At 38.8% G+C, this 144179-nt stretch overlaps 5 protein-coding genes across 5 annotated transcripts; 2 read left to right on the forward strand and 3 right to left on the reverse strand.

The window, feature by feature from the left end:
- Window positions 1–5395: 5395 nt before the first annotated feature.
- On the forward strand, window positions 5396–26415 carry LOC127097548 (uncharacterized). The gene is made up of 22 exons (XM_051036039.1): window positions 5396–5582; window positions 5676–6227; window positions 6936–7294; window positions 7524–8175; window positions 8343–8429; window positions 8769–8815; window positions 9752–9861; window positions 9954–10054; window positions 11521–11613; window positions 12882–12965; window positions 15297–15380; window positions 16150–16218; window positions 17917–17976; window positions 19520–19591; window positions 19983–20090; window positions 20365–20441; window positions 20793–20876; window positions 23082–23193; window positions 23290–23379; window positions 24829–24894; window positions 25167–25262; window positions 25984–26415. The coding sequence occupies exons 1-22, from the start codon at window positions 5511–5513 to the stop codon at window positions 26089–26091; spliced, it is 3183 nt and encodes a 1060-aa protein (XP_050891996.1). The 5' UTR covers window positions 5396–5510; the 3' UTR covers window positions 26092–26415.
- A 28350-nt stretch (window positions 26416–54765) lies between these two features.
- On the forward strand, window positions 54766–77201 carry LOC127097549 (uncharacterized). The gene is made up of 22 exons (XM_051036041.1): window positions 54766–54952; window positions 55057–55551; window positions 56247–56587; window positions 56816–57467; window positions 57607–57693; window positions 58079–58125; window positions 58929–59038; window positions 59119–59219; window positions 60272–60364; window positions 61140–61223; window positions 61988–62071; window positions 62923–62991; window positions 65699–65758; window positions 66476–66547; window positions 67229–67336; window positions 67529–67605; window positions 68343–68426; window positions 74461–74572; window positions 74659–74748; window positions 75490–75555; window positions 75762–75857; window positions 76554–77201. The coding sequence occupies exons 1-22, from the start codon at window positions 54899–54901 to the stop codon at window positions 76680–76682; spliced, it is 3111 nt and encodes a 1036-aa protein (XP_050891998.1). The 5' UTR covers window positions 54766–54898; the 3' UTR covers window positions 76683–77201.
- An 11541-nt stretch (window positions 77202–88742) lies between these two features.
- On the reverse strand, window positions 88743–92360 carry LOC127097575 (U-box domain-containing protein 52). Its single transcript, XM_051036070.1, has 10 exons — window positions 91949–92360; window positions 91773–91873; window positions 91564–91685; window positions 91201–91403; window positions 91044–91116; window positions 90651–90963; window positions 90444–90545; window positions 89932–90360; window positions 89105–89860; window positions 88743–88814 (listed from the first exon to the last, which is right to left on the reverse strand). The coding sequence occupies exons 1-10, from the start codon at window positions 92133–92135 to the stop codon at window positions 88749–88751; spliced, it is 2352 nt and encodes a 783-aa protein (XP_050892027.1). The 5' UTR covers window positions 92136–92360; the 3' UTR covers window positions 88743–88748.
- A 36734-nt stretch (window positions 92361–129094) lies between these two features.
- Window positions 129095–134695, reverse strand: LOC127093851 (uncharacterized). Its single transcript, XM_051032752.1, has 2 exons — window positions 130236–134695; window positions 129095–129596 (listed from the first exon to the last, which is right to left on the reverse strand). Exons 1-2 carry the CDS (start codon window positions 134693–134695, stop codon window positions 129095–129097), a joined length of 4962 nt encoding a protein of 1653 aa, XP_050888709.1.
- Window positions 134696–141002: 6307 nt separating this feature from the next.
- LOC127093852 (pollen receptor-like kinase 5) lies at window positions 141003–143516 on the reverse strand. The gene is made up of 3 exons (XM_051032753.1): window positions 142871–143516; window positions 141873–142511; window positions 141003–141700 (listed from the first exon to the last, which is right to left on the reverse strand). The coding sequence occupies exons 1-3, from the start codon at window positions 143511–143513 to the stop codon at window positions 141003–141005; spliced, it is 1980 nt and encodes a 659-aa protein (XP_050888710.1). The 5' UTR covers window positions 143514–143516.
- Between the last annotated feature and the right edge of the window lie 663 nt (window positions 143517–144179).

Consider the following 144179-nt stretch of genomic DNA (forward strand, 5'->3'; position numbering starts at 1 on the left):
CGTCCAATTCCAATTCTGCACTTCAAGAGGTCACAAAATTGATTCTCTCTTTTCTCAAATTTCTTATGCTAATGTTGTAGATCTTGTTGTTGTGATCATTCTGAGCTTCGAATCATTAAAATCCATGCATTATTGACTGAGATTCGATTGTTTAAAGTTTCATGAATTAATTTGTTTTGCTCGATCCTCATTGATACACGATGATCTATGCCTAATTGATGCTTGATTCTTGATACATGATGTATGTGCAACACGATGATGTCTTTATTTTTAAGATCTGGAAAAATTGTTCTTCATGTTCATGATGCTTACTGTTCATGGCGTGCATGTTGGAGAAGAAGAAGTTCGGACTTTTGAGAACGGTTTTGGATCTTTCCTGCCACGAATTTGCGTTGCCTTAGGTGTTGTTAGGGTTAGCACGTGAGTGGTTGCATGGACCGCTCATGCATGCTTCTGATTGGCTAGCGCTGGCGTTTAATGAAACGCTACGTTTAGCAGCCTGGCGCCAATCACAATTCAAATTCGTTCCGCCTTCGAGTCCCAACGGAGACATATCCAAATGCCATGCTGATTTTCTCCTTTCCTTCCATGTGTTCATGTATATGCTTCACATATCATTTTTTATTTTTTCTTCACCTTCACAAATTCATATTAAATTGAATATTGCTCCAAAAAATATGTGGTTTTTTGCATTATGTCACATTTTCTGTCTATTATTTTTTGATCATTTTTTCATAAATTGTGCATGGCTGGAAATTTTTTTGCCCTAGGGTTTATGAACATGTATGCTACTTGTACCTTGCTTTGCTATATAATTTGTGAAATGCTGAGTTTTTATCCAATGAATCTGAAAATTTACATGTTGAAACTAGACTCTTTGCTTGACATTATGATGTTGATTTGGTATTTTTACCATTTGTAGTTTCTGTTTTATGATCATGTGAATGTTGGTGTGACAATTTGTGTCACACCTTTGTTTGTTCATCTTATGTGATGTGTTTGCCTTGCCTAATGAACTCCAATTGTCCTGATTTTTTGTGTGATGCATATTATGGATGTTGTGATTGAGCATGAATTTTCTTGGAATTATTTGCTTGATTTCTGATTTAATTGAGATTTTTCATTCTGGTTGGTCACATTTGAGCTTTAAAATAGTCTTGAACTTCAATTGATCATGAAATGGATTTGGTATATGATATGAATGTGAGACCTTTTGGATTGTTTCAAGATGTGTTTGAAGTTGATTCATGTTAATTTTCAGCTTCTGTTTTAAATTTTTTCTCCATCTTTGACCCTAGGCTTTGACCTAGTGGTTTACTTCTCATGTTTGAGCTTTGATTTCAGGTTGAACATCCAAGTTGTATGGTTCATGATGCTCCATCACTTGAGCATTTGATGTTTACTTTTGACTACTAACCTTGTGTGTTTTGTAGGGTGTTAACTCATTTGAGCTTGACTTGTGGCTTATGCCTTTGCTTATTGGGTTTGACTGTTGATATTGACTATTGTTTGATTGTCTGAGTTGTATACTGATTTGTTTGATGTTTCAACAGGTACATAAGTTGCTTAAGTTTAATTTGAACTTGCTTTTGCTTGGTTGCTTAACCACTTAGGTATAACCTCTCTTCTTCATGTAGTCTGGAAGACCTGTCCTGTTACTTGGACAAGCACCTGTCTGAAGCCCTCCTTAAGAGGCCATGTTCTTGTGTGTTTATTTTTGTGCTAAGCAGGAAAAGTCCTTTGATAAGGCAATTGGCAGATAAAAGAGATGTGTAATCCATCTCCTGCTATTCAGTGTGTCATCCCTTTACTCACATAACATGTTGATGCATTGTGGATACTAACCCAAGATCTATAGAGTCATTCATTTGTGGAGAAGAGTTCCTACTTTCTGAACTCCCACACTTTCTATTATTCAAAGCTCTCCCAGGCCAGGGATAGAAGCTATGAGGCACACCCCTCATCTCCATTTCATCTGCTTCACCTTAACTCTCAATATTAAGGTTAAGAGCTCACATACCCCATTCCAGTTGACTGTAAAGTCTAACCTTGCTTGAGCCTAATTGCTTGTATATAGTGTGTGCTAATTGACTTGTTTGTCTGATTGCTTGATTCATCTGTGCATATTTGCTTATGTGTGCCTTTGTGCATTTATCATCATTAATGGTACCTCACTTTATAGTCATTGTTCATATCTGTGTGATCATCTTGTTTTGAGGAGTCAACTGTAAGTCCATTTATTAGCAGTTGTTTCCTATGACCATTGAGGAGTCAATTGTAAGTCCAGTTATTGGCATTTGTTTCCTGTGATATGGTAGGAGATTGGTATAAGTCCAGTGATTGGCATCCGGTATCCGGTTTTCTTTCTTTTCTTTGTGAGACTAGTATAAGTCCAGTGATTGGCATCTGGTATCATTGTTTTGCTTCAGTGAGATTGGTATGAGTCCAGTAATTGGCATCCAGTATCCATTTGTTTTGCTTATTTGTTATTGCTCATTGCTTATTCCAAAGGAATCACTTGAATCATCTTCCATATGATTTCAAGAGGTGAACATCTGAGAGGTTTTACACTCCTTCACCCTCCCCCCTTTTGTTTCTTAAACCTCCATTTGCATGTTAATACCAACTTGGAAAACTATTGTGCAAACATTTTCATCTCTTTTCAAATTAGAAACCTAGGCCTTAAGCCTTTGACTTTTCAAACTTCATTTTTATAATACTTCTTTGAATTGAATTCTAATCATACTTTGACCATCTTTTGTGAATAAATCCTAATTGGTTAATTTCACTCATTCAATTGTTTTGTGGCTTTGTCCATTCTTGATATGTTTTCATACATTAGCCATAGGTTTGATTTATCCTAGTTGGTTGATGTTAATCTCACCTTTTGTCCTTAGTGATTGAATTGTAAGATTTCCTTGCTTATTATAGGGTTAACCCCTCACTAGCAAGTTGAAGCTTTTCTCACATGGTGGACTTGTTGTTTGTATAAGGTTGAGTTTTCTCCCGTGGATAACGAAAGATTTTAGGGCTTTTGTTTTAAAATGAACCCACTCATATTTTGGAAATCTTTTAGCCGAACTACGGCATTTTGATCCTTACCTTCCATGGAAAGGTACATAGGCAACGGGTTCATCCGTTCAAACACAAAAACAATAAAAATTGTATATTCTTTTCTCATCCTTTCAATCCATGTTTGCACAATAAATATTTCATAAACAAATAACATTTCGTACAACAAGTGTGAAAAGGGCTCCCTAGGAGTACCTAGGACGTTTTTGGTGCCTAACACCTTCCCATTGCGTAATTTACCCCTTACCCAGATTCTCTGATCTTTTCATTAGTTTTCTATGTGTAAAACTTCTTAGGCTTTTGTTCGCTTTTTAGCCATTTCTTCGGATAAATAAAAGTGCGGTGGCGACTCGATTCTTTGTATGCTTTGCTTTTGGTTTAATCAATAAATCATAAAGTGACGAATACACCGCTACACTCACATTCTCCAGATTCTCTGAATCCAAAATCCCAAAAGAGTTTTTTCAAATGTGCTCGAATTAGCAAACCATCTCTTCCACAACCGTTACCAAAAATCAAATTAATTAAAGAGATGATACTTTTTATGCACAAATACATCGAGCAAATTTTAAATGTTGAAAGTGACGACATCTGTGATTTTCGAACTGTTTCAGGTTTACTCAGTAAAGGAGAGAATGACCACCAATTTGTCCATCGTAATCTTATACAAGAGATGACGACACGTAAGGAATCACACACAATGCTATACGAGAACAAAGAAAATTAAGATATAATTCTCAATGCTCTTGTTTCTTGTCTTAGTGGTCCAACTCCATTTGACAAATGAATGCGCTTTCCGAAAATGAGACATCTTATAGCAAGTGCTTAAGATAAGGTGTGCGTTGATTTAACACGATATGGTTTATCAGAAATATTCTTTCCACTTCGGACTAAGCCACCTCATAATCAATAGAAACACATCATATATATTGGTCTATTATAAAAAAAACATTTTGTTCAAGTTTATTTGAAACCGGGATATCCTATACCAAAGACATCAGCAGAGTGGACGACACATTTCACACAAGATGCTGAAACATGGCCTAATCACTTTCTTGAAAAGATGAAAGAGTTCACCAAGTTGAGTGACATTAAAATGGAATAAAATAAGGAAAGATCGAAGAATGAATCACCAATAAATTTAGGTAATGACATATGTTTTGATGTGTTTTAGTTGTAATCTAACAATGTAACACATTTTTTTTGTATGCAACGCATTACATAATGTTATAAAATGGGATGATATTTTTTGGGCAACTTTTGTGTTTTGAAATTCTGCTATGCATAATCAACTGATTTTGTTCTGTATAAGTTTTTGGTGGATCCAGATATGTATTTCTGAACAAACCTTTTTATTCATTAAAAAAAATAAAATATGGGACAATCCGGAGATACATCTCTGGAGCGACCCTTATTTTTAAAAAAAGAGAGGATCCAGAGATATATCTCTGAAATATTTCACGCAGATATGGTAATGTTGGTAAGGTCGTCATTGCTCTAAAACTTCTATAAATAAGGTATCTCATTCCATTTTCTTTACACAAATCATAATGACTACATATCCTCATCTTGCATTTATGTATTTCAATGGAGCAAAATCCCACCTCAATTTCGGATTTGTGAGGACATACTTCTCGTAGATATGAAAACCAAACTGAATACTCTCCTGCGATATCTTGAAAACGGGAGAGTTGTCAAGCTCGAGTATCGTTCACCCTCGATTGACAACAAAGAGAATATACAATTCACCATGCTTGAATTGAAGACAAATGATGATTTGAAGGTGACGTGAAGTACCTTTTATCGTTACTCAACAAAAAGGTCTGATTGAAGTGGATGTGACGATTCAAAATCAATCTAAGATATTATAAGAATGTTGCAACGTCCCAAACCACCTGTTTTTAATAACATGTAAAGTTAATTTCATTTAATGTTTATCTGTGTAGTGTTTATTTTAGAGTTAATTTATGTTGGTTTTCTATTTTTCCATTGTTTTCTCCTTTGATCTAACAAAGCATGTTTCAGATATGCATCTTCGGAAAGCTCACAAATAAATGAACTAAGGAGATACTTAGATGTATCTCTGAATCAATCTTTCAAACATACAAAAATACATTTTCTGATCAAATTTTAACATAATAAGAATTTCTTACCATTTTCATCTCATTTTTGGGTGAAAAATGTGCGTCCGAAAATGGATATTTTAGTCTTTTTCACATTAGTGTGAGAGATGAAAAGAGTAACTCCGTAAGAGTAAGATAGTGATAAACACAGGTGCAAAAAGCAATGTGTTTCACAAGTAGCCCAACCCACTTCCGTTTCCCTGTTACAACCCCCTATCTTATTCAACATGATTTACCGGCGGTGCTTAAACCCTCTTTCGCACCAAAAAGCTTCAAACTGAGAATTGAAATTGAAATGAAGAATCTCTCAAGACAATGATTCAATTCCAACGAAACTTCTTCTCCACCACCACCGCCACTCCTTCTCCCTCTCTTCGTCACCTCATGGTTCACTCTAATTCTCTCTCTTTACTCAATTTTCATTTTCTCACATTTAATCGCTTCATCATTAACATAATCACGTTTTAATCTCTCTCGCAGTTTCAACTCAGGTCGTTTCACTATCCGGTAATCCCGCCGCACGTGAATGTAACCAACAATTCTGTCCAACGCCGTAACCGTTTTCCACTTCGTTCATTTGCTGTCTCTAATTTCACTACTTTGAAATCCGTTACGTCAGTTAGCGGTTTCAGTTTTCAGTTTCCGGAGAATGGCGTTGGAAGGAGTTTTCCGTTCTCGTCTGTGGCGCCGGAGAAGAGTAAACGGAAGATAATTGTAAAAGCTGTTGCGGTTCGTGGTAAGGATACGGATAAGGTGGTGAGTTCTAAGAAACCTGGTAAGGATAAGGGGGTGAGTTCTAAGAAACCTGCTGCTAAAGAAGTTAACAATGTGGATTTAGGGAAAACTGGTTTGAGTCAAGAGTCTAAGAGTGATAAACAGGATTCCAAAATTAATGCTGCTAAAACGAAGAAGAAGCCAGTGCAGAGTAAGAAGAAGGATGTTAAGACTTCTGCTGCAACGGATTCGTCGAAAGTGGTTGCTAAAGAGGTTTCTAGAAAGTCATCTTCCAAAGGGAAGAAGACTATTTCAAAGGTTAGTAATTGACCGTGGAGAATTGACACAAACACATGAGATGGAGGCACTGACACATAGATGCACGCGGTAATTAGTTAATTAGTTAGTGACTAGTAGACACTATAATAATTTAAGAAAATAAAAGTGATTGAATGCTCACGTGTCAGGGTTAGACAAGTCACTGACTTGCGTCCGACACTAGACAATGATATGTATTACTAGTACTAGGTTTTAAATGGTGGCTGCTTAGTTATTGTAGTTATTATACAATCATTGAAATTGGAAAAAACATTGTGGCTCCATTGCTGTTGCAGTGATTTACAAGTTTTGGAAAAAATTCATGGAATAAAATTGTATTTTTATTTTTCGGAAATTTTAATGATCGAATGGAGAACACTAGATGCTCAATTTTACTTTCCCCCATACTAGAGGGGTAGAAAAAACGAGGCCTTAGATGGAATGAGATGAGGTTCGTTCCATCCTATCCTATTTTAAAGAATTAAAATAAGTTATATATTTACTGATTCTATTTCATTCCATCCCATTTGTCAATCCAAACATAGCCTTGGTATTGTTGTCTTTTTGCGACCGCAGGCCTGGAAATTTTTTTGGTATTGACCCTCTGTTCCAGGGAAAAGAAGCTCTTTTAATCTGGTTCACAATTTGTAACGTTGCTTTAGTGCTTGGTGCTGTTTTAACCATTGATGCTAACACGGGTTTGTTCAGGAGAGTTCGTCCGGTAGCACTTCAAAAGAAATACAGGATGATTCTGCTTCTACAAGGTCGAAGAAGAAGGAAGTAATCTCTAGCCAGGTTGATCTGGAGAAGCCGTTAGGGAAATTTACGGAAAAACCACTGTATCCACCTGGGGGAAAGTCTGTCGTGGTTGTGGAGTCTGTCACGAAGGCAAAAGTTATTCAGAGATACCTTGGTGATATGTATGTAGTCTTGCCAAGCTATGGTCATGTAAGAGACTTGGCTTCAAGGTCTGGATCTGTGCGACCCGATGATGATTTTAGCATGGTGTGGGAAGTTCCACCATCTGCATCGGCTCACCTGACGAGCATCAATGTTGCATTGAACGGGTATATTCTTGCATCCACTTACCCTAGTTTTCCACTAGCATTGATTGGGTAGATTATGATAATTCAGTGGGTTCACTAGTAATGGTTGCTGTTCAGTATGCTGTTATGTTATTGTAGTGAAGCATATTAATTACAATTAATTGCAATGGATTGTTTCACTTCCATGCTCTTATACACAAGTGTCTGACCACGTATACATTAGCTTAAGTCATTTTATGCTGTTTCACAGAGCAGAAAATCTTATCCTTGCATCAGATCCGGATCGTGAGGGAGAGGCAATTGCTTGGCACATAATTGAGATGTTACAACAACAGGGAGCTCTGCACGATAATCTTTTTCTGGCTAGAGTTGTCTTTCATGAAATAACTGAGCAAGCTATAAAAACTGCTTTGCAAGCTCCACGAGAGATTGATGTGAATTTGGTTCATGCTTACCTTGCACGGAGGGCCCTTGATTATTTGATCGGGTTTAACATTTCACCATTACTATGGAAGAAGTTACCAGGTTGCAAATCAGCAGGAAGAGTTCAATCTGCCGCACTTTCTCTTGTATGTGATAGAGAAATGGAAATTGATCAATTTAAACCCAAGGAGTATTGGACTATGGAGGCCAAGTTTAATATGAAAGAGCGTAGATTAAACAAGGACTTAACATTTCTTGCTCACCTGACCCATTTTGATTCAAAGAAGTTGAATCAATTTTCGATTACTTCTGGTGGGGAGGCAAGGGATATCGAAAGCAAAATAAACTCTACAGAGTTTCGGGTTATTAGCATGAAAAGAGACAAATTTTCAAGAAGTCCTCCTACACCTTATAGAACATCAACACTTCAGCAAGATGCTGCAAACAAATTGAATTTCTCAGCAAGTCAAACAATGATGGTACTGATTTTAGTTTCATCCTATCATATTTCCCTACTTGACATAACCATGGCTGTGATGAACAATATCTGTTTTTCCTGTGGAATTATAATTTTTTTAATAATTATGTTTACATTTTAGATTTTCTAGAAATTTCATCATTAATTTCTATTGAATTCTGAATGCAGCTATCTCAGAAACTCTACGAGGGAGTTGAACTACCTAATGGTATATCAGTGGGTTTGATAACATACATCAGAACTGATGGGCTCCATGTAGGTATCACTTTGGTTACATGAATATGGTGAAATGTTGTGAACCAGTCTTTGTGCAGCAGACCATGTCATTTCAAAATATATCCTCCTCCTTATCTTGTATAGATATTTACCGGATTTAACATTGTTTTTCTGTCACGACTATGTCATGCATCTTGGCGTTAAATTTGTCCACTAATCTTCTGTTATTTTCCAATTGAGATTGCAGTTTTGATTTTTACTAGCGGTTTTGCGCATGTGGTTGGCATTTATATTTATTTTGAGTGTCTTTCTATCAATCCAATAATTTTGTTTGTGGTTGACCTTTCTATTTTTAACACTTGGAGTTTTTTTTCTTAGATTTCTGATGAAGCTGTTGCCAATATTCGTTCCCTGATCATTGAAAGGTAATGTGTGCATCTCCGTACTTATTTCTGCTTATGCGTGAGGTCGGAGTTTCAATACTACTGAATATATAATCAGTTTATTAGTATGCACCGTACTAGAAGCTATTTTGCTTATACAGATTTTTCATATATTTTCTGCGTAAAAATTACATTTTGCAAACCGACACGCGGGCCATATTTTGTCTAACCTTGGAAGTATGGCTTAACTGCAAAACTTGCACTCCCCTTGTTGACAATCACCAATGAACTACGACGGCAGCGGGGCTGTCGTATGCAATTGCGCATTTGCGGTCCAGTGGTGGGTTCTGTTGCGACACAACAGTCTGGTAAGCTTGAGTTTTGCAGGAGCGGACATCAGTCACAAATTGCCCTAAGATCTGTCTCAACTGCTGCAGTCAGATCTTCGGCATATTCCTGCCACAACTTGGTGTAATCTGGGCTGTAAGAAAGAAGAAGAAAGAAAACACAGGAAGAGAAAAAGAAGTTGGAGAAAGGTGAAAGGGCGCAGTAGCGCAGTGGTGGGTTTCTGAAACAAGAGAGAAGAAGACATTTCAGTTTTAGGGTTTACCTTTCACGTGATGTGGCTTTTAATATGGTCAACTTTTGCAAAGTATGATTTCCTTAGAGTCTAACTAACAACTGTGAAAATATACTTAAAATGAAACAAAAAAGAAAATACCTAAAACTTACCAACATGTCTAATAGATAAAAAAATGAAACTAAAGAATATTTATATGTAAAGTTGGGATTTAAGAAAGTGGTTCAGAGATCAAAAGTGTGGTTCTGTTATCTATGTTTCAGGAATTTATTATTTCTTTCTCCCATAACAATTTCGTCTGAAGTTGCATTGTTATTTTTATTTAATTTTGAATGTTTCTTTTGTGGTTTAAGCAAGTTTTGGTTTATCTTATGTGGGTTTAAATTTACTGGGTGCAGGTATGGACAAAATTTTGTTGCGCAAAGTCCACCAAAGTATTCTAAAAAGGTGAAAAATGCACAAGAAGCCCATGAGGCCATTAGACCAACTGACATATGCAAGTTACCATGTAATATGCGATGTGCTTCTTTCATAAATAAATTTCTTCAATTATGAACCAAGGGCCACAGCTAACAATAATACTTCTGGATGACTTGTCAGCAATGCTGGCCGGGGTGTTAGATGAAGAATCCTTGAAGCTATACACACTTATTTGGTCAAGAACAGTTTCATGTCAGATGAAACCAGCTATTTTTGAGAAGGTTAGAATACAAAATATATATTAAATAAAGTATAGAATGTTTGAAGTATGTTTAGGCCATCTCTCATCCAATGCACGATTCTTAGCTCATCTCCTCACGCTCAAGATTAAACATCTGAAATGTGACGTGAGTGACCCGACAACAAAAATCTGATAGCATGTGGCCCAACAATTCTTAGATATGCTCTGACACCATACTAGAGTTTAGGTTAAGCCTTGGACTTTGGCGCAAGGATATAAATGGTGGGTAGTGCAATCGATAGACTCTTATAATATATTAGAATTTGGGTTGGGCCTAACTCAACTTTAGAAAACCGGCTTGTAACATGAGGATTGTCTTCGCTTATATTGAGGCATCTCTCATTCAATGTGGGATTTTTAACTAATTGCATATTGATTTGTTGTTTAGCCTATATAATGAAACTTCAGTGGTGTTATTGAAACACACAGATTATGCATATTTCTCTAAGACCTTCTTATTTTCTTTTTCTCAACACAACATATGCAATGTGTTTTCATATCAGTAACACCTCAGCTTTCTTTATACTTTAGCTTTTCATGCATCTTCTTGGGTTCTTCCATTGGAGGTCTGAATTTAGTCTCTCTCTCACTCATCTTTATAGTGATCGGTTTCCTCTGTTGTATGGAACTTGGTTTATAAAAAGGAAAAATTGTTTCTCTAGAAATCCATTTTTCCTTGCCTTCTTTCCAAGTCTACTATTTTGTTAGATTGTGTCTATAGAATTCTGTAAATTGTGTCTTACTTAGATTATACTACTTGTATTTATACTAGTATTACAATAAATACATTGAAGCTTAATGAATAAGCACGCTAACCTAGGAAGTTGTTTAGTCTAAGAATACTATCAATCACCCTAGAATATCTACAATCATAACATAATTAATTCTAACACTCCTCCTTAAGCGGGAGCATAAAGGTTATATGCACTAAGCTTGTTACAAACAGATTCAACCCGAGGTCCTCTAAGGGATTTAGTAAATATGTTAGACAATTGATCTTTTGAACCAACAAAATCAGTTATGATTTCTCCTTAAAGAACCTTATCTCTTACGAAGTGGCAGTCGATCTCTGTGTGCTTCGTTCTTTCATGAAAAACCGGATTAGCTTCTTCAAGACTCGTCCTTTGTTCCCTTCTACTTATAGAATTATGTAAATTCGGTGTGTCTTATGTTAGATCACACTACTTGTATTTATACTAGTGTTACAATAAATACATTGGAGCTTAATGAATAAGCACACTAACCTAGGAAGTTGTTTAGTCTAGAAATACTATCAATCACTCTAGAATATCTACAATCATAATTAATTCTAACAATGTCCATCCTAAAAGAAGATCATTAGCATAATATATTATCTTGAAATATAATTTGTGTTCATTAAAGTTCACATGAATTGATGTTATTATTCTTGACCAAATATGTCTCCTAATATAATTGTGATTCCAGATACAACTTGATATTGGAGATGCTGATCAGTCTATTATGTTTCGGTCTTCTAGCTCAAGGGTTGAATTTCCTGGATACCGGGCAGTTTTTATGGTATGATTAGTTCTGGCAGATAAGTTAAATTGTTAGGTGATGTTATTTGCCATGTGATGGTTTGCAATAATTTATATACCAATTGATTGTATAGGTGTAAAAAAAGTCCTACATGACAAAGTCTCATTAATTAAGCCCCCCTCTCGACCCTTTATTTTTAGGCCCTGTATTGAATGATTATTTCTTGATCCCTTATTTTTAGGGGGCTTAAGGCCTTATTTTTTGAAAAATTTCCTTGTTTTTTGAAAAATTTGTTTAGAACCACTTTAGTTTTTTTTAAACATAATCTATAAATATTTATTAACAATTTTTTTTTCTTCTAAAAAAACATTTTTTTCAGAAAATAATTTTCTTTTCTTTTCTAAAAATGAAAAAAACTCTCTTGAAAAAATAATTATTTTTAAAATTAAAAAAACTTTAAAAAAAATTTGGAATAAAAAAATTTTGATTGAAAAAAGTTGGGGTTTTGGGGCCGTACTTTAATTTAGGGGGCCTTTAGTTTAGTGGGGGTCTTAAAAATTAGGCCCCAATTTAAAAAAAAAACCTTAAATTGACCGTTGATTGTGATTTACAAATAATGAGTTTTATTTGTTTACTATACTTATACTTATTATTACTAATTATAATGATAATTGTTAATTTTCATCAAATTAATTGTCGTTATTAATTTACTATTATTTTTAGTTATCCATGGACTATAGTATTATTTTCAGTTCATTTATCAGTTTGTTGCAACCGGGTAAATATCTATTACTGGTAGGTTCCAAATTTAAAACTTGTGTAGAAATAAATTTTGAAGTTCTGCTGTATGCTTCAGAGAGCATTATATCTAATATTGAAGCTTAAAATGTTTTGTAAAGATTTTCCATGTTGTTTGCTATATTTATGCTGAATTTACTCTAGAGTCTCTCCACATGAAAAAAAAATATTGAAGTGCAGAGATGCATGCGGTTCTATAGTATGTTGTGTGTATTACTTTATAAAAGAGATTTACTAGATTCCATGTAGTTTACATTGGATTCAATGTGGATTCGATCATTTATGTATACATATGCGAGGCTGTGATATTATTTTGTTTTTCGACCAATTTCTTTTTACGTCCCTGTTAAGTACTGTGCTTCAAATGTTTTAGCTCTTGGTTCATCGATGGTTATGTATCTCCATCAATTTAAGCTAAAGTAGGGAATGTCCACATGTATTAAACCTTTAAAGGAGTAAGACAGTTAAACTGGTGTTTTCGACTTACGTATGATTCTTTCCACTCCTAGGACATTGTCACTGAAGCTGGACAAGACAAAGATAGTGACGGATCCAATCGTGAGCTAGCTTTTGAGGTTCTAAATTCCTTTAAGGTAATATTTCTAGAAATTAATTGGTATTTATGTTATTGAAAATAATTTCAGGCTCTCCATTTATATCCATTTATATGTCAGTCTGTGCCTTGTCAGTTTATTTGTACAATATGCTATTCTTGGTTTTCTTATGGTTTATAATTAAGAAATGTGGTTGAGCCTAACTCAACCCTACAAAACCGACATGTAGGGTGAAGATTATCCCCACTTATAAACACGTGTTCATGCTATATATTGTCCGATGTGGGACTCTTAACACGCTCCCTCACGCCTAGGACCGGACATCTGGAGCGTGAAAATAAATGGTGGGTGACCCAATAGTGGAAGCCTAATAGCAGGTGGTCCACCGAATCTTAAACGAGACTTTTGATACCATGTTCAAAAATGTGGTTGAGCCTAACTCATCCTTACAAAACCGGTTTGTAGGGTGAGGATTGCCCCCACTTATAAGCACATGTTCAATATCTAGTAGAATCTCATCTAATATGTGAGGTGGCACGGAATATAACATGTGCAAGATGTTGTTAAGACTTCGTTCGTGCAATTACATAAGATTTCAAAATGAGTTGCATTGATTTCGTTGATTGTAGTCGTATATGCAAATTATAACTCTGTATGGTTGAACTCAAAATTAATTAAAAAGCAATTTCTAAAATTAGGAAAGCCGTTTGAAGATCCGATTGGTTGACGGGCTGGACACACACACACCACTCACACGTACGATGATGGAGTTTTCCTTGGATGAAATAACGATAAAGTGTTTTTGACAAATAACTGAGGAGAAAGTTGAATATAAACTCAAAGTTATGATAATCTGATTTTTTGTGGGCCCATAACCCACAGGTTCCTGGATCGGAACCGGGCTCTGATACCATGTTAAGAAATGTGGTTAGGCCTAACTCAACCCTACAAAACTGACTTGTAGGGTGAGGATACTTATAAGCACATATTCTGACCATATATTGTCTGATGTGAGACTCTTAACACTTATCTTGTTTTGTCAATGGCCATTGGGTTTTTGAAAGGACGATCTTGGCATATATCCGGACAAGAAAACAAGGGCCCTTAAAATGTAAATTGCAGTAGTTTCTTGTTTTCCACTTTCTATTTTTTTTTCTTTCTAGTAGGGGAAAGGAAGCTCTTCTAAAAACTTTTGTGGTTAGGTGTAGGGATGTAAATGGATATCCATGGGGAGGATAGATGATGTTCGTGTCCGCCCCGTTAGATAAATATGATATCCGTATTCGCTCCATATCCGTGTGGGTGTCCGTTAAGCGGGTAATCCGTAGGTTTTAAGGTACCTGCAAATATTTACCAATATCCATGGATAATATTTTCTTGAAATTATTTTTTGAAAAAATATATTTTCAGCTTTTAAAGAGTGGATGAAAGGTATTGGTTGGTCAGACGGTAGAATTATTGAAGTGAGGTATAGAATTCAAAAGAAGCTTAAATATGAAATGACTAAGGGCCAGGTTGTTTTAGCTTTAAAAAAATGGATTTTTTCTTTGTATTTTTGAAAATGGATTTTACAAAAATGTTTTTCAAAATATTATAAGTTTTTCTAAATTTGTTTTTTATAAATTAAAAGATTAATTTTGATATACTATAACATAAACCTACATTATTGAAGATCAAAATATAGTTAAAATCACAGTTTTTTTTAAAAGTCCTATTTCAAAAATGATTTTTATGAAAAGCTATTTGAAATAGCTTCAAAATTAAGTGATTTTTATAAATTTTGATATCCAAATTTGTTTTTGATAAAATGATGAAATATTTAAAATAACATTTTAAGAATAACTATTCAAACCAAATTTTCATTTGAAACTTTTATGGAAAGTTTCTTTGTAAAATTTTTTTACATCAAAATATGTTATATTATAAAAATCATTTTTTAAAAAAATGACAAAACAAACGGGCCCTAAATATGATTTGAATAGAATGTAAAAGGTTTTCTTCAAAGAAAACTTAAAAAGGAAAGAAAGATGAGAATACTAATTTTTAAAAAGATGAAAAGATAGAGTATAGGGTCAGGAATGTGTGTATGTCTCTGAAAATTGCCTATTGTTCTTATGTTGCCATACGCTATGTTTCTTATGTTGCCATACGCTATGTTTCTTATGTATCTCTTGTGTTTCCAATCTGTGAATTCCCATTTATGGTGCTGAAAGTTCATATCAATCAGAAATGGACTTGCACCTTGGTAGACTAAAACTAATTCTTGATTGCTTTCTTTTTGGACATAATTACCCTTCATTTATGCTTCAGTATTTAGTGGTCCCGTAAATTATGCAACACCTTGCCCTTCATTGACTTTTTATTATATAGACAGAGGATGTGTTACAACTTGTTCAAATTGAGGTGAGTCAGAACCATACGCAACCACCACGGCGTTACTCCGAAGCATCATTGGTAAGTCATTTTTTGTCATGAGTAGATATACATTGCATTTTAACATGCCTGGAAGCATGTTACATCATACATCCTTTGGGCAAAAGCTATTGCTAGGTTTCAAAATGTTGGTTTTTATGTTACCAGATATCGTAATGTCTTGAGGCAATTATGAATGATGTGCAAGTCGACGAGATTTTAATTTACTGATTTGTAGTATAATCTTAATTATCAAACAACGCCCATTTTCTTTAGTTGGGGTTCTACCTGATTCAGTTCAACAGTAGACTTTATATTACACTAATGCTTGCCTTTTGTTTATTGGATTTTATTTTCCTTCTAACATTGTACTTTTATGGTTACTCATTAAAACTTCAAAAACTTTCATTTGTTAATTCATCTGATGACAGAAACTAGTGCAGAATGAGCTACTATTTTAAACCTATTAATCTTGTGGCTGGCTGCTTACTAGTGACAGTCCCTCTCAAACTTTATAACCTATGCTATTGGCTTGTGCACAAACAAGCTACGTTTGTAGTATTGTTACAAAGAACTCTTATCTCAATTTCCCGATCATACATGTATGGCAACATATGCATATATTGAATTCTCTGTCATGTAAACTTTGAAATAAATAGATCTATTGCTGCTTATTGAGTTCAATATGAATTGGAGCTCTTTTAAATATATGTTTTGTGCTTGCAAGGAGATAGAGAGCTTTCATTTCATTTGCACCTTGTCTGTTTCATTTTCTTTTTAGGATTTCCCTAATGATATCCGCATGTCATAGGTTAAGGAGCTTGAAGAGCGTGGGATTGGACGACCTTCAACATATGCAAGCACATTAAAAGTATTACAGGTATTTGACTTGGGGACAGTCTAATGTCATAACCATACCTTGTATTTTCTATCTTATATCATGTCTTGTCAAGGCTAATAATAAGAAAAGTTAGAGCGTGGTGTGGCTCAAATGAGTTAGACGGCTAAAGAGGAAAATAGTTGGATCCTTTATTAGGGTTTATTTATTTTCATAGGTCATGGGTTATGAAAATGGGTTGGGTTCATTACCATCTCTTTATTCTTTTGGCTTCTCTGCCGTCATTATTGTCAATCTACAATAGAAGAGCGGCTGGTCCTGAAAGCCATAGTTATTGTCAAATTGTCAATCTAGAATAGCAGAGTGGCTGATCCTGAAAGCGCTATAGCGATGTAGCCCATAGCAGGATGACTATTGACGGCTATTTTGGAGTAATTTCTGTAGATTAAATAAATAATAAATTCTTAATGCTGAAAATTTAACAAGTTAGTCAATTCGTAAATTTTCTTGTACGTAGAAATAAAAATTTAACAGGTCTTGAGCAAAACATACAAGTAAAAGTCACAATTTTAAAGAAAAGATACAAGTAGCTAATTCTTAAAATTTGAGGTGGGACTAACTCAACCCATACAAAATTGGCTTTTAAGATAAGGCGAGTGACGCCCATCTATAAACTCATTTGTAAACCAAGTCTCATTTGGTGTGAGGCTCTCAACACTTACACTCACACCTAGGACTAGATATTTTGAGCGTGACCTGAGTGGTCCGATAGCAGGTAATCCAACAGATTTTAGATAGACTCTGATACCATTAGTTTCGGTTGGGTCTAACTCAATCCCAGCAAAATCGATTTCTAAGGTGAGGGATGTCTTCCATTTGTAAACTCATTTTCGAGCCATATCTCATCTGATGGAGGACTCTCACCACTAAGTATCAACAAAAGCCAAGGAAGCAGCTGAACAGTAAAAAGCAAGAAGAAATAAGGAAAATCTATTTGCTGGGTGATACAACAAGGTGAAACAAGAAGAAAATAAGTCTTCTGGTGAAAAAGAAGAACAAGGAATCAGTAATATAAGAAACGTAATAACTAGCTGACAGCTATCAGTAAGAAAATAAAGCCTATTGGAAACTGTATAATCAAAAAAACTGTTACTTATGGGCTATCCTTTTAGATAATGTAAGGAGGTTGTGGAGCGTAAGAAGCAGTTGACTAGAGCTACTAGTGTAGTTTTCTGTTAGCCAGAAGTTAGTAATTTGCTTAACAAAACACATTGGTTTGGTTGTCTAACAAGGTTGAAGTTCCAGGGAAAACCAATCACCTGAACATAAAAGAAACCTTCAGGATATATTATCAGATACAACCCAAACCTATGCCCACTAGCTGAGGTTGGCTATATGAATCTTGACATTATGGTTTCCTGTCACGGATCCTCTCATACATGTCATAATTTGTGACTTCCAACTTGGTCTTTATTGTGACAGTAGTAGTTATCCATTCGAACAATCATTTTCAAGAAGAATTGAGAAACTGACTCTATATATCCGAGATTTTACCTGTTTATGTTCTCCCTTCCTAAAACTAAATGCAAGTCTCCTTGTGGAATTTGCTTGTCGATGCTGTCTCTCACTCTTTATTTCTGTATGTTTACTCCATCTCATGGAAATTTTATGGCATTGCATGTGTTAACTTTTAAATATCATTTTAAAGAATTATGAGCCCTCATTTGTTTGTTGCTTCAGGATAGGAAGTACGTGACAGTAAAAAACCGTGTTCTCTCTCCAGAATTTCGTGGTCGTATGGTAAGCCTTGGGCTTGAAGTTCTGAATTTGTTGTTCTTTAGGATGAAAATAACAGTTCTATTGTTGTACTATGTTATTAATATTCTGCAAAAGAAGACTTTAAATGATGCCGGTCTTTCTCTTAGTAGCTTGAGCTTTTGGAATAAAATGATTTATATCTTCGCTCTATATTTTCTCCCATGCTATGCATGTAGTACCTCTAATTTAAAGCTACAACACTTAACATATTCACAAATATATTCCTTTGAATTATGATATCAATAATAAATGCAATTTATCTAACATATGACTTGTTCTGTGTTCTTTTTACTATTGTCTTCAGTATTTCCCCTTTTGTCTATACAACAAAAACAACTAAGCCTTATTTAACTAAGTGGGGTCAACTACATCAATCAAATTGCGCTATAATGTTCTATCCAAAACCATACTTCTATCCAACTCATTAATCTTGAGATTTTTCTTAATAGTTTCTCTTATAACTTTTCTAGGTCTTCCTCTACCTCTAGCGGTTTGACTACCCTTTATATAATCTACTCTTCTTACTACAGATTCTCCACGTCTTCTCTTAACATGCCCAAACACCTAAACCTAGTTTCCACCGTCTTTTCTAGTATAGATGCTAACCCAACTCTCTAATATTGTCATTTATAGTCTTATCTCGTCTAGTATTACCGCACATCTAACACAACATCTTAATCTCTATTACACTTAATTTATTTTCATGTTGATTCTTTACACTCCAACATTTTGTCTCATACAACATTACCTTACCGGTCTCAAAACTATCCGATAAAAATTTCTCTTCAGTTTGATTTCGTACCACATAAAACACTTGAGACCCTCTTCCATTTCAACCACTCAGCTTGAATTCAATGGTTTACATCTCCTTCTATTTCTCCGTCGTTTTGTACTATGGACCCAAGATATTTAAACCGCGTAATTTGTAGTATGATATGTTCTTCAACTTTCACTTCTTAGACAGAATCGCTCTGCCTTTTACAAAACTTACATTTCATATATTTTGTCTTACTTTTCTCAACCAGAAGCTATACGCCTCTAAGGCTCGTCTCCAACCTCCCATTTAATTCTTCACTCGACTCTTTAAGTAAGACTATATCATCGGTAAAAAAGCACACATCTCAAGACTAGCTCTTGGATGTGTTCCTTAAGTATATCCAAAAGTAAAATAAAAATAAACACTTCAATATTCATTTGATTGATCATTGCTGCAGGAACATTTCTCATGTTACCTTATTGTATCATGCGGCAATATTATATATCTTGTCTTTTATTGGGCCCATAAAAGGAATCTGAATCGAGCCAGTTTGAATCCTTGTCATTACTTATGCATTCCTCAGTGTTCTTATTGCCCAACAGTCCCTCTCCCTCATCAATGAGCCTTATAATTATTGTTTATGTTATTAATTAAATAGATGACTTCTTTTGGTTTCATATTGTACATGACTTAACTCATTATAAGCTTGTCTATTTTCAGTTATCTTTTACTATGTTGTGATTTAAGCTGTTTTTGGGTGATATTTAGGTTTCAGCTTTTCTGTCACATCATTTTTCAGAGGTCACAGACTACCATTTCACGGCTGGTATGGAAACTGAGGTATCTACTATGATTGTGTCCTCTCCCCACTTGATCTCTGCGATGTATTTTAGAACATATTTCTTGAGTTATGCAAAAACATTCCTAGGAAAGCAGATTTAGGAATATTATTTATATTCTTTACATGTTTTGGAAAAATATTCCCATGGATTCTCAGGAATCTATTTTGCTCATACTTCCCCTCTTTATTCATTCCCGTGAAGGGTGGGAATTTTGCATTCTCATGGCAAAAAAGATTATTTTAAAATTCAACCAAATTTAACTTTCTAGATTCATTTCTTTTTGTAACTAAGATAAATTTAAATAATATTCCTAGGATTATTATATAATTACCAAACATATATAAATTGTGATTTCATGGAATATTGTTTTTGGGAAAATTATTTTACAGCTTGATAATGTTTCTGCTGGAACAACCAAATGGAAAGGCCTCCTTGGAGATTATTGGACACGGTTTAAATCATATTGTGAACAAACTTCTAATGTTCATATTCACCAGGTGTGTATTCTTTCTTCTTGCTCAATGCTTGCCGTTTTGGGGTCTCAAATTATGTTTTTATTGATATGCTCTCTTGGCAATGTTCTCAATGCACTTTGTATGTTTGTGCAGAAAAGTGATTGTTTACTCACTTGATTATAAAACTGATTGCATAAGGATAAGGAGTATAAATAGGAGGGAATTTAATTCTGTAAAATCAAATAATGCTGGAAATAAGAAAATGTGCATCGTATTTTTTTATCTTATGCCCATATGAATGATTTTATACTCGCAGGTTGAGAAGATGCTAGAAAAAGAATTTGAGGATTATTTATTTGGTTCTCTCCTAAATAAGAGTCGATCGTGTCCAAGGTAATTATGCCATATTATGGGTGGAACTGGAAATAGTTAAATATTAATCTCTCCCACACCCTCATGATGCTATGTTTAGGCTGCGTTTGTGGTAAAAGAGATGATAACAAGATAAGCGTGCGTACCCTACTTTCAAACTATTAAAGTTTACCTTTCCTAGTAAATGGTATTCGTTGACCTTGTGGAATACTAGTATAAGTTATATGAACTCACATTGTAATGTTCTAGTTATAATAGGATAAATTTTCTGTTGTGAATGTGATTATGCTGATTTTATCTGTAGAAAAATGGTCTGTTGATTGCGTTCATGATATACTGCCCAATTTGTTTGACAACTTATTTTGATGTCAGTTGCACGGAAGGCACGCTGATATTTAAAGTAAGTAGATTTGGTGCCGGCTACTTTATAGGCTGTGATCAACATCCGAGCTGCAAGTGAGTATTATATACTACATATTTGGTTTGTAGGTTCTATGTTATAGCCTAACTGTTGTGCGATTTTCACACAATAGTGAACTCATATGCTACTTTAGACACAGTTGGAAGAATGGTGATTAGCAATGTTTCCTCAATGCTAAAAAACCATAGTTACTTATGGTGTTGTTAAATATCCGGCATAGCGCTGGTATACCGGTATTGCGTATCGGAATTTTGGCTATCTGATACGAAAGCTGGTATAGCATTTCAATTTCGCAATGCTCAGGATATCGGCGCTTTTCCGCTATACCGGTTATGAATTGAATATCGAAACCAATATTGTTATTATTATTTTTTATAATAAATCATATTAAGAAACATTAAAGAGGAGAATATGAAGAGGTGGAACAAGTAGAATGTGAAGAGGTGGAAAAAAGAACATTAAAAAATTAAAATGCTAAGAGGCGGAACATTGAAAAAGTAGGTGGAAAAAAGAACATTAAAAAATTAAAATGTTAAAGAGGTGGAACATTGAAAAAGTAAAATGCGTGTGCTACTGAGTCGGTACCTGGGTATTATATATACTTGTTCATTCTTTCTGTTTGTTCATTCTTCGGCTTTCTGTTTTATCATTAGTTAGACTTAGAAGAACTACTAGTTATTAGTTTGAACTAGTTAGACTTCGAAGAACTACTAGTTATTATTTTGTACTACTTAACTTTTTGAGTTTTAATTCATTTTTAATTTATGTTATAGCTTTCTGTTTTAGTTGTTGGAACTTGAAGTTTTCAGTTTAATGTCCGTTTTTTTTAATATATGTTGATGTAGCTTTTATTTGTGTGTGGCATGTTTTATTTTCTATATAAATATTTATTTTAACCGCTTTGCGGCTTCCGCTATTTCCCCGCTATGCGATCCGATATTTCTCATATCGTTTTTTGGTGATCCGCTATTGATATTTAGCAACACTGGTTACTGTGCAGTTTGATTCCTATGATACAAATAAATAATGAGGTCCGAAGTGAAAACAACCCATTGGACCTATAATTGTTAAAGGGGACACTAGGACAAGCTTTTCATTTAAGTAGAAGTAAGAATGTAAGATCATCAAGAACATTAGTTATAGCTTTTATTGGTGTGAAAATTTGAAGCCAAACCAAACCACAAGTCATATGATTCAAACTATATTGGGTTTATCATACAAAATGACATGCAATATTTTTAAACTCTAGATCCTTTGTAGCATCAAAAGGGGTTGAAGTGTCGTACCTTAGAGTATTGTGAGGTTTATTGTAAAATCCTACCTAAAATCCACTGAAAACAGAGTTTCTTTCTGCTTGAGCTACTTTTGCCCATCAAATGATTCGTTAAATTCCATGATGCAGATTTTTGTATAAAACAAACCGAAACAAATTAACAAACTGCAAACAAAAAAACAAACCAAACAGAAATTCAAACCGATCAATACTCTAATAGGGTAATACCTTTTATGAAAAAAATAATAGAGTCTCGTCCATGGTTTGGGTTTATGTTAGAGAAGGGTAAAGACCTCTAGAGTCCCTGTTAAGGAGTGTAGAGAGTGTAGATTAGATGGAGAACTGTCCCACAGAAGTAGAGGCCAATGAAACTACAGGCCAGACCAAGCAATTTAAAAGGCAGATGGAGAATTGTGCAACTGAAGTAGAAAAAAATAAAACTACAGCACAAACCAAGCAATTTTAAAGGCAGATGGAGAATTGTGCAACTGAAGTAGAGGCGAATAAAACTACAGCCCAAGCCAAGCTATTAAAAAGGGTTTAGTTTTAAACGGTTTTCCATTAGCCATGATTCACAAAAGGACATTAGAGTATCACTTGATTTGATTCATGTAGAGCGACTCTTGGGAAATGCTTTTGCTGTTACTGCTATGATTTTCTTATGAGCAACCACGGATTCTACATGGTGCTTTTGTTAGGTGAAACATCTGTTTTAAACCAATTGCTTTTTATGCCAATGCGTTAATTTCTGTTTTTTGTTGAATCAAATTATGCGTTTAGTATATTCCACTACTAAAACTATATAGCTATTAGATATGCTATGTGTGCAATATATGGTCTCTTGAAATTGTGGATATGCATAACTCATGGGGTCTTATGTAAGTTTCAAGACTGCTGTTTTTTTTTGTCCTCATTACATTTGGAAATTACATATTTATGTGTTTAGTATATTCCACTACTAAAACAGATACATTGCTAACACATTAAATGGTGACGAAGAGGGGGGAGATACACCTCAGCCGAACACTTCGATAGAGGAGCCTAAACTCCTAGGCTTTAATAGCAGTTCAAATGAAAAGGTTTGCTTAACCTTGGCTTTGTTGTATGTTTTACTGGACAAGTGTAATTTGACTTGTTTGAAATATTGTGTATAATTGGCATTTATTTTCCCTCAGGTTCTTTTGAAAAGTGGTCCTTATGGAATCTATGTTCAGCTTGGAGAAAACAAGAAGGGATACACACCTAAAAGAACCTCTGTTCCTTATGTACGTCATACTAGCATTTTCAGCATTTTTGACTCTTGGTAGTTTAGTTGCTTTTATGCCATTAATGTGAGGTATTATAATAGTTTGTATCTATTAAAATTTGGGTTGGACTTAACTCACTCTTACAAAACTGAATAGTAAGGTGAGGAATATCAGTACTTATAAACATGTTCAAGTCATCTCTCATCCAACATGAGACTCTAAACACACATTCAATGCCCAACCCGAGTGGCCTAATAGCGGAAGCCTAATAGCAGGCGGTCTAACAAATTTTGGGTAGGCTCTGATACTATGTTAGAACTTGGATTGAACTTAACTCATTCTTACAAAACCGGTGTGTAAGATGGGAATTACCCCCACTTATAAACATATGTTTAGACCATCTATCATGCAATGTGAGAATATCAATGACATGAAGAAGTTTGTCTCTCCCATTTTTCTTGAATGCCCACATATTGTGAAGTGTTCTAGTAGTATTACAAAAAATTTACATTTTCTTGAACGAAGGATTTTTGTAAGAATTGTGGAAATTAGAAAGGTGATCTAGGTACAATTTTCTTGTGGTCTTATTTGATAAAAGGGGAAATATGAATATTAAGACTTTAAAAAATGGTAATGCAGTCGGCAGAATAATACTTGAAAGTAAACTTGAAATTGATTCAATTTACAAACCAAGGTTGACTATTATTTTATTGTGTTAAGAAATGTGGTTGGACCTAACTCAACCCTACAAAACCGGTTGGTAGAGTGAGGACTGCCCCCACTTATAAAACATGTTCAGGCCATATATTGTCCGATGTGGGACTCTTAACACACACCCTCACGCCCAGGACTGGACATCTGGAGCGTGGAAATAAATGGTGGGTGGCCCGATAGCGGAAACCATAGTAGGTGATTCACCGGATCTTAAACCAGACTCTAATACCATGTTAAGAAATGTGGTTAGGCCTAACTCAACCCTACAAAACCGATTGGTAGAATGAGGACTGCCCCCACTTATAAACACATGTTCAGGCCATATATTGTCCGATGTGGGACTCTTAACATATTGCATATATTGTTACTTAACCATATTCTATTTTCTTAGCCGTTTTGTAACTGTATTTATGATGATGTCATATAGTAAGGGGTGTAGTTTTTTTTCTCAAGGGGTCAGGACCATCATTTTTGTCTAAAAATCTCTTTTCTTGATCTTGATGGTTCAAATCAAATTGGTAGAATTATATTCAATGATTATGTTGAATAGTGTGGCAATTTTTTCTTCTTTCACCCTTTGTTGAATGTGACTTCTGTGTTTGTTTGTTGTGCATGCATTTGTACATCTGCCGGTCTAGTTGATGGGTTTCTTTGTTTTCCAAGGATCATGGGTTAAAGAGCTAATTGTGCAAGTCTGACCAATTATTATATATTCCAAAAATAGAAAAGAACTCATAATTTGGGTTGTTTCAGGTAAAGGATTTGAGTTCTACCACCCTTGAAGATGCACTTGCGTTGCTACAATATCCATTGACATTGGTATGTTTCAGAGTTGTAATTGAACTGCTTGTCAGATTGATTTTGCATGTTCATTTTTGACAACTGAGTTTATGATGAAATAGTTGAGTTGGTGTGGTAAACTGGTAATAATATCTTATGAACAAATACTGTATTTTTTTATATAAAATATTCAGCTGGTAAGATGTTAATATGATCAGTTTAACTATTACACACCGAAGTTAATGAATCCTCTCTCATGTGTTCTGTTCATTAGTTATTGCTAACTTCCTAAACGTACTCTTCTTGATTAGGGTAAGCATCCTAAGGATGGACAACCTGTCATATTAAAGGTTACAAAGGCTGGCTATTATGTAAAACATCGACGCACAACTACTTCTATTCCTAAGGTATTATTGTAGTTTTTATCATCTTTAGCAAGATTTTTTTCCCTATATGTCTTTGCCACTGCAAGAAACTTTGTTAGCCAACTTAGAGTGCAACTAAAAGCATTCATGATAAGAAAATAAAATATATATAATATTTTTTTAAACATGTCTTTGGTTTTGGAGATTATTCTCGGAGGAAAATTGACATGGAAAAATGCCAGTCCAGTCCAAATCCTAGAGTCAAATGAAATCAGACCTCTATATCCTATACTAATACTATATTAGTACTAATTTGTATTGGAATAATAAAACCTGCATACAAATTTTACACATTAATTATGCATACAGAGTAATTTAATAATAGTCACATGAATTATACACATTAAGTATAATGACTAATTTGTTGGCAGGTTATAAGTTTATATTTTAGATCATTAAATATCTAACAAAAAGAATAAATTTAGATTATTGGGACTGAGGACTGGTCAATAAAAAAACTAATTTATCGTCTCGTTGTGTTTGTTGTGATGTTTAATACATTTATTTATCTGTTATTATTGAAGTGTCTCTATTTTCACTTCAACACCTTCAATGCAAGTTATAATGATATGATTATTATGGACAATTTTATTATACGTAGTTGATACAGGGAAAGAAAAACTTCACCCTGGTCACAAATTTAATTGCCCATCAATTTTAATTGGGTATAATTCTTGACGTTCCCCTTTAAATTGGTATGCAGAATATGAAGGCAAGTGAAGTGACATTGGAAAAGGCAGTTGAACTTTTATCAGGTAATGATGTGCGACAATTTGGACACAAAGACAAACCTAAAGTTGAAGTTGTTTAAGCTATTAAAGCTTTCTAAGATTTTGATCTCAATAATCATCATGAGTGCATAGTTTTCCTGCAAATAACTTGTACAATAAGCAATCAGTTTTGTTCCATGTCTTATGTTTGGTCTCTATATATAGGCAGGCCAATTCAATTTATTTATTTATTTGAAGTATAATGGTCCTTTTGTTGTAAAATTGTTCTTTTGTTGTAAAATGCCGATTCAGTTTGTTAAATCCTAAACTTTTGTACTCTCCTTTGAGAAATGGTTGATACATTGTAAGGATGATCAAGTGATTCAATTTACTCAATTCAAATTAATAAAAACAAAATTGTGCCATGTGTTCCTTCTATATCGTGATTTTATCCATTCAATATTTAATTTATTTTTTAATTAAATTCTATTTCTAATTTAAAAATGATAATTTTTATTGTTTATGTACATGTCTAACTCACACATAACCACTTTTTTTCTTTATGGAATTTATGTTTATATCTAGCATAAATATTTCAGTAAGTTACACTTGAATTTTTTCATTTTATCTATAAAATACTCTATTTTGAATTATTTTTTTAAATAACCAACTTTTTCAAATTATATGTCGAAATAATCATGTTTTCAATTTATTTATAAAACTAACCCTTGTTTTAAGAGGTGTCAATCCTTATATCATATGCATTAGATTTTTATACATAGACATCACTGCAATCGACGAATACATACAAATGTAGGAGCATGCGTCAGTGCAATTGGTGCATGCATGTAAAAAAAATAAATGAGTAACCATATACATGTAAAAAAAATAAAGGAGTAGCCATATGCAGTGACGCATGCTTCTACATTTACATGCACGCGCGCGTGATGAATGACGCATATGTGTAAATAATCAAAGCATATGCCATAAGGGTTGATTGTCGTCCAAGTGAAACATGGTTAGTTTGGTAAATAAATTGAAAACGTAGTTATTTTAGTATATTGTTTGAAAACTATGATTATTTTAAAAATTAAAAAAATCATTTATTTTAAAATAATTAAAATTTTAATTTAAAAATAGTTTAATTTTTATAACCTATAATTTTAGTAATTTTGCTTTATTAAATAATCAAACTCATGAGAATAAATTATATTAATATAAAATTATAAAGTAATAAAAATGAAAGAGTATTTAGTATATAAAATGAAAGAAGATGTGACTAACTTGTTGAAATATTTTTAAATATTTAAATTTATAAAAATAAATAATGTTAAAATAAAATTATAAACTGACTTACATATAGTTTAGAAATTTATGAAAATAAAACAATCTTAATTTAAATTTTTATTGGATGATGACTCTTTTAAATGATTGTTTATTAGAAGAAAGTTGTTTAGGGTGATTTTATTATTTTAAATGATTCTCTTGACGAAGAAGAGGAAGAAAAGGATATTTCTTCTTGATAATCTCTTCTTGATGAAACTCAACAAATATACTATTATTTTTGAATTGAGAATTCGATGAGATTTCAGATTTCATCTTTTAATTCTTAGATAGTCGATAAAATTCAATTTCTAATATAACCTCTATAGATTCCAATGATTGAGTTTTATCCATGAGAATGACTCTCATACTCATTTGATATTTTAACTTCTTAGATTTGTGTGTGTTTATTCTTTCTTGCTAAATTTATTATGTTTTCAGAAATTTCATAAATCATCTCAAAAGTGTCTCACACTTTCTTGACGGAATCATAATTAAAAATATAAAGAACTTAAAGCATTTATCAAAAGATATTTGACTTTAAAGTTGAGTTGAACTTTTTCCATTTCATCTTCAGTCCAATGAAAAACGGGTATATTTAGTACTCCATCATTATTAAATGAGAAAGGGGAAATAAATGGACCATTAATTAAAAAATTCCACATTTCAAAATCAATTGCTTTTATAGAACTTTCAAATCTAGATATTTGACTTACTCCCATCCTTAAGAATTTCTTCTTGAGTTTCTACTATGATGTGAACTTTTGACATGATTTTTCCACGGACCTCCTTACAATAGAACTAAAGTTTTACAATGACTTTCCTCCCAACCAAACACGAGAGTTTTAACTACGGAGACCTTCCAACCAAGATATTTAACATCAAAATAATCTCGAATCAACTAAGAGCTTTTAACACTGGCTAAACTCACGAATAAAACACAAATTTTAATCACGGTGACCTTCCAACAAGCAAAGGTTTTACCAAATTCACCTCAACAACCAAACGATTTTTTTTCAATTGATTTATCAAACAACCAAAACAAACTTCTCACTATGAGATATATTATAATAAAGCCCCACACTAGAACCAAACACCTCACATATAAAAGATTTAGTCTCAAAAGCACTAAGGTAAAAATGGAGAGAGAGAGAGAGAGATGGTATTTAAAATATATTTTCTGATGTGATTGAAATGAGAACAAAGTCATCTATTTATAGGACAAGTTGTGACTATAATATGGAAGAATCCATGGGCCTTTTAAATCTCATGATCAATCATGTCACATGGATAATCGATTATGTAGTATAAAAAATGAAGATTTTTAAAGACTTTGTCGCTAGTCGATTAAGAGACCTAATAGTCGATTATTAGGGTTGTAAAGGTGATAATTGAATAGCCCTAATGGGCTAACAATTATGACATGTAAAAAAACCCTTTTAATTTATTAGAATGAGTCTCTAATCTATTTTCTATGCACAAAACATTTTCAGGTTGTTTAAATAAAATTATAGAGACTTTCTGATCATTCGAAAACGTGTGTGATTTTCCTTGGTAAATTTATGAGTTAATCTTATACCTTTACACACACATATCATTCGACACAAACTAGGCAAGCTCTCACACTTCCTCTTTTCACAACTTTGGAGATTCAGGATCCCTTGCTTGATTCAACATTGATTTAATACTTCATTTATGATTTGACTTATTTTATCTGATGATGCTTAAGATAACTTTAGAATGAGCATCAACATCAAAGATGTTGTTTAATTAGATATCCTCATTGAATCCACCAAACTTCACTTGACATTAGGTGTTTTCCTCCAAAGGTAAGTTTTTATACATTCATCCCCAAGGACTATAACTTGATCACCACATTGATCTTCAAGTACCACAACCTGATCACTGCATTAGATGACATCTTCACCTCATAGTGTTGTCATCGTTAAAACAAAATGGACTTGATCAACACCTTTGATGAAGACTTTACTTTAGAGTGTTGTCATCATCAAAACCAAATAGGTTGTTGCAGACATCATACTTGCAAGCACATTGATACACAAAAGGTTGCAACTATGACGATCTAACCTTATTCTTACAGTTTGGCACTCTGAAATATCAAAAGTTAAAGTTCCCTTGAAGAAACTTGTTAGGCCAATGATGTGGTCTAACCTCCTATTAGAAATTAAATTGAAAAATATAATGGATTTGATTGTGCTGAAAACCTGACATGATACTTCAGAGTAATAAGTGAACAAATTGGTTAGGGCATGGATGTTTGACAGTTTTATTATGCAAAAAAGTAGGATGTCATCAGCATAGAACACATGTGAAGAGACATAGGTGTCTCTAGTTCCATTTATCAGTTCAATGGCTTCATCCTTGGCAAGCTTATATATACTCATGCTTAGAGCATCCTCAACTAAGAAAAAAAAGGAGATAATGGGTCACATGTTCTAACTCGCCTTGTATAATTGAAATAACCATATTCTGCTCCATTAATAAAAACTAATAAGGAAGTTGGTGAGAGAATTATTTTGATCCAATGACAAAAGGTTTGGAAAAAATCAAATTTCTTGAGAATTTTGAGAAGGAAAGTCCAACTAAGGGTGTTAAAGCCCTTGGAAATATCGACCTTGATTGTAAGATTACCATCATAAGTTTTCTTGTCAAAGATATTAATGGTTTAGAAGCCAAATAGATGCAATCTTTGATGTTCCTTCCATGAATGAGTCATCTTTTCTCCTTGGGAACCAGATTATGTATTATTTGTAATAGTCTATATGCTAATATGTTTGAAATAATTTTGAATTTGAAGTTGGGCAATGTTATAGGTCTAAAATTCTCCATTGAATATGTTGGTGCACAAGGTTAAAGATGAAGATGATGAAGATGGAGAGAGAAAAAAAGAGAAAAAATAAATCTAACTAACTTTGAGAAACTCTATTGGTTTCATTCATTGCACTATAAAATTTTGTTACACGTTTGGTTTATATACATAAACAATAATGTCACGTGGGCGAGAATGCTAACTTACACTAGCTAGGTTAAGTTTAACTAAAATAATACTACAAACTAGAAGCTAAAACACACTTCTGGAACAACAACCTCAAAAGCTTATACTTCTGAGTCAGAATACTGCTTCTGAATATGAATTACTTCTAACACCATCACTTAGTTCATATTCAGCTAATTAAATTCTACAACACCAATTCCATCCCTCAGATGGATAAAGTGTTCAGTCTTGACAACTTTAATCAGCACATCTGCAAGTTGCTTCTGAGTACTACAGTGTACAACTTTTAGCATTCCATTCTGAACCTAATCCTCATAAAATGAAGCTTCATGTCAATATGTCTGCTTCTTCCATGCAACGCTGGATTCTTGGAAAGACTTATGGTTGATTTTTTGTCAATCATCAGCTTTATAGGCTTGTTCACTTTGATCTTTAGATCCTGCAACAAATTCATGAGCCAAATAGCTTGACAGTACAATTTACTCAGCTTCATAGGTTAACAATGCAACCACCGTTTGCTTCTTGGAGCACAAAGAGATTAGACCTCCCAGATACTTGAAAAAATATCCAGGAGTACTTCTGTCAACTCTGTCTACACATCAATCATAATCTGAATAACACATCAGTTATGATTCAGACTTAACACCAGAAGGGAATAACACTTCATACTTCAGAGTTCCCTTAATATACCTTATAATCCTGACAGCAACTTGGTAATGTGATCACTTTGATTTGTTCATAAAACTACTTACCATTTCAACTGCGTAATAGATGTCATGTCTAGTGTTACAAAGATACATTAATGAGCCAACCAACTATTTAAGAATTATAGCTTTTGCATTATCACCATCGACATCAAAATCCAACTCGTGATTTATTTCAGCAGATGTGATTACAGTCTTGCAGTTTGTCAGCATGAATCTCTTCAGAAGTTCAATTTCATAGTTCAGTTGATGCAAAATGATACCCTTCTCAAAGTAGAAAATCTCCATCCCTACAAAATATACCATATTTCCCATATTAGTCATCTCAAACTCATTCATCAGCACCTTCTTGGACTTCATTATCTCATCTGAACAACTTCCTGTCAGCAATATGTCATCAACATAAAGACACACCAGAATCATATTATCTTCGAAAGTATGTTGAACATATACGCCATACTCCATCTCACACTTTCTGAATCCTTGGAGCTTGAAAGTGGAATCAATTTTAAGATTCCAAGCTCTAGGATCTTGATACAATGCTGTGTATAACTTGTACACCATCCCTTCCTGATTCTTTTTCCTAAATCCAAGAGGTTGTGACATGTATACCTTTTCTTGCAATAATCCGTTCAAAAATGCAGATTTCACATCCAAATGCATTAGAGGCCAATTTCCTTTAGCAGCTATATGTAACACCTCAAAATTTGCCCTCCTCTCTTGGGACTAGCTTAACATATTGCATTTCATCTTTTAGGACATTAGGCATTACATCTTTGCATATCATGTGGAAACAATGAGCAAGTCATCCTCCTAGGTCTTTATCAGAAGATGGAAAGGTTAAGAGATGCAAGCTTAAGGGTCTCATTGATCACTAGCCATCTGAGGGTTTGTGTTTCAATTAGGGTTTCTTGGTTCCTCAAGGAGATTGATCATTATCTTGGATTGGAATGGTACATCACCATCATCATGGTCTTATCATCCTCAAGGTTCATTATGCTTGATCATGTTCCTTGGGATTAGGGTTTTGACCTCTGGTCAACCCTAATCAATTGAATTATACCAATCAGGGTTTGTCAAGGAGATGAGGTCTTCATTGAGATGGGGATCATCATATGGTTTTAATGAGCTTGTATAAGCTAGGGTTTCATCTGGGAGCCATTTCATCAGAAGGTTGAGGCTCAAATTCATCTGTGCATAGCCAAGTCATCTATCAACTGAAAAAAGTCAACCAAAAGTCAACTGTTGGATTTGGAGGTGGGAAGTGGTTAGAAATACTTCATTCATGTTCAAACAAGTCTCATTTGACATTTCAAACATCAACATTGAAAAAAATAAAGTCAGGACAAAACTTTCCAAAAATAGAAAGTGACTTGTAATTCAAAATTGCCAAAAATGGAAAGGTTTTCTCCTCAAGATTACATCATCAAGAAAGATTCAAATGAAATTTTGTTGAACATGAAATTTGTAGATCTTGTTCTCACATTTCCAAAAAGTCCAAGGTCATGAATTTCTCATGTATGGTTGAAGAGATATGGATCAATCTTGGTCAAATGAACATGGAACTTCAAAGGAGCATAACTTTCAAACCATAAGTCCAAATGAAGTGTCTCTTTTTGCAACATCCTTGTTTTAACTTCTACTATCCAAAACATACATTACATGACATGCATTCCATTCATATAAATATTTGAAAATTTAATTCATTTTGGAGGGAAAAATTCAAGTTTAAAATTGGTGAGTTATTTGCACATGCTACTATCACCATTGGCCTTAAAACATTATTTTGAGTGAATTTGATCCAAAAAACGTGCACTATTCACATGCCATGTCCATGCATAAGGTGAAAACTCAATTTTGCAAAACACCTCCAAATTAACCATTTTTCATTAGCATTTGATTAGAGGTTAATTAATCATGATTAGTGAAGCATATATAACACAAATCATAACAGAATTTTCACAATTCCCAAGTTTAGATCTAGATTCACAAAAAAATCTCAAAATTCTCTCTCATTTTTTTTTCAAAATTTCTTCAAACACTTTGCATTTTTCTTGATTAATTCATCATTATTAAGCATTGTGGAGCAAGATTGGACCAAGAACCAAGCCAATTCGTGCAGTTTGGAAGCATACATGAAGCTTGTTCATCAATGGTGAATTTCAAATTCTGTTGAATCAAGGCCAATTGAACATCAAGACCTCTTCCAATCAACTCCACAAGCTTGCTAGAGGAAGATCTAAGCACTGCAAGGCCTGGAACACTCAAATTCAAGAATTGCTCTTCAAGAGGTCATAATTTCGAGTCTCTCTTTTCTTGAAATTGTTGTGCTAGACTTGTAGATCTTGTTTGTGTGAGCATGTTGAGCTTTGAACCACTGAAAACCATGCATTATTGAGTGAGTTTCGAAGATTTAAAGTTTGGATGATAAACTTTGATTTGCTCGATCCATGTGATTTGTGATGTTACATGCTTGATTAATGCTTGATTCTTGCTCTAGTATGTTCATTCTACATGTTGATATAGTTAGTTTTAAGATCTGGAAAAAAAATGTTCATGATGATCTTGAGTTCTTGCTGTTCATGGCGCGGGATTTTTGGAGAAGAAGGTACAGGGTTTTAGGCCACGGTTTCAAAACCGTTGCCATAGGCATGCGCTAGGGCTGCAACCTGATTGGTTGCATGCCGTCCCCATGCAGCGTGCCAAAATCTCATTTGAAAAGGCAGGCGGTTCGATCCCAGGCTGTGGTTATTTTCATTGCTTCATTTCTTTATTCCTTCCATATGTTCATACATGTTCCTTCATGATTTTTAATTTTTTCTTCAACTTTAAAAAATCAAAGCAAATGGAAAATTGATCCAAAAAATATGGTTGTTTTTTTTATTGTGTCACATTTTTTGTCTAGAATTTTATGAATATTATTTTGCAAATTGTGCATGGCTGTATAATTTTTGTGCTAGGGTTTGTGTATACATGTCCTTTCTTGACCTTGCCTTGGTTCTTCATTTGTGAAATGCTCAATTCTTATCCAATGCTCATGAAATTTTACATGTAGAAACTAGACATCTTGCTGGATATTTTGCTGTTGAGTTTGCATTTTTATCAATTGCCATTGCTGAGTTATGATTTTTCTAAGTTAGGTGTGACAATTTGTGTCACACCTTGTGATGTTCATCTTGTGCTATATGTTTACCCTATCAAATGAATTCCAATTGCCATGATTTTTTGTATGATGCTTGATATGAATGTTGTGAATGCTCATGAATATTTGTGGAATTTTTGGAATCATTTCTGATTTGATTGAGAATTTTCTTTCTGGATGATCATTTGTGAACTTTTGAAGTGTCTTGAACTTCAATATTTTGTGAAATGCTTGTGCTTTATCCTATGAATGTGAAATTTTGCAAACTAATTCTAGACATGTTGAATGGTGTTTTGGCTTTGGTTTGAGGTTTTTATCAATTACCAATTCTGTTTTAGGCTTGTGCTAAGTTGATGTAGCATTTGGTGTCCTATTTGAGCTTGTTTGTGCAATTTGATTACCATGCCTAATCAAGTCCAATTGCCCTAATTTTTTCTGTGATGATCATGTTGCATGTTCTGTTTACCCATGAGTTTTGCCAAAATTAATTGAAGCATTTTTGAATTATTGTGCATTTGTTCATTCTGTTGTCACAATGTGGTTGCAATGTGCATACCTTGCCATATTTGGTTCATGAATTGAAATTGGTGATTGATATTGATGTGGTACCTTTTGGATGATGTTCTTAATTGATTGAAGTTGATTCATGTCAATTTTCATGTTCTGTTTCGAATTTTTTCTCCATCTTTGACCCTAGGCCTTGGCCTAGTGGTTTGTCTCATCTTTGAGCTTTGATTTCAGGTTGAGCATCCAGGTTATATGGTTCATAATGCAACCTCACTTGAGCATTTGATGCTTGATTTTGACTACTAACATTGTGTGTTTTGTAGGGTTGTTAACTCATTTGAGTTTGACTTGTTGGCTTTTGCCTTTCCCCATTGGGTTTGACTGTTGATATTCATGATTGTCTGTTTGTCTGTACAGTTTAACTGACTTGTGTGATGTTTCAACAGGTACATAAGTTGCTTAAGTTTAATTTGAACTTGCTTTTGCTTGGTTGCTTAACCACATAGGTATAACTCTCTGACTTTATGTAGTCTGGAAGACCTGTCCTGTTACTTGGGCAGGCACCTGTCTGAAGCCCTCCTTAAGAGGCAATGCTTGTGTGTGTTTATTTTTGTGCCAAGCAGGAAAAGTCCTTTGATAAGGCAATTGGCAGATAAAAGAGATGTGCAATCCATCTCCTGCTATTCAGTGTGTCATCCACTTTGCTCACACCTTGTGTTGATGCATTGTGGATATTAACCCAAGATCCTTGTTGAGTCAGTCATATGTGGAGAAGAGTTCCAACTTTCTGAACTCCCACTTTCATTTGTCTGAAGCTCTCCCAGGCCAGGGATAAGAGCTGTGAGGTCTTACCCTCACTTCCCATTTCATCTGCTTCACCCTAACTCTCAATGTTAGGGTTAAGAGCTAACTACACCCGATTCCAGTTGGCTTGTGTTTCACAGCCTAACCTTGTGTGAGTCCACTTTGTTTGTATATAGTGTGTGCTAATTGTGTGTATGTTTGCTTTGCCTGTGCTGTTTAGGATAGCTTGCTGCCTGTGCAAGTTAGATAGAAATCTCAACCTAGGACCATTGTGGATTGCATGATAACTATTAGGCTCGAGTCAGTCTCCCTTCTAGTTTGTCATTTCCCAGTCTTTGGTTAGGAGAAGTTTCTCCCCTGTTAAGGGGAACTACGTTGCCCTGATCCTCATACCAGATGAGGTACGTAGGCAGGAGATCGTACGAGATCTCTCTGGGCACCCTTTTTCTTTTTGTGTGTGTTTGCTTGACAGTTATTAGGCTCGAGTTTCAGACTCCCTATTAACTTGTTTGTGTGTTATCCTTCTTGTGTGTGTTAGGAGATGGATGTAAGGCCAGCGATTGGCATTCCATATCCTATTGGCGTTTGTTTATGTGGAGTCTGACGTAAGTCCAGCGATTGGCAGTCGGTTTCCTTTGTGTGTTTGTTGGTTCGGAGTCTGATGTAAGTCCAGCGATTGGCATTCGGTTTCCATGTTTTCCTGTTTGTGTGTGTTTTGTTTCGGCGTGCGTGAGCCGAACTACGGTAGCTCTGATTTTCATTCCAGATGAGATACGTAGGCATAGGATGCGATATCCTAGCGAGCCCGTTCCTCTCTTCCCCCACCTGTGTTGTGTGTGTGTGCATTCTTTTGAGCAGTGTTTAGCAACCTTTCTTCTATTCTTTTGAGCGTGGATCCCGTCGAGTACGACGGATGCGTAGGGGTGCTAATACCTTCCCTTCGCATAACCGACTCCCGTACCCTGTAATCTCTTTGGTCGCGAGACCATGTCTTTTCCAGGTTTACTTCGAGCGTTTCCTTTCCCTCTTTTGGGATAAATAACGCACGGTGGCGGCTCTGTTTGTTTTGTTTTAGCCCGCCGGTTGTTTTTCGCGGATGCGACAGCTGGCGACTCTGCTGGGGACTTAAAAGTTGACCTCTTGCTGGTCCATCTTCCCTAAGCGAGTCTCTTCTAGCGTTCTCTAGGATGGTTTAGGTTGCTTGCGTTGCTCTATTTATTGCATTTATTATTATTTTGCTGTGTATATATTTGCATAAATATTTGCATGCATCATACTATCATGTTGTTGTCCTCTGTACAGGTGGTTCCTCTAATTTGGGGTGGGTGTTCTGAGTGGGGCTAAAACCCAGGCCCGAGTATACACCTAGGATTAGTGTGGTCTCATGTTGCCTCTCATGTTAGGTCAACATGTTTTGGGCGACGTGACATACCACAAGCCGGACGAGGTTCTTTGAGGGAGCTCTTTTTTTGTGGAGTATCCACTTTGGTCGAGTAACTTCATCTGAACTATTGACTTCGGTGACCGTTCAGTCCCGGATCTTTGGTTTAGACGATCTTAAGAGAGCTGCAACGGCACACCCGAAAGGGCAAACCCGTTGAGTATCTTTGCCCGATTGTCGAGACCATTATCCGCCTTAGGGTGACCTGATTAGAATTCACCTGTGAGGGGAGGGTTGATTCTTACAGATGCATGTTCTGATGGTGACTTTGATGGTGACTAATGGTTCAGTTGTTGATCAGAGTCCTATTTATAAGTCGGATTTATGGATTTATTTCCGAGATGCCGGAGTTCTGTCCGCGGTATTTATCAGTGGGGATCCGTTTATTTTAGGATTCCCTGGGCTGGTTCAGAGGGTCTTATGGTTATCTATTCAGAGAATCTCTGGTGATGATGGTGATGTATCATTCCGTTCCGTTTATTTCGGAACTCTAAGCCGGATTTGTGGTTACATATTCCTTCAGATGGTTGTGATCATTTCAGAGGCCGTAACTCAGTGCAGTGGATGTTCAGATGACTTGGAGGATGGCTCAGTGCATTGCATTCACGCATCAGCATCATCCACATTTTGCATTCATCAGCATCTAACTCATGTCTATCCATACTCAGGGTACATTCTCGATTGAGATTCTGGCTGAGAGACATCCTGATGTCAGAATGCTATTGTCAAATTTTTTATCCGTCTCGATGAAGCCAGAATCGAAAGAAAGAGTGTTCCTCATATGGATAAACATTGCATTCATGCGTGAGTCATAATAACCTGTCTTTTGTTTTGCAGGTGTCAGTTTCTAACATGTTTGGGTTTACTCAGGAATCATTGCTCGCGCACGCCGAATCATTCTCTTGCACACAACTCGTCCGCACAGATACTTTACCAGGCGCAACACACCCAAATTGATGGATACTTCCAACACAGACATTCTCGAGCTGAAAGAGAAAATGGGAGAGTTGATCAATATTATGCAAGGGTTCGCCTTGGGGCAGAAGGCGTTGGTTGAGAAAGTAGAAAAGCTCGAGCGGGCTTCGGCTACCAACAGTGGTAACAACCTTGAGGGGGTCTCCAACGGTGGTCTTGGTGGTTTTAGGGATGGTGGTGATCCCAGGAGGAAGGATGCCGATGATGTGGTAATCAATAATGCTGGAGGCTTTGGTTTCGCTACAGGTGGTGGACCCGATAATATGGGAAATAATGTGAAGGTTAATCAGTTCCCTCCTTTCCTAGAAGCCCTGGAAGATAAAGAAGCGGATCAATTCTCCATGCTTAATGAACCATTCGGCAAGTACGGTGCCCAACCGCCAAACAAGGAAATTCAGGTGCTGGCAGAAAAGATCAGGGCTCTGCAAAGCCATGCTACTCCGGGGGTTGTCAATATGTCGAACATGGGGCTGGTATAGGGGATTGTGATCCCATAAAAGTTCAAAGCGCCTGTGTTTGATAAATATAATGGGAGTTCTTGCCCGGAAACTCATCTCTAGGGCTTTGTCCGGAAAATTTCTGCCTATACAACAGATCAGAAGCTCTGGATGTACTTCTTCCAAGATAGTCTGTCTGGTGGATCTCTTGAATGGTATACCAAGTTGAAGTCTTCGGATATCAAGAGCTGGCAGGATCTCGGAGATGCATTCTTTAAACAGTACCAGTTCAATGCTGACATGGCTCCTAGCCGTACCCAGCTGCAGGGTATGTCTCAGAAGCCGAGTGAAGGGTTTAAAGAATACGCACAGAGATGGAGGGAGTTGGTTGCCAGAGTTTAACCTCCGCTGGTGGATCGGGAGATGTCTGATTTGTTCATGGGTACCCTGCAGGGGGTTTTTGCTGAAAGGATGGTGGGTTGTCCCGTCACTGGTTTTGCAGACATTGTGGTGGCAGAGGAGAGAATTGAAAGTTGGCTGAGAATGGGGAAAATACAGGGAAATGCTCCGTCATCTGGAGTAAAGAAGCCATTTGGGAACGGTCAGCGCAAAAATGAGGGTGAATCAAGTGTTGTGTATGCCCAGAGAGGACACGGTAGGGATCGTTACTACCAGCACACTGTTGCGGTAACCACCCCTGCTGGTAATCAGTCAGTACGACAGCCACATCAGCCACCTCAACAGAGAGCACAGAGAGCCGGGTACCAAGTGAGGGGAAAAGGGATTGATCGTCAGTTCGATAAGCCGCCCGTGACATATGTTGTTCTGTTTAAGAAGTTGATGGATCTTGGGTTGGTGCAGCCAAGGACGATGGTTCCGTTAAGATCAGATTAGAGGCCTCCTAACTATGATGAGAACACCGAGTGTGAATTCCATTCTGGAACATCAGGGCATAACATTGAGGGTTGTAGAGCTTTTAAGCATGTTGTCCAGGATCTGGTAGACTCCAAGGCCATCAATTTTGCACAATCATCGAATGTTAATGCTAATCCCATGTCGGCGCATGGTCAGGCGATGGTGGGTGCAATTGCTGAAGATTCGGATCACGCTTGTGCGGTAGGTGAAGAGACTGACAGTGACTGCGAGTTTGATGGTTGGATAAAACCGTGCGTACCAGGGATGGAAGTCCAGAACTGGAAGGCTTGAAAAGATCATCACTGTCACTCATCCTGAAGAGTAATATTTCTGTTTTTTAATTTTGTTTGCATGATAGCCATGCGTTTTGCCCGAAACGTAATGGTCCATTGTAAGGGTCATCTCATATGTTTCATTTTGCAACATTTTGCATCACTAATAAATGGATGTTTTTCACATTAAAAGCGGTGTTCCCTGTTTTTCATTTATTTTTGCAGTTTTAAAAATAAATAAAAATGGCAATGTTTGTTTTCATTTTTCCCTTTTTTGATTTGACTTGTTCCAACTTCGAAAAATAATTCTCCTGATCTCGTTGATAACAATTCGGTTACACCTCTGTATGACTTCGACAATCCGATCTATCGTGCCGAAGAATAAGGCGAAGAAGATTGTGATCTGCTGGAATTAGCCAGGTTGTTGAAACAAGAGGAGAAGGTGATTCAGCCGCATGAAGAGCGAGTTGAGATCGTTAATCTGGGTACCGACGAGGTCGGAAAGGAAGTGAAAGTTGGTTCCACCTTTGAGGCGAGTGTCACGAGCGAAGGTGATGCCATTCGGTCTCAAGAACGCCGGTGCTACTTATCAGAGAGCTATGGTGACTTTGTTTCATGATATGATTCATCATGAAATTGAATGCTATGTTGATGACATGATAGCAAAGTCCCAAACAGAAGAGGGGCATTTGGTAGATCTGGCCAAGTTGGTCGACCGGTTGAGACAATTCAAACTGAGGTTGAATTCAAATAAGTGCACTTTTAGAGTGCGGTCCGGTAAGCTGTTGGGGTTCATTGTAAGAGAGGAATCGAGGTTGATCCTGCTAAAAAAAAAAGAAGAAAGAAAAGTACAAGAAAATGCCTGAACCGAAAACAGAAAAAGAGGTTCGTGGTCTCTTAGGTAGATCAAAATACATTTCATGGTTCACATCTCACCTAACAGCCACGTGTGAACCCATTCAAGCCGTGAAAAAAAATCAAACGGTCAGGTGAAATAATGGTTGCCAAGGGGCACTGAAAGATAAAAGAATAAGTTGCAGGAACCTCTGATTCAAGGAGCAATTGTTACTCTGGTACTTGACAGCCCTCGAGGAGTCTATGAGGTGCGTATTGTGTCAGCATGACGAGTCTTGTCGAAAAGAGCATGCAATTTACCTTAGCAAAAAGTTTACCGACTGTGAAACAATACATTCACTACTCGAGAAAACTTGTTGTACTTTGGCATAGGCTGCTCGCCGATTGAGACAGTGTATGTTGGTTCATACCACTTTGTGGATTTCAAGATGGATCTGATCAAGTACATATCTGAGAAGACAACATTGACCGGACGGGTTGCGAGAGGGCAAATGATTTTGATTGAATACGATATTCAGTATACCTCTTAGAAAGCAATCGAGGGGAGTGTATTGTCTGATTACCTCGCCCAGCAACCCGTAGAGGATTATTAACCAAGGAAGTTTGAGTTCCCTGATGAGGACATCTCAAGGTGCTCAAATCGAAAGATTGTGAGGAACCGATCCCGGAGGAAGGGCCTGACCCTAAATCCGAATGGATTCTGATGTCTGATGGGGGGAGGTTAATGTGGATGAGTTAGTGCCGTTCTGGTTGCGCCGAAGAGATCCCACATTCCTTTTGTTGCCCGGATAACATTTGAATGCACCAGCAAGGGTGGCTGAATACGAAGCTTGTATCTTGGGTATCGAACCTCGGTGCGCCTACTGGGGCAACACCTTTCTCACTCATGTATGGGATAGAAGTGGTATTACCGGTGGAGGTTCAGATTCCCTCTTTGAGAGTCCTGACAGATGTGAAGTTGCAAGAGGCTGAATGGGTAAGAACCCGATATGAAGAGTTAAGCCTGATTGAGGAAAAGAGGCTGGTGGCCATCTGTCATGGGCAGTTGTACCAGCAGCGGATGAAGCGTGCTTTTGATCGAAAGGTGCGACCTCGGGTATATCACGTAGGAGATATGGTGCTGAAAAGGATCCTTCCTCCTCAAAACGATCAAAGGGGCAAATGGACACCCAATTATGAAGGTCCATTCGTGGTCAAGAAGGTTTTCTCGGACAGAGCCTTGTTGTTGACGACCATGGATGGCGAAGATTTTCCATCCCCTGTGAATGCGGACGCAGTTAAAAAATACTTCGTATAAGAGACCCGCTGGACGAAAAGAATAGAATAGTCCAGGCAAAAATGGGCATCCTGGCGAACCAAAGAAAAATGAAGAAAGGTTCGGGCAAAAATTAGGGATAAAAAGAAAAACTGTACACCCGGCAAGTCGAAAACCTGAAAAGGCGACTTGGGCAAAAAAGGGTATCCCGGTGGACTGAAAACCCGAAAGGGCGGTCCAGGCAAAAGAGGGATTGAAACGAACAACTGCGTTTGGCATGATCGTTTTGCTTTGGATGACATATGGATAATCCCTAGTAGGGATCAGTCGGAATTGTCTTGTTTAGAAGGCAGAAAGCAAGGAGAGTCTGAGGACATATGGGGTGTAACCGAGTTGAAACTCGATGATATCATGGTTTCACGTTGCCATTAGGATAGATTTTTCCTTTTATGCGCAATTACCTCTTTTCAGGAATTGCTTCATTTGTATTGCTCAGTTTGAGCCACACTTTCTCAATCAATAAAATGCATATTCAGTCAAATAATTTTGTTTTTGTTTTTGTTTTCATTACCGCTTTGATTGCGAAAAGATCCGTTTATTTTGATAAAGAATCTTTGCATTTTAAGACATACAGGTCCCTTCCAATGCATGTTTATAAGATTGAAAACTTGAAATCTTATTCGGAAGGTTGAGTGACTCAAGTGTTGAAATCCTGATACGCCTGAGGCACGGTTTTATCTAATGATCTCTTTTGCAGGTGCTGTTAGATATTTTCACTCACTTGCAGGTTGTGATGTGGAAGTTTTTGACAAAAGATCCCCGTGGAGTCCGATCAGGGACGAATGAATGGAGGAATGGTGAAAAAACGACGAGAGACGTACGACGATCCTGGATATTAATCAAGAAGACTCTTCAAAGTCTGAAGACTGGAAAGTTTGTATGAATCTAAGGAGCTCGTTCTCCGTCGAGTACGGAGGAGCGGGAATACAAGGTGATGAATCAGAAAAGTCCAGACGAGTCTGGGAGTTCTCAAAATTGGAAAGCTGACAGTGGATTTGGATGGTGAATGCCATGGTTCGACGAGTCGACGGGTGTTCGGTACCAGATTTTCCTGGTTTCCCCAAGCAGAGTTGGGATTGTTACCTCCTCAGCAGATTCGAGGTCTGTGTTTCCCTAGCAAGGTCGGGATGATTATCTCCCCCAGCGGGTTTGAGATCGGTGTTTCCTCAGCAGCCAGGCCTGAAGGTTGCTATTTCCCAGTGGAGGTATCTATTGGTAGGGGTTTCTCCAAGAAGAGTCGGAATTGTTATATACCCCAGCAGGTTTTAGATCGGTGTTTCCTCAGCAGCCAGGCCCGAAGGTTACTATTTCCCCAGCGGAGGTATCTATTGGTGTTGGTTTCTCCAAGCAGGGTCGGAATCGTTGTATCCCCAGCAAGTCGGAGATTGTTGGTTTCCCCACAGAGTGCGTTGGTGGTTCTTTCCCCAACGAAGTCCCCAAGCGGGTTGGGTGCAGAGGAGGTTATTCCTGGTAAGGGTGGCCTATTTCCCAGCAGCGGCGCTATTCCCTCAGCAGGGTGGAGATTGGAGTGTTGTCGAGTTCTTCAGCAGAGTGCCTCGAGCTCCCCAAGAGAGTCCCTCGAGGGGGATACTTTTTATGCATGCATCATTTAAGAGATCATAGCATATTGCATAATAAATTGCGTAGCATTTCCATGATTATGGAGCATTGCGCTAAAAATCATCATGCATCATCATTGCAAGCATCAACTAGTCTCAAGCCGAGGTTACCGTTTGAGATTTGGTTTCGCCAGTGGGTGAAGGTGCTACTCAAGCCGTGGTTACCGTTTGAGAGGTGGTTTCGGTGGTTGGAAGATCAACATCAGCATTGCAAGCATAAGTTAACCCCAAGTCGTGGTTACCACCCAAGAATGGGTTTTGTCGGTCAGTGAAGATGATACTCTGAGGAGTTTGGCATTGTGACGTTGGGTCAACGGTATTCCCCAGTAGCACGATACTGGAGGAAGATTTCTGTCGTGCGAGACGGAAGTTTGAAGATGTTACTCTGAGGAGTTTAGCATTGTGATTTTGGAGCAACAGTATTTCCCAGTTAGTCCCCGGCAAGCGTCTGCCTGGTTTTGACATATGTGGATGTCATCCTTGCGATACCAGTAAGTGTCGTGTCGATCCCCGTAATGTCTGTTTTCTTTGGTGCCAAGTAAACATCATTGTTCGATGTCAAGTAAACGTCGAGTTCCCTCCCAGTCATTGGTCAATGTCTGGTCGAGTTTTCTTTGGTGTCAAGTAAACATCATTGTTCGATGTCAAGTAAACGTCGAGTTCCCTCCCAGTCATTGGTCAATGTCTGGTCGAGTTTTCTTTGGTGTCAGTAAACATCATTGTTCGATGTCAGTAAACGTCGAGTTCCCTCCCAGTCATTGGTCAATGTCTGGTCGAGTTTTCTTTGGTGTCAGTAAACATCCTTGTTCGATGTCAGTAGACGTCGAGTTCCTTCCCAATCATCAGTCAATGTCTGGTCGAGTGTCCTCTGATATGTCGCCATCGGAGTGGTGTTTTGGTGTTATTTCCGGCGTTGCCAACGGGATTATCACAAGAAAATGGAGAACGGGGTTCAAATGGAGAGAAGGAGATGCTGGGCATTTTTTGGAAAACGGGGTCCAAATGGGGAAAGGAAGACACGAGGTGTTTTCTGGAGAACGGGGTTCACAATGGCGATCGCAAGTTATCGTCAGGCGACTGGGGTTCAACTGGAGAGTGGGGTTCATTGTTTGGCAAACAAGACTACTATGAAGATGTCGGGGTTCAACTGCGGTGATCCGGGATCATTCGCGCAAAAGAAAATATTTGTTCGGGGTTCAAGAAAACGAAAAAGAGGAAATCGTCAAAAAGTTTCGGGGTTCAAGAAAAGTAAAAAAATAAAAAATAATCCCCAGCGGATAGGTGGTGTTCAGGCCATGGTTATCCCTGTGTTACCATTTATTTCGGTATACAGGTCAGTATTCCTGTTTCGGTATTCAGGCCGACTTTCTCCGTACTAGATGGATGTTTCTTTTGAGATTGCTTCTTTGCCGATTCTGACAGGCATTGTTAATTATTTCCCATCAGAGTGCAAATTGTTCGTCTGTTCTTGGTATTCAATCACTCTTCACCCTGATCATCTGAAAGCCGAGGCTATTCATATCGACAGGTTTACAGTGGATTGAATAGGGGCAGCTGTAACACCTCAAAATTTGCCCTCCTCTCTTGGGACTAGCTTAACATATTGCATTTCATCTTTTAGGACATTAGGCATTACATCTTTGCATATCATGTGGAAACAATGAGCAAGTCATCCTCCTAGGTCTTTATCAGAAGATGGAAAGGTTAAGAGATGCAAGCTTAAGGGTCTCATTGATCACTAGCCATCTGAGGGTTTGTGTTTCAATTAGGGTTTCTTGGTTCCTCAAGGAGATTGATCATTATCTTGGATTGGAATGTTACATCACCATCATCATGGTCTTATCATCCTCAAGGTTCATTATGCCTGATCATGTTCCTTGGGATTAGGGTTTTGACCTCTGGTCAACCCTAATCAGTTGAATTATGCCAATCAGGGTTTGTCAAGGAGATGAGATCTTCATTGAGATGGGGATCATCATATGGTTTTAATGAGCTTATATAAGCTAGGGTTTCATCTGGGAGCCATTTCATCAGAAGGTTGAGGCTCAAATTCATCTGTGCATAGCCAAGTCATCTATCAACTAAAAAAAAGTCAACCAAAAGTCAATTGTTGGATTTGGAGGTGGGAAGTGGTTAGAAATACTTCATTCATGTTCAAACAAGTCTCATTTGACATTTCAAACATCAACATTGAAAAAAATAAAGTCAGGACAAAACTTTCCAAAAATAGAAAGTGACTTGTAATTCAAAATTGCCAAAAATGGAAAGGTTTTCTCCTCAAGATTACATCATTAAGAAAGCTTCAAATGAAATTTTGTTGAACATGAAAGTTGTAGATCTTGTTCTCCCATTTCCAAAAAGTCCAAGATCATGAATTTCTCATGTATGGTTGAAGAGATATGGATCAATCTTGGTCAAATGAACATGGAACTTCAAAGGAGCATAACTTTCAAACCATAAGTCCAAATGAAGTGGCTCTTTTTGCAACATCCTTGTTTTAACTTCTACTATCCAAAACATACATTATATGACATGCATTCCATTCATATAAATATTTGAAAATTCAATTCATTTTGGAGGGAAAAATTCAAGTTTAAAATTGGTGAGTTATTTGCACATGCTACTATCACCATTGGCCTTAAAACATTATTTTGAGTGAATTTGATCCAAAAAACGTGCACTATTCACATGCCATGTCCATGCATAAGGTGAAAACTCAATTTTGCAAAACACCTCCAAATTAACCATTTTTCATTAGCATTTGATTAGAGGTTAATTAATCATGATTAGTGAAGCATATATAACACAAATCATAACAGAATTTTCACAATTCCCAAGTTTAGATCTAGATTCACAAAAAAATCTCAAAATTCTCTCTCATTTTTTTTCTTCAAAATTTCTTCAAACACTTTGCATTTTTCTTGATTAATTCATCATTATTAAGCATTGTGGAGCAAGATTGGACCAAGAACCAAGCCAATTCGTGCAGTTTGGAAGCATACATGAAGCTTGTTCATCAATGGTGAATTTCAAATTCTGTTGAATCAAGGCCAATTGAACATCAAGACCTCTTCCAATCAACTCCACAAGCTTGCTAGAGGAAGATCTAAGCACTACAAGGCCTGGAACACTCGAATTCAAGAACTGCTCTTCAAGAGGTCATAATTTCGAGTCTCTCTTTTCTTGAAATTGTTGTGCTAGACTTGTAGATCTTGTTTGTGTGAGCATGCTGAGCTTTGAACCACTGAAAACCGTGCATTATTGAGTGAGTTTCGAAGATTTAAAGTTTGGATGATAAACTTTGATTTGCTCGATCCATGTGATTTGTGATGTTAGATGCTTGATTAATGCTTGATTCTTGCTCTAGTACGTTCATTCTACATGTTGATATGGTTAGTTTTAAGATCTGGAAAAAAATGTTCATGATGATCTTGAGTTCTTGTTGTTCATGGCGCGGGATTTTTGGAGAAGAAGGTACAGGGTTTTAGGCAACGGTTTCAAAACCGTTGCCATAGGCATGCGCTAGGGCTGCAACCTTATTGGTTGCATGCCGTCCCCATGCAGCGCGCCAAAATCTCATTTGAAAAGGCAGGCGGTTCGATCCCAGGCTGTGGTTATTTTCATTGCTTCATTTCTTTATTCCTTCCATATGTTCATACATGTTCCTTCATGATTTTTAATTTTTTCTTCAACTTTAAAAAATCAAAGCAAATGGAAAATTGATCCAAAAAATATGGTTGTTTTTTTTATTGTGTCACATTTTTTGTCTAGAATTTTATGAATATTATTTTGCAAATTATTCATGGCTGTATAATTTTTGTGCTAGGGTTTGTGTATACATGTCCTTTCTTGACCTTGCCTTGGTTCTTCATTTGTGAAATGCTCAATTCTTATCCAATGCTCATGAAATTTTACATGTAGAAACTAGACATCTTGCTGGACATTTTGGTATTGAGTTTGCATTTTTATCAATTGCCATTGCTGAGTTATGATTTTTCTAAGTTAGGTGTGACAATTTGTGTCACACCTTGTGATGTTCATCTCGTGCTATGTGTTTACCCTATCAAATGAATTCCAATTGCCATGATTTTTTGTATGATGCTTGATATGAATGTTGTGAATGCTCATGAATATTTGTGGAAATTTTGGAATCATTTATGATTTGATTGAGAATTTTCTTTCTGGATGATCATTTGTGAACTTTTGAAGTGTCTTGAACTTCAATCTTTTGTGAAATGCTTGTGCTTTATCCTATGAATGTGAAATTTTGTACACTAATTCTAGACATGTTTAATGGTGTTTTGGCTTTGGTTTGAGGTTTTTATCAATTACCAATTCTGTTTTAGGCTTGTGCTAAGTTGATGTAGCATTTGGTGTCCTATTTGAGCTTGTTTGTGCTTGCCTTGCCTTATGCAATTTGATTACCATGCCTAATCATGTCCAATTGCCCTAATTATTTGTGTGATGATCATGTTGCATGTTATGTTTACCCATGATTTTTGCCAAAATTAATTGAAGCATTTTTGAATTATTGTGAATTTGTTTATTCTGTTGTCACAATGTGGTTGCAATGTGCATACCTTGCCATATTTGGTTCATGAATTAAAATTGGTGATTGATATTGATGTGGGACCTTTTGGATGATGTTCTTAATTGATTGAAGTTGATTCATGTCAATTTTCATGTTCTGTTTCAAATTTTTTCTCCATCTTTGACCCTAGGCCTTGGCCTAGTGGTTTGTCTCATCTTTGAGCTTTGATTTCAGGTTGAGCATCCAGGTTATATGGTTCATAATGCAACCTCACTTGAGCATTTGATGCTTGATTTTGACTACTAACATTGTGTGTTTTGTAGGGTTGTTAACTCATTTGAGTTTGACTTGTTGGCTTTTGCCTTTGCCCATTGGGTTTGACTGTTGATATTCATGATTGTCTGTTTGTCTGTACAGTTTAACTGACTTGTGTGATGTTTCAACAGGTACATAAGTTGCTTAAGTTCAATTTGAACTTGCTTTTGCTTGGTTGCTTAACCACATAGGTATAACTCTCTGACTTCATGTAGTCTGGAAGACCTGTCCTGTTACTTGGGCAGGCACCTGTCTGAAGCCCTCCTTAAGAGGCAATGCTTGTGTGTGTTTATTTTTGTGCCAAGCAGGAAAAGTCCTTTGATAAGGCAATTGGCAAATAAAAGAGATGTGCAATCCATCTCCTCCTATTCAGTGTGTCATCCACTTTGCTCACACCTTGTGTTGATGCATTGTGGATATTAACCCAAGATCCTTGTTGAGTCAGTCATATGTGGAGAAGAGTTCCAACTTTCTGAACTCCCACTTTCATTTGTCTGAAGCTCTCCCAGGCCAGGGATAAGAGCTGTGAGGTTTTACCCTCACTTCCCATTTCATCTGCTTCACCCTAACTCTCAATGTTAGGGTTAAGAGCTAACTACACCCGATTCCAGTTGGCTTGTGTTTCACAGCCTAATCTTGTGTGAGCCCACTTTGTTTGTATATAGTGTGTGCTAATTGTGTGTATGTTTGCTTTGCCTGTGCTGTTTAGGATAACTTGTTGCCTGTGCAAGTTAGATAGAAACCTTAACCTAGGACCATTGTGGATTGCATGATAACTATTAGGCTCGAGTCAGTCTCCCTTCTAGTTTGTCATTTCCCAGTCTCTGGTTAGGAGAAGTTTCTCCCCTGTTAAGGGGAACTACGTTGCCCTGATCCTCATACCAGATGAGGTACGTAGGCAGGAGATCGTACAAGATCTCTCCGGGCAACCTTTTTCTTTTTGTGTGTGTTTGCTTGACAGTTATTAGGCTCGAGTTCCAGACTCCCTATTAACTTGTTTGTGTGTTATCCTTCTTGTGTGTGTTAGGAGATGGATGTAAGGCCAGCGATTGGCATTCCATATCCTATTGGCGTTTGTTTGTGTGGAGTCTGACGTAAGTCCAGTGATTGGCAATCGGTTTCCTTTGTGTGTTTGTTGGTTCGGAGTCTGATGTAAGTCCAGCGATTGGCATTCGGTTTCCATGTTTGCCTGTTTGTGTGTGTTTTGTTTCGGCGTGCGTGAGCCGAACTACGGTAGCTCTGATTCTCATTCCATATGAGATACGTAGGCATATGATGCGATATCCTAGCGAGCCCGTTCCTCTCTTCCCCCACCTGTGTTGTGTGTGTGTGCATTCTTTTGAGCAGTGTTTAGCAACCTTTCTTCTATTCTTTTTAGCGTGGATCCCGTCGAGTACGACGGATGCGTAGGGGTGCTAATACCTTCCCTTCGCATAACCGACTCCCGTACCCTGTAATCTCTTTGGTCGCGAGACCATGTCTTTTCCAGGTTTACTTCGAGCGTTTCCTTTCCCTCTTTTGGGATAAATAACGCACGGTGGCGGCTCTGTTTGTTTTGTTTTAGCCCGCCGGTTGTTTTTCGCGGATGCGACACTATAGAAATCACTAATCTGGTTGTTTCATGTCTAATTACAGGTGCAAACACTTCAACATAGTCTAACCCAGGTTTATGTAGAAATCCTCTTGCCACTACCCTTGCTTTGTGTTTTTCAATTGATCCATTTGGCTTTAACTTCACCTTGGAATCCCATCTGACGCTGATGGCTTTCTTCTCTTTTGGAAACTCAGTCAACTCCAAAATCTTGTTTCTTTCTATAGCCTAGAGTTATTCTTCCATGACCTGTAGACACACTTTCTTCTTGAGAGATTCTTCAATACTAACTGACTCAAAGTCTACTAACATGGCACACTAAATGACTTCTTATAAAAATATGCTTTTCTATTTTGTATATTATGTAACACAGTACATATGAGGTATTTATAGAATATGAATTACACTAGGAAATAGAGGTAATTATTCTCCATATAAATGTTAATCCTAAATAAGGCAAGAATAGAATAATACAGTTAATTACTATTTAATTACAATTTAAATCCAACCATAGTGAGTTGTACGACATAATCTATTTTGGTTTTGTGCTAATATTCAACACTCCCCATCAAGTTGGCATGAATATATCATTCATAGCAAGCTTGCACACCATGTTATCAAACAGTCTCTTTGGAAGACTCTTTGTGAGAACATCTACTACTTGACTTTTGGTGGGTATGTATGACGTACAAATCCCACTGTTGTCAATTTTTTCTTTGATGAAATGCTTGTCCACTTCAACATGCTTCGTCCTGTCATGTAGGACAGGATTATGGGCAATAAAAATAGCATCCTTATTATCGCAGTAAACTTTAATTGGAGTTGGGCCAAAAAACTTCAATTCTTCCATGAATTTTTTGATCCATAATACTTCACAAAAACCATGGGCCATAGATCGGAATTCAGCTTCTGCACTGCTCCTGGCTACAACATTTTTTTTGCTCCTCCATGTAACTAGATTTCCACCTAAAAAGTACAGTATCCTGAGGTAGACCTTCTATCATTTATATTACCTGCCCAATCAACATTTGTATAGGCTTCAACCTGTATATGTCCTCTATTTCTGAATATCAACCCCTTTCCTGGAGTACCTTTCAAATATGTTAATATTTTGAAAATAGCTTCAAAGTGGGTTGCCCCTGGTGCATGCATAATTGGCTTATTACACTCACTGCAAAGGCTATATATGGACCTGTATGTGACAAATAAATTAGTCTTCAAGCCAATCGTTGATAACATTCTCTATCTACTATTTCATCTTCAGCAATTGACTTTAGTTTCACATTGGGATCTGTTGGTGTTTATAAGGCTTTACACCCTGTCATCTTTGTTTCTGCGAGTAAATTGAGTATATACTTGTGTTGGTTGAGAAAAATTCCTTCTTTAGATCTTGCGAACTCCATCCCAAGAAAGTATTTTAACTTTCCAAGATCCTTGATATCGAACTCAGCCTCAAGTCTTCTCTTCAGATCACTAATTGCTTTGACATCATCTCCTGTAATAATAATATCATCAACATACACTATTAAGATAGCAATCTTACCTTCACATGAGTGTTTAAATAACATAGTGTGATCTGCTTGACTTTGGGTGAAGTTGTGTCTCTTAACAACACTTCCTAATCTCTCAAACTAGGCCCTTGGCGATTGTTTCAATCCATATAAGGATTTTCTCAATCTGCATACTTTGTTTCTTCCAAGATTTTTTTCAAATCCAGGAGGTAAACTCATATATACTTCTTCATGTAATTCACCATTTAAGAAGGCATTTTGTGACTACTGTGGGCACAATCGCCACACCCGAGGAACTGGCTATAAACTACATGGAGGACCAAACCATGGCAAGGATGACATGTTTAGTGACCGTCCTATGCCTATGGCCAATGAGGCTGATTCGCCTCCATGTACGAAGGAGCAAATGGATAGCCTTCTTAAGTTTCTAAAGTTCAATTCATCTCTTAGTATTCCTACTGGAACTGTGGCACAAACATGTAAGAATTCTTGGGCACTATCTGCCCACGACCACTCTAACCCTTGGATAATAGATTTAGGGGCATCTGAACACATGACTAATTGCTCTCATCTATTCAATTCCTATTTTCCTAGTTCAGATTTTGAAAAAGTTAGGATAACTAATGGTAGTTATTCAAGTATTGCAGGCAAAGGCATCCTAAAAATTTCAGAGCAAATCACTTTGCAATCTGTTTTACATATTCCTAAATTCGCTTGTAATATTCTATATATTCATAAATTGTCTAAGGACACTAATTGTTCTGTTCTTTTTCGTCACTTTACTTGTGTTTTTCAGGACCAGAACTCGGGGAAGACGATTGGAACTGCTAGGGAGATGAATGGACTATACTACCTTGATGGAATTCAGTTTGGCAATACAACATTTTTCGGTTCAAACAATACAAACTCATCTCATGTTTCAGATCAAGTTATGTTATAGCATAAAAGATTATGCCACCCTAGTTTTTCATATCTTAAGCATTTATTTTCTATTTTTTCCAAAGAAATAAATTTCTCACAATTTCATTATGAAATTATGAAGCTTGCCACTTAGCTATAGATCATCGTGTGTCTTTTAAATCAAAAGCCTATTCTGCTTCTAAACCTTTTTATTTAATTCACAATGATGTTTGGGGTCCTTCAAAAATTAAAACTATGTCTGGAAAAAAATGGGTTGTGACATTTATTGATGATCATACACAACTATGTTGGGTTTATCTCATGGAAAAGAAATCAGAAGTTGAACAAAGATTTCAAGATTTTTTTAACATTATTAACAATCAATTTCAAACCAAGATTGAAATTCTAAGGTCCGACAATGGCATTGAATATTTCAACAAATATTTAAGTACATTCCTTGTAACTAAGGGGATAATTCATAAATCCACTTGTTGCAATACTCCGCAACAAAACGGTATTGTTGAAAGTAAAAATAAACATCTCCTCGAAGTTACTAGAGCTATTATGTTTTCTATGAATGTACCTAAGTATCTTTGGGGAAATGCCTTATTAACTGCTTGTCACCTCATCAATCAAATGCCATCTCGGGTGTTAAAATATGAAAGTCCTGTACAAGTGTTACAAAATAATTTTCCTACATCCCGTAATATTACAGATCTCCCCCTTAAAGTTTTTGGTTGTCTCTGTTATGTTTACATCCCCAATGTTTTTCGTTCTAAGTTGGATCCTAAAGCCGAAAAATGTGTTTTTCTTGGCTACGCATCCAATAAAAATGGATACAAATGTTTTAATCTAGTTACAAAGAAATTATTTGAAAGCATGGATGTTCACTTTGTTAAAAATCAACCTTTTTTAAAAAAAATCTTCAGGGGGAGAGTCAATGTAATAATAAAGAAGATAATTTTTGGGAAACTTTTCCTGCTCTGAATGATATTGTGACTACAAATCACCCAAGTGCTAAGATAATAGAATTTGAAACAGGGGGAGATCCAATCTGATTTACCAAGTGAAAGTCCTACCGATAATCTGTCTTCTAATTCTTCATTTGGTAATCCTTTTTAATCCAGATAATCTGTCTTCTTATTCCCTATCTAATTTGTCTTTTCCTGATATTAATCTCCCAATTTCTGTGAGAAAAAACATTCCTGACCTCGATGTCCCAATTGCTGAGAGGAAAGGTTCTCGTATGTGCACTAAACATCCTATGTCTAATTACTTGTCATATGACAAACTATCACACACCCACAAGGCATATGTGTCTAGGATTTCTAATTTGTTTGTGCCTATAACTATTCAGGAAACATTAAGTGATCTGAATTGGAAATTAACGGGAAAGAAGAGATGGATGCTCTAAACAAAAATAACACTTGGAGTATCACTGATCTACCACAAGATAAAAAGACAATAGGGTGTAAGTGGGTCTTTACAGTGAAATGCAAGGCTGATGGAAGTGTGGAAAGATACAAAGCGAGATTAGTAGCAAAAGGATTTACTCAAACTCATGATATTAATTACCAAGAGACTTTTGCCCCGGTTGCTAAGACCAATTCTATTAGAATTCTTCTTTCTCTTGCAGTAAATTTCAACTGGACACTATATCAATATGATGTTAAAAATGCCTTCTTAAATGGTGAATTACATGAAGAAGTATATATGAGTTTACCTTCTGGATTTGAAAAAAGTATTGGAAGAAACAAAATATATGGTTTGAACATGTGTTTATAAGTGGGGGTAATCCTCACTCTACCGACCAATTTTGTAGGGTTGAGTTAGGTCAAACCACATTTCTTAAAATGGTATCAGAGTCTTGTTTAAGATCCGATGGGTCACCTACTATAGTTTCCGCTATCCGGTCACCCACCATTTATTTTCACGCTTCAGTTGTCTAGTCCTGAGCGCGATGAGGGGTGTTAAGAGTCCCACATCGGATAATATATGATTTGAACATGTGTTTATAAGCGGGGGCAGTCCTCACTCTACCAACTGATTTTGTAGGATTGAGTTAGGCCAAACCATATTTCTTAACACTTCTTCCTCAGAGACAACTTCAATATATTGTAACATGTCAAACTCTGCAAAACTTGCTCAAAATCTTCTTTAGATGTTGTAACAATATCAGATGCTTGACCACGTCTAGAAGTTGGACCATGTTCAGAAGCTCTACCTTCAGAAGTAGTCTTGACCACTAATATTTGGATCATCATCAGGATCAAACTCACGTTCACATTCAGAGTCAGACTCTCTGTCTTGACCACTAATATTTGGATCATCATCAGGATCAAACTCACGTTCACATTCAGAGTCAGACTCTCTGAAGTATCTTCATAAGTCTCAGAAGTTTATACGCACCTATACAATGATACCCAATCATCAAGATTACTTTGCTTCTATCGTCCAACTTCTCTTTAGTAGGACATGGAACGTTTCTGTAACAAACACAACCAAATAGCTGAAATGATTTTTTTTTTAAAACCAATTAAATGAAAAAGAAAATATAAATCATACACATGAGATACACCAATATAGGGTATGCTAAATTTAAATTCTCCTTAAAATATTTTATATGTCAAAATTATACAATCCTGCTATCCCTTTGCTGTTTGCAGTTAATAGCTTAAACCCTCTTCCTCGCCAAAACCCCTCATACAATGAAATTAAAATAATCTCTCAACACGATGATTTACCTTCGCCGGAAATTCTTCTCCGCCACCACTCTCCGCCACTTCATGGTCACTCTAATTCTCCGTAACTTGTTCTTTATTTTTTGTTTTAAAATTTAAATTAATTGCTTCATCGTTAACATAATTGCACGTCATGTTAAACTCTCTTGCAGTTTCAACTCAGATCGTTTCACAATCAGTTAATCTCGCCGCCAAATGTTAACTTATCCAACTCCGCCGCCGCCGCAAGCCGTAACTGTTTTCCCATTCGTTATTTAGGTGTTTTCGACAATGCCACTAAATTGAAGTCCGTCACGTCCGTTCATGGTGTCAGTATTCCGTTTCCGGCTAATGGCGTTGGAAGGAGCTCGTCGTTCTCGTCCGCCGCTGCACCGGAGAAGAATAAACGGAAGAAAACTGTAAAATCTGTTGCTGTTCGTGAAAAACCAGCTGCTAGTTCCAGTGAACCAGCTCCCGAAGAAATTGAAAATGTGGATTTAGGGAAAACTGGTTTGAGTGAAGAGTCCAATTCCAAAATTACCGCTGCTAAAAAGAAGAAGAAGAAGCCGGTGCAGAGTAAGAAGAAAGACGCCACCGATTTGTCGCAAGTGGTTGCTGAAGAAGTTTCTAGAAAATCATCTTCCAAAGGGAAGAAGACTAATTTAAAGGTTAGTAATTGGCTATGAAGTATTAGCACAAACTAATTAGTTACTGACACAAGACAGGATAGTAATTTAAAAAATTAGAAGCAATTGAATGGACGTGCCAGTGTTGTATGGAACACTGACTTGCGTCGGACTCTAAAAATGATGGATATTATTAGTACAAGGTTTTAAATTGTGGTTGCTTAAATATTATAGTTATTATACAATCACTGAAACTGGGACAAAATTGTAGCTTCAATGCTGTTGTAGTGCTTACGAGTTTTGTAAAAAGGTTTTATGTTGGGATATATTTAATAAAGAGTGGAGTAGAGTTCATGGAATAAACCTGTTTATTTATTGTTTGGAAATTTTAATGATTAAATGGAGAACAACGAATGCCCCCAATTTTTATTATTCCCCATATTAGAGGGGGAGAAAGAACGAGGTGTTGGATGGAATGGGACAGAGTTCGTTCCATCATATTCCATTATATCCCTTTTAAAAAAAATTCAAATAAGGTATCTTGTTTATGATTTCATTCCATCAAACATAGCCTTAGTATTGTGGCCAAAGGTGCCATCACAGGCTCACAATTTGTTTTTGGATTTAACCCTATGTTCCTAGAGGAAAGGAGATATTGTAATCTACTTAGCAATTTGAAACATTGCTATAGTGCTTGGTTTTGTTTTATGCATTAATGCTAACATGAGTTTGTTCAGGAGAGTTTGTCCGTTAGCACTTCAAAAGAAGTACACGATGATTCTACTTCTACAAGGTCAAAGAAGAAGGATGTACCGGAGAAGCCGCTATGGAAATTTACGGGAAAACCACTGTATCCACCCGTGGGAAAGTCTGTGGTTGTTGTGGAGTCTGTAACGAAGGCAAATGTTATTCAGAGATACCTTGGCGATATGTATAAGGTCTTGCCAAGCTATGGTCATGTAAGAGACTTGGCTGCAAGGTCTGGATCTGTGCGGCCCGACAATGATTTTAGTATGGTTTGGGAAGTTCCATCATCTGCCTGGACTCACCTAAAGAGCATCAATGTTGCATTGAACGGGTACGTTCTCACATCCGCTCTAGTTTTCCAGCAGCATTGGTTTGCTACATTAGTATAATTCTTTGTGGGTGCGCACTATTCATGGTTGCTGTTCATTATGATGTTATGTTATTACAGTGAAGCAAATTAATCATGATTAATTGCAATGTATTGCTTCATTTCTACGCTTTTATGGACAAGTGTCGACAACCTGTCTCTTGCTTATTTCATTTTTATTTTGTTTCACAGAGCAGAAACTCTTATTCTGGCATCTGATCCTGATCGCGAGGGAGAGACTATTGCCTGGCACATTATTGAGATGTTACAACAACAGGGAGCTCTGCACGATAATATCTTTCTGGCTAGAGTTGTCTTTCATGAAATAACTGAGAAAGCTATAAAAACTGCTTTGCAAGCACCACGAGAGATTGATGTGAATTTGGTTCATGCGTACCTTGCACGGAGAGCCCTTGATTATTTGATTGGGTTTAACATTTCACCATTACTATGGAGGAAGTTACCGGGTTGCCAATCAGCAGGAAGAGTTCAATCTGCTGCACTTTCTCTTATATGTGATAGGGAAATGGAAATTGATCAATTTAAACCCAAGGAGTATTGGACTATGGAGGCCAAGTTTAACATTAAAGAGCGGAGATTAAACAAGGACTTAACATTTCTTGCTCACCTGACTAGTTTTGATTCAAACAAGTTGAATCAATTTTCGATTACTTCTGGTGGGGAGGCAAGTGACGTTAAAGGCAAAATAAACTCTGCAGAGTTTCGGGTTATTAGCCTAAAAAGACACAAAGTTAGAAGAAATCCTCCAACACCTTATATATCATCAACACTTCAGCAAGATGCTGCAAACAAATTGAATTTCTCAGCTAGTCACACAATGAAGGTACTAATTTTAATTTGTTCCTATTCTATTTTCCTACTTGACGTGGACATAACCATGGCTATAATGAACAATATCTGGTTTTCCTCTGAAATTATGTTTACATTTTTTATCATTAATTTCTATTGAATTATTAATGCAGCTCGCACAGAAACTCTACGAGGGAGTTGAACTGCCTAATGGTGTAGCAGTGGGTTTGATAACATTCGTCAGAACTGATGGACTCCATGTAGGTATCACTCGGGTTGCATAAATATGGTGAAATGTTATTAACTACTCTCTCTGGGCATTGTGTTATACATTATATTTTTAATTGTCCATGGAAGCCAGCCAACCATGTCTTCTCGAAATATATCCTTCTTCTTGTGCTGTATAACTATTTACCGTATTTAACATTGCTTTTCTATAACAATTATGTCACAAATCTTGGCTAATTAAATGTCACCACTAATCTCCTGCTATCTTCTACATGAGACTGCAATTTTGTTTTTTACTAGGGGATTCACTCATGTGGATGTCATTTATGTTTATTTAGAGTATCTTTCTGTCACTCCAATAATTTTGTTTGTGGATGATCGTTTCTATTTTTAATACTTGGAGTTTTTTTTTCTTAGATTTCTGATGAAGCTGTTGCCAGTATTCGCTCCCTTATCATTGAAAGGTGATGTGTGCATCTCCATACTCATTTCTCTTTATGCTTGCGACCAGAGCTTCAATACTACTGAATATAAAATCAGTTTATTCGTATGCACCGACCAGAGCTATTTTGCTTATACAGGGTTTCTTACATTTTTGCATAGACATGCAAGCCATATTTTGTCAAATGCAGCACTACTGCGTGTGATTGTGGATTTGCAGTGCGGTAGTGAGCTCTGCTGTGACACAATAGTCTGGTGAGTTGCATTTTGTATGAGCGGCCATCAGTCACAAATTGAACTCAAATCTGCCCATCGCAACTGCTACACAGGCTTCAATACAACAAACCCCTTTTACGGTTCCGGCCATGATTTGGTGTTTTCTGGAGAAAGATGAAGTGGTACAGCAGTGTGGTGGTTGGTTGCAGAAATAAGAGAGAAGAAGACATATCAGTTTTAGGGTTTAGTTTTAATATGCCCAACTATTTGCAAAGTATTATTTCCCTAAAGTCTAACTAACAACCGTGAAACTATAATACTTAAATTGAAACAGAAAAGAAAATACCTAAATATTACTCAACAGGTCTAATAAATAAATAAATGAAACTCAAGAAAATTATTTACATGTATAGTTGGGAATTAAAAAAAGTGGTTTGGAGATCAAAAGAGTAGTTCTGTTCTAATTACATTTCAGGCATTTATTGTTACTTTTCACTCTAGCAATTTTGTCTGGAGTTGCATGGTTATTTTTTATTTAAATTTGAATGCTTATTTTGTGGTTTAAGCAAGTTTTTGATTTTTGCCATGTGTTTAAATTTTCTGGGTGCAGGTATGGACAAAATTTTGTTGCACAAAGTCCACCAAAGTATTTTAAAAAGGTGAAAAATGCACAAGAAGCCCATGAAGTCATTAGACCGACTGACATATGCAAGTTACCATGTAATACTAGCTTCTTTCATAATATTTTTACTTCAATCATGAACCACAACTAACAATATTACTTCTTGAGGACTTGTCAGCAACGCTGGTTGGGGTACTCGATGATGAATCCTTGAAGCTATACACACTTATTTGGTCAAGAACAGTTACAAGTCAGATGGAACCGGCTATTCTTGAGAAGGTTAGATTATAAAATATCCATAGAGAGATAAAGTATAAAATGTTCAAAGTTGAGTTTTTCAATCATCTGTTTTGAAAAAAAAACTAGTTGTTTTTCGTTGCTTGGAGATGGCTGTAGGAGAGTTCAAACTTTTTGAAGTGATAGCAACTTTTTTCTACTTTTTTAGACGGTAATGTGGTAACAGATTTTTATGAAGGAACCACAAGAATTTTTTTTTAGTAAGGAAAAGAAAAGTATAGAGAAAGAGGATAAGACATCCTCCTACGAAAAGAAAGCAAAATTGGAACATGTAACAAAGCATGCTAATCTTTTCTATTGATGTCTGAAATTACCACTTGTGCTAAATACACCATGAGTAGAACACTTAAGGGTGGCTATAAAGAATTTCTGTCTCAAATTAAGTCTAGAATTGAGCAAGTGCCTTTCAAATTTCTAGGATTCCTTTCCAGCTATAAACACTAATGAAATGCAACGACATAACATGCCTCAAAATTTGGTCTCTTTGTGCAAGCCCAAATCTCTGAAATCGGTGAAGAGAACCTGATCCACAAAACCAAACAGTTTATTCTAAAAGGAAGTAGCTGCAGAATAAAGCAAAAATAGATCTAATTTTGTGAGAGACAGACTCTAAAGAGTCATAAATTTATATACATAAGCTTATATAATCACTTCCTTGATTAAAGGGATTACAAGAAAAACAAATAATTTACATAAAGAAAGTATGTTCAGGAAACTAATGATGCTCAATAATATCCAACATATGCCTTGTGTTTTCATATCAGTAGCACCTTAGTTTTCCTTATCTTTTAGTTTTTCTTGTATCTTATTCGCGTGTTCTTCAATTTGAGGTCTGATTTTTATCTTTCTCTCACTCATCTTAAAAGTGATCAATTTCCTCTATTGTTAGATTTTATCTGTCCTAAAAGATCATTAACAAAATATATGAGCTCAAAATATAGTTTGTTTTCATTTAAAGTTTACGTGCTTCAATCTGATATTATATTATTATTATTCTTGACCAGATATGTTTCCTAATGTCTTTCTGATTACAGATACAACTTGATATTGGAAATGCTGATCAATCTATTATGTTACGGTCTCCTAGCTCAAGGGTTGAGTTTCCTGGACACCGGGCAGTTCTTACGGTACGGTTAATTCTTGCAGATAAGTTATGTTGTGAGGTGATGTTATTTAGCCTTGTGGTGATTTGTAATGATTCATATACCAGTTGATTGTGCTCTACAAATAATCAGTTTATTTGTTTATTATACTTATTATGATAATCATGATCAAGTTAATTGTTGTTAATTTGTTATTATTTTTATTGTTATTGATGGACTATAGTATTATTTTCAGTTCATGTGCCATTATTTTCAGTTCATGTGCCATTATTTTCAGTTCATTGGCAGTTAGCTACAACCAGGAAAATATCTATTGCCGGTAGATTTCCAATTTTAAGCTTATGAAGGAATATATTTTGAAGTCCTGCTATATGCTTCAGAGTATACATTAGCTCCAAGATCATGTTATGACCTGAGCATTATATTTAATATTGAAGCTTGAAATGTTGCAAAGATTTTCCATGTTGTTTGCTATATTTATGTTGAAGTTACTCTATAGTCAACCACATCCAAACAAAAATTATATTGATGTGTAGAAATACATGTAATTTACATTGGATTCAATATGAATTTGATCCTTTATGTTGTGAGTTTGTGACATAATTTTGTTTTCAACCAATTTCTTTTTTACATTCCTGTTAAGTACTAGTGCTTCAAAATGTTTAAGCTCTAGGTCCACAAATGGTTTTGTATCTCCATCAATTGAAGCTAAAGTAGAGAATGCCCACATGTACCTTTAAGAAAGTAGGACAGTGAAACCGATGTTCCCGACTTACGTATGGTTCTTTTTCACTCCTAGGACATTGTAACTGAAGCTGGACAAGATAGAGAAAGTGACGGATCCAATCATGATGTAGCTTTTGAGGTTTTAAATTCTTTAAAGGTAATATTTATGGAAGTTTATTTTTGTTTATGCTATTGAAGATAGTTTCACGCCTTTCTCCATTTATTTGTATACACTGCTTTTCTTGGCTTCTTATGTTGCTTTGCCAATGGCCATTGGGTTTTTAAAAAGACGGTCTTAGCATACATACCAACAAGACGGCATGGGCTATTGTAAAATGTAAATTTTACTAGTTTCTTGCCTTTCAAATTCCATTTTATTATATTTCTAATCTAAGAAAGCCAACTCTTAAAGCTTTTGTTGTTAGGTAGATATTAGATAAATTTTTTTTTGCCTCTACCCTTCCTTCCTCATGCAACAACCCTTTAGATATAAAGTTTGTCTATGTTGAAGTCCATTTTACCTTTTGCAGAAATTAACCTTTATTTGACAGAATGGGGCAGCAATTATTGAACTTTGATCACTTAGTCAATAGGTTATAGGGGGACTTAATTGTATATCAAGGATCAACTTTAATGGAGGCTCGGGAATGTGTTTTCCTGTCTAAATTTCCCTGATCATTTTGCTAATTGTTCTTGCGTTGCCTTATGCTAGGTTTGTTATGTATCTTTTTTGTATTTCCAGTCTGTGAGTTCCCATTTATTGTGCAGAAAGTTGTACATATCAATTCGGAAATGGGGTAGATTAAAATTAATTCCTGATTGCTTTCATTTTAGGCATAACTAATATTCATTTATGCTTCAGTATTTATTGATGCCATAAGTTATGCAACACCTTTCCCTTCATTGACTTTTATTATATAGACAGATGATCTGTTACATCTTGTTCAAACTGAGGCGTGTCAGCACCATACACAACCGCCACCACGTTACTCCGAAGCATCATTGGTAAGTCATTGTGTCTTTTGGCTATGCTTAAGGGAGTATTAATATTATATACCATGACTACACTGATTTCAGCTGGTACTGATCTTTCACTGTACGTAGAATTTATGCTTGATATTATTAGAATCCTAACAGGAGTTGTATATTATGAATAGATAGGTATTGCATTTTAACATAACTGATAGTTTGTTACATACATCTTTTGAGCAATGCTATTGTTAGGTTTCAAAATTGTTGGTTTTTATGTTAAATGTCTTGAGGCAATTCTGATCGATGTGTAAGTCAACGAGGTTTCATTTTATTGGTTTGTAAATATTTTGGTCTTAATGAATGAACAACTCCCATTTCCTTTAGTTGGAGTAATACCTGATTCAGTTCAACTGTAAACTTTATATACTACTAATGCTTGCCTTTTGTTTACTGGATTTTATTTTACTTTATATACTACTAATGCTTGCCTTTTGTTTTTTGGATTTTATTTTCCTTCTAACAGTGTACTTTTATGGAAAATTGCGCAAAATAAACTTATTAATCTTGTGGTTGGCTGTTTACTAGTGACAGGCTACATTTGGAGTTTTGTTACAAAGAATTCATATCTTGATTCCTCGTTGAACTATATGTATGGCAACATATGCATATATTGAATTCTTTGTCATGTAAATACTTGTGATTTTTAATTTTAAATTAACTTCTATGTTATCTGAATAAATAGGTCTATTGCTACATATTGAATTCAATTCTTAAAATGTAGTCTTTATGCTGGCTAGGAGGAGATAGAGAGCTTTTATTTCTCTTGCACCTTGTCTGTTTTATTCTCTTTTTAGAACTTCCCTTATGATATTTGCATGTCATAGATTAAGAGGCTTGAAGAGCTTGGGATTGGAAGACCTTCAACATATGCAAGCACAGTAAAAGTATTACAGGTATTTGATTGGGGATAGTCTAATGTCGTAATCATACCGTATCATTTCTATCTTATATCAAGTCAAGGCTAACAATTAAGTTACAAGTCATATAGGCTTTTCTTGATTACAAGTTACACCGTATCACATTCTTGATTTCTCCGAGGAGTTTTCAAGAACTCAATCACATAGGCTTTTCTTTTCTATGCTGTTCCATTTTCACACTGCACTGACTCAGAAACCTGTAGGGGCTCAATTAATTGAAAAGTCTATCTCATCCCATTGCAGTTCCTATGTATTGAATGTAAGCTAGGTTAGTCATAGTGTATTCCTCAAAACTGACAAGTGTCAGTTTTGCAAAAGCTTTACCTGCTATTGCAGGTCACTAAGTTTGATCTATAAAAGACAAACTGTAACAGCTTTTGTAACTAACTTTGTGAAATGAAAAAATCAGTTATGATGCAACTGAACACTCTCCACATTACTTTCTGATACTATGTAACAACATAGTTAGCTGTAAATCTGCTTGTCCATTTGATTCACAATCATTGTTGACTTCTCATGCCATGGCCATTTCAAACTGTCACAGTTATTAATAGTTGGTAGCGTTTCTTTGTGGCTAGTGGAAAACCCACCATATTAATATGGCGTGGTCTATGACAGAGGCATGACAACTATAATAATAAAAATAGGCTTTAATAAACTGCAGAGTGAAATAGAAGAGAATTGGAAAACAGAAAAACAGAATGCTTCTATGTTGTCAATAGCATGGTATAGCACTGCTATAGCGGAATAATATAGCGGTGGTAGGGTTCGGCACGTCAACTATTTCTCCTCTCTTTATTCTGATCTTCTTTCTTCTTTTTAGCAGTTTCCTGACATCTTTCAGCACCCTAATTTGCATGTAGGTCTTCAAGAAGTTTGAGTTATTTCTCTTGTTACCCTAATTTGCATGTAGGTCTTCAAGAAGTTTGAGTTATTTCTCTCTTTGTAGTCTATAAGTTCGGCAATGGAATTTCCCAGTTGTTTCCCTATCTACAGACATAAGCCCCACAGGGATTTGGTGGATTTGTATCCAGAAAGGGACATCGAATAACAGACACTTGCTTGGAATACCTTCATCTGGGAGCACTTCTAGGATGAGTACATGGCCATCAAAGCAGTGATTCCATTATCCACCGGTTTAATTGTGACACCCATTACAGGTTGCCACAGACCGGGCATTCTTTTCTTCATGACATGCATTCAAATAGGTATATTTGTTAAGAATCGGCCTTCGAAACATAAATAAGATCTTCTCATTTGATTGATCATATTGGGATTGGATTTCTAGTTCGATATATTCTTCAAATGTCAAGCGATCCATGATGGGAGTGTTCTTTTCTTGGAGGGATTTTTGTGAAAGCACTAGGCAAGAATTCTTCTGAGGCGGAGAGAGCACTAGACAAGCAAAGCTCGAAGTATTGCAATCATTATGGATATAAAATTCTGGTAGCTCAAATGATGTCAATTCATATAATTCTCATAAGTAGAAATAAAAAGTCTTCCCATAAAGACAACTCACAAAGGGTGCAGGTTTGAACCTGCGGCACTCCACTTATTCACTTTTAAGGTGACCATTTGGCTACCAGACCAAAACAAAATAAAGAGAAATAAAAAATTGTCTTACAGGGGACTCATTTATAAACTCATTTTCTGGCCATTTCTCATTCGATTGACGTGGAACTCTCAACACCCTCCTCACACCTAGGACTAGACATTTGGAATGTGACCTCAATCATTGGTCCGATAGCGGATAGTTCAACAAATCTTGGAAAGGCTCAGATAGTATCTTAGAGTTTTGGTTGGGCTAACTCAACCACTACAAAGCCGACTTGTAGGTGAGGGACGCCTTTTAATTATAAATTCATTTTCAGACCACATGATCTGATGTGGGATTCTCAACACTACCAACAAAAGCCAATTAAGCAGAGGCAGCTGGACAGTAAAAAACAAGAAGAAATAAGAAAAATCTATCTGCTGGGTGAAAGAACAAGATAAAAGTAAGTCTGCTGGTGAAAAAGAAAAATAAGGAATCAGAACAAAAAACGTAATAACTGACTGACATCTGTCAGTAATCTGAAGAAAATAAAGTCTTTCGATAATTTATATTCTCTCACGCACTGGAAAAAACTGTTTAACAAAACACATTGGTTCCACTGCTTCACCAGGTTGAAGTTCCAGGCAAAACCAAAGCCTGCACATAAGAGAAACCTTCAGGATATATGACCTGATACGACCAAAGCCTATTCCCACTAGCTGAGATTGGCTATATGAATCCTATGACATTATAATGTCCTGTCATGGGTCATAATAAAGTAACACACAACAACTTATCTATCAACTCATACATGTCATAGTTTGTGACTTCCAATTTGGTCTTTATTGAGTTGTTGTGACACAATGATAGTTATCCATTGGAACAATAATTTCCAAAATGAATTGAGAAATGGATTTTGTTTATCCAAGATTTACCTTTTTATATTCTCCCCTTCTAAAACTAAATTTAAGTCTTGTGGAATTTGCTTGTGGCTGCTATCACTGGAATTTCCTCGTGGCTACTATCTCTCACTCTCTTTATTTCAACATATTTACTGCATCTTGCATTGAAATTTTATGGCATTGCCTTCCTTAATTTTTAAATATATGTTTGAAAGAATTATTAGCCCTCTCTTGTTTGTTGCTTCAGGATAGAAACTACGTGACAGTGAAAAATCGTGTTCTCTTTCCAGAATTTCGTGGTCGCATGGTAAGCTTTGAGCTTCAAGCTCTAAATTTATTGTTTGTTGGGATGAAAATACCACTCCTATTGTTGTACTATGTTGTTAATATACGGTAAAAGAAGACTCCAAGTGATGTTGGTCTTGCTTTTAGTAGCTTGAATTTTTGGAATCAATTGATTTATATCTTCTCTCTGAAGCTTTTTCCTTGCTATGCATAGATTATAGTCCCTCTAATTTCAAGCTACAACGCTTACACATATTCCCACATATTGAATTCTCATAATTAGTAATAAATGCAATTTATCTGATATATGATTGGTTCTGTGCTCTTTTTATCATCATCTCCGGGCTTTTTTTTCCTTTTGTCTACACATTTTAAAATTAAATAAATACTGCTATATTCCTCAGTATTCTTATCATTAGAAAGCATGGCTGAATTTGCATATTATGCAGATTTGTACAACTTCGAATTATGTATGCTTTCCTCAGTATTCTTATTGAGCGAGAATCCCTCTACCTCATCAATGAGCCTTTTGTATTTAATTCCCCACAAATATCTTCTGCTCATGAGATGCATTAGGAATGTGATCATTATTATTTATTATAAATTAAATAGACTAGTCCTTTTGGTTTCATATTGTACTCGACTTAACTAATGATAATCTTGTCCGTTTTCAGTTATCTTTTTCTCTGTAGAAGTGAAATATGTGATGGGGTTTATGATGTTTTTGGGTGATATTTAGGTTTCAGCTTTTCTGTCGCATCATTTTTCAGAGGTCACAGACTACAGTTTCACTGCTGATATGGAAACTGAGGTATCTACTTTGATTGTGTCCCCTCCCCACTTGATCTCTGTATATGTATTTTAGATCATATTCCTTTCAAGTTATGCAAAAACACTATAGGAAAGTAGGCTTGGATATTATTTATATTTACATGTTTTGAAATTTTTTTCCCAGCTATCATCGATTCCCAGTTATCTACTTTACTCATGGATTCTCAGGAATTCATTTTGCTCATGCTTTCCCTCTTTTTCATTCCCGTGAAGGGTGTGAATTTTGTATTTTCACAATAAAAAATTATTTTAGAACTCAACCAACTCTAACTTCCAGTTCCACCTCATTTTTTTTAAAGCTAAGATAAATTTTAAAAATATTCCTAGGAATATATATATATATATATATATATATATATATATATATATATATATATATATATATATATATATATATATATATATATATATATATATATCATTCATGGGAATAGGATTTTATACCCCTAATGGCTAAAGCTGTATATTTCTACTACTATTGCAATCTTTATCTGATACCCAAGTTTGTTTACTTTTATTTTGTATTTTTAAAATATTTGTTGACTCCTTCCATGCCCCCATTGTTTTTATTTGAATTTTTTGTTTAGTGTTGGAGCTAGTTGGTCATTGTTATCTGATACCCAAGTTTCTTTAATAGAAATGTGCCTAATTTTTAATTCAGCTTGATAATGTTTCTGCTGGAATAACCAAATGGAAAGGCCTCCTAGGAGATTATTGGACTCGGTTTATATCATATTGTGAGCGTACTTCTAATGTTCATACTCATCAGGTGTGTATTTTCTCTTTGCGCAATGCTCATTTGGGGTTCTCAAATTATGTTTTTCTTGATATGCTCACCTGGCAATGTTTTAAATGCACTTTCTATGTTTGCATAGCTGTTAGTGACTATGATAGCCTGGAAACAAAATGTGCAGCATATGTTTTTCATCTTATCTATTCATGAATGATTTTATACTTGCAGGTTGAGAAGATGTTAGAAAAAAAATTTGTGGATTATTTATTTGGTTCTCTCCCAGATAAGAGTCGGTCGTGTCCAAGGTAAGCCACAGTATGGGCGGAAGTAGTAAAAATATTAGAGTCCATTTGTTACAGCTTGTTTAGTGCAAAAATCAATTTTTAAAAATAAAGTAATTACTTTTAGAAGTTTTCATCCATTTGTTAAGATTTTAAAAAAATAAGAATACGCAAAAAAAAAAAAAAAAAACTGCTTCAAATGAGAAGTTGTATGGAGTAGTTTCTCCATAAAATAATTTTTTATAACATTTTAAAAGAAAATGTGATTTTATTATGGTAATCAAACACCAGTTTCTTCATTTTTAAAAAATCTCAAAATTGATTTCTAAATAATTGTATATTAAAATCACTTTTTTTATAATCTGTAACGAATTGCCCCCCTTAATCTCACCATGTGTATCACATCCTCACGATGCTATGTTTATGCTGTGGTAAAAGATGATAACAAGATAAGTGTGCGTACCCTACTGTCCAACTGTTAAAGTAAGAATATCAATACATATTTGTTATGAAATTTATTTGACATTCCATCATCCACTGATACATCTTTTCCAAGTAAATGGTATTTGTTGACCCAGAAGAATATAAATCATACGAACTCTTCTTGTAATGTTCTAGTTATACTGGGGTGGATTTTTTGTTGTGAATGTTATTATGCTGATTTTATTTGTAGAAAATGATTTATTGACTACATTCATTATATGCTGCTAGATTTGTTTGTCAGATATTCTCTTGATAACTTATGATTTGGCTTGTTTCAGTTGTATGGAAGGCACGCTGATATTTAGAGTAAGTAGATTTGGTAGCGGCTACTTTATAGGTTGCGATCAGCATCCGAGGTGCAAGTGAGTATTATACTACATATTTGGTTTGTAGGTTCTGCAATGAGTATTATACTACATATCTGGTTTGTAGGTTCTGAGTTATCAACTTCACATTTACTGTTGTGTGATTTTGACACAACGGTGAACTTATATTCCACTTTACACAATTGAAAGAATGGTGGTTAATTATGTTTCCTTGATGCAAAGAAATCATAGTTCCTGTATAGTTTGATTCTTATGATACAAGAAAATAGTGTGGTCTAACGTGCAACTATTTTGGGTTTATTATAAAATGACATGCAAAGTTCTCAAACTCCACCTATCCTTTATATCCTTTTCCTGAACCAAGACTTTGCCTTCTTTATCTTTAACACACTTCACTCAATCCAAATCTCTTGTCTTTCTTTCTCTTCCCTTACCAAACCTATATATAGATTTTTATCCCTCCTTGGTTCCTAAAGATTGGTATAATCCCGTCAAAAATTTAGGTTCTCACTTTATTCACCGCCTTCTTGGTCTCTTTCTTAGCTTTCTTATACTTTTTCCAAGTTTCGGCATTTTTACACCTAGACCATTCTTTAAAACATTCCTTTTTTAGTCTAACTTTACCCCGAGCACCTTCATCCCACCACTACGATTCTTATCCCTAGGTCCAAAACCTCTTGGTTCTACCAATGTCTTTTAGCTACTTTTCTAATCCCTAGTGCCATCTTGTTCCACATATCATTCGCACTTCATTGTGGCTGTCCAAACCCTCCCTCCAAGATCTTGTGTTGGAATCTCCCTTGTTTTTCACCCTTCAAATTGTACCACTTGATCCATGGGGCTCCCTAGTATACTCTGTTACTCCTAAAATTGCATAGACATTAGATATGCAATACATGTATTACTTTATGGTCTCTTGAAATCGTGGAAGTGCACAACTCTTGGGGTCTTGTGATATTAGAGTGAGAAAAGGGAAGAGAGAAAAGAGAGAGAAGAGAGAGAAAGTAGATTTGAGAAAACAGAATTCAGTTATTGTATTTTTAATAAATGAACTGTTACAATGGATAGGATATATATATTTATCTTATCCTGTGCCACTAGCTTAACCTACACCCCACATTAATATACTGCAAGATAGTTGTGCTGATGTGGCACTATAGAGTGTACACTAATACACTATAGAGTGTACACTAATACTCCCCCACAAGCTCAAGGTGGCTGCAAAGTTGGACTTGAGGCAAACAGGTTGAGCTTGCTCCTGAGCTCCAAGAATCTTGAACTTGAGAGAGGTTTAGTGAGGACGTCAGCTTTCTGATCAGCACCATGAATATGACAAACAGTGAGAGTTTTGTTGAGGACCTTTTCTCTCACAAAGAAGAGGTCAATCTCCATGTGTTTGGTTCTTGCATGAAGAACAGGATTATGTGCCATAGCAACAGTACTTTGATTGTCACAGAAAATAGATGGAGTGGTAAATGGGACCTTAATTTCTGTTAGTAGTGTCTGAACCCACAAGACCTCAGCTGTGGTGTTGGCTAAACTACGATATTCTTCCTCTGCACTAGAACGAGCAACTACAGTTTGCTTTTTGGACCACCAAGATATCAAGTTGGGACCTAAGTAGACTGCTGATCCTGAAGTGGATCGTCTATCATCTGGGTCAGTAGCCCAGTCTGCATCACAGTAGGCTTGGAGACAGAAAGGTTGAGCAGGAGAGGCAGGGGTGAATAACAACCCAGAGGAAATAGTGCCTTTGAGATAGCGCAGAATGCGTTTAACAGCAAGCCAATGAGTGTCTAAGGGGTGTGCCATAAATTGACACACTTTATTAACTGCATAACAAATCTCAGGACGGGTAATAGTAGCATACTACAAGGCCCCTACAATGGACCTGTAGTGGGAGGGATCAGAGAAAGCAACGGAACCAGTTTTGGTGAGTTTAGTAGTGGAAGCCATAGGTGTTGCAACAGAGTTAGAATCAGACATGTCAGTCTTGACAAGCAAATCTCTGAGATATTTGGATTGAGTGAGAAGCATGTTGCCATTGGGCAGCTTCTTTACCTCAAGACCAAGAAAGTAATCTAAGTCCCCAAGTTGCTTAAGAGCAAATACCTGATGAAGTTTGTGAGTGACTTGCTGAATGAGAGTAGAAGAGTTTTCTGTGATGATTATATCATCCACATAGACCAACATATAGATAACAGCACTTAGATGTTTGTAGATGAACAGAGAGGTGTCACACTTGCTGTTCTGAAAGCCAAAAGACAGGAGGGTGGTTTTCAATCTCTCAAACCACTGTCTTGGGGCCTGCTTGAGGCCATACAAGGCCTTGTGCAAGCGACAAACTAAGGAGGAGTTGCTGGACGAAAAACAAGGGGGCTGCATCATATAGACTTCTTCTTCCAGAATACCATTTAGAAACGCATTATTAATGTCCAGCTGCTGGATTGGCCATCTGTGAGAATAATGCGAATGGTAACCGGTTTAATAACAGGGGAAAAGGTTTCATTAAAGTCAAACCCAAGGACTTGATGAAAACCCTTAGCAACGAGCCTGGCTTTGTATTTGTTGACTGAACCATCAACATTTTCTTTGACACGAAAAACCCACTTGCACCCTATAGTTTTTCTGTTAGGAGGCAGTGATACCAATGACCAGGTTTTGTTTCTTTCCAAGGCACTATACTCCTCTTGCGTGGCAGCAAACCACTTAGGATCTTGGAGTGCAACTTTAACACTCTTAGGCTCAGAATGAAGAAGAAAGACAGAGGGATTAAGGCGAGGTAAAGGGACACCAGACTTGGTTCTGGTTGTCATGGGATGAGAATTGGCAGGTAAAGGTTGAAGTGCAGGATCTCTTGGTGTAGAAACTGCAGAAGATGATGAAGAAGGGGCAGTGGCTGAAGAATTAATTAGGGAAGGAGGAGTTGCAGTAGAAACTGGACTAGTAGGTGCAGAGGGAGATGACATAGGGGCAGCAGAGTGATTAATAGGGCTGGAATGGGAAGAAAGTGAGCTGGAGTTCACTGGAACTTCAGTAGGAGGAAGAGCATTGGGTAGAATAGGATTAGTGAGAGTGACTATGGGTGAGGAATAAGATGGAGTAGAGGTGGAGGAGGAAGATTGAGCAGATGGAAATAGTTCATGATATGGAAATCTTGATTCATTAAAAAGTACATCCTTAGAAATGAAAAGATGGAAATAATTCATGATATGGAAATCTTGATTCATTAAAAAGTACATCCTTAGAAATGAAAATTCTGCCACTTGGTGATAGGCATTTATAACCTTTGTGAGATGTGGAGTACCCTAAAAAGAGGCACTCATGAGATCTAAAATCAAATTTATGAGGATTATAGGGGCGAAGTAAGGGAAAACAGGCACAACCGAACACCCTAAGAAACTTATAATCTAGGTTTTGATTAAACAGGGTAGTATAGGGTATATTGTGATTGAGAGACATGGTGGGTAGGCGATTTATGAGGTAGACAACAGTTAGGAAAGCATGGTCCCAAAATTTGAGTGGGAGAGATGCATGACTGAGAAGGGTGAGGCCAAGGTCAACAATGTGCCTATGTTTTCTCTCAACAACACCATTTTGGTGATGAGTATGTGGACAAATTAAACGATGTATGATACCAAGATCAGAAAGAAACTTGGTGAATGGGCGAAATTCACCACCCCAATCGATTTGGACAGATTTAATGGGGAAACCAAATTGTAATTCAGCCATGGTTTTAAATTGTTTGAAAATGGTTAGTGCCTCAGATTTGGTTTTAAGCATATAGATCCAAGTGAATCTTGTATATGCATCAACAAAGGTGATATAATAGGTGAAGTTTTGTGAGGATTTGACTGGAGCTGGGCCCCACAGGTCACTAAAGATTAATTCAAGAGGTGTGTGATATTGTGTTTGAGATTGAGGGGAATGCAATCTGTGAGCTTTCCCCATACAGCATGCTGAACAGAACATTGAATCAACTTTATTAGAGAGAGGGATATTACATTGAGATAACACAAGTTTCATAGTGTTTTTATTAGGGTGACCAAGGCGTAAATGCCAAGTAAATTGGGAGTTACATGAATTATTTCCTGATACATTTTGACTAGAATGAGAAACCCTATCACTAGTGCTGGAAACAGGAACACTTGAGCCTAGGATGAGACAAGAGACTTGGTTTGTTTTAGGAGACTTAAGGAGCTGAAGGTGAGGAAATTGGTAGAGACCATCTTTTCCTACACGACCTTGGAGCAGAATGTCATTGGAAGCCTGAGATTTGACATAGCACATGTCAGAATGAAAATCAAAAAACACATTATTATCAAGGCAGAACTTACTGACACTGATGAGATTCTTAGTGATGGAGGGGACATGCAATAAATTATGGAGAGCTAATGAGGTATAAGGTTGAGATTGAGAGGGAAAAAATGAAGAGCCTGAAGAGTGAATTTGCAAACCTTGACCATTACCAATGAAGATCTGATCTGGACCTTCAAAAGGTGTGGACTGCTGTATGTTTTGAGAAGCATTGGTGACATGAAAAGAAGCACCTGAGTTTGGAAACCAAGAGCTGCTTGGCGCTGAACCAGTGTTGGCAATCATAGCATTGGGAGTGAATTGAGTTTGAGGAGTAGGTATAGGGGCAAGTCTTGGTTGATAACTTGGACGAGACCAAGTGTTAGGCATAGTCTGAGCAAATTGAGGTCCACCAATAGGCACAAACGGATTGTAGAAATTTTGCAGATTCACATATTGAAAATCAGCAGGTATATTAGGTTGAAATTGCTGATTAAACCTGTGGTAGCAGTTGACAGCAAGGTGACCATACTTGAAGCAGACCTGACACTGTATGTTGCTGAACCTGCCTCTTCCACAGCCACGTCCTCCATTGCGACCACCTCCACGACTTCCTCTTGAGAAAAGTGTTGAATTAGCAGCTTGTTCAGTATTCTTGGCATCAGAAACCTCTGTTTCAGTTTGAGTATTAGCTTGAGTGAGATTCACTGAAGCAGCTACCTCCATTTGTAAACTCTTCTTGTATTTGTTGGATCTCATTTCGTGTGCTAGAAGAAGGGCTTCCACTTCTTCAAGTTCCACAAAGTCAAATTTGCTCTCAATAACCGAGATAACAGGGGTAAAATCTTGAGGAAGACCTTCAAGAATCACATCAATGTGTTGTTGATCTGGAACCGGATCTCCCACCGAGGCAAGCGAATCTACTAGTGCCTTGATTCGAACCAGATAATCACTAACAGATTTATCGTCAAGCGTTGTTGATCTAAGTTCCGCACGCAGTTGTCTTGTTTTCGCACGTGTGAGTTTTTGAAAGTGAGCAAGAATTCGCTCCCAGAGTTCGTACGAGTGCACGCAACCAAGAACTCGTGAAAGAATCGACGGCGATAGTGTGGACTGTAGCCACGTCATGAGCCATTGATCTTGCGTAATCCATGTGCAATACACAGGGTTTTCCGTGTTTGAAGCACGATCGTCATCGTTAAGAAAACAATTCGGTATATCGCGTAAGTAGAGATAATCCTGGAGATTGTTCGCTTTTACGAACGGATCTACTTGCTGACGCCATAGCAAGAAGTTCTTTTCATCAAGTTTCTCAGAAATTTTGAGTTGGAATTTTGACATCGACGCCGCCGTTGTGGCGGTCGCCGGAGCTGGAGCGGCCATGGATGAAACCGTAGCTCTATGATACCATATTAGAGTGAGAAAAGGGAAGAGAGAAAAGAGAGAGAAGAGAGAGAAAGTAGATATGAGAAAACAGAATTCAGTTATTGTATTTTTAATAAATGAACTGTTACAATGGATAGGATATATATATATATTTATCTTATCATGTGCCACTAGCTTAACCTACACCCCACACTAACATACTGCAAGATAGTTGTGCTGATGTGGCACTATAGAGTGTACACTAATACACTATAGAGTGAACACTAATATGTGATAATAACGAAACTACTATTTTTCTTCTCCTCATTACCCGCACTTTTTCCTTGTGAAACACTTCATTGTTGGAAATTACAAATTCATGCGAGGCACTTGTTCTTGTTGAAAACAGGTACATTGCTAAAACATTATATGCCGATGAGGAGGAGGAAGATACACCGGAGCCAAACACTATGATAGAGGAACCAAAACTCCTAGGTTTTAATAGTGGTTCAAATGAAAAGGTTTGCTTAACCTTGGCTCTGCTGTATGTTTTAATGGACTGGTGTGATTTGACTTGTTCGAACTGCTAACTGTTGTATGTTTTCAGATTCTTTTGAAAAGTGGTCCTTATGGAATCTATGTTCAGCTCGGAGAAGACAGGAAGGGATACATACCTAAAAGAGCCTCTGTTCCTCATGTATGTCACACTGTCATTTTCAACTTTTTGAGGCAGTTTAGCTTATTTTTTAGGCCATCAATATGAGGTATTATAATAGTTTGTATCAATGGCATGAAGAAGTATGTCTATCTCATTTTTCTTGTACGCCCCCATATTGTGCAGTGTTCTAATAGTATTATACGTTTACATTTCCTTTAATGAAGGAATTGGTAGGACTTATGGAAATTAGAAAGGTCATCTAGGTACAGCTTACTTGTATTGAGTCTTGATAAAAAAGACAATATGAATGTTAGGATTTTAAAAAACGCTAATGTAGTTTTCTGAACAATACTTGAAGGTAATTGATTCAATTTACAAAACCAAGTTTGGTTATTATTTTACTGCATACTGTTACTTAACCATATTCTATCTTTTCAGCCATCTACTATATGAATTGTGATGATGTCATTTTGTAAGGGCAGGGACCATCACTTTTGTCTAAAATTATCTTTTCTTGGTCTTGATTGTTGAAATCAAATTGGTAGAATTATATTCAAAGTATATGTTGAATATTGTGACAATTTTTTTTTCAATTTTGCAAAAAGTTCTCTCTTCCCTTTATGAGTTTGTGTGATCGGATTGCATTTGTGCAATTGCTGGTATGGTTAATACGTTCTCTGTTTTATAAGGATCATGGGTTAAATAGCTAATTGTGCAAGCTGACCAATTATTATATCTTCCAACAAAAGGAAAGGAGTCATAGAGTTTGGGATGTTTCAGGTAAAGGATTTGGACTCTGTCACACTTGAAGATGCACTTGCGTTGCTACAATATCCATTGACATTGGTATGTTTCTCAGTTTGTGTTAAGCTATTTGTCATGTTGATTTTGCATGTCAATTTTTGACAAATGATTTTATTATGATTATATAGTTGGGATGTAAGACAATCTTGATGTCGCAATAATATCTTGTCATAATATCTTGTGAATATGATAAATGCAAGGCAACTTTTTGGCGTTGCTAATTTTGTAAATATTTTGTTCTTGATTAGGGTAAGCATCCTAAGGATGAACATCCTATCATATTAAAGGTTGCAAAGGCTGGTTATTCTATTAGACATCGACACAAAATTGCTCCCGTTCCTAAGGTATTCTTGTAGTTTCATTATTTTTATCAAGATTTTATTTCCTTCATGTCTTTGCCACCCTGGAAGAGACTTTAGCAGCAAAATTATATTGTAAGTAAAAGCATTAGTGTAAGAAAAGAAAATATTTTCATGAAGTTAAAATCTGGGGAAAATATAATTTTTGAAAATAATATGATTTGAGACGGGGATAACATGCACGACCAAAGTCTTCAGAAATTTATAGAAAAAACATAACTTTTTTTTTGAGGTAGGTTGCTTCAATAAGTTAAATTTGTGATTCAGAAAAGGAAATGAGATGTTAGCATGAGCAAGTAAGGTCAGACATGCTTGCTAGGCGTGCCTGTGTTTTTCTTGCAACCAATATATTTTTATAAAGAGCACGAGGACACTTCTATAAATAATTTTCCATTTTGACAAAATTTAGACAATGAAGGAAATTGTTCTTCCAAATCAATTTGACCAACTGCAATGTCAAAACTAAACTGGAATCAAATTGAGCAACTCAATAGATAAAAATTAATTAGATCTTTCCGTCTGATAATATATATTATTTAACTTATTTTAAAATAGCTTAGCGCTCCTGTTATGACTACCAATGTTTGTTTTGCAAAGTTGCATGTGCACTAATTTAATGACACATCAGTAAATTTAGCTGAGTATGATCCTTGATTTTTTCCCCTTTAAATTTATATGCAGAATATGAAGCCAAGTGAAATCACCTTGGAAAAGGCCCTGGAACTTTTATCAGGCAGTGATGTGAGACAAGTTGGTCGGCCTAAAGGCAAACCTAAAACTGAAGAAGTTGAAGCTATTGAAGTTTTCTAAAATTTTGACCTTGATCACTAGAATGAGTTCAGAGTTTTCACGCGATTATCAATATCAACTTATACAATAAGCAATTATTTATGTTCATCGATTAGCAACAAAGAGCTGCAATTCTCAGTCCAGACAAGTCATGGAAGATTCTTTATGGAGCCAAATGATGATTCATATATGGAGCCGAATGTATACTATTACTAGTAGTTTGAGCTGTAATTCTCGGTCTAGACAAGTCATGGAAGATTCTTTTATGGAGCCAAATGAAGATTCATCTATGGAGCCAAATGTATACTATTAATAGTAGTTTAGTGGTTGTTCATCATTTTTTTTCTTCCATGTATTCTTTTGGCTGTGTATATATATAGGCTGATCAATTCATTTATTTGATAGAAGTTGTTGAAATAAGTGAAACTAAGAGACATTTAGATTAAACCGTGTGGTGAATAACACAGGGAAGATGAATTATATAAAAAAAATACATATCATGATATTAATTACATAAATATCCCACTCTATTCTAGAATATATTAGGGAATATTCTCTTTAGTGCATTTGACTTATATGCTCAAGCTTGACTCGGTCTTCTCTCTGACAAAGTGATAGACTATCTTAATATGTTTGATCCTTTTATAAAAGATTGAATTTGAAGTAATGTGTAATGCAATTTGTTTATCACAAATAAGTGTCATTGGTCTTATTTCTTCAATTTGAAATTCATTGAACAACTGTTTTAATAAAATTAGTTCACATGTTGCCATTGTCATGGTCATATACTCTGCTTCGACGCTTGATTTTGCAATTACATTTCGTTTCGTACTTTTTTAGGATATAAAGTTTCCTCCAACAAGTACACAATATTCCTAGGTAGATTGTCTGTCAATGGGTGATCCAGCCCAATCGGCATTAGAGTATTCAACTATCTCAGTATGTCTTTTATCTTCATACACAAGACCTTTTTTTGGAGCACATTTGATGTATCTAAGAATCTGGATTATAACTTTCATGTGTTCTTGATAAGAGGAATTTAAGAATTGGCTTATCACATTAATTACAAAAGAAATGTTCGGACGAGTGACTGTGAGATAATTCAACTTTCCAATTAATCTCCTATATCTTCCTAGGTTAGATAGAGACTCCCATTGATTGGATAGTAGTTTGACACTTGGATCCATATGAGTATCACCTGGTTTAACATTCAACAACCTTTCTTTTTTCAAAAATATCCATAGCATATTTCCGTTAGGAAATCACTAAACCATCTTTAGATTGGGTCACCTCAATTCTCAAGAAGTAGCAAAATTTACCAAGATCTTTTGTTTGGAATTGACTTGAGAGATGTTGTTTCATTTGAAATATTCCATGTTGATCACTATCAGTTATGACAATATCATATACATACACAATAAGATAGATACACCATTAAGCTGAGTGACGATAAAAAACAGAATGATCAGCTTCACTACGGACCATACCAAACTATTGCACTACAATGCCGAATCTGCCAAACCAAGCTCTCAGAGATTGCTTAAGACCATAAAGAAATTTGTGTAGCCTACAAACCATATTCAATGACCCCCCCCCTAAGCAACAAACCCATGTGATTTTTCCATATATACTTCCTTTTCAAGATCACCATGTAAAAATGTATTTTTGATGAAAAATTGATGAAGAGGCCAATGTCGAATGACTAGAAGAAGTCTGGCAGATGCCATATTGACTATAATCGAGAAGATATCACTATAATCCTGAAGGTTACGAGAAACACAAGAAAAGAGGTTTAAATTGAGTTTCTAAAAATGAAATCTTTTTCTACCCAACAAAATAAACAGAATCAAAGAACAAAAATAATGAAACAATTATTTTTATCTTGATTCACTGTTAACTAAGCCACCTATAGTCCATCCTCCAAGGTGATTTTGCGTTATCAACCAAGGACTTAATCCACTATAATCAAACTTGATTACAACACAAAGACCAACTGTTAATGTCTTCTTAAGTAATACTGACTAAACTCTAGTCACTCAAGGAAATACAATCAAACAGATTGAGATACAAAGTGTGTTTACAAAATACTTCTAAGAAAGTAGATTAGACAAATGATTACAAGTTTATCACACAAAATATATTCTATGAAGAATATGAACAAAATTTTTTGTGTGTGTTTCTTTCCTTTTAAATGGTTCACAAAGTGCATTATTCACGTATATGGTAATTTCTTAGAATGTGTATCCCTTTTTCCATTCTTCCAAGACTTATTTATATAGACAATGAAGAGATCCGTTGAATGGTGGAATTGGAATACTAAATGCAACTGTATCCTTGCATAACAACTTTGTGAAAATGAGAGACACAATGGTACAATAGTACAATCTTTAGCCCACAAAATCAGTATGATGGATGAATATTTGATCTTGTACTGTGTACTATTTTTCTCACGTAAAGCCTTTTGATTTTATCTTCAATATTCAGAGCTTTTAATTGATAGATGATGACCCATGCATAAGAGAAGAGTAAAAGTCTGGTTGGTTGAGAGAATCTTCAGAAACATGGTCTTCAAAGTCTTGATTCAGTTCATCAGAACCTGGTCTTCAGAGTCTGGTGACACAGTTCAGAGTTGTTTGATCACATGGCTTCAGAAGCTTTAGAGTAGCAAAGCTTTGGATGAGAAGAAATCAGAAGCGTTGAGTATATAATTAAGAGCTTGATTAACTTATAAACTACATATCTCAGAGTCAAAGAGCACTATGTTCAGAATCTGATTACATCACATATCATTTACTTAGAGTCAAAATTGATATCTAATATATGCGCACTGAACAAAATGATTAGGGTACACAATTATTCTCTAAGAGTCTATGAATTGTTATCATAAAAACATAAGACTAGATGCATAATCAAATCTTGTTCTTATAATCTTCCCCTTTTTGATGACGACAAAACCATAAATTTTTATGAACAATTTTTACTTGGTTTAATCACATAAAAATACCAGAGTGAAGTTTGAAAGATCCCCCCCTAAATTTTATACTATTAAAATTATTTTTCAACTTAAAACTCCATAGTAAGGTTTGCAAGCCCCCCAGTTTAAGACTTAAAATAATTCTAACACATAAAATATTTCAATAAACATGAATGAAATAACTTCCCTGAATAAATAAGCCTGGTTGAAAAGTCTTTAGAACTGACTTTGACTTCATGAATCAGAAAGTCTGGTTATCAACAATGTGTCTTACTTTAGAATCTTGATTAGAAATTCTCAATTTCTCTTGTCAAGGTCTGGTTGGAAACTATCTTGAGTCATATCTTGATTTAAAAACCATATAGGTCTGGTTAACCCATATAAGCCTATTTAACACCTTCAAACTAAGAAGTTCTAGAACTTCTGAAAGATTTTAACTTCTGACTAACTTGGTTAGCTTGATTGAAAAAGTTAACAATAATGGTGAACTTATTTAAAGCTCCCAGATTAGTGATCAAAGTCAGAAAATCAAATGTTTGAGATTCAGAAGGGAAATAAATATATCAAAATCGTATCTACTCTTCTCCCCCATTGTCATCAATAAAAAAGATAAAGACAAAGTATAAACACAAAAGAAACCTAATTTCGTTCAAAATGAAAAATAAATACATAAGAAAACGATAAAGACTTGAACATAAAAATAAGAAAGCAACAAGTTTTTAAAAGTAGGCCTATAAGAAAGGGGTGGAAATATGGACATAATGGCTTGAGCATCCCTTCAATCTTGGTGTTAGTATGAGTATGTTCTTTGAACATGTCATCTTTCTTATCCAACTGAAACCTAACAACTTCATTCTCTTGTTTAAGCTCTTTCAGAGTCTTTAACACCAAAGGAATTGGTTCAACTTCCACTATTGGCTTCGTCCTAGATACAATTGCGATCTCAGTTATAGGAGGAGAAGTGATTACATCATCAACTTCTAGCTCAGAAGATAGAATTTTTGGGACAACAGTTTCTAGAGGAGGAAGAGTTTTTGGAGGATATCTTGGAGTAAATATTTACAAAAGAGGCTTTATAACCTTAGAAAGCTTGTCATGAAATCTTCTCTGAGCAGTTGTATAGCAGAGTTCTTTCAACTCCCAGAAACATGAGTTCATCCATCTTCTGAAATCAACCTAGACAACATCACTCTGAGAAAGATTGGCATAATATGCGCAATCTTGTATCACAGAGTGTATACACTCATTTGCATCTGATTCGAACTGGCGAACTAAATCATCAATCTCCTCAAGGTTAGTGATGGATTAAGGTTCAGGTTCAGATTCTATCTCAGTATCAGATGATATATCTATGGTTTGTTTAGATGAATCAGGGGTTGAAGGTTCATTGTTTTTGATATTTTTCATAAAAATATCAATAACTGGTTCATCTATTTAGTTAGGTTGAGGGGGTGGGGTTGGAGGTGTTGGTGTGTCTTCAGGAAAGGCACGAGCTTCAGGGATAGTGAGTGTGAATGAAAACGGGCTGGAATGGATTAAATTAGAAGAGGAGTCTTCTGGTTGATTTTATTGAGGGTCAATTGGGACTGTTTCAACAGGTGATGGTTGTGTTAGTTCAAATGGTGGTTCAATGGTTATAGTGGAATGTTGTTCATATGTAGTGTTTTCAGATGGTGATATTTATGGTGGTTCAGTTGTTGTAGTTCCAGATGTTAATGGTCCATAAGTAGTGATTATTGAAAGTATGGTAGGTATAGGAATGCTGATTATTACATATATAATTGGTTGGTTTTGGATGAGAGTTGAAATTGTGTCAAAAGAAATTAAAATATATGAAGTTGAATTTGGAGTGGGTTGGAGAGGAGTAGATGAAGTAGAGAATGCAGAACGAGCATAATTAAAAGGAGTCCAAGCTAAGGGAGACTTACCATAAGGTCTATCAGCAGACACTTCAGTTGACTTAGGACTTCCAGAACCAACAACTTCTGCTTCTGGTCCCATTGAGTTCCTGAAGATCTCAAAAGTTTTGGAAATCTTGGTCAAGGGCCTAACTGTTCCAGAAGGTCCATCACCAGTTGACTTGGACTTGATCTCTCTCTCTCTCTCTCTCTCTCTCTTGTGAGAGTCAACATCATGAGCATTAACCAGGAGTTTATCAAACGACTATGCTACTAGAGTAACACCTGTTGCCAGACAATTAACAATGTAGGACTTCAGAACCTCTTGAGGATCTTCCTTGGTGAAGAGAGGATAATCAGAAATTAGAATTCTTTTGGAAGTAACAATCTTCCTATCCAGAGTTTCTGAAGGGCTAATGATAGACGTGATCAATGACATATTCTTCAGATTCCTTCCATTGAAGGTATTCCTAATGTCGAATTCATATTCATTTGTTAAACCCACCTCTATCAGGATTTGAACCAGATTGCTCTCAAATAGGATGTCAAAAATGAGTCTTTCAAGAGGTATCCACTTTCTGGATTTTGGAGATAAAACCTTTTGATCTTATCTTCAATTTTTAGAGGCTTCTTATTGATAGATTATGAAGCATGCATAAGAGAAGAGTAAGAGTCTGGTTAAGAGAATCTACAGAAACATGGTCTTTAGAGTCCTGATTCAGTTCATCAGAAACTTGTCTTCAGAGTCTAGTGACACAATTCAGAGTTCTTTAAGTGTATGGCTTTATAACATATCAGCATCGGAAGCTTCAGAGTAGAAAAGCTTTGGATGAGCAGAAATCAGAAGCGTTGAGTACATAATACAAAGATTGATTAACTTGTAAACCACATATCTTAGAGTCACATTGCATTAGGTTTAGAATCTGATGGCATCATATGTCATTCATCAGAGTCAGAACTTATATCTAGTATCTGCACACTAAACAAAATGATTAGGGTACAAAATTGTTTAGTAAGAGTCTATGAATTGTTATCATCAAAACATAAGGCTAGATGCAGAACCAAATCTTGTTCTTACAAATCCAACCCAAAAATATGAGTGCATCCTTTGGCTACCAAGCGAACTTTAAAACGATCGATCTTACTATCTGGTTCAATCTTCAATGTATAAAGCCAACAACAACCTACTAAATATTTCCCAGGGGGTAGAGGAACCAACTCCCAGGTACCACTGCTTTAAATAATACACATTTCATCAAACATTGCTTACCTCCACTTAGGATGAGATAATGCTTCACTTGGGGTTTTAAGAATAGAAACATAAGACAAAGAAGGAAAACAAGTATACTGCAAAGGGGAAAGACGATGATAACATAAATCAATATAATGTGAAGAAGGATTTTGTGTTTGACGTATACCTTTTCGAAGGGAAATCGGAAGATCAAATCCAGGTTGCGGGATAGGATCTGGTGAGGGAAAAGGCATTGGAGGAGAGTCTGCATTGACTTTAAGGGCATGTATGACCTCATGGATATGTACGCCAGACGTTGGTTGGCGGCGCTGATATGTTGGAAGTGGACAAGAAATGGTGTGTGCGTGTGTGTGTGTGTGTGTGTGGGGGGGGGGTTAACTATAAATGTATTTAGTGGGCCAGGTTCCCTTGAATGATGAGGAATATTGGCAGATGGAACTTTAAGAAGATGTGTGAGAGTACTTTCCTGAAGGGGTTTCGGGGTTACTTGGTTGGACTTGAAATATGGAACAGACTCAAGGAAGGTAATATCGACTGATACGAGGTATCGTTGTAGAGTATGTGAATAGAAACGATAATCCTTCTAGGATTAGTGATAACCAAGAAAAACACACTTTAGTGATCGAGCTGATATTTTATCAAGTCCATGGGATAGATTGTGTACAAAACATGTTAACCCAAAGACTTGAGGAGGAATTGGGTGAATGGGAGAGTTTGGAAACATGATTGAATGATGTATTTTATTATTAAGGACAAATGAGGGCATTCAATTTATAAGGTAACATGCCGTGAGCATAACATCTCCCAAAAATCAAAGAGGAACATTACCATGGAGAAGTAAGGTATAATTGGTTTGTACGAGATGTCGGTTTTGCGTTCGCTATCCTGTTTTGTTGAGGTGTATGAGGGTAATATGTTTGGTGCAGAATACCATTGGATGACATAAAAGTTTGAAATTGTTGGGATAAATATTCGCGTACATTTTCACTTCTTAGGGTACGAATAAACAAACCAAATTGGGTTCTTATTTCCCGATAAAATTCTTCAAAAATAGAAAACAATTCAAACATGTTCTTTATTAAAAATAGCCACGTGCAACGTGAAAAATCATCAATAAAAGTTACAAAATACCTAGACTCAAAAGTAGACACAATATGCGAGGGACCCCAAACATCAGAGTGAACTAAAGCAATATGGGACGCAACCCGTTTATTGACTTGATCGGGAAAATGACTACGAGTATGTTTCCCCAATTAACAAGACTCATAATGTAAAGTGGATAATTTAGATGAACTGGGTACCAACCTTTGTACCTTGAGAAGATCTGGATGACCTAACTGCACATGTATAATGAGTGGAGAATCTGTGATGGAGCATGTGGTAGATGACATAGAGAAGTAGTAGAGGCCCTGAGACTCACATCCGATGCCAATCGTCTGTCCTGAAGTCCGATCCTGCAAGGTAACATTACTATTAGTAAAGGTAATAAAACAATTAAGGGACTAAGTTAAACGACCGAATGACAATAAATTAAACGAGCAATTAGGTACATATAAGAAATAAGTAACAAATAGAGATGGTAGAATTTAAACAGCGCAAATCCCTTGAGATCGGGTTTGAGAACCATTTGCGTCAGTTATACTAGGTAAGAAACCAAAGGTAGAGAGGGAAGAGAAAAAACCTTTATTACCGGTAATGATCAGACGCACTAGAATTGAGGACCCAAAGACCAAGAGGAGATTATTGAGAGAAGCAAACATATGAATTACCAGTGTGTGTGCAATCGAAGCCGTAGAACCAGAGTTCTGATTAGTTTGGCACCACTTGAGAAAATCCTTATAGCTTGGCGTAGAGTTCTGAAGAGAAGGTGAATTATGCATAATGTCTGGGTGATCGATTTGAGTTGCATTTACCTGGCGTGGAGGTCTACCATGCAACTTCCAGTAATGATCAATAATATGCCCAAGCCGGTTACAATGGTCAGATTTGGGACGTGGTTTGGAGTTGGATGACTCTCCTCGAAAGCAATTCTGATTATTGACAAGAGATGCAAGGGCAATAATGTCACCTGGTGCTGGAGGGGAAACTAGGCCAAAATCATGAGGTGTAGCCAAGAGACACAATTGTTCACTAACTGCATCATAGTTAAGAACAATAGTACCTGATAAAATTTGGTTACGAACGGACTGAAGTTCTGTTGGTAGTTCGATAAGTGCCATGATCATGAAAAATTTACTCAGTTGTTCGACATAAGTTATTGTATCTTTTGCGTAAGGCATAAGGGTGGCGTAATTCATTTTCAAGGCATCATGCTTACTAAGATAGGCTTGCATATCCATATTCTCAAACTTCAAAGTGTTCATTTTGCTGATGATAATGTATAGACAATGAACATCCTTGGAGAAGACTTTCTTGGCCTTTTCCTAAACCTCATAGTAAGTGGAGTATGTTTGGTACTACACTTGGAGATTAGGTGCTATGGAAAACCATAGCACAATGCAAAAAGATGCATCAGTTTTCTTCCATTTAGCAAGTTTGGAGACGAGAACAACATCCACTTTTGTGGTTAGGTGATCTTCATCCACTTTTCTAAAACAATGCATGTCATGCGTTTGCAAATATGGCTTGGCCATATGAAGAGTGCCTTCCTCAAACTTGTACATAGCTACAACCTTTCTTCTAATAGCCACAATACGGTGACATATGAGTAACACATCCACAACATGGTCCGCCCTTGTCTGCTCATCCTCAATGACCTTCTAATAGACTAGTATAAGAGGATCTCCTTCTGCATTTTGTGTCATGTATGAATGTGAAACTAAAAAAATTGGATGTAATTATATAGAATACTCCATGGACGAGGAACTGGAAAACGACATACAATTTCTAAACCAAATGATCATAGTACGCTGCATAATCTAAGGTGCAAAGAGGCTAACAATATGAAGATTAGTTGAGTAGGACACAACCTTACATCAACTACGAAGAAAAACTTCTATGTGACAGAGATAGTTGGGTCTTGGGTAACACATGGTCTAGTTGGCCATCAGAGAAAGACGCCTAGTGGTATAAAGGGGAAAGTGAACATAAACCCTGCTCAAGGTTTGTCGCTTATACTCATTTGAACTCTTCACGAGAGAGAATAACAGGAGTTAAGGAGGTCGTGATAAAGAACCTGTATCCGGTCAGGAAGTTTGCACGGACCGATAAGTCCAAATACAGTTGTTTCCATAAGTGACAAGCACAACATCAACTATTGCATCTAATTGTCAGATGCAATTACAAGACTCATTAAGAAGGGGCGACTGTCCGAGTATACCAAGGACGACAAAAAGGGACGAGAAGACTCCCCTAAGAGGAAGCAATCCCCCAAGAAAATCATTGAAGTCGTGGTGGGGGCAAAGGCAAAAAAGTGAGTAGCGGAGAGGACGAATGGCGCAAGGGTAAGCGCCAATACATTTATTTCATTACGGGAGGTTCCCCGAGGGTAAGCATTGTGTCAAAGAGTACGGTATAGAAGAAGATAATACCCGAATCTCGTTTTGAACGGGAGGAGGGATAGTCTAAATGATCTACCTGGTAATCAAACCAAAAGGCATCCTGGTGGGCATACTTGAGGTAGAAGCTTCCCTAAGATAAAACGTACTCGAAATCCCAACCAAAGCAACATCATCATGAATCTCCTTCCTGAGTCGCCACACATCATCTTTGCCTTTCACCGCATCGACACAATCAAGAAAAAAGGCATCTAAATAGATTAAAGAAAATAGAACAAGGAAGATAAGACCCTAGGGCCACTTACCAATTTTTTTCTTCCTTTCCCCCTTTTAATTTAGCATCCACTAGCCAACCTGTCAATATGAACCTCTCTAACCGGTTTTTGGATGCCACATCAGATGGAACAAACCCATGAAAGTAACCAACCATCAACTGATTATTCAAGTATAATTCTTCTTGGGACAGGCCCCCTCCATGTAGCGAGACATTCCTCCCATCTTCAGGAAGTGGCTCTGAGTCTAGTATTTACGAAAAAATTCCGTACACGCTGGAAAAAGACCAGGCTCTAAGTGCCCAACGAAGAGGAGTGACCAATAATGGGAGATCCTTGAAAATTTTCAAATTATTGTAATAATCCTTGAAATGTCGAATGCTTTTCCTCAGAGAAAGTAGACCAAAACCACTCACACGGTTGGGGATGTTTTAAGTTTTGAAAAGGTGGAAGAACAACGACACTATTGGCTTGCCCACTTGTACTCGCATCAGTGCTGGAAAACTTTAACAAATTCCCAGCTTGCCAAATATAACTGAGAAGGGGCTATAAGCAGATGGTTCAATACGCCTACCTCAAACTCGTTGAAGGAAATACAATAATCTATGCGAGAGAACAAACATTCATGGAAAGGGATCGCACACCCAAACAAAAGGGGAAATAGTCTCTAATATCTGGATCCACCTAATCCCTCGAAATATCCTTACCGTCCTTCTTGGTCAAATTTGATACTATAACTATATTTAAATATGTTGTAACAAGAAATAAGTGCATGTATAGTGTAATAGGCAAACAAGCTCAAACACTCGCTATCCGAGAAACCCTAAGAGAAATAAAACCAAGGCAAAAGCTAGAAGCTAAACATTAAAACTCAGGAAGAAGAGAAATCAATCATGCAAGAGGTGTGTGAACTTGATCTTACACTTGAATGAAAAATGTTTCCAAAAAGAAACAATAAAGAAACATAAACACTCTCTTTTGAAGGTCAACAACAGTCGAAAGAGAAAAATGATGTTTCAAAATTCTTTTATACCCTTTTCGAGCACTGAGGATCGTACAAACACTCCGCACTACCATCTGTTGAGATCTCCTTGAATTTTTTTTCTGAAAGGCACTAGAGTATTCTAAAGAAGGAAAAACATCATTATTGACTACTGATACCGTTGTTGATGTTGTTGGACTTTGTTTAAACCATTCCCAGGTTGTTGCTCTACCCAAAGTTAGGATGTTTTTTCCACATCAGAGGGTATGTGTTGGAGAAAGAGTTTCTTCTCTGATAATTTACATAATTACATTCTTCACCTGAGAAACCTTCAAATTTCCATTATCCATTTACATAACCATCGCCAAAATAATGACATATCAGAGATTAGGCATACTGTACCTGTTTTACTTGCTTATGGCTGGTAAACAACACACTTTTATTGTCAAATGCTCATGTTCCTGTTCTTATAATTCCCCTTTGTCCATCATTGCACAATACTCACTGGCGTGTCATTTGAGATTTCAGCAAAACGCACTGCCCTTCTCTATAGGGTGCATCACGTTTTTTCCACTAAGTTGCTAGTAATTTCAACTTCATTATGTCTCGTTAGAATGATTTTAAGTCCTTTCTAAGTCTTTTCGTAACTTCCATAATGAAAACAATGCATATTTTGTCTCGTCAGAATGATTTTGACACAATCGATTTTTTTTAACTATCCTTCAAAATCTTATTTAAAAGGTGCAAAAACATAAATGATTAGAAGTAAAGTCTCTTAAAACTAATGTAAAGTATGCCAAAAACATGCAATGAGTGTCTGTCATCACACATAAATGACTCCTAGTCCTACATTCTTGAAGAACCGATGGCATGCAGCGCCCTTATCAGAAATCACAATGATCACTTTGCGAAGGCTTTTTTTGAAAAAAACTTTGAACCGGTAATGCCTTGCTCTATAAGTTACTGAGGTATCTACCATAGTATTGAATTGGCCAGAGAACTAAACATAATTCATGTTATATATAGTATTTAAAATACATGCAATGTCTTGACCTATACATTGCTTTTGCAATCTAAATTGAATTTGAAAAAAAAAAAGAATAAATCAATTTACATGCACAAATGGAGTAATCAAGGCATGCTATACATACAAATATCAATTAACCTAAATATTTTACAGATTTATACTTGGATGGATCTTGATTTGACCTATCAAAGAGGACTTGATGTATTTCTTGTACTCTCCCCAGAATAAGGAAGTGGAGAACTTAAACTATCCTGCAAAAACATCAGCCAATAACATTTGCATTAGCACTAGCACATTCATGCCTAGAAAGGTTCCGATTTTGTAGAAAAAACACGCAGTCAAGGGATCAATCTTGACAGTTGATTGAAGATTGGACGGCTCGTATTCAAATTTCACTATATCATTTTTAAAATATATCTTGAAATACGAGCCGTCCGATTTTCATTAGCGACTGTGTGATTGTAGAGAATCCAAATCCTGCTTCGATATAGTTTTCGTAACTAAACGAAACTGTTACTAAATAGTAGAGAAAAGAAGTTACCATTTGAAGAGAGACTTGGCTCTGAGTAGAAGAACTTCTAAATCCACTAAAAAATGAATGATGCTCATTAGTTTCAGCAAGTTCTCTTAATCTATCTAATTCAGGCAAAACTTCTTTACCAAGATCAGGTCTATCTTTTCTCCTTAACTCAGCACATTTTATAGCCAACTTAGCAAATCCCATTGCCTCTTCAACTGGCCAATCTGTGACTCTTGGATCCAACATCTCGCCGAATGTTCCTTTCTCGATTGATCTACCAACATGATGTGTCAATCCCATTGGTGGTCGAGCCGTCAAAATTTGCAAGAAAATTATCCCGAGCGAGTATATGTCAGATTTCACTCCCAACATTCCTGTCTGTTGGTACTCAGGATCTATGTAGCAGAATGTTCCCGCAGCCGACGTCATTCGATATTGCGTCACGTTGTCTGCTACGGACGGTGGAACTAGTCTTGCTAAACCAACGTCGCTTATCTTTGAGACGTAGTTGCGGTCGAGTAAGATGTTTGCTGGTTTAAGGTCTCGATGGACTAATGGCTCGGGCTTTGTTTGGTGGAGGAAGAGCAAGCCTGTGCCTATTTCAGCTGCAATTTTGAACCTTAGCTGCCAAGGTAGTGGTATAGTGTTTCCTTTACAAAAGAGACAATCGTCCAAACTTCCGTTCGCCATGTACTCGTAAACTAGGCAGCCGTATTCTGGACAGGCTCCGAGGAGGAGAACCATGTTTGGATGCCTTATGCAACTCAATACCTCAACCTGCAATGCAAGTATGAATTCAAATTGCAGAAACTTCCAATTCAAGAAAAAGAGAGTTTGATTATGCTTACTTCTCGTTGAAACTGCGACCTTCCTTGTTGTGCGTCAGGACGAAGAACTTTAACTGCGACGGGTGTATGGTCCAGAAGACATTTATAAACCGGACCATAACCGCCTTCTCCAATCTTAAGAGAGTCCGCGAAAAAATTCGTCGCAGCTTCAATCTCTTCGATTGCATACCTTCTGTACCTCACATCTTTGCTTGTCAAAGCATCAACTACTTTTCTTTTCTCTTCTGATTCTCTTAGAGCTTTCATTTCTGCATTAATTCTCTTTTGTGCCTCAAGTTCCGCAATCCTTCTTTGTGCTTCAGCAGCCTCAATTGCTGCTTTCGATCTCGCCTTTTCCTTTTCTGCTACAGCCAATGCATTTTCTTCGGCCATTCTTGCCTCCTCCAATCTCCTTTCTTCCTCTAATTTCCATCTTTGAAGTTCAACAGCCTGTAATGCATCAATAACATAAGATCCGTGAATTAACGCAACAATCATCGACCATATGTAAATAAGCTGTCGATTTTTCATACCTTCTGCTGTGCTGTGAGTGCTTCTTTACAGGCTGTGCTATACATTTCCATAGTTTGCTTTAACTCCAATTTCAATCTCCTCATTTCAGCTTCCACATCATCCTATACTCGCAGAACATGATTATCAGACTCAATATTGACACTGACTCGTTGACACTGATAATGTATGCATTGATAAATAAAAGTGCACATGTTGGTTGTGTTTACCACATTTTGCGACGCAGAAGAAGATAATCCATCGCTATCAAGCGAGAAAGACGAGAAATCAGGAGTGCCAATATCAACCGATCTCCTTCCATAATTCATTGACTCAAAGCTATAGTTTCCATCCGTATCAGAACTATACGATGATATCCTAGGATTTGAAAAACTTGACTCTGAATTGTAGTTTTGGTTATATATCGAATGGAACATACGATCTGTACTTGGTCTTCCCGAGCTTACAAAAGATATGTCACTATCAGGCATTTGAAGTTCTCCATATGACTTATCATTCGGACGTTTCCTCGTAAACGGCGACCTGTCACATTATATGAAACTAAACATTTATCTTTTAAAAGTACACACAAATCAAAAACTCGATGCTAAAATGTGACGAACCTGAATGAATCGGTCGGCGCTTCTTGCGATCTACGAGGTTGTGCTTCAAATGACCTCCTCTCAGGTGCTAATGCTAACAAATTTCTCAATGATTATCAATATGCACACACACAAAAAAGTAACATTATGAATATTAATAAAAGAGATAAAATTGAACCTTTAGTTGCTGTCGGAAGACGAGGGTCCGGTGCATCCGACCTTGCATTTGATTGACTAAGTTGAGATTGTAGAGCTGAAAATGCAGGAGCAGCTCTAGAAGCAGACCTCATAGATTGAATTTTTCCCTTAGAAACAACATATACTGTACAAAAATCCGGTGCACCTTTCGATACCGTTCCTGGAATATCAGCTACCTTGAATCTTCTGCTACAAAAAACTTAACTTTGTAAATTAAATATCTTTGTATAGATATAATACATAATTATATCAACATTATAGCGGCGCTATTGCTACTATTTAGTAACGGTTTGTGTTACGCCATGAAAACATGTAGAGAATAGATACAGAGATAGAAGAATACTTGAGAAAACCATTTTTGTTGGAAGAGCCTATAACCAAATGCTCGACTGCGGTTTGAGAAGTATATTCAATCAAAGCTTTGGATACATCTCCATGTTCTAGAACAATGTCCTTGCACTGTATCTATGAAAACAAATGACATGATATTAAGATGCATGCATATTCAATCAAATAACGTCGAGAGTTCTTTAAAAAATTATCGAAACTTACATCTTTTCGCGCGCAGAAGACGCGATATGGATTAAAAATATGTCTGATATGATCATCAATATCTTTGGCCACCACTAAACACTGGTCCATCATCCCTGACCCTGCGTAGCGAATCGAGACACTTGAGTTCAGAAACCATATGTAATTACATATAAATGATGTGAAAAAGTACTCACTTGGGGTTGAAGCAGAAGATGATGTTTTAATATTGACATGAATGAGAACAATGGTTGAGCCTTTTGTGACAAGATGATCAATGGCCCATTTGAGTGCATTTTGGCTTCCTTTATCTGTATCTATTGCCACTGCCACTAGTCCATTCACCCCATCCTTCTTGTCCCATTGACTCTTTTGCAACCACATTCCTCTCACTTCCTTGATCCTCTTTCAAAAACACAAAACACCTCTTGCAAAAATCTTCAATAAAAACAAACCAAATGTCTCATCCTTTCCAACATGAGACCTTCAAAGGGTCTGTTTCTTTTTCTTTTTTGCTTCTTGGGTTTACTATGCAATATCTTATGTACCTAAACTTTTGTTCTTTTTTTTCAAGGACAATAATAATGCATGACAACTTTGTTGCTTTAAGGATTTCTTTCTTCTGTCTCTCTATAAAACTCTCTGAGACAAAAGGACTTAATAAAGTGTTTGATTTGTGTAGTTTGATTTGTTTGTTTTGGTGTTTGAAAGAATGAAGAACAAAAAGTTTTAATTTGTGTAGTTTGGTCTTTGTTTCTTTTAGGTTCCTTTAATTTAGCTTGAGCTTTTCACGGATGTAACACTCACATATATTTTGTTATCTCTTAATTCTCTTTCATTGTTAGAGAATAACCAAATTTTGCGGATTACCTTTCACCAGAACTCTATATGCATACATTTATTTATGAATGCATTATTTAAGGGATAATTATAAAATAGACTGTGATCTACAGAAAAATATTTTTGTATTTTTTCCATGTATTTTGTAAGTAAACTTTCATACCATATGTTTATGTTTAATCATGATAACTATTGAAAAATAATTGAATAAATGTTTATTGATAATTTCTATGTCTAATATACAATCATTTTAATAATGGTTACTAAATACAAATGTAATTACAAATTATTGCATAATAATGACTAATGAATAGAAGTGTAAATACAAATCATTACTTTTTCATTATATATATATTTCAACTCCTCCACATTTGAAGTGGGAGTTTGTTCAAGACTAGTCCTAAAATATTGAAATAAAATTAAGGGAATATTTTTGTTGAAGATATCCACAATTATATAGTGCAATAGGACGTGTAGAATGAAGCAATGCCTCGTAATCACTCTTTTTCCGAACAAAATGAATGTCTATTTTGATATGGTCCGTGCTTTGGTGCTAGACTAGGTTTTTGGAGAGGTATATCACACAAATTATCGCAATAGATTAGGGTAGTCTTAGGAATAGGACAATGTAACTCTAAAAGTACATACTCAACAAGACATAAAAACTATATTAGCAACACCTCTGTATTTAGCTTCAGCACTAAAGTGAGATAATGTGAATTGACGTTTGAAAGACCATGAAAACAAGTTGTCACCAATAAAGATACAATACTAGATGTAGATTGCTTGGTGTGTGTCACCCTTCCCAATTCACATTTGGTGTAAGCTATCAACGATGTAATGGAAGAAGGGTAAAGTTGTAGCCCATAGTGACGTGTACTCTTAATACAACACATGGTATGCCTGAGAGGGTTCATGTGATCATCCATCAGATTGTGCTTAAATAAAAATATTTATTGTACAATGTAAGAAGTCCCAGGCCATGTGAAAGTAGATGTGTGAAGAAGATCTTTCTTAAGAACTTGACTGAATTTTGAGGAAGACAACAATATCAACAAAGAATAAAAAGATAAAGACAATGAACGATCAAAAGCAAATGGTCCATGATACCTCTTTGATTACCACTTTGGTGTAATCAATTACATCCTGTCGAGATGCATTTTTTCATGAACCAATGTCATGTTTATGCATTGTAATGATCCATGATACCTCTCTAAAGACTTGTATTGGTTCATGGTGCCTTCAATGGACATATAAATTGTTCTGGGCCGGTCATATCGACCCTAGCCAACCATATGAGGGAATAGTAATCCTTCTAGAATCTTCTTAGCACACGATTTTTTTTCTCATGATGTTAATAAAGATCTCAACTAAAAGTGCATCCAACGACTCTCCCCAATTCACTCATAACAAATAACGAGTTTATTATTTCCTCTCTACTATATAAGAAAAGGCGCAAATTCAGGTAATAAGTTTCAAACACAATTTTAATTCATCTTCTTCCTCACATAGTAACTTGAGCGTTGGAGTGCTAACTTTGCAGGTAAGCCCCCTCTCCACCACGCCAGAAGCTTAAATGCTTCATCACCTCCATCCTCACCCTATTTTTGCTTTCAAAGCGGAACAAAGGCTCAGCCTGTGGGAAATGAACAAAGGCTCACCCTATTTTTGGTTTCAAAGCGGAACAGAAGCTTAGATGCTTCATCACTCTCTAATTCGCCAGTTCATCATCTTCATAGATCACTAAATCTAGAGCATTCCAGATCGAACACGATGATATATCACGTTTGATTGAATCGAGTATCATTTCAAATTCAATTCCTCAAATCTTTAGATCTTCAGTGGCTACGATACTAAGTGATGGTTGAATCTAAAGTTACTCGCTCTTCAACTGCTTGAGAAGCTTTCGCCGCTGCTGCAACTCAAGTAGAGATCAAACAACCACCTCTGCTTTTTATTTTCAATTTTCAGTTCTTGTATTTTGTTTGCAAACTAACTGTTTATTTTGATCATGTAATGCCATAAAACATAGGGAATAATAAAAAGCTAAAACAAAGGAAAACTTTGTGCATTTCTTTGATTACTTGAACATTTCTAAAGGGTGATCAGTAGTTTACAGTAAATGCTTGATACACAAAAGCATCTTAATAACGACTTATCAGATCACATATTTTTCTCCCCAGCAGGGTCATGATTGAAATCTTCAGTAATTGTGGTAACGGGAAGTCCTCTCCTTTGTGAAAAACTCTGGTCCAGATATCAAATGGCGGAGAGTCGAAGTCTACTGCCATACAAAAAGTGTCTCACCCTTGTAGATGCCATTAATCCACCCACAAAAATAACCAACATTTGCTGCATAACATACATAACTTCGTGCATCATGAAAAAGCAAACACACATTGCATACATCATGCATATCAAACACTTTCTCTTACGACTGATCTATTTTCTCAACATAATATTTCAGTCAATCCTCAGCAGATGGCCTTACAAAAGTTTACCTGCCATTCCATATTCCCAATACACTTATCTCTCTCACATTATATCTCCATTCCTCAACAAACAAATTTTTGGATATTCTTGTATGGAATTATCTTATACCTCGAATGCTTGAAAAGTTGTCACCATTCCTACATTCAGGTCCAAGATGATTAAATATGGGCATCTATCATACCCCAAAACTTGCCATCCCCTTTCACTTTTCGTCTAACTTTTTATCTTTAATTCATTTGCATCCTCCTAGACATGTATGTCATTCTTTCATTTCATAAATATCATTGATTCAAAGGTTTTATGACATAAAGATCAAATTCCTGATAATTGACTTGGCAAGTCTCGTGGCCTAGGGTTTCATGGTACTATTGTAAATCAAGTCCATTGTTTAACTGGGCTACATCTTGTTTATTTGGGCACCACGAACTTTTGGTTCACCTACGGGAAACCCTAATTTTAGTCTTTGATATTCTGATTATGGGATTGCATCATAAAACATTTGGTTTTGAAAGTCACTCTTTAGGTTTGATTTTTTGTGATCATGTTCATATGAATTCATGCCTAGTGATACCATGGACTTCTATTGAATTCATGACATGACATGTTTAGTCAAGAGTACCTCAAATACAAGGTAGGATCCAGATTCATTCAAGACAAGATCAAGATTCAATTTCAAACATTGTCTTTTCAAATCCAAAATGGAGGGAAAGTTATCAAACCTTACACACATTCATCCAAAAATTCATTTTTCATTGCTAAATATCCATTTACATCACAAAAGAAACAAATTAAAAAACTTTGCACAAAATTACATGTTTTTGACCTATAGTTGAATTTAATCAACTATAGACTTTTTGGTCAACCAATTGATCAAAATCAACTGACCTAATCCTAATCCTAAAATCCTAATTCCCATATTTTCTACTTCCAGAGGCCATATCATCTTGGTCTTCAAGTTTTTTCATGACCTTTGGTGTTCCATGTTTTGATTTCACTCCTTGATCAATCTATTAACCGACACAAATTCTACTTCACAACAACATTTATTTCCTCTATCTAAAGCAACTTACAATACCACATGCTATAACAACCTTTGTCTAACAACACATGTTAACTTTTCACTTACCAATCTTTACACTAACTAAAACGTCCTATTTCAATTCAAGCCTTGACCAACCTAATTGCATCTATTAATAATATAACCTCTAATAACTAACTCAACATCTAGCATAGTTCAATGAGTGATTTAAACAAGTCCAGTTCACAAACATAACCAACAAGGTTTAGCTCTTTTTATAACAACCTGCAAGTTAATATACATCATCTCAATATTTCCAAGCAACCCACCACATTTTCCTGCACTCATTCTAATATCAGTTGCATAACTAAGCATTAGCAAACAGTTCCTAGACTAACATCAATTAATATAATTATTTCAGTTTTCAAATCAAAGAACAAAACAACTTTAAGCTGATTTCAATTTTTCTCATTCCATTAATAGTAGCAATTGGAGTTTGGGCTCAGGGATAAGCCTTAGGCCCATGGGACTTCTCTCTACGCCCCCTCAATTCCACATACACCCCTCGGATGTCCTACGATAACTTTGGCCTTGCCGTATCAAGCTCATTAGTTTGCTACTCCACACTCCCCTTCAACGCATACACCCACTGCCTTGTTTTTATTTTATTTTCCTTTTTTTTTTCTTTTTTTTATAGTTTTTTTACTTGTTTGATTTTATCTTTTTTTAATATATTTTGCTACATTTTATTTTCCTTACATGAAAAATACCTTGAAAAATATGATACTTAGATTTTAGATTTTATTTGTTTATCCCTTTTTCTGAAAATAATTCAACAAAATAATGCACCTTAGCTAGAAATCAATCTTTAGTTTTTAGCGTTAATTTTCAATTAATTCTCTAGAAAATAATTTATATGTTCGCCTTAGTTTTTGACTAATTTTTAGAAATGAGGTGATAATACTTTGATTCCCTTAGGATTTAGGCTTAGAAATTCTTGTGCCTGATTTATAACTGGATATTACCCCTGATTGATTAAGTTAATCAAATTCTTCTTTGATCAACTAAATTCTTTGACATGTGCTTGTTCCCTCTGTCTAGTCAAATGATCAGAAGTCTTTTAATCATTTGATAAGACTAATCCCCTGTACTGGAGCTGCATTGGATCTTTCAAGACGAACAACTCAACACTTAACATTCAAGTCAATACAAGTCAGACAGAACATTACTGACAACCTGGACACTGGACTATTGTTCAAGCACAACAAAAAGACTCTTCAACACTTGTCAATTACAATTCGAATTGTGCGCCACGAGCCTTAAGTAGTGGAGAAAGGATGTGAGGGAGCATTCCTATCCTCATCCTGAATATATTTGGATACGGGACGAATGATCCAGTTGTTCAAAGTATTCACCTTCACTCATAGACTTTAGTGCAATTTTAATTGAATAATTGACAAGTCCCCCCCCCCCCCCCACCCACACATGCAACGCTTCACATTCAACAGTTTGAAGACCAAGGAATCTCAAGGCTAAAGTCTTTTCATCATCAAGCAAAGCAAAAGAATATTTTTCAGCAACTTGTCAGTTATGATGAGAATTGTGCGCCACGAGCCTTAAATAGTGGAGAATGAGTGAGAGGAATAATTCTTATCCTCATTCTGAATATATTTGAATACGGGATGAATGACCTAGTTGTTCAAAGTATTCACCTCTATTCATAGACTTTAGTGCAATTCAAATCGAATAACTGTCGAGTCTTCTTCAACACCTTATCGCACTGCAACAATCCACACTCAACCATACACTTCCTTTTCGGACCAAATAATGCACTCTTTGGACTTCCGTATCTTCTTTGCGTTAATTATCTCATGCTAAAAAACCCATTTCTGAATCAAGAACCATTTCTTCATGCATGTTTGCCTTGTCACACCTTGTATTTAGGCAAACCCACCTTCATGCATATTTTTCTTGTCAGACCTTATGCTTAGTGTCGCATCCTGCGAAAAAACCGGCGAGACTCAAAACAAAACACACACAGAGCCGCCACTGCGCGTTATTTATCCCAAGACAGGGAAAGGAAACGCTCAGAGAAACCTGGAAAGGAAATGGTCTCGCGACCAAAGAGAAAGGGTAAGGGAGTCAGTTACGCAAGGGGAAGGTATTAGCACCCCTCACGTCCGTCGTACTCGACGGGATCCACGTTCTAAGAAAAGAAAAGGTTGCTAAACATCACACACACACAGGGAACGCAGGTGGGGTTAAGAGGAACGAGCTCGATAAGGTATCGCACCTTATGCCTACATATCTTGTCTGGAACAAGAATCAGAGCCACTGTAGTTCGGCTTACGCACGCCAAACAACACAAAACATACAAACAAGCAAGGGTGGCAAACATGGAGCCCGACAACCAATTGATGGAATTACGTCGGCATCCGAACCAAAACACACTCAAAATGGCAAACGAGGAGCCCGACAGCCAATCACTGGACTTACGTCGGCATCCGAACCAAACAAACAATCAGATAACAAGTAAACACACGCAAAAAAGAAAAAGGTTGCCCGGAGTGGTCTCGCACGACCACCTGCCTACATACCTCGTCTGGAACGAGGATCAGGGCGATGTAGTTCCCCTGAAAGGGAAAAAGATTCCTAACCAGAAACCAGGGGAAGACACGACACTAGGGAGACTACGACTTGAGCCTAGATGTTGTCATGCAAAGTCACCCTAAGTTCAGGTTTCTATCCTACTTGCATAAGCAAGCCTATCCTAACCAGGAAAGAAGCAAGCACACAAGCAAACAACATACAAGCATACATCAAATGAGAACAAGCATCTCAAACAGGCATGTCAATCAGATATCCACAGAGCACCCACTATAGCCAAACAAGAGGCTCACACAATAGGTTTGACTGCCGAAGCGAGTCGTCTGTACGGGCTGGGTTTGCTCTTAACCTTGCCATTACGAGGCTAAGGTGAAGCAGATGAGAGGTGAAGTGAGGATCAGACCTCACAGCTCTTATCCCTAACCAGGGAGAGCTTCTGACAAATGAGCATGGGTCCAGAATGGGGGAACCCTTCTATACTCAGAGACTCTGACACAACGTGCACTGCACAGATCTTGGGCTTGTAACCTCAATGCTACAACCATGTAATGGGAGCAAGGAGAAGACTCAACTGAATAGTGGGGGATAGATTGCATATCCCTACCTTCCACCAATTGCCTTGATTAAGGACTTTACCTGCTTAGGCACAAAATTAAACAATCACAATCATCGCCTCTTAAGGAGGACTTCAGACATTTATTTGCCCGGTCAAATAACAGACCGGGTCTCCAGACTACATGAAGTTGGGAAGTCATACCTCAATGCAAGTTGCTTAAGCAAAGCAAAGCAAAAGTTCACAAGGAACTGAGCAACTAAAAGTACCTGGAAACAGTCAAACACAGTTAGTACTCAGACAGACAAACTAAACAGCAAGTATCAACCAATTAATCTATACAGATCAATGCACAACAAAGCAAGCTCAAAGCTCAAGCCCAAGCTTCAAAACCTACAAAACAATGTTATGTTAGTGTACAAACATCAAACAACATCAATTGCATTTAACTTGATTCATTCTCCATGTGCATTATGCTTTTGATCCTGAAAAATCAAGCAAACATTAGCAACAAGACCACTAGGCTAAGCCTAGGGTCTAAAAGCAAGAAAAATTCCTAAACAGCAAGGTATTCACCAACCAAAGTTAAATTAATGTCAAACAAGATCAAACACCATTGGTCTCATGTTTATATCATTCATCATGTTCATTTTAAGCACAAAACAAGGCAAATTAGTTCAAATGAAGCACCAAACATGCAAACAGAACTATTGCATTCAAATCCACATTAAAACAACTTCAAAAATTCTCAAATAAATTACACCTAAACAGGACCTAATCCAGGTATGTCACACCAAATTTCAGCTTAATTGGGCAAAGGGAACCATGTCAATAAAAATCAACAAAAACAGACACAACTATATGCTCCAAATCACAACATCAACACATGCTTCCACTTCAAAAATTCATAACTCAATGAAAACAGTAAAGAAATGGATGGGACCAAAGCAGGGATGTCACATCATGTGTCTATTACAAGCATATCAAATTTCATGATCACACAATACCATATGAGCATTTCACATAAGATCTACCAACCTATGTCACATGAACTTGCAAATTTGACCAACAGAAATGAAAAATCACAATCAATTTGAAATTGCAATGTAAAATTCCACAAAAATTCACAAAGCATCTTAACATGTTAATGATTCACCATGCAAAATTTCACATTATTCTACCAAGTATAGGCCACTCAAAAAAATCCAGCAAATTGACATAATGAGGTGTGACACAAATTGTCACACCTAAGTTCCAAAATTCATAACTCAATGATCAGGCATCAAAAACTCATGAAATTTACATGTAAACAAACATCAACCAGTCAACAATCATTACAAAAATTTTCAAGAATTTATTTTACATTATGTCCATTTCATGAACCAAATGGTAAAATGTATCAAAATATCATACATGTGAAAGAAGCCTAGGTCAAAAGATAATTCTACCATGCACAACTTTGATCAATAGGTCAAAAAAATCCTAAAGTCAACAACAAAGTCAACACAACAATTCTCACATTTTTCTGAATTTTCTATAATTTTTTATGAATTATTTCATGTGTTAATGAATTTTTAAGAATTATTTGAATTAAATTAAAATTATCCAATGGCATTATTGTAATTAGCAGCGCGGGGGAGGGAAACAAGTTATTTGAATTTTCAAATGAAAATGAAGATCAAACAAGCTTCTGCGCAAAGCTTCATCATCTTCTTCCCAGCCACTCCAGAATTCGAAGAACACCAAACCTCCACCAAAACAAGCAAATGGATAACCGTTCGAACCGTCTTCTAACCTAGAGTTCAAATATCCACCTAATTTCACCTAAATGTTCCTCTATTTCCTGAATCGATGAGGTTAGGGTTTACATTCATACTTTCAAATCAAGATTTCTTCCTCTACACTAATCCATTCGCAAAACCAAAAGCATCACAATGCTCTACATGAAACACACTACACAAAGCATATAACAATTAAGCAAATCATGTCATTCGAAAAAATGGAAAACCTGGAATGCAGCGCGGTTCTTGACGAGTTTAGCGCGTGTTATCCTCAAACAGACGTAATATAAGCTAGTGGAAAGGAGATGCGAAGCTTAGATTCACTCGATTTTGCTCCTAGCGCTCCAAATCACAATTCACCATTGATGGAGCTTGAAAGTGCAGTTGAGATTGGCACGGTTTTGGATGATGAAAGCCACAAACAGTCCAAGGAGATGATGATTGAGGATTGATGCAAAAGGAATTTCGAAGATTGATTGCAAATTGATGAAGTTTGATGAGTTTTGGTTTTGGAGTGTTCTTGAAGAATTGAGAGAATTTGGAAAGTTTCAGATCTGAATTTGATGAAATGATTTTTCCGTTATGATTAGAAGGAGATTAAGTTTATATATCATGCACTAATCCAAGCTTAACCAAGTTAATTAGCCAAATTGAATTGTTAATGAAAATGATAATTTCCAAGTGAGGGCAAAAATGGAATTTCCATAGGACAGCTCATGCCACCTCAATGACAGCTCACACACCTTCCAAATGCCATGTGTGAGCTGTAGAAACTTGTCTCACTCTCATTGGTTGTGTGATTTGCAATTTCACCTTGTGATTGCACTTTATCCATTTTTGCCATTTCATTTTTCAAGCCAAATCCCAAACCATGAAGCCTAGCCATGAAGTGATGATTCCAACACATTTTAAATGCCATTCATGAGGTGTTGCAAAAATCCCCACTCAAAAATTCCAATTATTTTGAAAGTTGGACAATTTTGCCCCTGGTCCATTTTAACTGTCCAGTTGAAATTTGACTTTTTGCATTGACCACTTTTGGAAAAATCCAATTATGCACCATGAAAGTACATGTCAAATGGAGTTTGTGCATATAAAGAACTTGCAATTTGGACAAAGCATGTGGAAATTATGGCCTCCTGATTATGGGTCATTTCTGAAATTCACTGAGCCATAACTTTCCCAACCACACATGGGATTTTCAAGTTCTTGGACTTTTTGGAAAGGTGAGAACAAGATCTACAACTTTCATGTTGAGCAAATTTTCATTTGAAGCTTCCTTGGACACGTGGCTTTGAGGTCAAAAACTTTCCATTTTTGGAAACTTCAGTTACAAGTCACTTTCTATTTTTGGCAATTTTTGTCCTGACTTGATTTTCTTCATTCTTAAGCTTTGAGATGTCAAATAACACTTGTTCCAACATAAATGAAGTGTATCCAACTCATTTCCACCTCCAAATCCATCAGATCATGTACAGTTGACCACAGTTGACTTTTTCAACTGATAGATGAATTTGGCAATGCATAGATCAATCTGAGCTCCAATCTTCAACTGAAATGGCTCAAGGGTGAAACCCGAGCCTCAATAAGCACAATATAATCATAGAATGAACCCCATAACCATCATAAACCTCATCTCCTGATTATGCCCTGATTGGCCCAATGCAACTGATTAGGGTTGACCAGTGGTCAAAACCCTAATCTCAAGGAATCTTCTTCAATCTCCTGATGACATCCAATCATGATGATGATGATGTATCATTGCAATCAAGATGAAATCCAATATCCTTGGAGAATCATGAAACCCTAATTTGAACTGCCCCATCCTCAGATGGCCAATGATCAGTCAATAAACCCTAGGCTTGCACTTTGACTTCCTCATCTCCTGATCAAGACTTGAGAGGATAGCTCGCACAATGTAACCACATGATATGCAATATGCAATGCCTAATGACCTAAAAATGATATGTACAATGATAATGCTAGTCCCAAGAGAAGAGGGCAAATTTTGAGGTGTTACAGCTGCCCCTATTCAATCCACTGTGAACCTGTCGATACGAAATAGCCTCGGCTTTCGGATGATCAGGATGAAGAGTGATTGAATACCAAGAAACAGACGAACAATTTGCACTCTGATGGGATAATAATTAACAACGCCTGTCAGAATCGGCGAAGAAACAAACTCGAAAAACGTCGACCTGGATACCAAAATAAATGGTAACACAGGGATAACCATGGTCTGATCACCACTCATCCACGCGGGATTATTATTCTCTTCTTTTTTCATGCTTTTCTTGAACCCCGAATTTTCTCTTGCGCAAATGATCCTCGGATCGCTGCATTTGAACCCCATTCTTCTTTCCTTGTGATAACTCCGCTGGCAATCGTCGGAAATAACACCAATCACCACTCTGATGGCGACATATCAAAGGGTATATCTTCAACCAGACACTGACTGATGACCGGGAAGAAACTCGATGTTTACTGGACACCGAACGATGATGTTTTACAGGACACCAAAGAAAACTCGACCAAACATTAAACAATGACTGGGAGACAACTCGATGTTTACAGGCATCGGACAATGATGTTTACAGGCATCAAAGAAAACTCGACCAAACATTAAACAATGACTGGGAGACAACTCGATGTTTACAGGCATCGGACAATGATGTTTACAGGCATCAAAGAAAACTCGACCAAACATTAAACAATGACTGGGAGACAACTCGATGTTTACAGGCATCGGACAATGATGTTTACAGGCATCAAACAATGATGTGGACAGGCATCAAATAATGATGTTGACAGGACATCGAACTATGATGTTTACAGGCATCAAACAATGATGTGGACAGGCATCAAATAAGGATGTTGACAGGACATCAAACAATGATGTTGACAGGACATCAAACAATGACCGACCAGACATTAAACAATGACTGGGAAATAACTCGACGTTTACTGGACATCGAATGATGATGTTTACTGACACCAAAGAAAGCTCGACCAGACACTTACTGATGACTGGGAAATACTGTTGTTCCAAACTCACAATGCTGAACTCCTCGGAGTATCGTCTTCATTGTCCGGCAAAACCAATCCTCAAGCGGTAACCACGGCTCGAATCGCGCTGATCGCGTAACATTCTCCAATCTTCATTCCCATCTCGGCCCGACGGAAAAGCTTCCTCCAGTATCGCACTACTGGGGTACATCTCTGATCCAATCATGAGGCTAAACTCTTCGGAGTAACACCTTCACTGTCTGACACAACCACTTCTCAAACGGTAACCACGGCTTGAGACTAGCTCTATGCTTGCAACAATGATGCATGATCTTTTTCTGCGTAATGCTCCATAATTATGGAAATGCTACGCGATTTATTATTTTTCTATGCAACATGCTATGCTTATTCTACATGATGAATGCATACAAAGTATCCCCTCAAGGACTCTTCTGAAGAGCACGAGACACTCTGCTGAGGAACTCGTCAATACTCCGATTCCACCCTGCTGGGGAATAGCACTGCTACTGGGAAAAGGTAACCCTTGCTGGGGAAGAACCTCCTTTGCATCCAATCCGCTCGGGAAACTGCTGGGGATAAGCACCACCAACACTCTGTGGGGATACAACAGTTTTTGACTTGCTGGGGATATCAATCCCGACTCTGCTTTGAGAACCCTCACAGATACCTGACGATTTTACTGGGGAAAATGCTCACAGATACTCTGCTGGGGAAATAGCAATCTCCAGGTCTGGCAACTGGGGAAGCATCGATCTGACATCTGCTGGGGATAACCATCCTGACCTTGCTGGGAAAACGAATGCTACTCCGCTGGGGATAACCCATGCAATCCATAGGTAGAATCAACTCAGCTGGGGATGCAAAAATCCGTCCGCTACGGGAACTTGTTCAATCCACTGGTAGGATGAACACTGCTGGAGATATATATCATTGAAACCCGCTCCACTCGGGGAACTGCTGGAGATATATTTCATTGAGACCCGCTCCACTCGGGGATCTGCTGGAGATATATTTCTTTGAACCCGCTCCACTCGGGGAACTGCTGGAGATATATTTCATTGAGACCCGCTCCACTCGGGGAACTGCTGGAGATATATTTCTTTGAACCCGCTCCACTCGGGGATAACAACCTTCAGACCTGGCCACTGAGGAAACACCATCGTAAACCCGCCGGGGACAACCATCCTGACTCGGCTGGAGAAGTCCACAGACCTTGTATCTGCTGGGGAGCTAGTCCTATAATTCTGCTCGGGGACCTAGCTGGGACATGAGAAAAGTAGGTACAGAACACCCGTCGACTCATCGAACCATGGTATCCACCTCCAATACTCGCATCGGCTTTCCACTTTTGAGAATTCCCAGACTCGTCTGGACCTTTTCTGCTCCATCATCTTGTATTCCAAATCGTTCCGCGCTCGACGAGAACGTACTCCTGGAATTATACAGAAATTTCAATTTCTCGATTTTGAAGAGTCTTCTTGGTTATTTCCAAAGGTCGTCGGACGTCCCTCGTCGTCTCTTCCTACCGTTCTTTCTTCATGCACTCGTCCCTGGTCGGACTCTGCGGGGAATTACATACTTTCCAATCTTCCGACTTTGAAGAGTCTTCTTGATTATCATCAAGGAATGTCGTACGTCTCAACGTCTTCGTCATCCTTTCATTCATTCGTTCATGCGCGAACTCTCTGGGGATCTGTTACAAAGCTCCCACATCACAACCTGCAAGTGAGTGAAGAATATCTAACAGTTCCTGCAAAACAGACCGTTAGATAAAACCGTGCCCCAGGCGTGTCAAGATTTCAACACTTGGGTCACTCAACCTTCCAAATAAGATTTCAAGCTTTCCATCTTATAAACATGCATTGGAAGGAACCTGTATGTCTTAAAATGCAAGATTCTTTATCAAAAATATCTGGATGTTTTTGCAATCAAAGCGGTAATGAAAAACAAAAACAAAATCATTTGACTGAATATGCATTTTATTGATTGGAAAAGTGTGGCTCAAATGAGCAATACAAAGGAAGCAATTCCTGAAAAGAGGCAATTGCGCTCAAAAGGAAAAATCTATCCTAATGGCAATGTGAAACCCGTGATCTCATCGAGTTCCAACTCAGTTACACCCCATATGTCCTCAGACTCTCCATGCTTTCTGCCTTCTGAACAAGACGTTTCTGACTGATCCCTGTCGGGTAATATCCATGATGCTTTAACCAAAGCGTAAACGATCATGCCAGACGCAGTTGTTCGTTTCAATCCCTCTTTTGCCTGGACCGCCCTCTCGGGTTTTCAGTCCACCGGGATACCCCTTTTTGCCCAAGTCGCCTTTTCAGGTTTTCGACTTGCCGGGTGTACATTTTTCCATTTTTTATCCCTAATTTTTGCCCGAACCCTTTTTCTGTTTTTGGTTCGCCGGGATGCCCATTTTTGCCTGGATTATTTTGCTCTTTTCGTCCAGCGGGTCTCTTCATACGAAGTATTTTTTAACTGCGTCCGCATTCACAGGGGATGGAAAATCCTCACCGTCCATGGTCGTTAACAACAAGGCTCCGCCAGAAAAAACCTTCTTGACCATGAATGGACCTTCATAATTCGGCGTCCATTTGCCCCTTCGATCGTTTTGAGGAGGAAGGATCCTTTTCAGCACCATATCACCTACATGATATACCCGAGGTCGCACCTTCTTGTCAAAAGCACGCTTCATCCGTTGCTGGTATAACTGCCCATGACAGATGGCTGCTAGCCTCTTTTCCTCTATCAGGCTCAATTCTTCATACCGGGTCCTTACCCATTCAGCCTCTTGCAACTTCACGTCCTTCAGGACTCTTAAAGAGGGAATCTGAACCTCAACAGGTAACACGGCTTCCATCCCATATACCAATGAGAAAGGAGTTGCCCCAGTAGATGTACCGAGGTTCGATACCTGGTATACAAGCTTCACTTGCCACATTGTCGGCGCATTCAAATGCTAATCCGGGCAACCAAAACTTATTCACCTTAACCTCCCCATCAGACATCAGAATCCGTTCGGATTTGGGGTCAGGCCCCTCCTCCGGGATCGGTTACTCTCAATCTTTCGATCAGAGCACCTCGAGATGTCCTCATCAGGGAACTCAAACTTCATCGGTTGATAACCTCAATGGGTTGCAGAGAGAGGTAATCAGACAATACACCCCTTGATTCCTTTCTGAGCGGATCACAATTCAGTCAACATTCTTTTGCTCTCCCGCAACCCGTCCGGTCGATGCTGGCTTCTCAAACCCATACTCGATCGGATCCATCTCGGAAATCCACAAAGTGGTATGAACCAGCATACACTGTCTCAGTCGGCGAGCAGCCTATGCCAAAGTACAGCAAGTTTTCTCGAACATGAATGTATTGTTTCACAGTCGGTAAACTTTTTGCTAAGGTAAATTGCATGCTCTTTTCGACAAGACGCGTCATGCTGACCCAATTCACCTTGTAGACCCCTCGAAGACTGTCAAGCACAGATTAACAGTCTCTTTCCATAGGGAGGCAACAGAATCAGAGGTTCCTGCAACTTATTCTTTTATTTTTTTAATGCCCCTTGGCAATCATTATTTCACCTGACCGTTTGATCTTTTTTTTTCAACATCTTGAATATAGGTTCGCACGTGGCTGTTAGATAAGATGCGAACCATGACAGGTAGTTCAACCTATCTATGAAACCACGAACCCCTCCTTTATGTTCTCGGTTCAGGCGTTTTTTTTTTTTTTTTTTTTTTTTTTTTGCAGGATGAACCTCGATTCCTCCCTTACAATGAACCCCAACATCTTACCGGATCGCACTCTGGCAGTGCACTTACTTGAATTCAACCTCAGTTTGAATTGTCTCAACCAGTCAACCGACTTGCCCCGGTCAGCCAGATGCCCCACTTCCGTATGGGACTTTGCTATCATGTCATCCACATAGCAATTGATTCCACGATGAATCATATCATGAAACAAAGTCACCATGGCTCTCTCATAAGTAGCACCGGCACTCTGCTTCTCTAGAGGTCAGTCTTCTTTCTATGGTAGCTTGCGCACAATAACATTGGTATCCGACCCTGACATATCCTGACATGACCAGGTGAAGGTATCCACATGCTCCTTTAACAGGGCTACCATTCTGCTTTCGACTTGCCCCTGAAGCGGCCCTATTTTCCTATTTCCTTCCTGACCTCGGCGGTGCTTGGTATAACGATCTTGCATCGCCCTCGAGCGGCTGAATCACCCTCTCCTCTTGTCTTGACAACCTGGCTAATTTCCAGCAGATCACAATCTTCTTCGCCTTCTTCTTCAGCCTGATTGCTCGGATTGTCGAAGTCATATGAGGGGTAACCAAATTGTTATCAACGAGATCCGGAGAATTATTTTTGAATTCGGAACGAGACAAATCAAAAAAGAAAAATGAAAATAAACATTGCCATTTTTATTTGTTTTTAAACTGCAAAAATAAATGAAAAACAGGGAACACCGCTTTTTGGCTGAAAAACATCCATTTATTAATGATGCAGAAAATGCAAATTTAAACATGAGGTGGCCCTTACAATGAACCATTACGTGTCGGGCAACACGCAAGGCTTTCATGCAAATAAAACTGAAAGCAAGAAATTATTACTCTTCGGGATGAGTGACAGTGCCGATCTTTTTAGGCCTTTCAGCTTCCTGGTACGCACGGCTTTATCCAACCACTGAACTTGCAGTCACTGTCAGTCTCTCCACCTACCGCACAGGCGCGATCTGAATTTTCAGCAATTGCACCCACCATCGCCTGTCCATGTGCCGGCATGGGATTGGCATCAGCATTCAATGACAATGTAAAATTGAGGGTCTTGGAATCCACCAGATCTTGGACAGTATGCTTGAAGGCTCTACAACCCTCAATGTTATGCCCAGGCGCACCAGAATGGAATTCACACCTGGCGTTCTCATTATAGTTAGGTGGCCTCTGATCTGATCTCAATGGAGCTAACATCCTTGGCTGAACCCTCCCCAGATCCATCAACTTTTTAAACAGAAGAGCATACGTCATGGGTGGCTTGTCAAAATGACGATCAACCCCCTTTCCTCTTACCTGGTTCCCAGCTCTCTGTGCTCCCGGGCGAGGGGACGGATGTCTCGGTGGTACAGATGAACCACCAACAGGAATGGTTGCAGTGGCAGCATAAGGGTGATAGCAATCCTTACCGCATTCTCTTTTAGTCTGCGCACCACCTGATTCAACCTTCTTCTTGGGCTGACCACTGTCAAGGGATTTCTTTACCACAGAGCCAGAGGGATTTGTTACTTCAGATGACGGAGCCTTTCCCTGAACTTTCTCTTTGATCATCCAACCCTCAATCCTTTCTAATCTCTCGGCCATGGCTTTCTGCCCCAAGGCAAGCCCTTGCACAACCCTGAACAAATCCCTCACCATCTCTTTTAGTTCGAGGATGTCGGCGTTGGGAGGATCCATCAGTTTGAATTTGTTGCCCCTAGCAGGATATCTGAGCAAACGAGTTATGCGCACCGGTCGACACCTACAAAATAGCAAATGGGTTAGTATGCATGAATGCAACGTCTATCCATATGAGGAAGATTCTGTCCTTTGATTCTGGTTTCATTGAGACAGATAAAATTTCACCAATAACATTCTGACATCCAGATGTCTCTCAACCAGATTCTCAATCGATAATACTCCCCATATGGCTAGACGTGGGTTTAGTGCAGATGAATGCAAAATGAGAATGATGCAGATGTATGCAATGCACTGGGCCATCCTCCAAGTCATCTGATCATCTGTTGCTCTGAAACCTGGTCTCTGAACTGATCATAACCATCTGAGGAATATGTAACCACCAATCTGACCCACGGGTTCCGAAATAAACGGAAGACAGATACATCATCATCATCATCAAACCACAATCTCTGAGCAGATACCCATCATCATCTGAATCGGCCCGGGGAATCCTGAAATAAACGGATCCCCTCTGATAAATAACTCGGCCCGGGGAATCCTGAAATAAACGGATCCCCACTGATAAATAACACGGACAACACTCCGGCGTCTCGGCAATAAATGGCCATAAATCCGACTTATAAATAGGACCCACGGAACAAAAGTCACCATCTGAGCCCATCTGATTATGCATCTGACAGAATCACCCTCCCCTCACAGGTAAATTCTAATCAGGTCATCCTAAGGCGGATAATAGTCTCGACAATCGGGCGGAGATACTCAATGGGTTTGCCCTTTCGGGTGTGCCATTGTAGCTCTCCTGAGATCGTCTAAACCAAAGATCCGGGGAATGATCGGTCACCAGAGTCAACAGCTCAGATGAAGTAACTAAGCCAAAGTGGATACTCCACAGAGGAAAGCACTATCAAATGAACCTCGTCCGGCTTGTGGTACATCACGCCGCCAAGCACATGTTAACCTAACACGAAAGAGGCGACATGAGACCACACTAGTCCTAGGTGTATACTCGTGCCTGGGTTTTAGCCCCACTCAGAACACCCACCCCATAACAGAGGAACCACCTGCACAGAGGACGGCAACACGATAGTATGATGCATGCAGACATTAATGCAAATATATACACAGGTTAGAATAATAAATGCAATAAATAACACCACAAGCAACCTAAACTATCCTAAAACGCTAGGAAGGACTCGCTCAGGGACGATGGACCAGCATAGGTCTACCTCGTATTCCCCAGCAGAGTCGCCAGCTGTCGCATCCTGCGAAAAAACCGGCGAGACTCAAAACAAAACACACACAGAGCCGCCACTGCGCGTTATTTATCCCAAGACAGGGAAAGGAAACGCTCAGAGAAACCTGGAAAGGAAATGGTCTCGCGACCAAAGAGAAAGGGTAAGGGAGTCGGTTACGCAAGGGGAAGGTATTAGCACCCCTCACGTCCGTCGTACTCGACGGGATCCACGTTCTAAGAAAAGAAAAGGTTGCTAAACATCACACACACACAGGGAACGCAGGTGGGGTTAAGAGGAACGAGCTCGATAAGGTATCGCACCTTATGCCTACATATCTTGTCTGGAACAAGAATCAGAGCCACTGTAGTTCGGCTTACGCACGCCAAACAACACAAAACATACAAACAAGCAAGGGTGGCAAACATGGAGCCCGACAACCAATTGATGGAATTACGTCGGCATCCGAACCAAAACACACTCAAAATGGCAAACGAGGAGCCCGACAGCCAATCACTGGACTTACGTCGGCATCCGAACCAAACAAACAATCAGATAACAAGTAAACACACGCAAAAAAGAAAAAGGTTGCCCGGAGTGGTCTCGCACGACCACCTGCCTACATACCTCGTCTGGAACGAGGATCAGGGCGATGTAGTTCCCCTGAAAGGGAAAAAGATTCCTAACCAGAAACCAGGGGAAGACACGACACTAGGGAGACTACGACTTGAGCCTAGATGTTGTCATGCAAAGTCACCCTAAGTTCAGGTTTCTATCCTACTTGCATAAGCAAGCCTATCCTAACCAGGAAAGAAGCAAGCACACAAGCAAACAACATACAAGCATACATCAAATGAGAACAAGCATCTCAAACAGGCATGTCAATCAGATATCCACAGAGCACCCACTATAGCCAAACAAGAGGCTCACACAATAGGTTTGACTGCCGAAGCGAGTCGTCTGTACGGGCTGGGTTTGCTCTTAACCTTGCCATTACGAGGCTAAGGTGAAGCAGATGAGAGGTGAAGTGAGGATCAGACCTCACAGCTCTTATCCCTAACCAGGGAGAGCTTCTGACAAATGAGCATGGGTCCAGAATGGGGGAACCCTTCTATACTCAGAGACTCTGACACAACGTGCACTGCACGGATCTTGGGCTTGTAACCTCAATGCTACAACCATGTAATGGGAGCAAGGAGAAGACTCAACTGAATAGTGGGGGATAGATTGCATATCCCTACCTTCCACCAATTGCCTTGATTAAGGACTTTACCTGCTTAGGCACAAAATTAAACAATCACAATCATCGCCTCTTAAGGAGGACTTCAGACATTTATTTGCCCGGTCAAATAACAGACCGGGTCTCCAGACTACATGAAGTTGGGAAGTCATACCTCAATGCAAGTTGCTTAAGCAAAGCAAAGCAAAAGTTCACAAGGAACTGAGCAACTAAAAGTACCTGGAAACAGTCAAACACAGTTAGTACTCAGACAGACAAACTAAACAGCAAGTATCAACCAATTAATCTATACAGATCAATGCACAACAAAGCAAGCTCAAAGCTCAAGCCCAAGCTTCAAAACCTACAAAACAATGTTATGTTAGTGTACAAACATCAAACAACATCAATTGCATTTAACTTGATTCATTCTCCATGTGCATTATGCTTTTGATCCTGAAAAATCAAGCAAACATTAGCAACAAGACCACTAGGCTAAGCCTAGGGTCTAAAAGCAAGAAAAATTCCTAAACAGCAAGGTATTCACCAACCAAAGTTAAATTAATGTCAAACAAGAGCAAACACCATTGGTCTCATGTTTATATCATTCATCATGTTCATTTTAAGCACAAAACAAGGCAAATTAGTTCAAATGAAGCACCAAACATGCAAACAGAACTATTGCATTCAAATCCACATTAAAACAACTTCAAAAATTCTCAAATAAATTACACCTAAACAGGACCTAATCCAGGTATGGCACACCAAATTTCAGCTTAATTGGGCAAAGGGAACCATGTCAATAAAAATCAACAAAAACAGACACAACTATATGCTCCAAATCACAACATCAACACATGCTTCCACTTCAAAAATTCATAACTCAATGAAAACAGTAAAGAAATGGATGGGACCAAAGCAGGGATGTCACATCATGTGTCTATTACAAGCATATCAAATTTCATGATCACACAATACCATATGAGCATTTCACATAAGATCTACCAACCTATGTCACATGAACTTGCAAATTTGACCAACAGAAATGAAAAATCACAATCAATTTGAAATTGCAATGTAAAATTCCACAAAAATTCACAAAGCATCTTAACATGTTAATGATTCACCATGCAAAATTTCACATTATTCTACCAAGTATAGGCCACTCAAAAAAATCCAGCAAATTGACATAATGAGGTGTGACACAAATTGTCACACCTAAGTTCCAAAATTCATAACTCAATGATCAGGCATCAAAAACTCATGAAATTTACATGTAAACAAACATCAACCAGTCAACAATCATTACAAAAATTTTCAAGAATTTATTTTACATTATGTCCATTTCATGAACCAAATGGTAAAATGTATCAAAATATCATACATGTGAAAGAAGCCTAGGTCAAAAGATAATTCTACCATGCACAACTTTGATCAATAGGTCAAAAAAATCCTAAAGTCAACAACAAAGTCAACACAACAATTCTCACATTTTTCTGAATTTTCTATAATTTTTTATGAATTATTTCATGTGTTAATGAATTTTTAAGAATTATTTGAATTAAATTAAAATTATCCAATGGCATTATTGTAATTAGCAGCGCGGGGGAGGGAAACAAGTTATTTGAATTTTCAAATGAAAATGAAGATCAAACAAGCTTCTGCGCAAAGCTTCATCATCTTCTTCCCAGCCACTCCAGAATTCGAAGAACACCAAACCTCCACCAAAACAAGCAAATGGATAACCGTTCGAACCGTCTTCTAACCTAGAGTTCAAATATCCACCTAATTTCACCTAAATGTTCCTCTATTTCCTGAATCGATGAGGTTAGGGTTTACATTCATACTTTCAAATCAAGATTTCTTCCTCTACACTAATCCATTCGCAAAACCAAAAGCATCACAATGCTCTACATGAAACACACTACACAAAGCATATAACAATTAAGCAAATCATGTCATTCGAAAAAATGGAAAACCTGGAATGCAGCGCGGTTCTTGACGAGTTTAGCGCGTGTTATCCTCAAACAGACGTAATATAAGCTAGTGGAAAGGAGATGCGAAGCTTAGATTCACTCGATTTTGCTCCTAGCGCTCCAAATCACAATTCACCATTGATGGAGCTTGAAAGTGCAGTTGAGATTGGCACGGTTTTGGATGATGAAAGCCACAAACAGTCCAAGGAGATGATGATTGAGGATTGATGCAAAAGGAATTTCGAAGATTGATTGCAAATTGATGAAGTTTGATGAGTTTTGGTTTTGGAGTGTTCTTGAAGAATTGAGAGAATTTGGAAAGTTTCAGATCTGAATTTGATGAAATGATTTTTCCGTTATGATTAGAAGGAGATTAAGTTTATATATCATGCACTAATCCAAGCTTAACCAAGTTAATTAGCCAAATTGAATTGTTAATGAAAATGATAATTTCCAAGTGAGGGCAAAAATGGAATTTCCATAGGACAGCTCATGCCACCTCAATGACAGCTCACACACCTTCCAAATGCCATGTGTGAGCTGTAGAAACTTGTCTCACTCTCATTGGTTGTGTGATTTGCAATTTCACCTTGTGATTGCACTTTATCCATTTTTGCCATTTCATTTTTCAAGCCAAATCCCAAACCATGAAGCCTAGCCATGAAGTGATGATTCCAACACATTTTAAATGCCATTCATGAGGTGTTGCAAAAATCCCCACTCAAAAATTCCAATTATTTTGAAAGTTGGACAATTTTGCCCCTGGTCCATTTTAACTGTCCAGTTGAAATTTGACTTTTTGCATTGACCACTTTTGGAAAAATCCAATTATGCACCATGAAAGTACATGTCAAATGGAGTTTGTGCATATAAAGAACTTGCAATTTGGACAAAGCATGTGGAAATTATGGCCTCCTGATTATGGGTCATTTCTGAAATTCACTGAGCCATAACTTTCCCAACCACACATGGGATTTTCAAGTTCTTGGACTTTTTGGAAAGGTGAGAACAAGATCTACAACTTTCATGTTGAGCAAATTTTCATTTGAAGCTTCCTTGGACACGTGGCTTTGAGGTCAAAAACTTTCCATTTTTGGAAACTTCAGTTACAAGTCACTTTCTATTTTTGGCAATTTTTGTCCTGACTTGATTTTCTTCATTCTTAAGCTTTGAGATGTCAAATAACACTTGTTCCAACATAAATGAAGTGTATCCAACTCATTTCCACCTCCAAATCCATCAGATCATGTACAGTTGACCACAGTTGACTTTTTCAACTGATAGATGAATTTGGCAATGCATAGATCAATCTGAGCTCCAATCTTCAACTGAAATGGCTCAAGGGTGAAACCCGAGCCTCAATAAGCACAATATAATCATAGAATGAACCCCATAACCATCATAAACCTCATCTCCTGATTATGCCCTGATTGGCCCAATGCAACTGATTAGGGTTGACCAGTGGTCAAAACCCTAATCTCAAGGAATCTTCTTCAATCTCCTGATGACATCCAATCATGATGATGATGATGTATCATTGCAATCAAGATGAAATCCAATATCCTTGGAGAATCATGAAACCCTAATTTGAACTGCCCCATCCTCAGATGGCCAATGATCAGTCAATAAACCCTAGGCTTGCACTTTGACTTCCTCATCTCCTGATCAAGACTTGAGAGGATAGCTCGCACAATGTAACCACATGATATGCAATATGCAATGCCTAATGACCTAAAAATGATATGTACAATGATAATGCTAGTCCCAAGAGAAGAGGGCAAATTTTGAGGTGTTACAGTTGCCCCTATTCAATCCACTGTGAACCTGTCGATACGAAATAGCCTCGGCTTTCGGATGATCAGGATGAAGAGTGATTGAATACCAAGAAACAGACGAACAATTTGCACTCTGATGGGATAATAATTAACAACGCCTGTCAGAATCGGCGAAGAAACAAACTCGAAAAACGTCGACCTGGATACCAAAATAAATGGTAACACAGGGATAACCATGGTCTGATCACCACTCATCCACGCGGGATTATTATTCTCTTCTTTTTTCATGCTTTTCTTGAACCCCGAATTTTCTCTTGCGCAAATGATCCTCGGATCGCTGCATTTGAACCCCATTCTTCTTTCCTTGTGATAACTCCGCTGGCAATCGTCGGAAATAACACCAATCACCACTCTGATGGCGACATATCAAAGGGTATATCTTCAACCAGACACTGACTGATGACCGGGAAGAAACTCGATGTTTACTGGACACCGAACGATGATGTTTTACAGGACACCAAAGAAAACTCGACCAAACATTAAACAATGACTGGGAGACAACTCGATGTTTACAGGCATCGGACAATGATGTTTACAGGCATCAAAGAAAACTCGACCAAACATTAAACAATGACTGGGAGACAACTCGATGTTTACAGGCATCGGACAATGATGTTTACAGGCATCAAAGAAAACTCGACCAAACATTAAACAATGACTGGGAGACAACTCGATGTTTACAGGCATCGGACAATGATGTTTACAGGCATCAAACAATGATGTGGACAGGCATCAAATAATGATGTTGACAGGACATCGAACTATGATGTTTACAGGCATCAAACAATGATGTGGACAGGCATCAAATAAGGATGTTGACAGGACATCAAACAATGATGTTGACAGGACATCAAACAATGACCGACCAGACATTAAACAATGACTGGGAAATAACTCGACGTTTACTGGACATCGAATGATGATGTTTACTGACACCAAAGAAAGCTCGACCAGACACTTACTGATGACTGGGAAATACTGTTGTTCCAAACTCACAATGCTGAACTCCTCGGAGTATCGTCTTCATTGTCCGGCAAAACCAATCCTCAAGCGGTAACCACGGCTCGAATCGCGCTGATCGCGTAACATTCTCCAATCTTCATTCCCATCTCGGCCCGACGGAAAAGCTTCCTCCAGTATCGCACTACTGGGGTACATCTCTGATCCAATCATGAGGCTAAACTCTTCGGAGTAACACCTTCACTGTCTGACACAACCACTTCTCAAACGGTAACCACGGCTTGAGACTAGCTCTATGCTTGCAACAATGATGCATGATCTTTTTCTGCGTAATGCTCCATAATTATGGAAATGCTACGCGATTTATTATTTTTCTATGCAACATGCTATGCTTATTCTACATGATGAATGCATACAAAGTATCCCCTCAAGGACTCTTCTGAAGAGCACGAGACACTCTGCTGAGGAACTCGTCAATACTCCGATTCCACCCTGCTGGGGAATAGCACTGCTACTGGGAAAAGGTAACCCTTGCTGGGGAAGAACCTCCTTTGCATCCAATCCGCTCGGGAAACTGCTGGGGATAAGCACCACCAACACTCTGTGGGGATACAACAGTTTTTGACTTGCTGGGGATATCAATCCCGACTCTGCTTTGAGAACCCTCACAGATACCTGACGATTTTACTGGGGAAAATGCTCACAGATACTCTGCTGGGGAAATAGCAATCTCCAGGTCTGGCAACTGGGGAAGCATCGATCTGACATCTGCTGGGGATAACCATCCTGACCTTGCTGGGAAAACGAATGCTACTCCGCTGGGGATAACCCATGCAATCCATAGGTAGAATCAACTCAGCTGGGGATGCAAAAATCCGTCCGCTACGGGAACTTGTTCAATCCACTGGTAGGATGAACACTGCTGGAGATATATATCATTGAAACCCGCTCCACTCGGGGAACTGCTGGAGATATATTTCATTGAGACCCGCTCCACTCGGGGATCTGCTGGAGATATATTTCTTTGAACCCGCTCCACTCGGGGAACTGCTGGAGATATATTTCATTGAGACCCGCTCCACTCGGGGAACTGCTGGAGATATATTTCTTTGAACCCGCTCCACTCGGGGATAACAACCTTCAGACCTGGCCACTGAGGAAACACCATCGTAAACCCGCCGGGGACAACCATCCTGACTCGGCTGGAGAAGTCCACAGACCTTGTATCTGCTGGGGAGCTAGTCCTATAATTCTGCTCGGGGACCTAGCTGGGACATGAGAAAAGTAGGTACAGAACACCCGTCGACTCATCGAACCATGGTATCCACCTCCAATACTCGCATCGGCTTTCCACTTTTGAGAATTCCCAGACTCGTCTGGACCTTTTCTGCTCCATCATCTTGTATTCCAAATCGTTCCGCGCTCGACGAGAACGTACTCCTGGAATTATACAGAAATTTCAATTTCTCGATTTTGAAGAGTCTTCTTGGTTATTTCCAAAGGTCGTCGGACGTCCCTCGTCGTCTCTTCCTACCGTTCTTTCTTCATGCACTCGTCCCTGGTCGGACTCTGCGGGGAATTACATACTTTCCAATCTTCCGACTTTGAAGAGTCTTCTTGATTATCATCAAGGAATGTCGTACGTCTCAACGTCTTCGTCATCCTTTCATTCATTCGTTCATGCGCGAACTCTCTGGGGATCTGTTACAAAGCTCCCACATCACAACCTGCAAGTGAGTGAAGAATATCTAACAGTTCCTGCAAAACAGACCGTTAGATAAAACCGTGCCCCAGGCGTGTCAAGATTTCAACACTTGGGTCACTCAACCTTCCAAATAAGATTTCAAGCTTTCCATCTTATAAACATGCATTGGAAGGAACCTGTATGTCTTAAAATGCAAGATTCTTTATCAAAAATATCTGGATGTTTTTGCAATCAAAGCGGTAATGAAAAACAAAAACAAAATCATTTGACTGAATATGCATTTTATTGATTGGAAAAGTGTGGCTCAAATGAGCAATACAAAGGAAGCAATTCCTGAAAAGAGGCAATTGCGCTCAAAAGGAAAAATCTATCCTAATGGCAATGTGAAACCCGTGATCTCATCGAGTTCCAACTCAGTTACACCCCATATGTCCTCAGACTCTCCATGCTTTCTGCCTTCTGAACAAGACGTTTCTGACTGATCCCTGTCGGGTAATATCCATGATGCTTTAACCAAAGCGTAAACGATCATGCCAGACGCAGTTGTTCGTTTCAATCCCTCTTTTGCCTGGACCGCCCTCTCGGGTTTTCAGTCCACCGGGATACCCCTTTTTGCCCAAGTCGCCTTTTCAGGTTTTCGACTTGCCGGGTGTACATTTTTCCATTTTTTATCCCTAATTTTTGCCCGAACCCTTTTTCTGTTTTTGGTTCGCCGGGATGCCCATTTTTGCCTGGATTATTTTGCTCTTTTCGTCCAGCGGGTCTCTTCATACGAAGTATTTTTTAACTGCGTCCGCATTCACAGGGGATGGAAAATCCTCACCGTCCATGGTCGTTAACAACAAGGCTCCGCCAGAAAAAACCTTCTTGACCATGAATGGACCTTCATAATTCGGCGTCCATTTGCCCCTTCGATCGTTTTGAGGAGGAAGGATCCTTTTCAGCACCATATCACCTACATGATATACCCGAGGTCGCACCTTCTTGTCAAAAGCACGCTTCATCCGTTGCTGGTATAACTGCCCATGACAGATGGCTGCTAGCCTCTTTTCCTCTATCAGGCTCAATTCTTCATACCGGGTCCTTACCCATTCAGCCTCTTGCAACTTCACGTCCTTCAGGACTCTTAAAGAGGGAATCTGAACCTCAACAGGTAACACGGCTTCCATCCCATATACCAATGAGAAAGGAGTTGCCCCAGTAGATGTACCGAGGTTCGATACCTGGTATACAAGCTTCACTTGCCACATTGTCGGCGCATTCAAATGCTAATCCGGGCAACCAAAACTTATTCACCTTAACCTCCCCATCAGACATCAGAATCCGTTCGGATTTGGGGTCAGGCCCCTCCTCCGGGATCGGTTACTCTCAATCTTTCGATCAGAGCACCTCGAGATGTCCTCATCAGGGAACTCAAACTTCATCGGTTGATAACCTCAATGGGTTGCAGAGAGAGGTAATCAGACAATACACCCCTTGATTCCTTTCTGAGCGGATCACAATTCAGTCAACATTCTTTTGCTCTCCCGCAACCCGTCCGGTCGATGCTGGCTTCTCAAACCCATACTCGATCGGATCCATCTCGGAAATCCACAAAGTGGTATGAACCAGCATACACTGTCTCAGTCGGCGAGCAGCCTATGCCAAAGTACAGCAAGTTTTCTCGAACATGAATGTATTGTTTCACAGTCGGTAAACTTTTTGCTAAGGTAAATTGCATGCTCTTTTCGACAAGACGCGTCATGCTGACCCAATTCACCTTGTAGACCCCTCGAAGACTGTCAAGCACAGATTAACAGTCTCTTTCCATAGGGAGGCAACAGAATCAGAGGTTCCTGCAACTTATTCTTTTATTTTTTTAATGCCCCTTGGCAATCATTATTTCACCTGACCGTTTGATCTTTTTTTTTCAACATCTTGAATATAGGTTCGCACGTGGCTGTTAGATAAGATGCGAACCATGACAGGTAGTTCAACCTATCTATGAAACCACGAACCCCTCCTTTATGTTCTCGGTTCAGGCGTTTTTTTTTTTTTTTTTTTTTTTTGCAGGATGAACCTCGATTCCTCCCTTACAATGAACCCCAACATCTTACCGGATCGCACTCTGGCAGTGCACTTACTTGAATTCAACCTCAGTTTGAATTGTCTCAACCAGTCAACCGACTTGCCCCGGTCAGCCAGATGCCCCACTTCCGTATGGGACTTTGCTATCATGTCATCCACATAGCAATTGATTCCACGATGAATCATATCATGAAACAAAGTCACCATGGCTCTCTCATAAGTAGCACCGGCACTCTGCTTCTCTAGAGGTCAGTCTTCTTTCTATGGTAGCTTGCGCACAATAACATTGGTATCCGACCCTGACATATCCTGACATGACCAGGTGAAGGTATCCACATGCTCCTTTAACAGGGCTACCATTCTGCTTTCGACTTGCCCCTGAAGCGGCCCTATTTTCCTATTTCCTTCCTGACCTCGGCGGTGCTTGGTATAACGATCTTGCATCGCCCTCGAGCGGCTGAATCACCCTCTCCTCTTGTCTTGACAACCTGGCTAATTTCCAGCAGATCACAATCTTCTTCGCCTTCTTCTTCAGCCTGATTGCTCGGATTGTCGAAGTCATATGAGGGGTAACCAAATTGTTATCAACGAGATCCGGAGAATTATTTTTGAATTCGGAACGAGACAAATCAAAAAAGAAAAATGAAAATAAACATTGCCATTTTTATTTGTTTTTAAACTGCAAAAATAAATGAAAAACAGGGAACACCGCTTTTTGGCTGAAAAACATCCATTTATTAATGATGCAGAAAATGCAAATTTAAACATGAGGTGGCCCTTACAATGAACCATTACGTGTCGGGCAACACGCAAGGCTTTCATGCAAATAAAACTGAAAGCAAGAAATTATTACTCTTCGGGATGAGTGACAGTGCCGATCTTTTTAGGCCTTTCAGCTTCCTGGTACGCACGGCTTTATCCAACCACTGAACTTGCAGTCACTGTCAGTCTCTCCACCTACCGCACAGGCGCGATCTGAATTTTCAGCAATTGCACCCACCATCGCCTGTCCATGTGCCGGCATGGGATTGGCATCAGCATTCAATGACAATGTAAAATTGAGGGTCTTGGAATCCACCAGATCTTGGACAGTATGCTTGAAGGCTCTACAACCCTCAATGTTATGCCCAGGCGCACCAGAATGGAATTCACACCTGGCGTTCTCATTATAGTTAGGTGGCCTCTGATCTGATCTCAATGGAGCTAACATCCTTGGCTGAACCCTCCCCAGATCCATCAACTTTTTAAACAGAAGAGCATACGTCATGGGTGGCTTGTCAAAATGACGATCAACCCCCTTTCCTCTTACCTGGTTCCCAGCTCTCTGTGCTCCCGGGCGAGGGGACGGATGTCTCGGTGGTACAGATGAACCACCAACAGGAATGGTTGCAGTGGCAGCATAAGGGTGATAGCAATCCTTACCGCATTCTCTTTTAGTCTGCGCACCACCTGATTCAACCTTCTTCTTGGGCTGACCACTGTCAAGGGATTTCTTTACCACAGAGCCAGAGGGATTTGTTACTTCAGATGACGGAGCCTTTCCCTGAACTTTCTCTTTGATCATCCAACCCTCAATCCTTTCTAATCTCTCGGCCATGGCTTTCTGCCCCAAGGCAAGCCCTTGCACAACCCTGAACAAATCCCTCACCATCTCTTTTAGTTCGAGGATGTCGGCGTTGGGAGGATCCATCAGTTTGAATTTGTTGCCCCTAGCAGGATATCTGAGCAAACGAGTTATGCGCACCGGTCGACACCTACAAAATAGCAAATGGGTTAGTATGCATGAATGCAACGTCTATCCATATGAGGAAGATTCTGTCCTTTGATTCTGGTTTCATTGAGACAGATAAAATTTCACCAATAACATTCTGACATCCAGATGTCTCTCAACCAGATTCTCAATCGATAATACTCCCCATATGGCTAGACGTGGGTTTAGTGCAGATGAATGCAAAATGAGAATGATGCAGATGTATGCAATGCACTGGGCCATCCTCCAAGTCATCTGATCATCTGTTGCTCTGAAACCTGGTCTCTGAACTGATCATAACCATCTGAGGAATATGTAACCACCAATCTGACCCACGGGTTCCGAAATAAACGGAAGACAGATACATCATCATCATCATCAAACCACAATCTCTGAGCAGATACCCATCATCATCTGAATCGGCCCGGGGAATCCTGAAATAAACGGATCCCCTCTGATAAATAACTCGGCTCGGGGAATCCTGAAATAAACGGATCCCCACTGATAAATAACACGGACAGCACTCCGGCGTCTCGGCAATAAATGGCCATAAATCCGACTTATAAATAGGACCCACGGAACAAAAGTCACCATCTGAGCCCATCTGATTATGCATCTGACAGAATCACCCTCCCCTCACAGGTAAATTCTAATCAGGTCATCCTAAGGCGGATAATAGTCTCGACAATCGGGCGGAGATACTCAATGGGTTTGCCCTTTCGGGTGTGCCATTGTAGCTCTCCTGAGATCGTCTAAACCAAAGATCCGGGGAATGATCGGTCACCAGAGTCAACAGCTCAGATGAAGTAACTAAGCCAAAGTGGATACTCCACAGAGGAAAGCACTATCAAATGAACCTCGTCCGGCTTGTGGTACATCACGCCGCCAAGCACATGTTAACCTAACACGAAAGAGGCGACATGAGACCACACTAGTCCTAGGTGTATACTCGTGCCTGGGTTTTAGCCCCACTCAGAACACCCACCCCATAACAGAGGAACCACCTGCACAGAGGACGGCAACACGATAGTATGATGCATGCAGACATTAATGCAAATATATACACAGGTTAGAATAATAAATGCAATAAATAACACCACAAGCAACCTAAACTATCCTAAAACGCTAGGAAGGACTCGCTCAGGGACGATGGACCAGCATAGGTCTACCTCGTATTCCCCAGCAGAGTCGCCAGCTGTCGCATCCTGCGAAAAAACCGGCGAGACTCAAAACAAAACACACACAGAGCCGCCACTGCGCGTTATTTATCCCAAGACAGGGAAAGGAAACGCTCAGAGAAACCTGGAAAGGAAATGGTCTCGCGACCAAAGAGAAAGGGTAAGGGAGTCGGTTACGCAAGGGGAAGGTATTAGCACCCCTCACGTCCGTCGTACTCGACGGGATCCACGTTCTAAGAAAAGAAAAGGTTGCTAAACATCACACACACACAGGGAACGCAGGTGGGGTTAAGAGGAACGAGCTCGATAAGGTATCGCACCTTATGCCTACATATCTTGTCTGGAACAAGAATCAGAGCCACTGTAGTTCGGCTTACGCACGCCAAACAACACAAAACATACAAACAAGCAAGGGTGGCAAACATGGAGCCCGACAACCAATTGATGGAATTACGTCGGCATCCGAACCAAAACACACTCAAAATGGCAAACGAGGAGCCCGACAGCCAATCACTGGACTTACGTCGGCATCCGAACCAAACAAACAATCAGATAACAAGTAAACACACGCAAAAAAGAAAAAGGTTGCCCGGAGTGGTCTCGCACGACCACCTGCCTACATACCTCGTCTGGAACGAGGATCAGGGCGATGTAGTTCCCCTGAAAGGGAAAAAGATTCCTAACCAGAAACCAGGGGAAGACACGACACTAGGGAGACTACGACTTGAGCCTAGATGTTGTCATGCAAAGTCACCCTAAGTTCAGGTTTCTATCCTACTTGCATAAGCAAGCCTATCCTAACCAGGAAAGAAGCAAGCACACAAGCAAACAACATACAAGCATACATCAAATGAGAACAAGCATCTCAAACAGGCATGTCAATCAGATATCCACAGAGCACCCACTATAGCCAAACAAGAGGCTCACACAATAGGTTTGACTGCCGAAGCGAGTCGTCTGTACGGGCTGGGTTTGCTCTTAACCTTGCCATTACGAGGCTAAGGTGAAGCAGATGAGAGGTGAAGTGAGGATCAGACCTCACAGCTCTTATCCCTAACCAGGGAGAGCTTCTGACAAATGAGCATGGGTCCAGAATGGGGGAACCCTTCTATACTCAGAGACTCTGACACAACGTGCACTGCACGGATCTTGGGCTTGTAACCTCAATGCTACAACCATGTAATGGGAGCAAGGAGAAGACTCAACTGAATAGTGGGGGATAGATTGCATATCCCTACCTTCCACCAATTGCCTTGATTAAGGACTTTACCTGCTTAGGCACAAAATTAAACAATCACAATCATCGCCTCTTAAGGAGGACTTCAGACATTTATTTGCCCGGTCAAATAACAGACCGGGTCTCCAGACTACATGAAGTTGGGAAGTCATACCTCAATGCAAGTTGCTTAAGCAAAGCAAAGCAAAAGTTCACAAGGAACTGAGCAACTAAAAGTACCTGGAAACAGTCAAACACAGTTAGTACTCAGACAGACAAACTAAACAGCAAGTATCAACCAATTAATCTATACAGATCAATGCACAACAAAGCAAGCTCAAAGCTCAAGCCCAAGCTTCAAAACCTACAAAACAATGATCAGGAGGGCCTTCCAAGGTCTTGGTGAATGGGCCGGAGAATGAAGTGAAAAGGGGGGTGTACCTGCAAAGTGCTCCAATGTTTAAGTCAGAAAAGGTACAGAATGAGGTTATCAGAGTGTGAGTTAGAATACCTGCCCCTTTGCCATGAAAGGGGTATTTATAGTGAGCCCCCAGCGCTGGGCCAAGGCTCCTAATGGGCTGGATTAGCTAGGCCCAAGGAGGAGCTGCCAGGGGACGCGTAAGAAGCGTTAAGACCTAGACCAAAGTCTGCCCCCTGGTCCAACTGCCCCTATCCCTAAGGCGACAATATAGGGGAGTTGGGTGACGTGGTGAGTGGGATGCCGTTAAGGCCCTGCCCGACACAACTGAGGTGCCCGCAACGTGGGTTGACGGTGAGTGGATGGAGATCGTACGAGGAGGACCCGCTCACTGTCCGACACGTGCTTAAGGGCCCGGGGAGACGTTCGTCGGGCGGACTGTCGTCCACCTGACGCGTCCTCGTGGTCGTGTGGACATGGCCGTTTGGACGTGGGCTTGGCGAGTATTGGGCCGTGCCGTGCCTAGGGTCATGGCCCAGTCCGGAACAGGAGCCCCCCAAGTCGAGTCTCTGAGCCAGAGGGATGACTTATGTTTCGACTAAGGGTTCCCCGCGACGATGGGGAAGCTTGACCGTTAGACAGGCGAGGTCGTGCCAGACCTATTCATGACCGACCCTTTCTTCGGGAATGTCGGGGATGGAGGTGGTCGGTTGATCTGCGCCTTCCTTGTAGTAAACGTGGGTATGACGCGGGGAGGTGGCGTCTTGGTGAGTCGAGGAGATGGATAGGTGCTCGGGTCGCTTCAGCTTCTCATCTTTGACAGACGTGTCTCAGAATTAGTGGGGTCGCTTCGTTTCGCGCGCAAAGACGGCGTAGGCAGGCTAGGTAATGATGACCTAGCGTGTTGGTCTACGTGCCAAGCCCTATAAAAAGGGGTTGAGTAACTTCATTTCCACTTTTTCTTTTTGCTCACGCGTTCACCGGAGTTCTCCACATTCTCTCTCGTTTGCTCTCTCAACCGTCTGGACCGCCGTCTCCGCCCGTCCTCCTATCTGAACCACCGTTTTCTGCTCGGACACCACCGTACCTTTTCAACTTAACTATGTCAGGTACGGTTTTCCACTGTGACCCATTCTTTTTCCTTGTTGTTTTCTGTCAAACGCATGCTATTTTCGTAGAAATGTGGTTAGGTTTAACTTAGGGACAGTGTAGTGGACTGTAGGTGTATATTAGATGGTAGAAAATAGGGTTGGGATCCTACTGTACCGGGCATAAACTTCATATGCCGGGCAACACTTGCATAGGTTGTATGAAGTTTATGCCCGGTCTCCATAGAATGCGCGGGCCACCGAGTTGAGCACGGTTAGTGTCCGTCGCCGCTACGCCCTTTCACTTGACCTGCGGTGGAAGGGTGGATTTGATACGACGTCGAATTCACTCTTTCTGTCTGCGTTTCAGGTGTTACCGGGCGCTTACGACCGAGGAAGGAAGATTCTGGGTCCTCCACCGACGACGCGACAATCGCTCGTCTTCCTGTCGGGGATGGGAGTGTCCGAGATGGTACCGAACACGCCTCCTCTTCCGGGCAGGTCGACTTCTCCTGGGTTGCGGACGAGCCCTTGGAGGAGGAATCAGACTTCTGTGACGAAGCCATCACTGCTCACGCTATGGTCGAGGCCATAAACCGGGAGGATCCACCGAACTGGTATTGCTGCGCCCCCAAGGAAGAAGACCGCATTTGTCATCATTTCCCGGGGAAGCAGTTCACCATGTATGAATTTGCTTTTCGTGAGGCGGGGATGAGACTGCCCTTCAGCTCCTTCCAGATGTCGGTCTTCAAGTGGCTCCGGCTGGCGCCGTCCCAACTACATCCTAATGCCCTCGCATTTATGCGGGCATTCGAGTTAGTTTGCCAGTTCCTCGGCATTGGTTGCACCCGGGCTCTCTTCTTCCACGTGTTCCATCTCCAGAGGTCCGGTTCCCGTGGCCGCCACAGTTGGGTTTCTTTCAAGCAGCCCGTGCGTCTGTTCAAGACGTACGAGGATTCTGTTCGCCATTTCAAAAGCCGGTGGTACGTGGTGATGCCGATTACCCGGGCTGCCCTTCACTCTCTCTACTACTATCAACGGGAACCCAACGGGGAGGAGACGCTGATGTCGAAGATACCGCTGAGGTGGCAGCGTGATCATTTCGATCTCTCCACAGCGCATTACCGGGTCAAGTACGCGATGCTCGGCGAGGAGGATAGGCTCGCGTACAAGAAGCTGGTCGATTACGTGCAGAGCTTCAGCTTGGCGTTCTGGGCGAATCGACAGGGCGTGCCCTACCTGGATGAGGCCGGGGAGCTAATCACCGAGACGCGTTATATCAATACGAAGGCTCTGCTCGAGTGTGATACCGAGGAGGAAGCTCTGGCGTTATTGAGTAGGCAGACTTTGTTTAGCTTTTTATTTCTGTTTATGACTTCGGTCGCTAACGTTTGTGTGTAATTTATTTGCAGGTGCCATGCCCAATGCTCGTGATCGGGTGCTGAAGCTGGCGAATCAGGTCGGCGCTCCTGACCGGGTGCCCAAGAAGAAGAAGAAAACTGCGGCCCGTGTCTCGGAGATTGCTGGCGATGCCGGGGTCGGTCCCTCGCAGGCGGCGAGCGTGATTCCTTCCTCTCCTCCTCGGCTTAACCCGATCACCATTCCTGACAGCAGTCCGTCGCCAGCGGCTTCTCCCCTCCATAAACGGAAGCGTCCGGCTGGGGCCCTTACCAGGTCGTCTCCAGGAGGTTCGCATGGACCGGGCAGCTATCTTCTGCCTCCCTGCTATGTGGAACGGTCGTTCTTCAAGGCCGAGGAGTCGATTGCTGTGCCTGCGCCTGAGGCCAAGGCTATTCTGGACCAGGATGTTGCTGCCCGGAGGAAAGATCTGGCCAGGGATATTGCTGCCGTCATCCGGGTGATGGAGACGGCCATGGTTCTGACCGACACTGCGGTCTCCACCGCCTCGCTGGAGGAAGCCCTTTTGCAGGTTCGGACAGAGAAGGAAAGACTATCTCAAGATCTGTCGGACTACAAAGAAGAGCATCAGCTGCAGGAAGGGCTGCGCCAGAAGCTGGAGGAGGTGGAAAGGGAGAGGGACCAGTTGAAGGCTGCTAAGGCGAGCCTGGAAGAGCAGGTGGTCGACCATCAGAAGCTGACCGAGGACAACGCCTACCTACGGGCTCAGGTTGAGTCTCTCGAGGGAAAGGTCCGTCCTCTGGCAGATGAGACCGAGGAGGAACGCGCCTTTGGCTCGCGCGGTGAGCTGCTAGGGCATATCCGGACTCTCAACCAAGATCTTGTGGCCTGCTTCAAAGAGGGTTTCGACAATGCTGTCGAGCAGCTCGGGCTTCTGAACCCTGAGTTGGTGACGGAAGGGTCGGCCTATAACTGCTGCGTCCGGGATGGTGAGATCATCTGCCCGTTTGAAGTGGAGGAGGAGCTGGGGGGAGAAGAAGAAGAAGAGGATGAAGAGGAGCTCCGAGCGGAGTCTTAGTTTATATGTTTTTCTTATCATGGCCTGCGTGCCTCATGTATTTTGGCCTTCGGGCGTTGTAATATGGCCTTCGGGCGTACTTGGCTTCGGCCGCCTTTGTCGTTTCTAATGTATGAATATTTTTGTTACCGTTCATTGTGCTCGTTTGTGTTTGATATTTGTTTGCATGAATTCGTACTCTGCTCGACTTTGTTAATCTCCTCGGTTTAGGGAACCGACGAAGTGTCGGGCTTTGTGCCCGTGGGTATCGAAGCCCGGGTCCGTTGTTCGAACCCTGGTCCCGAGGCTTGGGTCCTCCCATCGCGAGCTGGGTGCCCTGCCAGTCTTGGTACTTCGACGTTGGGTCTTGGTCAAGATCCCAACCGTCGGGGAGGGTTGTGTTTGTTGTGTGACCCCGGATCGTTCCCGGGTCTCGTGGTTCCTCCCTGGGGTTTTGGGGACGAAGAGCGTGGCCGTACCTGCCACGTCTCCCCGTGGCGTACTTAGCTGTAATATTGTCTAAGTTTTTCTGCGTTCCATGGTCGAGCGAGTTGTTCTCCTTGTAGGTTTTCTAGGTAATAGGCCCCGTTGCTCGTTTTGTCGCGGACGCGGTAAGGGCCTTCCCAGTTGGCCGCCAGTTTGCCCTCTCTCGGGTTTTTCTGGTTTCTTCTGAGGACCAGGGTGCCGATCTGGAACTCTCTTTTTATGACTTTCGCGTCATGACGTAGTGCTATCTTTTGTTTGAGGGTTGTTTCCCGGAGAGCTGCTTCGGAACGTATCTCCTCGACTAGGTCGAGCTCGGCTCTAAGGGTTTCATCGTTCATTTCCTCGTCTAGGGGCTCCTCTGTCCTCCTCGTTGGCGTCCGTATCTCCACCGGGATGACTGCCTCGGTGCCGTAAGTTAGTCGGAACGGGGTTTCCCCGGTGGTAGAATGCGGTGTCGTGCGGTAGGCCCATAGGACGCTATGTAGCTCCTCGACCCATGCCCTCTTTGCCTCGCCGAGTCTGCGTTTGAGGCCACGTAAGATTACCCTGTTGGCCGCCTCTGCTTGCCCGTTCGTCTGCGGATGCTCGACAGACGTGAAATGCTGTGTGGTGCCCAGGCTGGCGATGAAGTCCTGGAATCCTCCGTCCGTGAATTGTGTCCCGTTGTCTGTGACAAGTGCCTGGGGTATACCGAACCGAGCGAGGATGTTGCGTTTGAAGAACCGGAGAATGTTCTGCGCGGTTATTTTAGCCAGTGCCTCCGCCTCGATCCATTTGGTGAAGTAATCCACCCCGACGATGAGGTATTTATTCTGATATGATCCGGTGACGAAGGGTCCGAGGATGTCCATGCCCCACCACGCGAAGGGCCATGGGGAAGACAACGATCTGAGGTCGTTCGGGGGTGCGAGGTGCATGTCGGCATGTCGTTGGCATTTGTCACATCTTTTGACGTGCTCTTTCGAATCGTTTTGCATGGTCGGCCAGTAGTAGCCTGCTCGAAGGGCTTTTCGTGCGAGCGATCGTCCGCCGAGGTGTTGAGCGTTAATTCCCCGATGTATCTCTCCAAGTATGTCGGGGACTTTCTCTTCCTCGACGCATTTGAGTAGTGGGATGGAGAATCCTCTCCGGTAGAGTTTGCCTTCGAGGAGTACGTACGAGCATGCGCGTCGTTTGACAATGGCCGCCTCTTTCGGGTCAGCCGGGAGTTCGTCTCGTGTGAGGTAATTGTAGATGGGTGTCATCCAACAGTGGGCATCTCCAATAGCGTTGACCTCGAGTGGAGGCGGTAGTTTGTCGATGCTGGGCCGCGGGAGAATTTCTTGGATTACTGATTTATTCCCACCCTTTTTCCTCGTGCTGGCTAGTTTCGAGAGAACGTCTGCCCGTGTGTTGTGCTCGCGGGGTATGTGTTGAACTTCCCATTTTTCAAATCTATCAAGTTTTTCTTTGACGAGGGACAAGTACCCGAGGAGGTTGTCGTTCTTGGTTTGGTATTCTCCTCGCACTTGTGAGGCCACGAGCTGGGAGTCGGTGGATATTTTTACCTCTTTTGCTCCCAGGTCGTCGGCTAACCTCAGGCCTGCGAGGAAGGCTTCGTATTCGGCTTGGTTGTTTGATGTTGGGAATGCTAGCGCTAACGATACCTCTATCAGGATCCCTTCTTCATTTTCGAGGATGATCCCGGCCCCGCTGCCTGATGTGCTAGAGGCGCCATCGACGAAGATCGTCCATTTGTGGGCGCTTTCTGCTGGAGTCGGGCAGTGGGTCATCTCCGCGACGAAGTCGGCCAGCGCCTGAGCTTTCAAGGCTTTCCTACTTTCGTATTGTATGTCGAATTCGGAGAGTTCTAATGACCACTTGAGCATCCTCCCGGCCATATCCGGGCGCCCGAGCAGCTGTTTGATTGGCTGGTCGGTCCTCACCTTTATCGTGTGTGCGAGGAAGTAATATCGTAGTCTCCTCGCTGTGTTGATGAGGGCCAGGGCGACCTTTTCGATTTGCTGATATCGGAGCTCGGGACCTTGGAGTGCTTTACTCGTAAAATAGATGGGCTTTTGTCCTTCGTCGGTTTCTCTTATTAGAACGGCGCTGACGGCCTCGGTTGCCACGGATAGGTATAAGTATAGGGTTTCCTTTTCTGATGGCCGTGATAAGACCGGGGGTTGGGACAGAACCTTCTTTAGATGGAGTAGCGCTTGTTCGCATTCATCGGTCCAGTCAAAGGTAGCCTCTTTGCGAAGGAGTCTGAAGAATGGCAATGCGTGCTGGGCGGACTTGGCGATGAAACGGGAGAGTGAGGCGAGCACTCCATTGAGTGACTGGATCGATTTTTTGGTTTTTGGGGTCGGAAACTCCGAGAATGCCCGGCATTTGTCGGGGTTGGCCTCGATCCCTCTTTCGGTGAGATAGAAACCGAGGAACTTGCCTGCCCGGACTCCGAACGTGCATTTCTCGGGGTTGAACCTCATTTTACACTGTCTCGCCTGCTCGAATACCTTCGTAAGGTGTCGAGCATGGGTTACCTCCTCGTGTGATTTGACGATCATGTCGTCCATGTACACTTCGAGCATGTCCCCTATTTCGTCCTTGAAGACTTTGTTCATCATGCGTTGGTATGTAGCGCCAGCGTTCTTGAGCCCGAACGGCATCACGTTGTAGTAGTAATTGCCCGTTGGGGTCATGAACGCTGTGTGTTTCTTGTCTGCGGGCGACATAGGGATCTGGTTGTATCCACTATATGCGTCCATGAAGGACAAGAGTTTAAAACCTGCAGAGTTGTCAACGAGCGAGTCTATATTAGGGAGGGGGAAAGCATCTTTCGGGCAAGCCCTATTAAGATCAGTATAATCAACACACATACGCCATTTTCCATTATTTTTCTTAACGAGGACTACATTAGAGAGCCAGGTTGTGTACTGGGCTTCAGAAATAAAATTTGCCTCTAAGAGGTCTTTTACAGCTCGCTCGGCAGCCTCTGCCTTTTCGGGCGATTGCTTGCGTCTACGCTGTGCTATGGGCTTGGCTGCCCGGTCTACAGCTAGCTTATGACACGCGATCTCGGGGTCCAGCCCGGGCATTTCTGCGGCATTCCACGCGAAGAGGTCGGAGTTCTCTTTGAGGCATGCTACTAGCTCTTCTCTTGTTTCCTCGGGTAGTCCCTTACCTATCTTCACCGTCCTTTCCGGATCGTCCCCAAGAGGAATGAGTTCGAACTCCCCGTCGGGGATTGGTCGGACCGGGTGTTCGAGAGAGCGTTCCTTGGGGAACCTCCCCTCTCCGGTCTCGTCCAGCCCGATGCGACAGTCGAGGTCGATGGCGTTGACTCCTCGGGCAGGATCCTCGGTCTTGAGTTTTTTGTTGTTGCAGTTGCTCTTCGTGCTGACTACGGCCTGTCCTTTTACTGCGGCGTCGTAGCATCGCCGGGCTGCTTCGATGTCACCATGGATGGTGACCACACGTCCCAATTTGGTGTAGTATTTCATCTTCAGGTGGACGGTGGATGGGACCGCAGTGAGTTCGGCCAGCGTCGGGCGTCCAAAGATGCAATTGTAGAGAGACGGACAGTCTACGACCAGGAATTGGATTTTGACTTCCCTGGCCGTTTCTTGTTCGCCGAAAGTGACGAGGAGCTCAACATATCCCCACGGTCTGGTTGTTGCTCCGTTGAATCCTTGGAGATCTGATCCGACGTAGGGGGCTAAGTTGGTCTTGTCTAGCTTCAGAGTCTTGAAGAGGTGGACGTACATGATATCCACTGAGCTGCCTTCGTCGACCAGGATGCGTCGTACGTCGAATCTGGCCATCTTTGCTCTAATCAATAGTGGGATGGCCGAGTTCGGGGATCCGCCCGGGAGTTCCTCCAGGAAGAAGGATATTGGGTTGGATTTTCCCCGGTATTTTGTCAATGTCGCTTTCTGCTCGGGGGCAGTCAGTAGGAGTTCGTCGAACTTGCGTTTGACGGAGAGGGCCGCGGATTCCCCGTTAGTTCCTCCTCCTGATATCACCAGTGTGGTAGGGAAGTCTTCCCAGGGGCTGAGTGCAGTGATCTTGCCCTCGGGCAATGGTTCGGGGGGGAAGAAATCTTCCGGTCGTGACACGCAGAGGGCCACTTGATAGGGAGAGTTGTCGGGGGGTGTGTTTTCCCGGGGTCTCTTCTTCTCTGGCTCGTCGTGTCTGGGAGCTTCGTTCTTCCTCGTGTACTGCTTCAGGTGCCCTTCTTGGATTAAAATTTCAATCGCATCTTTCAGGTGGACGCAGTCTTCGGTCACGTGTCCGTGACTTCTGTGGAACCGGCAGTACTTTGATTTGTCGGTGTGGGGCTTTGGTGCAGACGGTTTTGGGAACCTGACCCTGCCCTGCTTAAATTCAGAGTTGATACATTCTGCGAGGATACGCTCTCGAGGAGCCGTCAGTAAGGTGTACTCGCTATATCTGCCCGCGGGGCCTCTTCCTTCCCGGAGCTCGCGAGGTCTTTCTTCTCTTCGTCTGTCTCCGTTGCGACGGGAAATGCTCGTGTCCTCGCGTTTTGAGTGCTCGGTCTCCCCAGCGTTACGTCCGCTGCGGGCATTGTGTGCCACCTGCTTTTCCTCGTATCTGATGTAGGCCTGGGCTTTATGCAGGAGCTCGTTTAAGGTGCGGGGAGGCTCGATCCCTACGGCTCTGCTAAGTTCACTGCCGGGTAAGAGACCTCTCTCGAGGAGATACTTCTTCATGTGCTCGGTGGTATCTACCTCGACAGCTTCCTGGTTGAATCGCTCGATGTATGAGCGCAGCGTTTCATTCTTCTTCTGCACTATGGCTTCAAGGGTCGCCTCAGTCTTGGGGTGACGACGGGAAGCTGTAAAGTGCCGGGTGAACATGGACCTCATGACTCTCCATGACGTAATGGACTCAGGGGCCAAGCTTTTGTACCAGGCCATGGCCCCTTTCCTGAGGGTCGTTGAGAACAGTCGGCATTTGAGGTGCCCGGTTATATCATTGCGGTAGTCGAGCATCGCGTTGACGTTGTCGACGTGATCGTCGGGATCTGTAGTCCCGTCGTACACAGCTAGGTTTGGCGGTTTCTCCATGCCTTTGGGGAGCGGGGCTTCCATTATTGCCCGAGATAGGGGGCAATGCAAATCTTCCTCGTCGCTCCTTAAGGGAGACAGTTCGTTGTTGTCGGGGCTGTGCCCGCGCCTTGGTGATGTTCTCGCTCGACCACCGTCACGATGGGCGCGTGCCCTGCTGGCGTGGGGTTCGGGAGAGCGACGTCCTCGCTTCTTCGTTGGCTCCGGACGTTGTTGTATCCTACTCACCGGCTGGGGCCGGGCCTCTTGTCGTTCGGCTTCGAGGGCCATGATTCGTTCGTGCTGCTGGTGGAGCATAGAACCGGCCTGATTGAGGGCATTCACCATGGCAATCATTACGGCGTCTCCTTCAACGGGAACGGGAATGGGATGAAATGTCTCTGCCCCTAAATTGTGGGCGTGAGGGACATCTCCGTTGTTTTGGGGCTCTGGAGACGGGGTGGATGGATGACCGTCCCGAACGTCCGCCTCATGGGATGGCGGGCCGTCGTCCATGTTGTAGTTGACGAGGGGACGGCTGCGATCGCTATGTTGTTCTCCGGCCATGTTGGAAGGACAGAAATGAATGAGCTTTTGATCCTCGTTTGATGAAGATGGGGATAGCTAGTTCCCACAGACGGCGCCACTGATCTCACCTGATCAGGAGGGCCTTCCAAGGTCTTGGTGAATGGGCCGGAGAATGAAGTGAAAAGGGGGGTGTACCTGCAAAGTGCTCCAATGTTTAAGTCAGAAAAGGTACAGAATGAGGTTATCAGAGTGTGAGTTAGAATACCTGCCCCTTTGCCATGAAAGGGGTATTTATAGTGAGCCCCCAGCGCTGGGCCAAGGCTCCTAATGGGCTGGATTAGCTAGGCCCAAGGAGGAGCTGCCAGGGGACGCGTAAGAAGCGTTAAGACCTAGACCAAAGTCTGCCCCCTGGTCCAACTGCCCCTATCCCTAAGGCGACAATATAGGGGAGTTGGGTGACGTGGTGAGTGGGATGCCGTTAAGGCCCTGCCCGACACAACTGAGGTGCCCGCAACGTGGGTTGACGGTGAGTGGATGGAGATCGTACGAGGAGGACCCGCTCACTGTCCGACACGTGCTTAAGGGCCCGGGGAGACGTTCGTCGGGCGGACTGTCGTCCACCTGACGCGTCCTCGTGGTCGTGTGGACATGGCCGTTTGGACGTGGGCTTGGCGAGTATTGGGCCGTGCCGTGCCTAGGGTCATGGCCCAGTCCGGAACAATTCTCCATGTGCATTATGCTTTTGATCCTGAAAAATCAAGCAAACATTAGCAACAAGACCACTAGGCTAAGCCTAGGGTCTAAAAGCAAGAAAAATTCCTAAACAGCAAGGTATTCACCAACCAAAGTTAAATTAATGTCAAACAAGAGCAAACACCATTGGTCTCATGTTTATATCATTCATCATGTTCATTTTAAGCACAAAACAAGGCAAATTAGTTCAAATGAAGCACCAAACATGCAAACAGAACTATTGCATTCAAATCCACATTAAAACAACTTCAAAAATTCTCAAATAAATTACACCTAAACAGGACCTAATCCAGGTATGGCACACCAAATTTCAGCTTAATTGGGCAAAGGGAACCATGTCAATAAAAATCAACAAAAACAGACACAACTATATGCTCCAAATCACAACATCAACACATGCTTCCACTTCAAAAATTCATAACTCAATGAAAACAGTAAAGAAATGGATGGGACCAAAGCAGGGATGTCACATCATGTGTCTATTACAAGCATATCAAATTTCATGATCACACAATACCATATGAGCATTTCACATAAGATCTACCAACCTATGTCACATGAACTTGCAAATTTGACCAACAGAAATGAAAAATCACAATCAATTTGAAATTGCAATGTAAAATTCCACAAAAATTCACAAAGCATCTTAACATGTTAATGATTCACCATGCAAAATTTCACATTATTCTACCAAGTATAGGCCACTCAAAAAAATCCAGCAAATTGACATAATGAGGTGTGACACAAATTGTCACACCTAAGTTCCAAAATTCATAACTCAATGATCAGGCATCAAAAACTCATGAAATTTACATGTAAACAAACATCAACCAGTCAACAATCATTACAAAAATTTTCAAGAATTTATTTTACATTATGTCCATTTCATGAACCAAATGGTAAAATGTATCAAAATATCATACATGTGAAAGAAGCCTAGGTCAAAAGATAATTCTACCATGCACAACTTTGATCAATAGGTCAAAAAAATCCTAAAGTCAACAACAAAGTCAACACAACAATTCTCACATTTTTCTGAATTTTCTATAATTTTTTATGAATTATTTCATGTGTTAATGAATTTTTAAGAATTATTTGAATTAAATTAAAATTATCCAATGGCATTATTGTAATTAGCAGCGCGGGGGAGGGAAACAAGTTATTTGAATTTTCAAATGAAAATGAAGATCAAACAAGCTTCTGCGCAAAGCTTCATCATCTTCTTCCCAGCCACTCCAGAATTCGAAGAACACCAAACCTCCACCAAAACAAGCAAATGGATAACCGTTCGAACCGTCTTCTAACCTAGAGTTCAAATATCCACCTAATTTCACCTAAATGTTCCTCTATTTCCTGAATCGATGAGGTTAGGGTTTACATTCATACTTTCAAATCAAGATTTCTTCCTCTACACTAATCCATTCGCAAAACCAAAAGCATCACAATGCTCTACATGAAACACACTACACAAAGCATATAACAATTAAGCAAATCATGTCATTCGAAAAAATGGAAAACCTGGAATGCAGCGCGGTTCTTGACGAGTTTAGCGCGTGTTATCCTCAAACAGACGTAATATAAGCTAGTGGAAAGGAGATGCGAAGCTTAGATTCACTCGATTTTGCTCCTAGCGCTCCAAATCACAATTCACCATTGATGGAGCTTGAAAGTGCAGTTGAGATTGGCACGGTTTTGGATGATGAAAGCCACAAACAGTCCAAGGAGATGATGATTGAGGATTGATGCAAAAGGAATTTCGAAGATTGATTGCAAATTGATGAAGTTTGATGAGTTTTGGTTTTGGAGTGTTCTTGAAGAATTGAGAGAATTTGGAAAGTTTCAGATCTGAATTTGATGAAATGATTTTTCCGTTATGATTAGAAGGAGATTAAGTTTATATATCATGCACTAATCCAAGCTTAACCAAGTTAATTAGCCAAATTGAATTGTTAATGAAAATGATAATTTCCAAGTGAGGGCAAAAATGGAATTTCCATAGGACAGCTCATGCCACCTCAATGACAGCTCACACACCTTCCAAATGCCATGTGTGAGCTGTAGAAACTTGTCTCACTCTCATTGGTTGTGTGATTTGCAATTTCACCTTGTGATTGCACTTTATCCATTTTTGCCATTTCATTTTTCAAGCCAAATCCCAAACCATGAAGCCTAGCCATGAAGTGATGATTCCAACACATTTTAAATGCCATTCATGAGGTGTTGCAAAAATCCCCACTCAAAAATTCCAATTATTTTGAAAGTTGGACAATTTTGCCCCTGGTCCATTTTAACTGTCCAGTTGAAATTTGACTTTTTGCATTGACCACTTTTGGAAAAATCCAATTATGCACCATGAAAGTACATGTCAAATGGAGTTTGTGCATATAAAGAACTTGCAATTTGGACAAAGCATGTGGAAATTATGGCCTCCTGATTATGGGTCATTTCTGAAATTCACTGAGCCATAACTTTCCCAACCACACATGGGATTTTCAAGTTCTTGGACTTTTTGGAAAGGTGAGAACAAGATCTACAACTTTCATGTTGAGCAAATTTTCATTTGAAGCTTCCTTGGACACGTGGCTTTGAGGTCAAAAACTTTCCATTTTTGGAAACTTCAGTTACAAGTCACTTTCTATTTTTGGCAATTTTTGTCCTGACTTGATTTTCTTCATTCTTAAGCTTTGAGATGTCAAATAACACTTGTTCCAACATAAATGAAGTGTATCCAACTCATTTCCACCTCCAAATCCATCAGATCATGTACAGTTGACCACAGTTGACTTTTTCAACTGATAGATGAATTTGGCAATGCATAGATCAATCTGAGCTCCAATCTTCAACTGAAATGGCTCAAGGGTGAAACCCGAGCCTCAATAAGCACAATATAATCATAGAATGAACCCCATAACCATCATAAACCTCATCTCCTGATTATGCCCTGATTGGCCCAATGCAACTGATTAGGGTTGACCAGTGGTCAAAACCCTAATCTCAAGGAATCTTCTTCAATCTCCTGATGACATCCAATCATGATGATGATGATGTATCATTGCAATCAAGATGAAATCCAATATCCTTGGAGAATCATGAAACCCTAATTTGAACTGCCCCATCCTCAGATGGCCAATGATCAGTCAATAAACCCTAGGCTTGCACTTTGACTTCCTCATCTCCTGATCAAGACTTGAGAGGATAGCTCGCACAATGTAACCACATGATATGCAATATGCAATGCCTAATGACCTAAAAATGATATGTACAATGATAATGCTAGTCCCAAGAGAAGAGGGCAAATTTTGAGGTGTTACACTTAGACAAACCCTTTTCTTTCTTATTTTCCTTGTCAGACCTCATGCTTAGGCAAACCTCTTTCTCATGCATATTTGCCTTATCAGACCTCGTGCTTAGGCAAACCCATATCCATGCATGTTTGTCTTGTCAGACCTTGTTCTTAGAAAAACCCTTTTCTTTCTTGGTTGCCTTGTCAGACCTCGTACTTAGGAAAACCCTTTCTTCATGCATGTTTGCCTTGTCAGACCTCGTACTTAGGAAAACCCTTTCTTCATGCATGTTTGCCTTGTCAGACCTCGTGCTTAGGAAAACACCCCCTTTGTAGGTCTTGATCCTAGGATCTAGGAAAAATCCTACATTTTTGCATTAGCCATACCTTTTGGTTCAGACATACTTACCCTATGGATCCAGCGACACAATCATTGGTTCAAATATCACTTTCATAATACTTTTCACTTCACAACTCTTAGCTCTGAAAGCCCGTTTCTTTTCTTATTCAATTAACTCTTTCTTTTTCTTTTCACTTAAACCTTTTAAAATAATTCTTCTTTTCATAAAAGAACTTTTATAATCCGTTCCTTAGCAGTCAGACTAAAAGCTTGGAGTACCCAAACTAGGATCAATTCAACTAACGCCTACTCACTTCTAGGATACGATTATAATTATTCCCTAAATCAACCAACAAATTTGTATTTTCTACCACGAACTACGAAGCTCTGATTTCCTTATTACACTATGAGGATACTTAGGCACGAGGACTCGAATCCTTGGCGAGCACATTAAACCTTTTTTTATAATTCGCAAGTAATCTTTAGATAGTAACACCCATACAAAGTACAATCAAAATGGTTCTTGTTGAGTATAACAAATGTGAGGGGTGCTAATACTTTTCCCTTGCATAACCGACGTCCTTATCCTTTTTCTCTTCCCCTTGGGTTTTATCGATATTTTCTCTTTCCTTTGGAATAAATAAGGTTCAGTGGCGATTTTGTTGTATCTTCGAGCGTGTGATGTGCTCAGGTATTTTTCGCAGCGCGACATCTGGTTGAGAGAAACCACGATATATTGTGTGTGTCTCTATTTACTTCTAAATTTACATTCCATTGTGCAACAAACTCTGAAGTCAGAGTTTGATATGATTCAGACTCTTACTTGGATCAGAATCTGAGCTTGATATCTCAGGTTCTGAAACAGGTTTAAGAAAGAAAAAAAATCAACTTTCCTATACATAATTCAATCCTCCCTTCTTGTTTATTTTTCTCACATTCACAAAGTTATAATCCAACTCCAAAAAAGACTATTCTCCATTAATACCAAACAAACATCTCTTGGAAATTTTTACTGCTAACCACGAAGCCATCTCAAAACTCTTGGAATAGTCTTAATATCCCAAAAAATAAGGTGTCACCCTGAATGATCATATCATTCTCATACTAGAGGTTCAACACAACAAGCTCTCTAATTCCCACCTTAAATCAAAAAAAGTCCCTAATCAAAGTAACACTTCTCATAGAAGCAATAATACCCTCCACAACCAAGACAAACAAAAACGACACCAGAGAGTTTCCCTATTTAAGCCTTCATTGAATATTAATATCCTTAGTCGGGTACCTATTAACCAAGATCGATAGACTCCTTGTAAAGGTACAAGCTTTAATTCAAGATCTCCACCATCCATCCCGTCTGAACATCCTCAACATATAATGAAGAAAGGACTAGCTCATTGAATAACAAGTCTTCTAGAAATCTACTTTAAAGATAACACAAACTCTCTTCAAACGCTTAGCCAAATTGATGACCTCATTCAAAGTGACAACCTCATTCACAAGTTATCTGTCTACCTTAAAGGAAAATAGATTGATTAAAGAATATAAACTTATCCATTAGCGAAACTAACCTAACTATCATCACTTTAACCACCAACTTATAAAGTTAAGTTGACGCTGGGAGAAAATAAACCTAAATTTTCTAAGCGAAGAATCTACCTTAAAAATTAGAGTCATAAAATAAGATATCAAACTCCTGTATAAGATGAAATTCTCAACTACACCACCCATTTAATAAACTACACCAACAACAACAAATCAAAAACTATACCATCAACAAAACATAAAATATCAAATGTTGGATGATTATTCCATTAGCAATAAATAAATATTACATAACAAAACTACAAATCTAAAACTCCATAAGTGATAGATTATATATAAAATCCTAAATAAATTTGATAATTCTCTCTCACCTTACATAAGGTTATGTATTCCATGATCTAAATTTAATAGCATTGTAAGTTACAATTCTAGTCTGTCACATTCCCAATCTTATCAACATGTGAATCAGTAACAACAGAAAAAGAGAAATCATCGTCAGTCACACCTTTTGAATACAAATCACCTTCACTAACATAAGAAAAAGATTCATCTTCACTATCTTTCTCCTTAAGTTCTTCAATCTTAGCCAAAGCATCTTTCCAATCCAATCTCCTCTCAACACTCCATTCACAGCAAAACATTCCAATCCTCAAAAGCTTCAACATCTCACCTTCACCATTTCTTGTTCCCATTATATCCTTATCAAACACTTCACCTGTCCATTCTTCCCTCACAACTGTGTTCACCCATGTTGCTAAATCCGAACTCTCGCCGCCTTTTCCATGTCGTAGATAATTTGATGGAAACTTTCCTGTCAATAGCTCTAAAATGAGGATTCCAAGACACCAAATGTCTGTCTTTCCGTTTGGTCTATCAAAATGTGTCACTTCTGGTGATTTGTACGATGCCATGAATTGTTGTGCATGGTTTTTGTTTGTCATAGGTATAAGTCCATATTCTGTCAAAAGTGGCTCAAATGAATTGTTTAGGATCACATTGGAAGATTTTAGATGACCATGAGGTAGGTTTTGTTTAGGAAACTCTTCGTAGAGATGTGATAAACCTCTTGCTACTCCTTTTATGATTTTTAGACGAGTCGACCAGTTAAGTACAATTCCGTTTCTACCTGCAAAGAATCAAATTTGCTTAATACAAATAAGTTGTTTATCCAAACAAAACGTTATAGACTTGTATATCAGTTGCACCAACGCCTATGAAAAAAAACGTGTCTGTGTCTGTGTGTCAGATAAAGACGATGATATGACAGTGACACTTGTTATAAATGTTATCGTGCTTACCGTGTAGATGACTAGCCAAGCTACCATTTTCACCATAATCATAAACCAAAAACTTTTCTTCTTTTTTGTAGTAGAATGCAACAAGAGGGAGTAGATTAGGATGTTTCAAACTTCCAAGCTTCTCCATGTGTTCAAAAAACTCATTCTTCCCAACATTATTCATGTGCCTAAATCTCTTCACAACAACAATTGGTCCATTCGAAATCATGGCCTTATAAGTTGATCCAAAACTTCCACTTCCAAGAACTTCAGCTGAAGCCCTAAGAAGATCTTGCAAATCAAAACTCCCTCTATCTTCCCTAACAAAGTTCAATTCTCCATTTTCACCTTTACTAAAATCACCAGCTAAATCAATGGATTGTGTCTCCTTGAAACTCTGAGTCTTTTGAGAGTTTTGTTGTAGCCCTAATATGGGTTTGAGTTGCTTTACGCTTCGTCGCCGGCGGCGGCTTTGGATAAACAAAAGTGCTACTATTGAAGCCAAAAGAACAATAGCCAAAACTACAATTAACACTCTAAGGAGTCTTTTGTGTTTGTTTCTATTTCCTTGAGTTGAAGGAGGTGAGTTGGGATGCACAATAGATTTGGTTGGAGAAATGTTGCATGGATTCAAAGGTTTCCCACACAGGCCTTTATTGCCTGCATTACACAAGAAAATTATTAGTAAATAACAATTACTTAGAAAGAAAAAAAAAGGTTAATAATTCAAGAGGACTAATGTCACCAATAGCGGAGACTTATTTAAAGCGAGAGCTCCACTAGCGGGTCATTGAATAGACTGACCCAACATAAAGATTTTTAGTATTCAGTGAAATTCGAACTTGAGATCTTAAAATCTTAAAAGGATAACACTCTCAGAACCCAGACCTTTACCAACAGGTCAGTCCTTAGGGTTTTGTCTCGTTAAGCGCTAACCGTCCTTGTGTTGGGTTCTGAATCCACCTATCATAAAAGAACTCCGACAACAAAAATTAAGCATGTTGATGAGAGAGACTTACCAGAAAATGAGGTTAAGGGCTCATTGCTTAAGCTAATTGGTATTTGTCCCTCCAATTGATTATTAGACAAATCAAAAAATCTGAAAACATTCTGTTGAAATTCTGGTATGTTCCCTCCAAAACTATTATCATGCAAATCCAAATCCAAGAGTCTTGTCAAAGAAGCAAGTGAAAAAGGAATATGACCATTAAACTCATTTCCTGCCAAAAATACCCTTTTAAGATTCACCATACCCTCAAAACCATTATCTAAAATCTCACCAGAAAATTTATTATTAGACAAAAACAACCCCCTTAGCTTCACAAGCTTCTTGAATTCAGGCATTGGACCCTCAAATGAATTATTCATGACACTAAAACTAACCAAATTTGTCAATTCAAACAATGTGTCTACATCAATTTTCCCACCAAGTCCCATATTTTCTAATCTCAATCCATAAAAATTGTTGTTTGTGCATAACAAACCAGACCAATTGCATAAATTAGACTCATCAACCCAATTGTTTAAAGCATTGTTATTAGACAAAAAGCCTTTGAACCTTATCAAAATTTGACCATTTGTGTCACCAAAAATTGGCACAAAACAAATAGACAACATAAAGAATGTGAAAATGTAAAAGAATGGTTTTTTATGAGCCATCATTGAATGAACAAAAATTGTTGTTTCTAAGAAAAATAGATGGAATGAAAATAAAGAGGGTTATTGAGAGATATATGAAATAGAGTGTGCATTGGAAATTGAACTTTAATGGTGACAATGACAAAGTTCTACATGCAAATAATGAGCTGGTTATAAGCCGGCCATACATGAGTTAATTTGGAACTATTACTCTTTGTTAAAAACAAGTGTTTTCTTTTTCTGATTATTTGGCTTCATTGAAAACATTGATGAGAACTAAGAAATTGACAACATGACGCATTAGGATCATCCAAGGACTTGAAAAGAACATAGATATAAGGACAAGTATGCAATCATTTGGATTTTGGAATTTCTATGGGGGAATGGAACATTGGCTGCATAATCTTTTTATTTGTTTGTTCCAAAACTTTGGATGTTTTTTTAGACAACCAAATATAAAATTGTCATTTCATTTAAATACTTCCTTTATTTATTCATTCCAAAACTTCAAAATTTTCAATTATGATTATCTATTGTTTTAGGCAATTTCTTTTAACGGGTTTTTTTAACTCTTTTAAATAGTTTTAAATATGTAATTGTGTTTTTTTTGAGTTAATGAACTAGAGAAGTATAAATGTAAAGTAAAATATAAAAAAATGGATAAAAAAAGTGTAAATACTTTATTGGTTG

The sequence above is a fragment of the Lathyrus oleraceus genome, chromosome 6 (genome assembly GCF_024323335.1).
Source record: "Lathyrus oleraceus cultivar Zhongwan6 chromosome 6, CAAS_Psat_ZW6_1.0, whole genome shotgun sequence".
NCBI lineage: Eukaryota > Viridiplantae > Streptophyta > Magnoliopsida > Fabales > Fabaceae > Lathyrus > Lathyrus oleraceus.

What these genes read in the sequence shown, in the direction of transcription:
- LOC127097548 (XM_051036039.1), top strand. Translation starts at nt 5,511, where the DNA reads ATGATTCAATTCCAACGAAACTTCTTCTCCACCACCACCGCCACTCCT. An exon ending in CAGCAAGTCAAACAATGATG is followed by an intron (nt 8,176 to 8,342) that starts GTACTGATTTTA and finishes TTCTGAATGCAG; the next exon opens with CTATCTCAGAAACTCTACGA. An exon ending in TACAATATCCATTGACATTG is followed by an intron (nt 24,895 to 25,166) that starts GTATGTTTCAGA and finishes CTTCTTGATTAG; the next exon opens with GGTAAGCATCCTAAGGATGG.
- LOC127097549 (XM_051036041.1), top strand. Translation starts at nt 54,899, where the DNA reads ATGATTTACCTTCGCCGGAAATTCTTCTCCGCCACCACTCTCCGCCAC. An exon ending in CTAATGTTCATACTCATCAG is followed by an intron (nt 67,337 to 67,528) that starts GTGTGTATTTTC and finishes TTATACTTGCAG; the next exon opens with GTTGAGAAGATGTTAGAAAA. An exon ending in AAGAGTCGGTCGTGTCCAAG is followed by an intron (nt 67,606 to 68,342) that starts GTAAGCCACAGT and finishes GGCTTGTTTCAG; the next exon opens with TTGTATGGAAGGCACGCTGA.
- LOC127097575 (XM_051036070.1), bottom strand. Translation starts at nt 92,135, where the DNA reads ATGTGGTTGCAAAAGAGTCAATGGGACAAGAAGGATGGGGTGAATGGA. An exon ending in TCTTCTGCGCGCGAAAAGAT is followed by an intron (nt 91,686 to 91,772) that starts GTAAGTTTCGAT and finishes TTGTTTTCATAG; the next exon opens with ATACAGTGCAAGGACATTGT. An exon ending in GCGCCGACCGATTCATTCAG is followed by an intron (nt 90,964 to 91,043) that starts GTTCGTCACATT and finishes ATAATGTGACAG; the next exon opens with GTCGCCGTTTACGAGGAAAC.
- LOC127093851 (XM_051032752.1), bottom strand. Translation starts at nt 134,695, where the DNA reads ATGGCCGGAGAACAACATAGCGATCGCAGCCGTCCCCTCGTCAACTAC. An exon ending in GTCAAACGACGCGCATGCTC is followed by an intron (nt 129,597 to 130,235) that starts GTACGTACTCCT and finishes CCTCAAACGCAG; the next exon opens with ACTCGGCGAGGCAAAGAGGG.
- LOC127093852 (XM_051032753.1), bottom strand. Translation starts at nt 143,513, where the DNA reads ATGATGGCTCATAAAAAACCATTCTTTTACATTTTCACATTCTTTATG. An exon ending in GCCCTTAACCTCATTTTCTG is followed by an intron (nt 142,512 to 142,870) that starts GTAAGTCTCTCT and finishes TGTGTAATGCAG; the next exon opens with GCAATAAAGGCCTGTGTGGG. An exon ending in CTTGGCTAGTCATCTACACG is followed by an intron (nt 141,701 to 141,872) that starts GTAAGCACGATA and finishes GATTCTTTGCAG; the next exon opens with GTAGAAACGGAATTGTACTT.